Source organism: Erigeron canadensis, chromosome 3, assembly GCF_010389155.1.
Source record: "Erigeron canadensis isolate Cc75 chromosome 3, C_canadensis_v1, whole genome shotgun sequence".
NCBI classification, from domain to species: Eukaryota; Viridiplantae; Streptophyta; class Magnoliopsida; order Asterales; family Asteraceae; genus Erigeron; species Erigeron canadensis.
In genome coordinates, this window is record NC_057763.1 from 38,773,798 (window position 1) to 38,917,976 (window position 144,179).

Sequence of the window (144,179 nt, forward strand, 5' to 3'; positions counted from 1 at the left end):
AAACCTAAGCATGGGATATGGTATAGTAGATTAATCTTTATTGATTTGTAAAAAAAGGAAAAGAAGCATAACCACTATTGGTTACTCCCTTTATAATGGGAAGTGATATTTTTACAACAGAAATTTGTTATCTACAACGAATATATAAATTTTTATACACAAAATACAACTGCATAACGCAGATATTGTTAACCAAAGAAACATGTTTCATGGGCAGGGATAATAATAATGCAAATATATGATAGGAAACAGCTCATAAAAGTGTTGTTAGGTACATAGACATAGAATATGAATAAGTGAACAACTTGTTCTATCACCAAGGGGCTTTTTTATGGGATGAGATTCTCTCAAGTTAATTTGAGTAAAGTTAGAAAAATCTTAACCCTTGAATGAAAATTAAGAGACAAGATTCAAAGATCATTTTTGAATTTTAACTCTTAATTTTTATTTAAAAATCAAGATTACTTTGACTAGTCATGTTAGAATAACTTGAGGGAATCCCATCCCTTTTTTCATTCCTAAAGCATGGTTTCCACTTTTCAAGTTAAAAAGCCAAGTTTCTGTCATGCTTGCCTCAAATAGTCAAACCGTATCATACATCTTATTGATTATGAAGGGAAATGATGTATTTTTCTAAATAATCTTATTAAAAGTTCATTTAATTACAAAATCATGACATATAACAAAATCAATGGATAATATTAGATAAGAGATATAATGAAATCGACATATCATGTTTTGATGATTTTAACACATTCTTAGAAACATGTTTAATATGATTCATTTTTCAACTATTATCGTGTCCTTATGAGGCTCTAAGTATGTCACACAATTTTATCATGTTAATTGTTAATCCATCTTCAAGGTATTTAGAGATGACATAGGTTTTCAACTTTTTGAAATTGAATAACAAAAAGAGGCGATTGCGGAATTACTATGTTTGGTTACATTTGAATAACGTAGAATAAGATAGGTACGTTAATAAAAATTACAATGAGTATAAATATAGTTAAAAGTTAGAAAACATCTTTAAATAGTAGAACCAAAAGCGACGGAAAATGAAGAGTTGCTAGAACTTTTGCGAAGTCCATATAATGAGCATATACCTATACAATTTAGAGATTCAATTGGTATAAATCAATGGAAAAATACATCATTCAACTATATACCTAGTAAAAGATTATAAAGTAAGTGATTTGTATTGCGACTTAAAGGTTAGAGAAATACGAGTATATTAATAAGGAATATCTTCATATGCCGGCTGATAAATAAAATGACAAAATAGATTGGATATTAATATTAATTTAACTTTTAGTGATAACTAAGCTCTTTCCTTTAAATGCCCATCAATCGTTCGACTTTGGTTTTTGCTTGTAATTACACTCACCAAACTATTGTGGGGCCCTTAACGAGTGAGTTTACCAAACTGCACATGGAATGATGGAATGAAGGTTTTGGTTTGTTTAGGGTGCATTCTCTGGTTTTAATTTGATGAGATAAGAAAAAAAAAAAAGGAAAACTTATGTTTTTTTATTCTTGAATTTTTTTATTAAAAGAAAGAAAAGTGATGGAAAGGAAAAGTGGGTGGTTTTGGAGTTAAAAACTTTCCTTCCAAATTTAGCATGATTTGGAAGGATAAGTTATAAATTTATCAATATACCCTTCAACCATTATATGAACTATAATAATCAAGAGGTTATAAATGTAAAATTATATATTTTTATCATTTCTTATCCTTCTCTTTTTAACTCAAGAATGTCTTTACATCCTTTTATTCACTTTCTTTTCTTTTAAATGATAAAACTCAAGAATGCATTTTATAAATATAATTTTTTATCCTTTCTTTTTCTATCCAATCTTCTCCTTTCTTTTCCTTTAATAAAACTCGAAAATACAGTCTTAGTGAATATTACTGTATTGCACAATGACTTGCAACTTGAAACCTTTTCTCCATCTAAAAATTAGTTATACAAAGGTGATATTTTTTTCTTTCCTCGGTTTTTTTGGTTTCAATCCATACTTTCCCTTGCAAAGACAAAGACAAGATTTGATAGATTCTCTTAAAAGAATAACCTAATTATCCTTCTAATAATTTGAGTATGACATGCGTATAAATCAATAGATACAATTAAGATATAGAATAAGTGAATAACACGTATCATGTTTTTAAGATTATTAAGAGAATTATTGGGCTATTTTTTATGAGGATTTATCGTTTTCCATAAGTAAAATCTTGCTTGAAATTGTACGTGAACTTACGTCTTTTTTTAACAATATGGAAATAGTTACTTTAGGGAGTTTTTTTTTTCTATTGTTATTTTGTGTTATCTAATGATACATAGAATTAAAGAATTCTCATCCAATTATCTTTTAGATAGATATATTTAACTTTGGTGACGATGTAATCTTATTTCATGTTCTTTGTTCCAATAAATAATAATTAATATATTTTTGTGAAAGAGTATATTTATTTATAATAACAAACATAAATGTTATAGAACTCAATAATCTTAATTACTTGCTTTTACAAAATTAGTTTTTTCTAATTTTAAATGAACGAATCTTATGTACTAGTGACTAGAGGTGAAAAAATAGGTTAACCGGTTCCGGTTATTTTTTTTAGTAACCGAAATCGGTTAATTTTTTTAAAAAAAATAATCGATTACCGTTAACCTATATCGATTAATAACCGGTTAGTATACGAAAAAACCTTAACCGGGGTAACCGATTACGGTTTTAAAAAAAAGGTTAACCGATTAGGTTAATCTATTTTCGGTTATTATTAACTGAAGCAGAAAACTATATTACTTAATTAATAATATAAATAATATAAATATTATTAATAATATATAGGTTAACCGGTTATAGGTTAATATTATTGGAAAAAAACCTGGTTAATGGTTGACCGGTTAATAACCGATTATTGTTTTGAAAGTGATGATCAGTTACTAATCTACGGTTAATAATAACCTATAACCGGTAAAGTACAAATCGGTTAAGTTAACCGGTTCTTTTATGCACCTCTACTACTGACTCATTCCTAAAGTTCGTGGTCTTCGATCATAAACTAAATCAAACATGAAAGTGACTTTTTTTACATGGTCAGAATATTAAGACCTATAAAACAAATAAAATGACATAGGACTTACTATGAAGTATGTAATCTGAAGAGCATATATCTTCAAATCATACACATTAACAACTTTCTTAGAATATATAGCATCTCATTCCTAGTAGACAAATATCTATTTTATCAAATTTTTAAGGTAAGGATCATTATAAGAATATTTAAAAGGATAAATCGTTTTTTTTAGTTTAATATTGATTTATCCAATGATTCATGCAGCAAAGCAATATATATATATATATATATTAGGTATGAGCAAAATTTCCCAAATCTTGATCCCGTCCCGTACCGGTATCGAAAAGTGGTACCAAGTCCCATGTGGAATCGGGACCGGTACTCATTTTTTTGAGTTCGTGGGATCGGTACTAATCGGTACCGATACCGGGAAAATCCTGAAATCCCAAACTAGTCCCATTGGTCCCGACTTTCGCTTAACTCAATTATAAAACCCAAAGTTTTCCAGCATATTTAGCCTAATCCCTTCCACTTCACCAGTCCATTCCACACTATGATCATAAGTTACGTATTATGGTTTGCAAATTATGATCAGATGCTAGTACGCTACACTTTAAGTGAATTCTAACTTTTAAGAATAGCTGCTAAAAAGGATTTTTATGAAGTGAAAAATACAACTTATGTTAACTGTAAATGTTATAACCAGCGTAGCAGCTTTCCTTACGGTGTAACTTACAAAATATGGACGAGCATATTGAAATAAGATGCCTAGCTAGTTGACTACCAGCAAGTCTGCAACTTGCATTATAAAAACTTTGCATTATAAAAATTGCCAAATGAACAAACTGCAAACTTGCATCGTTAAAGAATATTAGGAAAACTGAAATACGATACAATTAGATTGACAGTGATTATTATACTCCATCATAAAGTTTGATATATATATATATAACAGGTGCTTAAAAATGTTTATAGACGAAGTTTCTTGACTCGTTCGGGACTAAAGGGGAAAATACCGAAAATACCGGTACCGTTCCGGTTCGTTATCGGTACCGGTACCGTCTCATATGGGACTAGGATCGATCGGTACCAAGTTTTGTAGATTTTCGGGACTGGTACTATCGATACTGAGACCGTCCCGGTCCCATGCCCATCCCTAATATATATCCAGTTATCTATGCCTATTCGGCTATTGACACGTAATGACACCCACTGCAACCTCAAACCAAAAACACCTCCACCTGTCAACCTCAAACCAAAGTGTCCACAATACACATCCTCCACCTGTCAACCTCACAAAACACCCCCTTGCACTGGACTTCATATATCCCAATTCAGCCCCATAACTGCAACCATCACAATCAAACAAAAAATGAGTCAAGGACAACCACGACGACCTCAAACCGAAGACCAAGAACCCATCAAATACGGAGACGTATTTCAAGTCTCGGGTGACTTGGCCAACAAGCCCATCACCCCACAAGATGCTGCCACTATGCAATCAGCTGAATCCAGGGTTCTTGGTAAAACACAAAAAAGCGGACCAGCCGCTGTCATGCAGTCCGCGGCTTGTGTTAATGAAAGCCGCGGAGTGGTAGGCCATTTTGACGTGACTAGTGACACTAGTGATCAAGGTGTCACTGTTTCTGATGCTGAAGTTGCTGGTCTTCATATTGTTACCGAATCCATTGGCGGCCAGGTAGGCAAATATTCTCAAAAGAATTTACTAATTAAATATGTTTTTTGTCACAAGTTTTTCTTTTGTAAAATAATGAATATCAAAAGAATAATTTGAACTTTTTGTAACATGACTTGGAATTTGAACAGGTGGTGGGACAATATGTACAAGCGGGTCCAGTATCAGCTCCAGCCGAGCCAGCGAAAATAGACCCAATTGACCAGGTTACAATTGGAGAAGCACTAGAGGCTGCTGCCATGTCTGCCGGAGAGAAGCCTGTGGAACAGAGTGACGCTGCGGCCATACAAGCAGCAGAAGTCCGAGCAACGGGTCAAATGCGAGTCATGCCTTCTGGCTTAGCGGCTAAAGCTCAGGCTGCAGCGACACAGAACACCCGGACCATGCGTGATGAGGACAAAACAAAGCTTGGAGATGTGTTGGCGGCAAGTTTTTACTAATTGATATTAAAATTCTGTTTTGACTTTGTTGTATAATATGCATGCATGGTTTTACTAATTAATATGAACGATCGAGCATACATGTATATACAGGATGCGAGTACGATGCTGCCTCGAGACAAGCCAGTGACGAGGGAGGACGCGGAAGGGGTTATAGGGGCAGAGATAAGGAACAAGCCGGATTTGGCTACGTACCCGGGTGGGGTGGCGGCGTCCATGGCTGCAGCTGCTAGGCTCAATCAGAAGAAGTGAATTGGGCTTCATCAAAATATACTAAGCTAGTTTGATAGTAGTATATAGTCAAGGTAGGCTGGGTGTTTATGAATGTAGGGTCGAATGGCAAGACAATATGGCACGTGGTATGGTTTATGTTTAAATCTCTACTATATATATATGTATGTAACTTTTGCTTTTCACTTTACTTCTTTGTGTTACTTATAAAGTAACATCGATCATATGCAACAAATTATGTCTACTATTGCAACAATCTCGTCAAAATCAAAGTTAGAAAACAATTTGAAGGGTCAAGCTACTAGAAGAGAAGATCATTTCGGACTGGATCTTGAGTAATTTGAGACTCTCTCACAATAGCAAGAACAAACTCAAAGATTTGAACAATAAAAATCTAAAGAAAAGCTACAAACTCAAACTGATGATGATGATACCAATATATAGTTGTGAACTTTATCGCTTCTTGCAGACCCCAACAGTCCCATATGATAACAGAAACTATATTTTGATATAACCATTATAGCCTAATATAATTAAAGAACAAAACGATGTAGGAAGTAGTATGAAGTCAGAACATAGACAGAAGTTTAGAACAACATCTGCTTTTGGCAATTAATTTACGAAAACAATCCATATCTACCTAAACACAAATCAGTTATTTAATTAGATAAACTGAAAGAATAGGAAAAACAAGCCAGCCTTTGGTGAAATGGAAGATGAAAACAGACCTGATCTTTTTCAAACGCTCCAAATCATCTCTTAGTTTCATGTCGAGTGCATTAGAGGTAACCTGGGAGTACTTTCCATCTTTGTAGTCCTCCTTTCTGTTAAGGAACCAGTCTGGAATTTTATACTCACGAGGGTTGGCCACAATTGTCATTAGGTTGTCAATTTCGGCATTAGACAGTTCACCGTGCAATATAAAGTTGACATGAATTTAACCCGACGCAAATACAAAACGGGCAGTAATCAAAATAACGATATACTTAACAAATTAGACCACGCCTTTCATATACATAAGGAGCAATGATGCAATGACAGCAACTAATTAAACAACTTTCACGAAAAATCAAGCATTGTTTTACTGTTTATAAAGTGTCACCTGCGGAAATAGCAACGTGTTTATATATCAATGGAATCAAACAACTTTCACGAAAAAAAAAACCTGTCCTCGATCAAACAAGAATCAAGAGAAAAAGGAAGAACCCTACAATCGACAATGTGTTTATATATCAATGGAATCGTAAATGCGTACGGTCCCTAAATGGGCCGGGCCTCATTAGTTTTAAAAGCTTGTTTTAAGATGTGTTTAATGAAGATTTTAAATACGAGCACTCAAATAGTCAAATATCAATTTCATTTACATATTTAATATAGACAACAATACATACTTAGACTGAAAGATGATATAATTAATATGGCGTGAGTGAAGAATTCAAGGGCAATGCTGCATGTAGAGCGGACAATTCCGAAGATGGTAACATATGCGTCTCGGTTTTCTTGGACTTCGTTTTTGTTTGAGAAAATTCAGAGAATTGGCTGGGTGGTTGAAAGTCTTGGTCTTACAAAACGAATCAACTTGGTTATTAGTTTGCTTGAAAAGCAATTAGGATCATTCAAGCTTGTAAAAAAGCAATACGTAAAAAAAGATTTCACGTTCTTCAAACATTGGACTTGCCATTTTGGTTTAACTATTTTGAGGTGCCAACGGGCTTTTTAGTTAAAACCAAATGAGTTTTCTTTGTTCAACTCTTGACACTAATTCCTCATTTGCCTTTGCTTTTAGTTAAATGACGAAGGAGGGTATGTGTGAATATACACGTGTAAAGATAAAGTGACGAAGAAAGTGAAGATGTGTTAGTGCATGTCACATCAAGAATTAGTAGTTGAACTGTATCCAATATCTAAAAAAAATGCAACTATTTTTATTTTAAAATGGAATAGTTATGAAATCTTGATGAACAGGAACAAACTATGTTCTCAATTATAAATGAGGACTGCTATCATAATTACATACTACAGGTATTCATGTATGTTTTCCTCTTCGTTTATTTCTCCGACAAAAATTTAGAGTTTGTTGTGTTGTTTATTAAGCTATTTGTAATTATAATTGGTAATAATACTAAGAACAATTCAAATGTCAATGACCAAAAAGCTTTGAACTATTCTTACAGGTAATTTGGTGTAGTTGCGAGAAACCAAGACCTTTCAAAAAGGTCTCTAGAAAAACAATAACATAAACATTGTAATTAACACTCAAATTTTGTTTCTAATATATAAGAAAACGACTCAGCTAAGGACCCGAGTTTTCAACTGGCTTCAAGATTAACTTAAGTAAAGCACAACAACCTTCGGTTCCAACAAACCTATGAAGTCATACTTCGATTGAAAATGGTGCTGTCAAAAATGTTCTGCCCCAAATAGTTAGCTATATTAACATTTACATGGGCTCCAAAACCATATTTTAAATTCCACGGAGCCCATGCGACATACTTGCCCAAAAATCACAAGTATGTATTTACAGTCAGTAAACACCAAAAATTACACATGCCTCCGCAGTATGAAGCAGCATCATTAAGCCAATAACTCTAATAAATAAGCATCAGTACTTTATCTCACCATCTTCCATTTTACAACACTCCACCTGTAACAGATGAGATTCTATATGTTTAGCAATACAATATTTCAAACCAGCAGAAATAAAGACCCGGAAAAAAAAAAAAAACTAACATACCTTTACGCACTAGATGCAGCTCAACCCCTACTAAATGCAGATCAAACCAGGAGTAGGGAATGAGCTGCAATGTTGGGCACTTGAATCAGATAGCTCAAATGAGCTTTTACAAACTTGGTCCTGCTCGGATGAGCTTTTACAAACTTGTGGTTCCTTTGAGATACAGTCATCATCATCAACAAATGGAGTATCAGCATCAGTTGCAGCAGGTTGAAGGTTCAAGTCAAAAGTAATCTTGGAAACACCTTTCAATGTCAAAGGAGACATTCTAACTGAATCAACACTATTGTTGACCATAGCAGATGCATTATGTTCATGGGTTATATCACCTGATGACCCTGGTACTGCATCTGCAGTCTCTGAAATTTGAAAATAGGTCATGTGTATTTCAGATTCGAGATGTACACCAGTTTTTGATCATAAACTATTGCATTTGATAATTAGATTTCTGAGTGAAGGAAAATAAAACATCATCATGAATATTATAAATAAACTTTGGAAATCTTAGACTGGTGACCATTAAGTGGGAAAACAATTAATGCATGAGTTGATTAGAACTGTTTAATTATTAGCTGGCATTAAATTTTAGTACCAAACATATGAATATCTATTTCGACTCATTTGCTTACGAAATATTAATTTGGGAGGGATTTCATCTCAAACGAAGTATCCCAAAGTTCACTCGATTGATAACATCTTAACCTACTTTACTCAAAAGTTTATGCTAACGTACTAATAATGCTTTTGTTATCATATATAAGTAAAAAACACATAAAATATATAGCAATATATAAAAAGTAGAAGATTTAAATTGTGTTAAGGTCAACTTGACCTGACCTGTTTCGACATGTAGGGAAAACAGCTTACCCAAAACTCATTTTACCCCTTACGACATGACCATTATGTCACCTCTACATATGACACGAGAAGTAAAAACAAGAATCAGCTATAAAAGTAAAAAAAGAAACACCATTTTTCACAACTCACCAGCTACCAGACTAAGATTCTTATCAGCAGATTGGTTATCGAGAAGTGGTTTCTGAAGCATATCTGTACCGGGAAACACTATCATACTCATGCACTTCATTTCTTGCCTTTGTGATTCTTCAAGAGGCTTAAAGCCAAACACCTTGGTCCATGTTTTGAATAGTTCAGGGATTGCAGGAATGATCAGTTTTCCAACACCAAGAGTACTAAGAGCCTGAATAGTAAATACATATTTTCAGAGCATTAATGCTTCTACTAGCAATTGGCAAACACATAAATGTTATGTTGGTATCTTATTTATCTGCAATTGTAATTATTTATTAGTTCAAATTTCAAAATAAATGCAACGAAAAACTGTTAGTATCGCTATGTTGCAAAAAAAATTCCTGAGTATGGTCCATCCAAATCATGAACTAATCAAGCATGAAAACACCTACAAGTCTCACTTAAAAAAAAAATAACAAAAACTTGCCAAAAAACATTGGTAAATAACTAAATATAGTTAAACAAAACATGACATAAATCATTTACAAGTTATGTAGGCACAGAATCACATCAGAGTAATGGGGTTTCTAGAATTGTTTTTGGAACTGATTCTCCCAGTATTGCAATATGTCATTAGTTGATATGCACTTAGAGAAATATTAAAGATATAAGAGGAAATAATCATATGAAGTTCAGTTAAAGATACAAGAAACATACTTGTTCAATTGCATCTAAAAGCCGACGACACATCCCTTGACGCCTATATATGTCACGAGTTCCAATAAAAGGCATTTCTGCCAACTGATGCCCATGGATCCTGTTATAGTAAGAACATCGCATGTATAAAATAAGAAACAGCACAGCAAAAAAACCTCAAAAATTTAATATTATAGTAACACAAGTAACCTTATCGATGCTACTGAGATCAATTCACCACCTCTCTCCAAAATTGCTGTGAAGAAGCCAGAATAATCCAACCTTCTGAAGTTTGACCTGTAAGAATTTTCAAAACATGAGAAAAACATATTAAAATCCACGGGGTATATCTTTAAGGTGTTAGTAGTAGACAGCTCTGATATTGATTATAAAGCCTTTTTAAATACAGAACTTTCATTACTCGCAAGCCATCCAAAACTAAACATCACTGGAGATAGAAAGAAAAAATAAAACTGCCCCCCTTTCTTTGAACATTCAAACATGAACGTGAGGATGTGTATAGTTTAGGATTCGGTATAGAACATTAACTACAATCAAAACTGGTAAATCAAGTCATGTAAAAGATATTATGTAGGCTGCTTATCAATAAATAGATGCTATTCAGTATTTAGGTCTACACGGAAAAACTATCCTTTATTTGGTAAGCCGCCTATCTCAAAACATGGTAAATATATTTAGGTATTACAACCATACCCACAGTTGTAAACAACATTGTGAATTCTGTTGACTCCACTTCTCTCATCCATAATAGGCACAAAACATTCATCCATAACAGAGAATGCAACAGCCAACTTGGAATTGCACTCGACCTTCTGCTTATCATCAAGAAGTGCGGCAACTTGGCTAACATCAGAGCGCTTTAGTAGAGTCCATGAAAACCCATCTTCAAGTTCAAAATTTAACCCAAGATATGCCTGTAGTCGCTCATGTATCTATCACAAAAGATAGTTAGATGTGACGCTTGCAGGTGAAAACAATATTCTGAATGCAAATTAAGGTCGTTTATGCTATATGCATATCTAAGAACATGAGAAAGTGATATATAAGATATAAAAGATGACAAATGTTCATATAAATAATTGGATAGGTAGATCTAGATTGTGTTTTGCTTCAAACAGATCAAATCAAATAACTTAGCTCAAGGAAAATCAACAAATATAATGAGCAGGTGAAACTTGCCAAAAGCCTTTTAACGATGCATACAGCATCCTAAATCATTTTATTTATAATTCGGATTCTCATACAGTAATAGGTATTGTTTTTGTAATCAATATACAGTAAAACTTATAGATTCGGAAAAAAAAAGAAGGTATCTGCGTATCCAACCAGCATGTTTCAACACAAACTAACAGAAATACATGTCTCAAAACAGATCCAATTTACCTAGTTACTCAATTCACCAATCTTGCCACCTCTACTAACACACTTAAGCAGGTAAGCCAAGACGGATCTCTTGCAAACATTATGTGTTCTTGGACTCAACATTACACATACAAACAGACCAAACTTTTAATACAATATCAGATGATTTTTTTTTGTTATAGTCCAAAATTATATTTCAGATTTAGTCATTTAGAGATCTAGAAAATGAAGCTAAAAAACCAAAATGCAAACCAGAATGCACAACTGCACATATTCAAATGAAGAATCCCCATACCTCCTGGCATTTCCTCCCACAAAACGATAGGATACTAGAATCAACCTTTGCTGCATCTTCTTGTAAGCATGTGTGATGGACTGTAGAAAATAATAATTGGTAGGAATTAAGAAAGTAGAGAAGTAAGTGTGAATAAAGTAGGAAAGATTAATTACTTTAAATGAGTAAATATTTATTGCTTACATTTTTCTTCACACAACAAGCACGCGAGCATTTCAGAATTTGGCTGATGAGAATCATCCATTTGAGCAGCACCCCTGACAACTAGACCACAGAACTTGCAAGAGCAGTATACACAGTGCCAATCACCAGACGGGAAGTTCTACAATGCATGCAAAAACCATTAAAATCACTACACTAAAGAGCTTAGTGTCTACATCTAGCAAACATATACATATAAACCATAATAACTTAACACCAAAGTGCTTGTCTGATTATTGCGATTTGTAGTCACCACGATCAGTTTTTAATGTTTAGATACAATACATTATGATTCTTATTATCTGATTAATTAAGAATCAGATTATCAGATTAGTATATTAGATCCATAATACCTATAATGTATATGAACAACAAATGGTAAAGCAAAACAGCCTAGTTAACCCTTCTTTTAACCTAGACTGATAGACTTTACTCTCAAGACTCATCTCATAAAACATATCTCAATCAATTACAAGAATAATTTTGTATTAAACATTTACTACTTTACTGAATTTTTTTTAACAATCACAATTTGTTGATCATCTGTAACGGTAATAACATGGAGCACTTATTAGCAAAAAAAAAAGGAGTCAAGAAAGTGATGTTTGTTACTTGGATATCAAGGCAGCTCTGATGGAATGTCGACGGACAACCATCACAACAGATCAAGTCACCACCATCTCCACAAAAGTTGCATGTATCGTCGCTAGGATCGTCCCCATCAACACTAACATAATTGAACTTAATGCTAGATGACTCCTCTTCTTTCCTCCATGCTTCCAACAAGCACTTTATAAGAGATGATCCAGACGGTAAAGATATCTTTTCAAGTCCCTGGGCGTCTTTCCCTCCACCATGTGACACAAACCTTGATATATCCATAATTTCATTACAGCAATTACATTGAATCCCATCAACGTTAACAGTTCCCTCAAGCAACCCGCTTCTCAGTCTACTTTCGCCATAATGCAATTTGCTACCTGGTATGATAACACCGGAATCTATAAGCCACGACAAAAGATTCCGCTTTCCACTGTATAATGCAGAATCGTCATTGTCTTGATTTAACCCCTTGCTAGTGCTACGAGCAAGCAAACGTGGCTTTCTGCCCTGCCTATCTTTCTGAGTTACCTTTGGTCCTCTATTAGCAGACTTTTGTATTGCTTTCTTCTCTTTGTTCTCCTTGTCAAGTTTCTTTTTATGGCTCTTAAGTTGTGCCACTCCAGTGATGATTATTTCAGCCTTACATTGATTCTTTTCTTTTTTCTTCTTCTTCTTCTTAATATCCTTATCGCTTCTTACCTTCGAAACCGACCTAAAAAGTACACTCAGTTCCTCATTAGATATTGAAGTAAATGCGGAAACTTCTTCATTACAAGCGACACCTTTTTCAATTTTCGATTTAAGACTAAAATACGCTTTGGTGACAGACCAATGTGTTTTCCCTTTCTGATCAACATATACCGCATCCAAATATTGTCTATTTTGCCTCGGTCTATACTCGATCGTCCAACCTGCCTTAATAATCATACTAACTATTCGATCTCTCACCAACTGCTGTTCCATTCGTCTACTGTCAGCCCCTCCTATGCTATTTTTCAACTTTAAAGTGTTATTATTTTTATCAGTATCTTCGGCGGTTGTCGGAGCATTATTTTCTTCAGAAATCTTGACGCTTTCTGTATTGTCACCAGTGATCTCAGATGAACCATCTTCATTTTGCACATTGCAAATCTTTGGGGTATTTACGGCAACTTCACTTTTCAACTGACTGTTGTTCATCTTAACCACCATAGCCTTTGGCTTTCCTTTATATGCTTTAGGCCATTTACCATGACATTTTAGATTTTTACCCTCAACTTTAAGATCTCTCCCAAGACGCTTTTGCTTCTTCTGTTGGTTGCCATTGCTTTCATCAACCTCCTCAACGTCATTGTCATCTAAACACTCAGATTTTATTGTTGTACTTAAACCAGTCTCACTATGCATCTTTGGAGGTCTCCCAAGACGCTTTTGTTTCTTCTGCTCTTCACCAATCACCAAAGCTCTTTCATCAACCTCCTCGACATCATTTTCATCTAAAATTCTAGAACCAATCTCACTCTGCATTTTGGGAGGTCTCCCGCAACGCTTTTGTTTCTTCTGCTCTTTACCAATCAGCAAAGTTCTCTCATCTACCTCCTCGACATCATGTTCATCTAAAATTCTTTTACTAGAACCAATCTCACCCTGCGTCTTAGGAGGTCTCCCGCGGCGCTTTTGTTTCTTCTGCTCTTTACCAATCAGCAAAGTGCTTTCATCAACCTGCTCAACGTCATTTTCATCTAAAATCTTTCTACTTATATCAATCTCACCCTGCGTCTTAGGAGGTCTCCTGTGCAATTTTTGTTTCTTATTCAGTCTACCGCTCGCTTGACTCTTGTCATCCACTTCCATATCAAGCTCAGTCGGGTCAAAACATTCCACTTTCATTTGTCTCTTAAAACCAACCACGCTCTCATTAAGTCTACTCTCATCCACCTTAGCACTCCCACTCGTCATCTTAACACTTGACCGCAACACCCTGCTACTAACTCTAACTCCATCATTTTCGACTTTCACCTTTTCAGAACTCCCCACAACTTTCCTCTTCCTCCCTCTTTTCCCTTTTTTAGCCCTAATACTGCCATCACTTTCCCCGTCCTCTTCATCCTTAATCTTCTTCGTTTCGCCATCAACATCACTAATATCCTCATCCATCAAAATATTCCCAAACACATTAATAACCTTTACATCACCATCATCTTCCTCAACAACACTCTCAACCTTTGCATTCACATCCATCTCCAACGCCATCGACGTTATTTCCTCATTCAAACCAGAATCTAAAACGTTCAAATCCAAAAATCCAGACTTTTTTTCCAAAACTTCTTTTTTTGGACTTGAATCAATCAAAGTCTCCTCCAAAATCGACACCGAATCAATTTCGTCACTCGATCTTAAACGCATCTTAATAAAACCCTACATGATACCATATACATCATATCACACACATAATCATAAAAGCAATATAACATTAATAGCTGTAAGCAATAAATAATAAGTATATTATATATATATATATATATATACACATACATAAACCCTAATCGATTGGGGAATAGCTGAATACGAATCAAATAATCAGGTAACAAAATCTGTATATATAATAGATCTGAAAAATAGGTTTAATGTGAAAAAAATTACCTGATGATCGGATAAAATAGAATAAATTATGTGAAATTCAGATCATTTATAAGCGTAACAGTTGATTTAATTTAGTTAATAATAAAGGGGGATATGAATTGATTACAGAGAGAGAGAAATAAAAAAGAAAGAAATTTGGGGGTTTTAGGTTTTGTGTGTATCTGTGTAATAATATTTAGGGCGGGATTTTGCAAAATTTTGAGAGGGTTTTGGATTATTTTATTCATATCTTTTCTCTCTCTCTTTTTTTTTTTTTGTAAATATGTGAAACTTGAGTTTCCCTCCATGTGACTTTCCAGTTTCCAATAAATATTAGTAACACTATATGTAAACCTTTGGAACATTTTAATAATTTGGTTTATGTTTTGGAGCATGTTTTCTAAGATTTTATGTCATGTGTCAGGTGATTTACATGAGATTTTCTAAAAAAATATATACAAATAAATAATAATAATAATAATAATAATAATAATAATAATAATAATAATAATAATAATAATAATAATTGATAGATAGATAACTTACCTTCTGACAATAAATGTCAATCATAAAAATTGTTTGAATCAGCTTCTTGCTAAGTGATGTGCGTCACATAACGTAAATCCCCTTCCCACATATTGCCTCACTCGTTTTAGTCGAGCTTTCTCTTGTATTTAGAATTTACAATTATTATATAACTTAGTTAACAGTTAAACACATCTTTAGTAGTTAGTTCGATCAACATGTAGTGCTTTTTGCATACTAGATAAATAATTTATGATGAGAGTTTCATATGTAGATGTCTTCTTGTAGAAATTCATCTTTTTTGCTAATTTTCGGTTCAAATTTTCATCATATACTTTTTACGGCACATTGATAATAACAAAATGTTACCAAGAAAAAAAAAACAAATTTACTAACTTGTGTTTTGTTAAACTGGTTTAAACGGTGTATTATCATGTAATTTTCTTTTAAGAGCAATAAAAACCAATAAAGTTACACCCTATATAGAATAAACTTTTGAAAAAAAAATCATTGGGTGGAACTAGTCGAGTTATTCATCATGATATACTTTTTTGAGTTACACTCTTCTCAATATTGGCACCTATGCGGGAAAAATACATCTGATCTTTGGGTGTTCCTTGACAAAATCTCGTGTACTAAGATATACTCGGCACGAAGTGTCAAATGAATATTTTTTGAGCTTTAAAAGGCGGCTAATATTCAAAATCGCTAAATATTTCGAATCATAGATTAGATGATGGTATTTCGGCTCATAAACATCCTTACCCGACTAATTTGTTATTGCCACAGGATTAGCTAGTGTTGCTTTCTTGTTAAAATTTTCTTGCTCTAGACTGAGTCTTCCCAATTTGCTTGACTTGACCACCCCGACCCACCATTTTCTCATTTCTATTGTTGCAGGGTTTCACCAAGATAAATCATCGTCTCCTAAGATCCTTTACTTATTTCCAGTTTTGCCTTCATTTAATGTAATAACGACTTTGAAGGTTAGAGAGGTTCGAATCTCTTATTCGATATGAAGTAAATTTGTATGCCAAATAGTTGGTTAAGAGTGTTTAGGACTTTAGGTTAGCTCATTCACAAACGCTAACGTTTCTCTTACACAAGACTACAATGCAGGTAAGATTAAGAGTGTTTAGGTTAGCTCATTCACAATTGCTAACTTTTCTCTTACACATCTTAATAAGGTTAAGCCAAATAGTTGATATTTTGCACCTTCAAAGTTTATTTTTTGTAGTCTTCCACTTATGACTATGTCACATACATGTTCATTAGCTTATATTATAGAACTCTATTTACATATAATCAGATATAAATACAAACAATTAACCTTTTAAGTATGCAACACATAACCCTCCCTTAACAAACTATTGCAACAAGTCTAAGCCAAACAGTGAACATTTGTGTAATCAGCAGAATCATGACCAATCCTAGCCTATTCTAAAATCATACTTGTAGGATCCTATCCTTGAAAAAGCACAAACAGGTAATTAAATCAACATGAAAAACTTCAATAAGACAATACAAGCATCTTAAAGATTTGATCAAACATAAACATAAACTACACTTCTGGAAATCTCTCTAATTTAAATTTCTAAATAAGAAACCCAATAGTCTCAAAATAGGCAACTGCCAGAAACAGAGATTCAGAGTTAACGATCAAAAAGAAGTTGCACCAAGACAACAAAACACATGACATAAAATGAAAACAAGTATTGCCTGTTCCGTTGCTCACTTCTTCTTCTTGGCGGCATCTCCTGCCTTGGTCTGTACAATCAGCAAATAACATGAAATTATCACCTTGATCATTAGAATCCATTTTTGAATTGGTATCGTTACATAAAATAAAAAGTTGATAAATCACCTTCTTTACACCTCGAATCTTCTTTGCTCTGTTCTTCCTTTCCTTCAACTGTTTCCTTGATTTCTCAACTTTGGTGTCAAGTCCATTCTGCATATATATATTTCAAAATATTAACACCTAATGTAAAAGACACATCCAATTTTTTTTTTTAAAAAAAAGATGATCTTCATTAAACAGCATAAATTAGAATGCACAAAAATAACTAAAAAATGTGTATTCAGAAGCAATACGATTTTTTCTGGCAACAAATACTGATAAAGAGGTCAAAAAATTACCCTGATAAGCCTATACTTTGGCTCAAACTTCTTGGCATTCTCCACCGAATCATATATTAAACCAAAACCGGTTGATTTGCCACCACCAAAATGAGTTCTGAACTTGAAAACAAAGATGGCATTTGAGTCTTTCACATCATACATTCTAGCCAATTTCTCCTTCAACTCAGCCTTCAACAAAACAAATTATGAAATCAAAAAATAATACCAGATAAGAAAACTTGACATAGCTCACAAAGACTAACAAAGTTAGTCAACTTATTACACAACAATAAATACTAAAAAGCTTCATAACCATATCATACATAACTTGGATATCCACACAAACATCCAAGACTTGTACAAGATAAACCCACGCCTTTTAAAACATGTAACAAAACTATATTTATAAGCCGAGAATACAAATAACTAAAGTTTGTACCTTGGAGACGTTAGCCCTGCCGGGGTGTAGCACATCGATGACCTACATCAAGACAACAAAAACATAAGCAAGCAATCAACAAATATTATAATTAAAAAAAACAGGAATTGTCACAACGCACAAATTGTTTCCTTGACAGAAGCCTGTTTGTCATGAACTTCCTAGTACGAATAGTCACTGCTTTGGTGTCCGCCATTTTCACTACAAAACAAGAAAACAAAAACAATATAAGAAACCAGAACCACTGATAAAGCTAAAAAGGAAGATTTTCAAACACGGGGAGAACATTACGAATTGTATCTTAAGCAATTATCTGATAGTAGTATTTACATAATTCAAATAATCTAAAAAGAGTGTTCAGCTGAAATATTAACGATTCTAGCAAAACACAAGTAGCGCCATGTAAACGCAAATCTTTCGAAAAATGCAATCCCAATAATACACTCAGTGGCCACTTAGTCATTTACATAAGTACAATATAAAACTTGAACCACTAAAGGCAATTTTTTTATAGCATTGACAAAAAAACTGTAACAACTTCATCTAACACATAACTTCATCTAGATCTAAAACTCTAATTAACCTAAAAAAAACCTAAATCTTGAACACTAATTTTTCATAGCTTGTAAACTATAAAGAAATGTAAGACTAAGCAGCCTACTGTAAAACTATATACATATACATACATAATAATCACACTTGATAACATTCATCTGATATACATACATATATATATATTCAGTTACATATAACAAACAGTTAAAAAAAACCTTAAAATGTTACAAAGAAAGTAAAAAAGACAGATTTTTATAATATTACTGGCCTAAAAAAAGAGCAATAAAGAAAAAGATAAATGAATATATGTAATGAAATTAGGGTTTAAAAGATAGGATTTATAATGAGCATGTGAATACCTGATATTAGGTGTTCCGGTTGAAGACGGCTGCTGCTGCTGCTGCTGCTTGTTGAGTAGTCGGCAAAGAGATATAAGAAACCCTAAAGGATATATATAAATATTGCAAAACATTTGTATCTATATATCCCATGGACCTTTATTTCTTATCACTGAGCTGGGCTGGGCTGATTTTTATAAAGTGAATTGTATATTTGGTTCACTGGCCCATTTATTCTCTTATCTAGATTTTTAATTTTGCCATATTGGATTTGGGCAGGGCGGTAGTGTAAATTTTATTTTTAAACATGTTAAAATGTAATTAAAATATTTGTGCATGACATTGTTTTAAAAAACATAAATTTATTATGATTGAATTAAATTTAAGAATAGAAATAAAAATTATTTAAGACTTGAGTAAACTAGACGATAATTTAAACAAGAACCAAAATTAAAGAAATAAATCATCTATAAATTTTCTTTTAATAACGAGTTAGTAGTTAGCAATTAGCATAAGTTTTTAGTTTTGATAATATGTGTCACACCCAGCCCATGGTGGTCCCAAGCGGAGGGTGACTTCTTGAGATCACAATCACAAATTATAACAAACGACCTCTAAATGAGACGTTTTGAAATATTATTGATATAAGAAACCAGGATCTTACATGAAGTATACAAAACTTATACCAGAGATTCTACAACATGATTAGCTTAATAGAAAAGCTCTTGAAAATCTTTGTTCTTTAGTGAATGCATATCCATGTTTCTTCTAATTATACTTTGAGTAATTCGTTCCCTGAAAATACACTAAAATACGTCAACATAAAGTTGGTGAGTTCATAGGTTTTCGATAAATATTTATGTAGACCACAAGACCGTTGTTTACCAAAGTGTCATAAGTAGTTTAAGAACACTTCAAGAATTTTGTCATTGCCCTATGTATAAATGTTATGATGTTTCCAAGATTTCAATCCTTAAAAGATTATGCATAGGCAATATGTAAAAAGGATTGTTTTGTGTCCATAAAAGAGTATAAATAATCTTTAAAAGACTATATCACAACATGTTTTCCAGAAAAGCCGAGCACATAATTCCTCTAGAGATTTTGGTGGACTGCAATAATTCAATGACAATGTAACGCATACAAATATCATAAGTAGTAGTTTCGTATGCTATGCCTTGAGTGCCAATGCCTCAACATATTGTTTACCCCTCTAGTAGTGTTTCACTCAAGCACTAGTTCAAATATTATATGCCCGTTTCCCAAGTTATCATGACTAACTCGAGCATGGGTGTCAACCCCAATAATACTATCCATAATATTCGCGCAATGGTTTCACGGCATCAAGATTCCAAGGGGATTTTATGAGTGATTGTTACATAGCCATACACAAACTATTTGTCACTTGTGCCCAATATAAGAGTAGCCCATAATAGTTCAACAAGAAATTCATGTAGCTCGTAGTTAAAATAGCAGTAGTATATCACAATAGTGTATAAAAAATGCTTATAACCAAACACAAATAATTTTGTAAAATGACCAAATATGTATTTTCATCCCAAAATAGTTTAAAAGAGTTTAAAGTTGGACTATGAACTCACCTTAGTAGTTGATACGAGAGAATGCCGAGTAAGAAAGGTAATCCAAACTAATTGTGTCACGATGAGATTAACTCTATATATTTTTAGCCTTAAGCTTTAACCATATATAATGACCCAAGAGAACGAACTCCAAACATACTTGCGAAGATCTAAGAATGGACTCGTAACGATCCTGGAAGGTCTCAAAAGATTCAGCAACCCCGACATGACAAACCCGAAACACGTATCTAGTAGCTTATACACCGTGGTGATGGTGATTGATGTTGGGTTGTTCCTGGACAGTTTCGCAGCCCTTAAAGGTAGCAAATACGAGGGTTGTTTGTTGCTCGTTTAATGTCCTAATGTGAATGGGTATCAAAGAGTGAAGCCATAGGTTGTAAAGGAGGTTTAGGGGGGTGTTTTGTGGCTGTTTTGGGACTGATTTCCAGACCTCCCAGCCGTGGGTTTTCAAGAGTGACGGAAAAGAGAAATGAGTGTATTGGTGTGATTTGGAATGAGGTTGAAAGGCCTCTATTTATAGTACAAGGATGGAGCTAGAGGTGTTCATTAAACGGATTTACCTGAAAAACCGACCGACCCAATTGAATTTGGGTTAATTGGTTATGGGTTATTTGGGTTTGGGTCGGGTAAATGGATTCAACCGAATTAGACAAGCGGTTTATGGATTGGAGTTGGGTTTTAATTGTAGGGGTTGGGCCCCGCCCGAAACCTGTTTAATTTGTATTAGGATATTTTATATTATATTGTAGGTATCTTTTTATCTTTAGAAATTGGAGCGGCTATTGAAGTCTGAAGGGTTAATCTAATTTTAGAGATTGAAATCAATTTATTTCCTTCCTTTTCTAAAAGCTGGAAATCCGCAATCGAATCAATCACACACGCGGTTTTCGATTTGAATTGATTTTACCAGTTACCCTTACATGCCTTGATGTCTATAAAATGGGATTCCAATTTCTTCATCAATCATCACGATTCAAGTCATTCAACTGCTCAAAGAGGTATGTACATCACTCTTTATTTTATTATTATTATTATTATTTTATTATTATTATTGTTGCTGTTGATGTTGTTGTTGTAGTAGTATTAGTATTATCATATACTGGTTTTTTGCTATTATTTAATTTGCTTGGATTATTTTTTTCCAATGATCTTGTATATACTTTTAGATTTATACCCAATTTGATGTTGTGTTTTAAAAAGTTTATCAAGTTTTATGTTTCTGTTAGCATTTTCGTTTTATAACTTGAGTTTATGGTTCATGATTCGACTATGTTTCTAAAAAGCCTAAGTGTGACTGAAATTAGTTTTCTTGTTGTTTATTTACATATAAAAGACCTTCATTTTATGATATGCTAATGTCTTTTGTTGTTACTGCCATATACATTTGGTTCCAAATGTATTGTATGATAAACTAAAATCTTTTTGATTATATGATATGCTAACACAGATTGTCAGATCTTTCTAAATGTGTTGTCTTTTATTACATGGAGTCATTATATTTAAGTTTTCTTTTATTAATATAGTGTTTATTCATATTTGTTTTTCCTGTAAGAACTTGAATAGTTGTTAGTACTTTTGTATATGTCATGAAATCACTTATCATTTGTTTATTCTTAGATGTCTCAAGGAAATCAAGTGGAGGTGGATAACGCTGTCAACATGGACAACAACAACACGGGGAAGCAAAAGAAACTGAGAGCAAGCCGCAAACGGTCATTTGTTTGGGATCATTATGAATCGTTTGTTAACACAAAAGGCGAGCATAAAAGTATGTGTCGCTACTGCGACAAAGAGTACTTTTCTGATACTAAAGTTCATGGGACTAGTACCTTGCGGAATCATTTGAAATATTGTCAAAAGTATCCAGACAATAAGCCTAGTGGTCAGACGAATTTGACCATTCAAACTGGAGATGGAGATGAGAGAAAAATGGTTGGCTTGAGGTTTGAGCAACAATATGCTAGGAAAGCGTTGGCACACATGATGGTCGTGGATGAGCTTCCATTTAAGTTTGTTGAGGGGAAAGGTTTTCGACATTTTCTGAATGTTTGTCAACCAGCCTTTCATATTATGTCCAGAACCACCATGGCAAGAGATTGTTACCAGCTCTATGTTGAGAAGAAGAAGAAAGTTGCTGCCTTACTTAAGGGTAACATTGGTAGGATCTGTTTAACGACGGATACATGGACATCTATCCAACGAATTAACTACATGTGTCTTACGGCTCATTATGTTGACAATGATTGGATATTACGGAAAAAGGTCTTGAATTTCTGTCCCATATCTAGCCATCGAGGTATTGACATTGGTAAAGCTGTTGAGATGTGTTTGATCAAATGGGGGATAAAGTCCAATGTGTTTACAATTACTGTAGATAATGCGACAACAAATGATGTAGCTGTTAATTATCTACAAAGTAAGTTTGCAAATTGGGACAAATGTGTTTTGGAAGGAAAATGGTTACACGTGCGGTGCATTGCTCATATCATGAATTTAATTGTGCAAGATGGCTTAAGTCATATAGGGGGATCAGTTGATTCTATCAGGGCTGCTGTTAAGTATATCCGTCAATCTCCTCAAAGGTTGAAGAAGTTTAGAGAATATGCTCAACTTGAAAAGTGTACAAGCACCAAGAGTCTGATTCTAGATGTCCCTACTCGTTGGAATTCTACATACATGATGTTGGAAACGGCACAAAGTTATGAGAAGGCATTTGCTAGATATGATAGCGAGGAGCGACATTATAGAGATGATCTTGAAAAAACTGGAGTGCCTACAGCAGCTGATTGGGCAAATGTGAGGAGATTGGCTAAGTTTTTGGAGCACTTTTATGAGTTGACTTTGAAAGTATCTGACACCAATTATGTGACAACAAACACATTTTTGGATGACATCACTTCTATTTATGCACTTCTGAAAAATGTTGTTAGTGGCGGTGTTCGTGATTCAAGTCTTTTGGATATGGCAAAGCTGATGAAAAGTAAGTACGACAAGTATTATGGAAGTCTTGAAAAGTGTAATATGCTTACACTTGTTGCCTCAATGCTTGATCCAACCCGTAAGGATGACTATGTTGAAGTCTTACTTGTTGATGTGTATGGAGAGATTGAAGGGTCCTCTATGTGTAACATGATAAAAGAATTTCTTTATCAGTTGTATGATGATTATGTAAGAATTCATTCAACGTCGGATCCATCTATGGAGGCTTCTCATCCTTCCTCACTGTTTAATCAACGTTCCACGTCTACTGTAATGGAGCCATTGATCATGCTAAAACAAAAGGTAAATGATCTTTACTTCTTTCATTTAAAATAATATTTTTCTTCATGTATTATTTAACTTTATATTTCTTATGAAACAGGTGAGAATGGAGATGAAAAGAAGGAAGTCTGAAAGTGGAGCGAGACATTCAAAATCTGAGCTAGATAGGTATTTAAAGGAGGAAACTGAAGATGAAGGTGACAGGTTTGACATACTGAACTGGTGGAAGGTTAACAGTCCGAGGTTTCCTATCTTGTCTTTGGTAGCTAGGGATGTTCTTGCAATTCCAGTATCGACCGTGGCTTCAGAATCTGTCTTTAGCACAAGTGGAAGGGTGTTAGATGCATTTAGGAGTTCTCTTACTCCTACTATCATTGAAAGTTTGATTTGCACTCAGAATTGGCTTCATGGAGGTCCAGTGGATGTTGCAGAAAACTGGGAAGAGCTACAAAGGATTGAAGAAGGTAAGTTGCTTTTCTTGATATATGTACTGTATTATATAACGTTGTGGACAAAAACATGAAACCTGATTATATTTTGTTTTTATGTACTTGTAGATCTTCTTGAGAATGGCAATCGTGCTATATGAAATGGGGATGCATGAGGCAATCTACTGCAGCTGATGGATGTGATTTCGTTTTATTTTCTCGTATTAGTTTTCATGTTATTGGATTTTGAATGTTGCTTCTTGTTTCTGGATTTTTAATGTTTGTTTGATATTTTCATGTTTCTGGATTTTAATGTACTTGTTTGGATGCTTGTTTGGAATTTAAATGTTTGTTTTGAGTTTCTGGTTAATTATTCTTTTTAATTGTATGCTCACTTAAAAATTCAGCAGGTATGATTTTAGTTATCAAATATGCGTAGTAGATGAAGTTTAGATACTCTGGATTAATGGGCCCCGACCCTATTAACCCGAGAGCTTATTTGGGCGGATTGGATTGGTTAGGTACTAATATGGATTGGGTATTGGCCGGTTTATAAAATTTTATAAAACTGTTTAAACCGACCTAATTAACTTTGCTAAACCGAAACCCGACCATTTGAACACCCCTAGATGGAGCTGATGAAGTTGTTTTGGAGCTGTGGGCATCAAAAAAAAGGGTATGTGGCAAATTTTAAAGTGGTGATGGTGCATCTTAAGTCAATTTTGGAGTGTTTTGCCATCTTATGTGTATGTCAACGTGAGAGAGCAGAGAAAGTTGAAAGCAAAATCTGAATTTTTATGTGTGTTGACATTAATCGGTAGATAGAGCAAGTACTAAAGCTTTGCAAAATATCTAGTGAGTTTGAGTTTGTGTGTCAAGCAAAACTTTTGTGTCATGCAAGCTGACATAATTTGTCATGCTAACTTAATTGACTTACATTTTTGGTCTAAATATTGTTAAGGTTTAATTCATAATTACTTGTTTGTTTAGATAACGTTCTAATACCATCGATGTTTCTTAACAAATCTTGGAGTTTAGACACACTAATACATAAATAAACCTTTCATTAACTTAATCAATCCTAATTAAGCTAAAGAGTTTGACATGAATTTTTGATGGTTGTCACAATATGACAATTAAAGTTAATAAAAATTGTCTTTAATCTTAAGTACCTATGTAAATATTTTATTGATGTCGTTTTTGTTATCACCATTGACGATTTATTGTTAGCCAAAAAATATTTGTTTAAAAGTGAGGAATTAGTTAACAAAAGATTTTATATAAGTTGTTTACTTTTTTATAAAAATGATATTTTTATTCTTCTTCTAAAAAAATACTCGTAATAATTTCGGATTAAATCAAACGTTTATGAATTGGGTGCTCTTTTTTCTAGTAACCTGACAGAATGAAAAATTTTCGTTGTGGTTAAGATGTCTATAATGTGAATATTATATTAATTTATGTCTTTACTATTGAATGAATTATAAATAAGAATACACAACTTAACCATAATATCATATCATTACTCGAACATAGAAAGCTACATATAAACATGTTGTACAGGAAACTATAGCATTTTTATCATTATATATTCATATAGATAGATGACATTGGTTTTCAAATTATATAGTATACAACAAAGCAATCAAATATGTTACAAGGAACATTCTGAATCTCTTTAACATATACACATATAAGATAGACAAAATATACTAATCGTTTACAAGTAAATTTGATCGGTTCGTCGTAGGCATTCCGTCATAGTCGTATCAACTATATCCGGTTTCACTCTAAATAGAAAAACCGGGTTCTAGGCCAACAAACATCGACCATAACATTTGCACATCCTCACACGAGCAACACTTTACGTCTTCATACAACACGTACAATCCTTTACCTGCAAATAAACCGAAACACAAGGCCAATACATGAATCAAGAATGACATACAGTATAGTTTCACCTTTTTGAGTCATTACAATGATGAAAGTACATACGTTTTCTATTGCGGGTATGTGTCAAACGAACTCGACTCCATAGGTTCTTGAAGGGGGAGAAGAGAGATTGAAGCCATCCCATTGAAATGCTTCAACTCAGTTTTTGTGACAATACATTGTGATTTTATTGTGAAAGTACTAAGTAATTAGAAGGGGCTTCTTTTGGTATGAAGTCAGTGTCAATGTGTAAATAGCACCTTTAATACACTTTCTACCAATTGACTAAATAATATTAGTAGTTGGTATGCCATCCAGTGATGTTACATGAAACAAAATAGGTGCTTTAACCTAAACAATTAAAATAAATAAAAACCGGCCATTTACAGGTTTGTCATATTTCATTTTCTATCCGTTACTACTATTATATATCAAGAGCCTACAAAACAGTTTGGGACCAAAACAAAATTGAACCTTTCATGTGAATTAGTTTTAGACTTATAAGTATCTATATTCCTTTTCAAATAGTAACATTTTTTAAGTAGATGTATTTATGTAAACAGACTAGTACTTGGTTATAGTTGTAGCAAAAAACTGGTTGTTAGGATACTTTTTAACTCTAACCGAACCAAGTGGTTAAAAGGAAAAAACTTTTGATTATGATTGAATAGCTATTCACAAACAATAAGTTCCAACTATGACTCACAATCCAAGTTTGGCACCAAATTAGTAAAGAAAAAAAAAACGTGTACTATGGTTCACTTCTCATTTTCTATATCCAATTTCTGATATCCAATCCTTGACTCAAGAGATGAAACATAACTCTACTTCTTTTCGGGGGTAGGGGACACCTTCATTTTTTGGTCCATCCATTTTGCTTCCTTTACACATAAAGCCATACATGTCAATGTCCTTCTTAATTTCATCGGTTCGGTTGACACAAGTCCATCGTGCATGACATGTTGACATCTAGAAAGTAGAAACACATACAAGTTTCATAACTATTGTCTATTTTTCATCAAGAAATCCCAATATATAGCAAGTGTTTCATAAACATTCAAAAAAAAAACAAATCTAATGTACAATTCGGATATTCTTTTATCAAAATCCAATAGAACACAAAGCTAGCCAATGATAACATGCCACATAGCATCTAAAAAAAATATGTTAAGCCATGTCAAAACATGCCAAAAGCAAAGAGGCGGTATTGTACAAGTTTTCTTTGTGCGTCCCTCCACGCTGATTGATTTTTTATGTCAACGCCGCATCCAAATTACACCAAAAGCAACAGGGTGGAAATGTGGCATGTCACTACATGCCGATCACATCCTTCACCCTTATAGATCATCTACTTATCGTTTATAGTCTATATTCATTGTATCACTACTTTGATGAAGATTTGGACAGGAAAACATGGGAAACAAATTTTGACAGAAAATATGATAAATGAAAATTGATACAAGTAATATGTAATTAGATAACTAGATTACATTAATTAGTTGAAACGGTATAGAACAATAGAACCACCATGGACGTGAACTTCTTTGCTCATGTTCATTTGTTTAAGTTTGACCGAAGAAAAATGAACATATTTTTTTATGCCTGTCCGTTAAGATGTTGAACAAATAACATATAAAAACGAAAAGGAACCTTAAAACAAACACAACCAAATTAAATTCCAATGTATAAACGTTAGATTAAGCTACAGTTTCAAATATGCAAAAACATATATAAATGCGAGACATGTGACAATCATTACTCAAATCTTATGTTCAAACGAGTTTCATGAGATGCCCAAGTATGTAATTTGTGCATAAACAAACCCCAATGAATACCAAACAACGAACAAATTAGTTTTCAGACACAATTGTGTTTGAATCTGTTTATACTAAATAAACGAAATTGTCATATACAAACAGTTTGTTGAACGTTTGGTCGATTATAGCCCTAACAATTACCTATGAAATATGACAAAGTGTGTACGCATAGCTTGTGTAAAGAAAGAACATGGCGAATTTAAGCTTTTAAAAACATAAATAAATGGTGGTTATGAATGTAAAAAAAAAGAAGCAGTACTCTAATATCCCAATTAATTATATATGTTCCCTTTTTACATGAACAAAATTAAAGATAGCTTTTTAAGCATGAGTCATTTCCATAACTAAAACACATTCATAAACACCATTTATTACGCTAAACTCCCAATCATAAAAAGTGCTCCAAAGCATGAAAAAAGTCACACTCATTTCATGGGTTCCATTGTGTGTGACAGGAATTGAGTGAATAAAAAACCCATAATTCCTTTTTACCCACAACCCATTTTCCTCTAGCATTGATATTTTCTACATGAAACTACAATGCTTTACTCCATGTCTTTAAATTTTTTGAAATCTTTTAACTTTTTGGTAGTTTTGTTGTGTTCTGTAGTATAAGATTTCGTTTTGTTTGAGAAATTATATACATACATGAAGGACTTCCCTTCTTGTTTCGGCGAAAATGGTGTTCAAGTTTCTCATCAAGCCTCTTCTTCTTCTTCTTCATCAGAAGCTAATATCACTAGTAGCAAAATAGCCCAAAATCTGGTGACTTGTGTTTACCAATGCCGAATGAGAGACCTCTCTTGCTTCATTATCACTCTTACTTGGACTAAAAACTTAATGGGTCAAAATCTCTCTGTTGTAATAGATGATTCAGATAATCAATGTCTATGTAAACTTGACATCAAACCATGGTTGTTTGCTAAAAGAAGAGGTTATAGAAACCTCGAAGTTGCTTCTAAGTTGATAGACGTTTATTGGGATTTGTCGTATGCAAAATTTGGGTCGTCGTCACCTGAACCATTAGAAGCGTACTATTTTGCAATTGCTATCAACCAAGAAATCGTCTTGCTTTTAGGGGATATGGAGAAGGAGGTTCACAAGAAGATTGATGTAACTAGTAAGGTACCAAATGTTGTTTTTGTTTCGAAAAGAGCACATATTTCTGGAAAAAAGGCTTATTCTACGCGGGCTCAGTTCTGCGGTAACGGTCAAATACATGATATATTGATTGAATGTGATACATTGGGTACGAATGATTCGTATCTGTTGATACGAATCGATGGTGCCCCAGTGATGCAAGTAAAGTGCCTAAGATGGAAGTTTAGAGGAAATTATACAATTTTGGTGGATGGGTTGCCAGTGGAAGTTTATTGGGATGTTCATAGTTGGTTGTTTGAAAAACTAATGGGAAATGCTGTGTTTTTGTTTAAGACGTGTCTTTCGGCAGAGAAACTGTGCGCAAACGACGATAGCTACCCCTCGTGGTCGAGTAAAGATCGACAGTCGCAAGCACTTGGATTCTCTTTAGTATTGTGTGCCTGGAAGAATGAATAGAAGTTTGTGTATTCCTGCGTTCTTTTTTGTTTCTAATCCGACCGTGTGTGGTTTTATTATATGGTTTGATTAAGTAATTAATTATAGAAGTTTAAAATGCACTAAACTAAGTTAATAAAAGAGACCTGATTGTTGTATTCTTCGTACAAATTTAGTAGAACTACCTTACTTTAACTCATGCTCATCTTTCAAACCTAATCAACGAATGGGCAATTTTAACTATCTATACAATTAGTAATTGGCATTTAGACCAAGTAAAAGAACATGTAACGTAGCCAATGGGGTTGGTGGCCCATTGGTAAGGTCTTTGACCTTGGAGGATCTACTTGGGTTTGATTTTCACTACTCACATTTGTGAGGGTGAATTAATAGGGATTTTTCAAGAGTCCTAGTTTCCAGGCATATGTATAATTTAGGAGTAAAGATAGAATAAAATGTCGTTAAAAAAAAAAGAAAAAGAAAAAAAGAACATGTAACGTTGAAGTCAAGTGGTATATAAAATCAGTAAAACAATTATCCAGTGAATTTGGGTCACAAATTGTTTTTTTCACAAGAGTTCTCAAAACTAAACTCTGGTTTAATATTTGGAAGTGATTGGAACCAGCTATATACCAATAAACTAAAACAGGATTGACATGTTCTTAAAACGACACATGACGGAATTCTTGATCGATACATGTCCTTTTAATTTATTTATTTTGTTAAATTTAGCTTTTTTAGTTGTATATAAAATGAATTTTCTCATTAGACTTACAATTAAACTCCAACTTTTGACTTATTAATACAAAAGACATTATAACCTTATTTGATTGATCATTTTCTCATTAATAAATTTTCCTTATTTTTTCTTAATTCTTCAACTCCTATTTACCTATATTAATTATTTTAAGTTATTAACATGAAGACTTTAAAATTTTGAGTTTACGATCTGAAATCACAAGGCTATTTGTTATCATCCACTATGCTTACAAGTTTCGATTTTGACGTGGTTATAAAAATTTAAGGTAAATCCAAAACTCTAACTAAAAATATATAATATTTATCATTACTTATTTATGATACAATCTATATATCTACCGTACATTGTACGAGTATTAGGACTAGTATAATTAAATAAAAGAAACTGGTTAGATCGTTACCTTTTGTATAAAAATTGATTTGCTATTTCCGAAATTCGAACGGTGACAACCTCATTTGTTTACCCGTTTAAATCCAATGAATTTACAACTGTTGATTTTGTTTACATTTATTTTTTAATTATGTAAATGATTTTTTTTTTCAAATTGAAAAAACTTACCCTAGACAACAAGTTGTTATAAGTTTTATAAGAAAAAAACCATACGACTTGTTATCCCGATCAAACTCAAACCGAGAAATAAATATTTCTGGTAAGCTAACCATTTGTTATGGGAAGGATTTAAGGATGTTGATGATTTGGTTAACTTAGGTTGAACCCCTAATCCCAGCGTTTCACCGCATCCGATGATATTGGAATTTGGAAGCGGGTTCCTATTCGGATCCCTAATCGCAAACTTTAACAGAAAAGTTCTCATTTAGCCCTTGAAGTTTAACAAAATTAAAAGTTAAAATCCTTGGAGTGGGTGTGAGAGGAAGCAAAACCACCTTCAGATTATATCCCACCCACCAAAGAGATGACAACAATCAGGAGATTTTGCTGCGATGATCTTTTACGTTTCTCTTCCGTTAATCTGGATCATCTCACTGAAACTGTATTCCCCCTTTCCTTTATTTTATCTCTTCTTCCTCTAATTTATTTATATTTTATTCCCACACACCTCCAGTTGATTTATTTAGGGGGGATCCAGAAGTATACATGCGTATGCTATTGCTATTATAATTATATATATGTAATGATGATTAATGAGAATAGTGATAAAATTGGTTGTTTGGTTGCAGTTTAATATGTCATTCTACATGACATACCTGGCGCGGTGGCCTGATTATTTTCATGTTGCTGAAGCTCCCGGCAACCGAGTCATGGGCTACAGTAATTCATCTCCTTCATTGTTATATTTACATTAAATTCGATATATCTCATTCTCAATATGTATATGGATTAGGGACTTATACTAATTGTTTGATAAGCATAACTGCGTAATGTTCAGCTAATAAAATGCCACTTTTTGTTTGTTCAATGCCGCTATGTTAATTGAATGTTGTTTATTAAATGCATTGTTTGGAATTGAACTTTGTTTGTTGACTCATTAGGTATTCACTTGTCATTGGATTTTTCGTTCCCATTTTAAGCCATAGTTCCTTGTTAGTGCTGACAAGATATGATAGGAAAATGGGATTCTTAGGGACTGTGACTTGTGTTTTTAGCATAAGCTTCAACTTTTATACTATGTAGACTATTAGGGTAATAACAACATTCAGGTTTTAGGAAAAGGTTCATGTGAGAAACATTGGAAGATGTTGGTGCATTTCCGTGTGACAACATCATTATAGAAGTTTGTCTTGAGTCTATTGAATATGTACTTGTAATGAACGTTAAGTTTCCGCATGTAATAAGTTGAACTCATGTCAGTCAAACTCGTGTTCACTCACACGAGCTTGAATTAGTCAACATTGTGTTGACCTAGTCGAGCTCGAATGGACACGAGGTCGACTGATCAGACGAGTTGGCCTAGTCCGGTCCATGTTAAAGCCTATATATACAGATGCCAGGTTTAGGTTTTTTAGAGAGTTTTGGTTGCAGCTTGTAAAATCTCTCATTCGTATTGTTCTTTGTATTTCCGTTTACGAACTTGGTATCTTACTTGTAATTGCATTTACCGAAGTAATATACAGTTCTAGTACATATTCATATTCGTGTTCTTATTGTTGATTGCTTTTGTATAAGAGTTTCCGCACTTATACATTAGTTACTTAATCTTGTTGATCTGGTGGCAGAGGGACTTACAGAAGAACCATGGGATCCTTTAAATTATAACTTGATGTTCATACGTGAATGATATATGTGAACACATTCGTTCACATATGAATTGATCAAGTTATAGTTAATATTTCCTATGTGCATATGTGAATGGTTCTCACATGAACCTTACCCGTTATATATATTCAGAGAATAATATAGCCATCAAGAAGTTGTGGGTTTAAGCTCCATTGGGAAAAGTTTGTAAACGTGTGGCAATTTTTGTCTCTTAGAAGAAGAAAATACTCTAAAACATGCATGAGAACAACATGTGGGTGTTGATAAATAACTTAGAAAACTCATAAACTACTAACATAAGTAACATGTATTCCTAGAAGGTTCAATGATTGTGTTGTTGATGTGGTGCTGATTGCTGTGTAGTTTGTGGTCTCATAATTGTTTCATTACAGGTAGTAGGCTTGTATTAATTCTGACCATATGCGTTATGGTTTTGTTATTGATTCTCATACATTATTAATTTATATCCTAACCGTTTAAATTTGGAAGTATATGTATAAACTTAAAGTGTTTACTTTGGCTACAGTTATGGGTAAAGTTGAAGGTCAAGGTGAGTCGTGGCATGGTCATGTCACCGCTGTTACAGTCGCTCCTGAGTTCCGCAGGCAGCAGCTGGCAAAGAAACTTATGAACCTACTTGAAGACATCAGTGACAAGATGTAAGTTGAGGTTTATGTATTTATCATATTAGCTGAATATGTTTGTCATAGCTATAGCCTATAGGTGCCGCTTTGTTACATGTTAGTAATAGTTGAGACCTATACCAAAATCTTCTGTTTATGATATACTCATGAATCATGATTGCTTTTTCCTTTCATATCATCCATATTGGGGTTTGAATTCAACCAATACTATAATTAATTATGATTTGAGGAATATATCTATATGTATAGCAGTCACCACGCAAAAAAAAGCGCAAAAAACCCCCCAACTTTGTGGTCCGCTTTCTATCATTCATCTGAGTTCTTTACTGTCTTGTGTTTTTAATTTGGGCAGTGACAAGGCATACTTTGTGGACCTCTTTGTGAGAGCATCAAATACACCAGCTATAAAGATGTATGAAAAGGTAATGTTGAGTGGCTCTTCGTCTTCACTCCCGTGGGTTGTTTACATATCTCTATTTCTATCTCTATCTTTTCCTCCTCGAACATGTCACATACAAGTACATGCTGAATGGGTTACCTTTTCTTGGCTGTTGATTGTGCCAATTAGAGGGACAAAACGGGTGGGTCATGCAACAGGCTAAAACACCCTCTAAATAAGTGATGAAACAAAACGATTTTTGTTGAACTTTGAAGATTATGAGAAACTGGTGAGTTAAAATATAATAGTCAAAACTGCAATGTTACAGTATTGATTAATTTTGTTGAAAATGCCAGGTGGAAGGTTGTATACATTAAAAGTACACTTTAAGTGACTTTCTTCATGTTGATTTAATTCTTTCATTCAACGAAGTGGCCTGTTTTATATATATAAACCCAAATTGACTAATTAATAAGGAAATAGGTCGAAATTGCTAATGCTATAGTGATCCATTGTGAAATTTTTGATGGTGGGCTCGAAGATGGTTTATTAGTTAATGGCGGCACCTTGAATGAAAAATAATATTTGTAGCATAATGAATATTGTGATTGTGCTGATTGTTTTTGATCTTTTATCTTGCAGCTCGAGTATGTTATCTATAGACGTGTATTACGTTACTATTCAGGGGAGGAAGATGGATTAGGTAAGTTTTCATATTTACTCGTCTTTTATCCCTTAATTTTTCAAACAAAACATTGTCTTTATTTGGGTATTTCAATTTTTCAGATATGAGGAAAGCCTTATCTCGAGATGTAGAGAAAAAGTCTATAATCCCACTCAAGAGGCCAGTTACACCCGATGAATTGGAGTATGACTAGCTCTGTCTGTACTTTGATGATAAGTCTATGTTTGTGCATTTAGGATACACATTATTCATCTTTGTAAACTAGGACATAAGAAGATTCAATCTTCAAATGTTTGTTGACTTTCTGCCAAGTGTTTTTAAGTATTGTACCGATTCTTAGTTGGACATTAAAAGGACACAAAATAGAGCTGTTTGTATCGGGGAAAGTTATGATTGTATGGAGGTTTTTGAATTTTTTTTTTTTTTTTTATAAATTTTATCTGAAAGCACTAGCTGTTTTTTGTTGAGCGAATCACCCTATATTTCAATGAACTGAGGCTTGTTTGCTTGCTACCACGTATGTGCAAGTGTAAATGATCTTGTAGTAATGTAAAAAGGACAAGAATTGAGGTTGGTTTGCTTGCTACCATGTATGTGCATATGATCTTGCAGTAATGCAGAAAAGATAAAAACTGAGGTTGGTTTGGTTGGTCCTATCTTCCATGTATGTTCAAGACTTCAAACGATCTTTTAGTAATGTGAAAAGTTATCTGGACACAACCAAATTACTGTAGCAGTTGTTCTTGAAAAGTTATATGATGGTAGCAGTTTTAGTTGTTTTTATGGACATATGATAAAGACTTGGTTGAGCCTAACTTCGGTCCTTTTAGGAACTCCTAAATCCTCAAGTCAGACGTTGCTCCCCGTCAGAATTGAAATGACTTGGTTATCATGGAACCAACGTTTTAACTTTGCCAACTTTTGTTCTATCAAAGGCTTTCGATCGTTTATATTGAGAGAGCTCAAGCAAGCTCAGCTTGTTTTGAGCTTTTTGACTATAGCTTGAGTTACAATCGTGAGTACTTTCAGAAGTCCGAACTCGACTTGTGATTAAATAAATTTAATTTTCAGTTATTTCGTTTTATAGAAAATGTGTAGTGCTACATTTGACAAAGTGAGCAATTTGCATATAGATAATTGTGACATGAAAAAGTCTATGTAAACTCTTATATGAAAAATATACCCATCGGTTGAAAGTTAAGAAAAACAAGATATACCAATTAATCAAACTAATGTTAATGAATTACAAAATCAATCTTTAATATTAAATTACACTATCAGTCCTTTATATTATAAAATACTACTAAAATAGTCATATTACTTTTTTTAAATCAAATATCTTACACCAATTACATATACCATTTAACACCGTCACCACCATCACCAGTTGTCACTGCCCTAACACCTTCGTCGTATTACGCGGTTACCATGTTGGTCGTATATTATGGGAATTCATCTAAATATGATTATATGAACCAAAATTTTTAAAAAATATAGCTATACTTTTTATTTACTAATATTATTTAATAATTTTATATGCTTGAACTATCTTTGACAATATTAGTTGAATGATATATAACTAATTATTTAAATAAAAATTATTGGTTTTAAATATATAGATTATATATATATATATATATAAAGTTCTTTATTTTGAGAACCATTTTTTTAAGAACCATAAGAACTCTTAAATTATATATTTGTTCACATGTTTTTTTTGTTCATTCATACGTGAAATAATATAAAAATATATGTTGTAAAAGAAACATTTTAAAGAAACCTTCAAAATAGCCTTTTATAAACTTGTGAATGAAATTATTCACGTTTTTTTGTTCACATGTGACAAACGGCTATATATAAACATCTGGAAAAAAATTTCTTCTGCAACATATATTTTTATAACGTTTCACATGTGAATGAACAAAAAAAAACATGTGATCCAATATGAAATTTAAGATTTCTCACAATTTTTGCAAAAAAAATGGGTTCTCAAAATAAGGGTATATATATATAGGAGAGAAATCAAATAAGAAGGTGTCTTAAGGAGAGAAGGGAGAGAAGGTCTTATGAACCAATCACAACGCGACATGTGGATTTAAAAAAAAAACGTGGTGGCATTTTTATAAATAAATCAAACTTTTATCAGCCTGGTTTTGGGTCAGCTTGGGTCTGGGCCAGCTTGGGTTATGGTCAGCTTGGTCTGTCAGCTTGGTTGGGTCAACTTGATCAGCCTGGGTTCTAGGTCAGCTTGGTTGGTCAACTTGGTTTTGGGTCAGCTTGGGATCTGATCACCCTGGGTTTTAGCCCAAGCTGACCCAAACCCAACCTGACCCATCCCAAGCTGACCCAACCGAACCCTGAGCTGACCCAAACCCGTAATCTACATTTGTGTAGATTGTGTGTCAATTGTGTCAAGCTAACCCAACCCCAAGCTGACCCAAACCTGAACCAAGCTGACCCAACCCAAAACCCAAGCTGACCCAAAACCCATAAGCTACATTTGTATAGATTATGTGTAAATTGTGTTAAGCTAACCCAACCCCAAGCTGATCAGACCCCAAGCTGACCCAACCTGATTAGACCCCACGCTGACCCAAAACCCATGTAGATTATGTGTAATTGTGTCAAGCTAACCCAACTCCAAGCTGACCCAATCTGACCTGACCCCAAGCTAACCCAAACCTGACCGAACCCAGAATCCATAATCTACATTTGTGTAGATGTGTAGATTATGTGTAAATTGTGTCAAACTGACCCGAACCAGGCCCCAAGCTGACCCAACCATGACCAAAGATGATCCAGACCCCAAACTGACCCAACCCCAAGCTGACCCAAGCTGGCCTAAACCTGACAAGACCCCAAGTTGACCCAGACAAACTGACCCAGACCCAAGCTGACTGACCAAACTGACCCAAACCAAGCTGATCCAACTCAAACTGACCCATCCCAATCTGACCAGACCCACTGAGATCCTAAGCTGACCAAGCTTCACAAAACTTTCATTTATTTACAAAATTGCCACCGCGTTTTTTTTTTAATTTTGCCACATGTCGCGTTCTGATTAGCTAATAGGACCTTCTCACCGTTCTCTCCTTAAGACACCTTCTTCTAGGATCCTCACCATATATATATACTAGGTTTTTTACCCGCACGATGTGCGGCTATTTAAAACAATCATTTAATAAAGTTTTGACTATCGTTCTAAAATAAAAAATAAAAATAAAAAAGAAAAGTTTTGACTAATGTTATTAATTTTGTAATGTAAGGCTATTTAAAACAATCATTTATCAAAGTTTTGACTAATGTTATTTATTTTGTAGCTATAAGATTAAAGATAAACATGTATTAAAATTTAATCACATAATTAAAATTATCAATAATATGATATGAATCGTTTTCTTTTCAAACTTATTCATGAACATATCTTATAATCACATACACTCAACCTAAGTTCTTACAAAAATTCGTAAAAAAATCATTAAAACTCAACATATTAGTTTGATATTAATAATAATATAATAAAGAACTGTAGTCTGTAGCATTAATATAATATTTAATATATACATAAGATTTGATCATTTTGATGGAAGATTTTTTCTTTTTTTAATCTAAAACTTTCTATAAATATAAAATAGGCTATAAAATATTGTTAAAAAAATATGGAGTTGCCCCATGGGATAAATCCTACGTGACAATTTTTTAGAATGACTTCTAGTTTGAAGAATGTTTTAGAAGGTATATATAGATTATATATATATATATATATATTTAAAAAATACTCGTAACTATTAGGAATGAACATGTCATTTTTATGGTAATCATAAAATTTTCACAAATGATGATTAAAAACATAGAGAAAGTGAGAAAATTTATTTTTAATATCTTTACTCCTGGAGGTGAGGTGTATAACTTTGCTTGTTTATGAAACAGTTATCCCCTTGTCTTCTTTAGACACCAAAAAAGCAATGGCAATTAACCTCTCTGGTGTATTTCTCAACAACAACAGCAACAAATCTTTAATCTCACCTCCGGTTTTTCACCACCACTCTAGACCGCTGTTAAGGGTATTTGCAACCGCTTCTGCCGCCCCTTCTCCGTCGTCTCCACCCACTATTCAGGCAACTTATCTTTCTTCACATTTTATCCATCTATATATAAAAAGTTATTTACTTTTGTCAACCCTTTTTCTTTATTTTCTGAAATATGTTCCTATATTTATGAATTTATCATATATATCATGTATTGCTGTTGTCTGTACATATTTCCAAACCCTGTGTGTGTGTGTGTATGGAACTTTCTATTTATGTATGATGTACCTGGCCTCTTATTATAACTTATAAATTGGTGACGTGGTCATCTAAAAGTCTTACAAAAGTTGGAAATGCATACAAAAAGAAGCTTTAACCAAAATATATATATATATATATATATTATTGTAGATTGTTGGTGGGAAACCTGCAAGCTGGTATGGAAATGTTGACTTGAATTCTAGTAATGTAATTGACTCTTTTGAAAATGAGTATGATTGGACTGATCTCGAGACTGATCTTTACCACTGGACAAAGACGTTGCGGCCTGTTCAGGTATTTATAAGGTCTGAGATCCCCTTAGAAACTATAAGTTTCTGGAAAACTATCATTAGTATTGAAATTGACATCTTCTTCTGAACATTAGTGGTATCCGGGTCATATTGCAAAAACAGAAAGAGAACTGAAAGAACAGTTGAAGTTGATGGATGTTGTGATAGAAGTAAGAGATGCTAGGATTCCGTTGTCCACAAGCCATCCCCAGGTAATTTGTGTTGTTATATTTTTTGTGCTTCCGCCTTCTGGTATTTGTGGCACAACTAGTCCACATAGTCTATGCAAAGCGGTCCTTATTTGTGCAATGGGAAATTTTTAGGCCAATACATTGTATTGGCTAACCTTTTGGGTTTGCGTTTTGGAACTGTTTGTCTGATTATTAAGACTTGAAGCCTCAATCAGAATTTTCATAATTTGCTTTGGAGTGTTTGATTATTTGCTGGTAGAATTATCAGGTTCATACTGACTGGAGCAGAACTGAACTAATTATTAGATCAGATATATGTACCTAATTACCTAAGTTATGACATAATGTGAAAGATTTTGACTCCCATTTGACAAAAAGGTATCCTTTATAATGCCAAACAACCAAATGTCTGATTGTCATATTATCATTCTATCTGAACTTCAAACGACTAAAGTACCTTCGTACGCTATCTTCTGACCCCTATTAAAATAAATATCTGATTGTGATTTTGAGTGTGATATACTCGTATAATAACTCTCTGAATGCATATCCAGAGAGCCCCTTAACCTATTAAATTATTTGCCTGACTTGTCTCTATGCCAAGAGCCCACTCTTCGTATGAAGCAAGCAGATTTTAGGACTTCAACTAGCGGGTGTGATCCCTAAGATGCTGGTAGCACATGCACATAGGGTCCGAACCTTATAGGTCCTAAACCTTACCCACTACTTCGACTAGGCCATATTTGTGGTGTTGTCTACTCTAGGTGGTTTAATATGAAGATGAATAAAACTTAAGAAGCTTCATTGGTCGGAAGCTTCATTTGTGGTGTTGTCTACTCTAGGTGGTTTAATATGAAGATGAATTTTGACCCTTTAGAGATAAAAACATACTTAACAACCTGTTCACTAGAAAATTGGTCGGAAGCGCGAGTTTTCTAACCTTGTAGTGAATTCACAATCCTCAGAGTTGTCATCTATTACTACTACTGTAAATTTCTTACACTTCTCTGCTTATGTGAATAATCAGATGGATTCATGGCTTGGTAATAGAAAGAGAATCTTGGTATTGAACAGAGAAGACATGATATCAACCGCAGATCGGAATGCTTGGGCAGATTATTATGGCCGACAAGGAATAAAAGTTGTCTTTTCCAATGGGAAGCTTGGAATGGTATAATTTTGAATTCTTTTTGTTCTTTAAAACAGCACAATAGCTATAAGAATCAATATCTCTTTTTTGAAAAGTGCAGGGTTCCATGAAGTTAGGAAGATTAGCAAAGTCGGTAGCTGCAGAAGTGAATGTAAAACGCAGAGCAAGAGGGCTGCTTCCTCGTCCTGTAAGCTGTACAGAGTGTCAAATATGATTATACTTTTGGATTTCTAAATTTATATTTATATAAATTTCTGATAGGAATTAGAAGTAAATCTGAATTTCTATAATAGTTATAGTTGAATATTGTTAGAAAAGTGAGTTTTCTTGAAAATTACTTTGTTATATTTTCTTGACATTAGTCGTGTGCTTAAGAAAAAGTCTTATCTAATTTTCTTACTAGACATGGTACAATGTATCACAGGTGCGCGCTGGAATAGTTGGTTATCCAAATGTTGGAAAGTCATCTTTGATCAATCGTTTGCTGAAGCGTCGTATGTGTCCAGCAGCTCCAAGGCCAGGCGTAACGAGAGTATTAAAGTATATTATGTTTATATTACTTATATTGGAGGTAGCATAATGAGCAGGTCTGACAGGTTGGGTAACGGGTCAATAGGAATCATTTTTAGGTGTGATATATACTGGCCAAAATTTTTTGTCCAAATTTTAATGTTATATTGCATTAGATATGATTATATGAATTCTTAATGATATAATTTTTTTCATACAAAGCGACATAGGTTGTTTGATACAACATTTGATGACTTTGGACCTGGCTGGCCAGATCTGTTATTTTTGGATTGCCATACCTAGTTTGTTGGTTTTTACATAGCAGTTTGAGCTAATCTTAATTTTGTATTTTCTTCATGATCGTGGTAACAGATGGGTTCGTTTTGGAAGCGAGCTAGAGTTACTAGACTCACCTGGAATAATCCCAATGAGGATGAGCGATCAAACAGCAGCAATAAAGCTTGCTATATGTGATGACATTGGTGAGAGGTCGTATAATTTTCCTGATGTTGCTGGTGTTCTTGTACAGATGCTCTCGAGACTTCCAGGAGCAAGTATGATCCTTTAAATTTTGTTTTTTTGAATATTTGTCCCAAATTAATGTCTGATCAACACGACACAGTTGCATGCACTATCTTTAATAAAATTTGAAATTTTAGCTTCACTTGCTATTTTAATTAATAGGATAAAGTAGAGTACTTGCCATTTTTATCCAAGGAAAATTGCAATAAGTATAAAATTGCAACATACTATTACTTCTCATGTAATTTGGTTACTGTACTTTAGAAATTGTTATGAAAAACCACTTCACTTTCTAAAAAAAAGGGGTAATGGAGGGAACCCTAGCCCCGGTACCACAATCGCATACCCATCGACCCACCTCGTATGAGCCATATGATGCCGGTAAAATACCTCCCATCCTAATCCCCACATGATCTGGGCACCCCGAAGGATCGAACCCGCGTATTTAAACTTCACATATGGGTCTAGGCTTCATTGGTAACGGGTACCTTAAAGGAATTATTTTTTGTGCCTAGCGGGGATCGAACTTGAGACCTTAAGATCACAAAGTGTTTGCCTTACCACTAGGCTAATTCCTTGTTGGTCACTTTCTAATTGATTATATCGAGTACATTTTACCAAAAATGTAACAGGCTGAATTAGTTGGAGTGTGTTTGTACCTCAATTTTTTTTCTTAAACAAGTTTGATGGCTTTTGTAATGTAATGTAATGGCTTTCGGGAGTTTAAAGATTCTCAAGTCAGTGCCAAAATTAGTACTAATAAAGTGTGAATGTGTAGTTGTGGAATCTAAACCGGACAGTTGTTTGCATTTGATAACGGAAAAAAAACATTGGTAATTCTCATTTGGAGATTTTACGAGACAAAAAAGTCTTGTAACATGCAGCATGTAATTGAACTAAAATTTAATTTTCAAGTACAATTCTATAATTATTATTTTACCATCTACACCTATTCTTTTGTTTTGGCAGATAACAATGTTCTCTGGGAGCGTTACAAGATTGATACTGATGGCCGGTGTGGTAGAACGTAAGTGACTCATTTCACCTTGTGACTTTTGAGGTCAAACTGACTAAGCTCAAACCTGAGCTTTGACATGGGTTTTGTCACAAATCTAACACAGAATGTTGGATCCGCAGTATTTCAGGGTCATCAACTGTTATTTAAAATGTTAAAATAAGTTATAGGAGTCAAATCTGGTCCAAGAAACTTATAGTACAAAAAGTTGCAGATTTCTTTGAAACACATAAAGTTAACATTCTCTTTTATTGCACAGTTTTGTCCACAAACTCGCAGTCCAGTTGTTCAATGGAGATGAACATCAAGCTGCATTTCGGGTCTTGTCAGACTTTCGAAGGGGCCGATTAGGTTCAATTGCACTTGAGAGGCCACCCGTTCAAACTCGTGATACATAACATATTTAGTTAACATCAGGTATTAGGATTTAGATGTTTGTACTTGGTAAAAATATCCATAAAGAGAAATAATTAGAAGCTACAAGGCAGTTTATACCAAATACTGGTCTCTTTATTCTACAATAGCTTTAATGCGTATAGTTTGCTATAACTGTTGTAATATGTAGCTTATATGTAAATTGGTTGTATTGAGACACAAGTTAAAGAATTACTCTGATGCAATGTGTGTTTTCTTCCATAGAAATTGGTTTGACATAACTATTGTATGACATGTCTGCCAATTTCTTTCGGTCATTAAATCATTAGTAAAGTACAAGAAGTCTGAGTATCAGAAGTTTTTTTAAGGTGGTTTTGTTTTTGCAATCGGCGATTGTATTTTATGAAGAGCGTGTTGCCTTGTTGGTTGCGGAGAAATGACATTTGTCAGGCATCAAACCCCGCCGGAGAAATCTTACAAGAATAATTACTCTTTTACCCAAGAAACCCTACAGGTGTTAACGTGAAACCTAATTTTTCAACAAAAAATTGTGTTAAAGGTGGATGATTTGTTTGGACTAACATCTAAACAAAAACTACTCGTACTATATAAAAACCAAACATGTAAACATGTTCTCTTACACGTACAGACTTTTAAGTGACATCAATTTCACACATCTTAAAGTTCTTATGAGTGATTGAGTGTGACCTTAAGGTTTTTCAAACTACTCAGCAAAATTTGATTTGTTTTTCAAAGCTCAAGCTTTTATAAAGGTTTTTTAAGCTGTATATGAACCATACAATAACTTATACATTAATAAACATAACTTTTTATTCGACTATTCGGCCGTTTATTAGCCTAAGTCCTCAACTAACATTTGTAAACATAATTTAATTCATGTTCATGTACAACCCTAACTACAAGTTACTAATTATACTATTATTTGTTAAAAAGATGATCTGGTAAAGTGATTGACCCGTTGCAACGCAGCTGTGACTGCGAGGTTGCCTATTTGGACTTTTTTTTTTTAATTATAAATGTCATGTACATGCACCAATTTTCTTATGTTGATATACTGAGGTATATCTATTATTTATGAGGTTGACAAATGAGGGAGTTTGTGAGGGAAAATATTCTACCATGCTTTCATTTTGGTTTTTCCCATTATTTATTTTGTTTTGATATTTTTTAATGTTTTTTTCCTTTTACTTATATGTTATACCCAAGGTTGTAAAAAGCGTTCGGCCTTCATGGGCGGCTAACCACCTTTAAAGATAAATTTTATTTCACGAAGATATATTGGTATTATAACGGATACCATAATTTAAAAAGGAATTTCTTTAAGAATATATATATATATAATAGATATACCAAACAAAATAAATCAATACTCATAAAAGAAAACTAAAAAAGTATAACACAAAATATATATAATGAAGGAAAAGTAGAAGAAGAAGAAGAAAAAGATGATGAAGAAGAAGAATAAGAAAAACGAGAAAAGAAAATTTGTGACAAGAAGAAAAAGAAAGAGCCACGAGAGTATAACTGGAATATGCCAGAATTACTTCCAATATCAGAAGAAGAGTTGGTAAAGATATCTGTCGATTGTTACACAAAATTTCTTCATGTAAAAAAGGGTGATTGTTTTGATACAAAGGAAGATTTGAAGATAGCTTTGTATACGAAGTGTGTGGAAGATGGCTATCAGCTAGTTGTTGACCGATCAACTAAAGATCGTTTTGAAATAAAGTGTAGGCATGATAAGAAATGTACGTGGCGAATGATTGCAAAGAGGATAAAAGATTGTGAAATGTTTGAAGTAAGGACTTTCATTGATCAACATACTTGTTCAAGAACCCAACTTTATCCTCACCATAGACAGGCAAACAAAAAGGTGTTGGATGGATTTTTGGTTGAGTTAATGTTTGTGAAAGGAAGGGTATATAGGGGTCATGAGATCATGACCGACATGAATGCCCGGTTCAAGATTAATATCTCATATTCTCAAGCTTGGAGAGCAAAGTGTTATGCCTTGGAATTGTTGAGGGGGTCACCAGAAGATTCATTTGCCCAACTGGCAGCATATTGTCACAATTCGAAGCTGAAAAATCCCGGGTCGATAACTCATATCAAAACAGACAGAGATGGACGTTTTGAATTGTTGTTTATTGCCATTGGTGCAGCGGTGAGTAAATCAATATAATTTTTCACACTATTGAGTTACGTTTGACGTATTTCTCACATCTTTAATCTATTTTATGTAGATACGTTCATTTGTTTCTTTCTTGCGGCCGGTTATTATAGTTGATGGGGTACATCTAAAAGGTCGATATCTTGAAACAAACTTATTAGTAGTAGGCATGGATGCTAATAATGGGATACTACCAATAGCTTACGGGGTTGAAAAATCTGAAACCTCTGAATCATGGACATGGTTTATGGGGCATCTTAGTAATTGCATAGATAATGTTAGCAATTTGACAATCATTTCTGATAGGGCGAACTCAATTGATATGGCTATAAGAAGGTGTTTTCCAAATGCTTTTCATGGGCTTTGTGCTGTTCATTTGTTTAGAAATCTAAAAGCAAGGTCTGCTAATATAAAACATCACAAATGAACATATTGGAAAGCGGTGAAAGCTTATCGAGAAGTGGGCTTTAATAGACATATAAGTCGTTTGACACATGTTATCCCCCAGTGTGCTCGAACACTACAAGAGGTTGGGTTTGAAAGTGGTCAAGAGTACACGCACTTGGAGCAAGGTATGGTTTCATGACATCTAATAGTGCGGAATCAATCAACTCTCTAAGTCGTCATTCAAATGGAATTTTTCCGTGCCTCTCTTCAAGAGTGGTATTACAGGAAAAGAAACGTTCCAGGTATTATTTGTTTAACAATCTCGCTTATTATTACTACTGTTTAAAATGATGATATATTGTAACTAAATTACTTCTTTTAATGTACAGAAACATTGGAACATCGTGTTACACCATGGACAGAAAAAAAAATTGCAAAACGTGTTGTGAAGTCAACATCATGGAGAGTTGAACCATGTTCAAATACATTGTTTCAAGTTATAGATCATAAGCTGAATGGACTTGTTGATCTTGATGCAAAGACGTGTACTTGTGGGAAATGACAAATTTCTGGTTTTCCATGTGGCCATGTTATAAAAGTTGCTCTTCATCTAAACCAAGATGATTCAACCGTATACGCTATGGACTGCTACACTTCAGAAGTATATCGACAGACTTATACCGAGATTCTCTATCCCATACCACATCCTTCTGAATGGGAGATACCAGATGACTTACAAACACTTTTGCCACCAGTCATGGACAAAAGGCTACCTGGCTGACCCAAAAACTGTGATCGTATACCGTCCAAGGATGGAGAGAGGAAGACAACAACATGCAATCGTTGTAAGAAAAGTGCTCATACAAGGCTGACTTGTGGTGCACCGATGCCATCACAAACATCTTTTCCTCCACCGAGAGAGTATGTATCTTCATCAAAATCAAAAGGGAAATCAAAATCGACTTCACAATCATCTCCTTTCGGTACTGTTAACTTAGGGGATTATTAGTATGTTTCTTATGTATTTGTGTTGTAGGTTAATGTTTTGTGTGTTTTAATTTCTTAATGTTTTATGTTTTAAATGATATGTTTTATTTAGTTGTATTGTGTTTTTAAAATTAATGAAAGTTTAGGGTTTATTTGAAATTTTGTATTCATGTCTTATATAATAAACTAGTATCCTTTAAAAAAAAAAGTCAAAGTCAAACTGTTGCGAGTTGCGATTTTGCGTTTTTTGTTGCGATATTGGCATTTTTTGTTGCGATTTTCATTTTTTTTGCGATTTTGTTGGCTGTTTTGTGATAATCCGAAAAACCTTGGCTATTTTGGTACGATCACAACGAAAATTGGCTATTGTCGATATTTTTTTTTAAATCCACTTGATTAAAGGGAGACATAGGGGACCGAATCATTAAAAATGGTAAAAAAGTCAAGTATTAAAATTTTTATAAAGATTTCTGTTGCCGGGATTTGAACCCAGGTTTTAAAATTTTTTTAAAATTTTTAAAAAGACAACGGATTTTTATTAATTCCTTTTATACAAGTGTTAAGTATACGTTGGTTACTTTTCTAAATCAACATAATTAAGATTTGACAAACTCAATTCTTTATACATCCAAAGACTTGTAATGAATACATCCAAACTCAATTCTTTATAAAAATCTATGTTGTCTTGGTAAAAATATTTGTGACGATCTAGCAAGCTTTATTAATACTGTAATGTAGTGAAGTACTACACTTATCTAATCTTTGTTTCTCGATAAATACTGAGCTATTCAAACTTAACTTTCTCTTTAATCAAAAAATGAATATTGACAAATAGTTCAACAAATATTAGTTCAATTATCGTGTTTTTCAGTATGTTTTTGAGTCTTTGACATTTTAAATCTCACTATAAAATACATATAAATAACAATTGAAACTAGCATGCCTATTTATCCAATAAAGCTGATAGTTTTAGTTTATCCAAAAGCATGTTATAAATAAATATTATGATTACATAAGTTATGATGTAAATATTGAAGACTTAATAAATATTGAAGACTTAATAAATAAATATTGAAGACTTAATAAATGGATCACCGATAACTACGTATCTTCTTGTATAAGTTTGGGAAAAAAAAGCTAGATGTGCAATTCGATACCAATATGGTATAGAGCCGAAAATCTCGATACCGGAACCGTTACCGAACCGGTACCCTACCGATCTCATATGTATAATCTTGTGTAGATTAATGATATTAGCTAAATTATTATTTTTTTTAAAAATCATTTTACTTTTAAGTTTTTACATCTGTCACATGAACAAAGCTAAGAAGAAAAAAAACACTTAATAATGATTTTTAAGTTAAGTTTAACAAATGTAAAACAGAAAGAGTAAAAGGAAGCAACTTTGATGGTGAGGGGACATGTCCCAACTACAACTAAATGCACTTAGCTAATGTAACTAAACTAAAAGCAGATCCACTAAACGATATTTATGAACTTGAGATCTCCACATAATTAAGTCATTATTATGCAAATTAAGAAAACAGTTTAGAAGATGTGTATCGAGGTATCATATGTTGCAACTTTTGGGCCATTTGGAAATATCCCAACGAACAAGTTTCTTCTTCCGGTTAAAACCGTTCGGATATCTTGTTTGATTTCGTCGTGTCTCAATCACACATTTGGGAATCTACATGTAGGAAAATTTGTGCTTTTAAGAGATAAGTGGTTTCAAAACTCTCCTATTTTTGTAAGAGAAAATCACGACAATAGCCAATTTTCGTTACGATCGTATCAAAATAGCCAAGGTTTTTCGGATTATCACAAAATAGCCAATAAAATCGCAACAAAAAATGCGAAACCGCAACAAAAAAATGTCAAAGTCGCAAAAAAAAATGCCAAAATCGCAACAAAAAACGCGAAATCGCAACTCGCAGTTCGTAACAGTTTGACTTTGACTTTTTTTTTTTTTTTTAAGGATACTAGTTACATGAATACAAAACTTCAAATAAGCCCTAAACTTTCATTAATTTTAAATACACAATACAACTAAATAAAACATAACATTTATTTAAAACATAAAACATTAAGAAATTAAAACACACAAAACATTAACCTACAACACAAATACATAAAAAAACATACTAATGATGTTTTAGTATGACAAGCAATGATGTTTTGAACAAATCAAATACATACAAACCGAGTATTGTACTGAGCTTTCGTGTCAATACTTTACTTATTTGCATGGGAAGATGGACAAGACCCAAGTTGCTTTGGAACAACTTGACTGTGCGGTTACCACCTTAGAGCATTTCATCATAACTGCTAAAGCAGTTTATGAGATGAAGAAATAAGTTTGTCTTTTAATAATTTGTTCTACGAACTATTATTATATATGTTTCTCTTTATTAAGTTGTAATGTTTCTTATTTATTTAGTTGTATTGTGTTTTTATAATTAATGAAAGTTTAGGGTTTGTTTGAAGTTTTGTATTATGTCTAATATAATAAACTAGTATTCTTAAAAAAAAAATCAAAGTCAAACTGTTGCAAACTACGAGTTGCGATTTCTATTTTTTGTTGTGATTTTGGCATTTTTTGTTGCGATTTTGGCATTTTTTGTTGCGCTTTCGCGTTTTTTGTTGCGATTTTCATTTTTTGTTGCGATTTTGTTGGCTATTTTGTGATAATCCGAAAAACCCTGGTTATTTTGGTACGATCGCAACGAAAATTAGCTATTGTCGCGATTTTCTCTTTTTGTAATAGTTTATGTTTATTTTTTTTCCTAGATATTGTAATTGTAATTGTAACGTTCTGTTTTAGCATCAATCACTTTGCTTGATGTTTTTTTTTTATATATATATATTACCGTTCTAGAAAAAAAAATAGTTTAGAAAAAGGCTAATTAATCAAACAGCCTAATTAAATAAACTGACAAACTTACATGATTAATAGCTCAAATTGGAGTACTAGCTGAAATTTGCAATCTTTGTGTTTGTCCTACTACTACAATAATAAAACCAGCTATTAGTATTAGTAATGTCTCTAAAGGAAATGGAATAACTCGAAAAGCAAAACACAGAAATAATCATGGGATCGTTTTAGAGCTAAAATAAAGAGGTTTAGCAGGCCAACAAATATGGAGAAATTGATGGGAATCAACTTTTAATTTTGACCATCAAATTATAAAAAAATTTATATTGATCCTTTCTCTCTAATCATCAATTTGACCTTATAAGTTAAAAAAAATATATTTTTAATACTTTAGAGTTTTTTAAATCCGTTATTCTAATGACCATTGACATTATAATTAAGCCCAAGCTAATTATGGTGGGACTCTTGCCCCACAAAATTAAAAATCATATGTGATGTTTTAAATTTTAATCATACAATACTGGAATTATGTACAATGAGTCAATGACTAAAGGCTATACATGTGAATGTCTATGTTATTTATGTGTTCCTTATGATTTCTAAGTCTTTATAATTATCATCTGAAATCACAAATATACATACATACGTTTGTATTCAAGAGTTTAAACTTTATACAAACAATAAATTAGAAGAGAACAAATGTGACATTAATCTTAAGTTTTGATGGGCCTGGATATCTCAATGTTGTTAAAATAATTGAATACTCACAGTTAACTCTAACACTAAATTTATAATGACGTTGGCCCATTTACTTCATCCGCAACTTCAATAGGGGAGTCATGATTTTTATCAATCTTGCGGTCGCCTAACAGTTTTATAACACTGACAAAAATGTAATTTAAACTACAAACACTAAAAGTTTAATTTTATAGTGGGTTGAAAGTGGACAATCGACACTAATTTAGTACTAGTACTTGGTATAATTATGTTGCATAATAATAAGCAACTTTTTGAACTGTAACACACAAAAAATATTCTTCTTCAAACTGGTCATCAACTTGTAACCATTAATCCGTTTTGTTGCTTATTTTATTATAACATATACTATTGATGTCATGCTTGATGCATCAATTCCCTGATAATTAAAACCTTAATTAAGTTAGGTTTTGACATTGGTACATTGCCTCTAATATAAATTTACAAAGATGGAAAAAGTGGTTTTAGAAAGGCTTCATTTTTAGAGGGTGATACAAAGTGATGAGCTAAAATATCACCAAGAACGGAATCCTCTAGGAGTCCATTGTTGGCTCACTTTTGTATAGTAAGGAGTGGTGTGCCTAAAAAAGATTTTAAATTATATTGGTCGTCTCATAAATAATTATACTACTTTTCTTTGTGACCAATCAAATTAAAGTCATACTTGCATCATCCTAATCAATTACTATTATTTGATCCGTACACAATCTAACGCGTTTTTAGGTTGTTTGTGTGATTATGCATATTAGAAAGATAAAATGAAAACTAGTACTAGTATATGGCTACAATACAATTATTAGTTATTTACAATAAATGTATATATCTCGTTGTTTAAAGTACGTGCAAGACTTCATCATTATACGGTGAGATTTTCCTGATGTCGTATACCGACTGAATGTCGAAAAAAAATAGTTAAGTCAAACATGTATTATTTTGGATGACTAATAATTGTTATAAATTAATGTTAGTTTGAATGTTAAAAGTATTGTTTCAACGTTAAATGTGTCTCAATAAAAAGTGGTTCTATGAGTTGCAATGACTCATGAGGCTCTAAGAGACTTGGTAATCGTGTTAAAATGTTGGTAATTGATATAAAACCTTTGTCACAAATAAGACAAGGTTTAAGGTTTAAGTTTTAGCATCCTAAAACCACAACCAGTACTAAGTAAGTCAAGTTTATATATTCTCCACATTATAGATGGATTAGTCGATCATTAGCCGGTTTAGATCGATATTAACCTTTTCTCACTATAATCTCGGGCGACTAAGTTGGTCAATTGGGCCATATAGGGCTTATTTGATGAAGAAAGGGGCCATAACCCATAGAACGCAAACATTTTTGTTCTTTACGCAACTAATATTGAAAAGAAAATTGTTGGCTAGAAAATTTTTATAAGTGGATAGTAGATTAAGAAGATCTCATAGTAATACATTCACCAATTACTAATTAAATCTTTTTGAAAGATAACTACTAACTAACTACATAGGAACACATGAATTATAAAACAAAGGATCACAAAAACGATATAACCATGAATCTATGGACCAAACGAACCTTGAATTTAAACCACACAAACACCATTGTAGCATGTAATCACAAACCACGCTCCATGATCCGCTGAAACATTAACTTAAACTTGAAATATTAAACCTTGAGAATCTATGAGTTATACCCAAAGAATAATACCCCAAATTAAAAATATAGATCCTTAAAAGACATGGTCGATCTCTATTTCCGTACTACAAATAATTATTCATATTTTGCAAAGAAAACTAATGTGAAGGTAAAAAAAGCATTTTTTTTAACTGCAAATATAAAAAAAAAAAAACACTTTATAGTCTAAAACTATGGTGTTGACTTATCTCTATATAACTAATAGAGAATAGTTTTTTCTTAAGTGACACTTCTTTTTTCGTGTTAACTAAGTTTTTTTTTTATGTGACATTTTTTGGTAATTTTAATGTATTCTTTAGATGTATATTGACATTTAAATATATATTTTTTAGTGCTTATGTGACACTTCATTTGCCACATCATTATTTGTTTACATGGACATTTGTTTTTTTAATCAAATTTAAATAGCAAATAAAAAAGTCATATAAAAGATTAAAATTCATGATCTCTAACTTTTAATATTATGCACATACCAGTTGATCTAACTTAATATTTGTTTATTGTTTACAAACTACGATAAATATTTAGTGAATATTAAAAGTAATTAAAAGACATTGATAATATAATTATCTACCTTTGTAACTTATCACTTTCTATTTTGCTTTTATAACTCCAAGGTCTCGAGTTCGAACCTTGGTAGGTTCTCCTCGACGGTATTTTCCAATAAAGGAGGTGATATGGTGAGAAAGACTATTTAAGATCTGCTTAGTGCGGGACTCTTTCGTTGTGCGATTAGCACACATCATACGCGTCTGAGGTAAAATTCACTTATCAAAATATATATATATATATATCTTTGTGCGTGAAATATAATATACTTTAATAAATAAAACTAGATTATATTGATAGTTTTATCTAATATTTTACTATCCGATTATATTATCAGTGTTAAATTAGATATTTACTCTACCAATTTTACATATATATTTTTGATATTTGTTATTATATATGATTAAATTTCCTATCTTCACCCTTTTATCTTCTTTTTTATCTTTTTTTTTCTTTCTTTATTCTACTTTATATATGTTTTTTTTAGATTTTACATGCATTATAAAAGTATAATATCAATAAATCCTTTTAATTATTATCATTATTATATAACCTTTATTAATACTTTTGATGTATATATGTTAATCATTGTTTATAAGTAATATTACTTAAAATTTTTATATTTGTAATCAACTTAATGTAATGTGTATATTACCATGCATCACATGGGTATAATCTAGTTATCTATATGTTAGATATCTTATGACAATACTTAAATTTGATGGGTGTTTGGGAGTATTTATTTGTAACTGGTTTTTTTTTTTTTTTTTAAAAAAAGTAAGTACTAACTTTTATATAGAGGTAAATGGGTAACAAAACACTTGTCATTTTTTAAATTAAACTAAAAAGCATTTTTTGACAAATTTTTTATTCATTATTTATCTGCTTTAAGAAACAAACAATAGGAAAGAAAAAAATAAGCAATCTAAACAACCTTTAAACTTGCGCTTTAAAAAACACCCTCTAAATTCTACTACGTAATAAAACATGGAATACAATGGTTCGAAAATAATGAATAAATTCTAGCTAGTGGGATCTCTTTTGTAAAGGAAAAAAGAGACCTCTCATATTAAAATCATCTATAAATACACCATCAACCCAATTCTGCTCTTCTCATGCTTTTCCGTTCCATTCCATTCCCATTATTCCCATTCATAAATATTCAATCTTTTGATCACCCAAAATTTTTCTATACATTTATCTTGAAAAAAACGATTAGAAACACAAAGAAAATAACCAAATCCACTCTGTTTTCCCCTGTTTTTCTTGATTCCAAACTTTGTGATAACTATGGCCTCAGTTGTGTGTCAAGGTTTGCAAACATGCCTCGAGCCTCAAGTCATCGAATCGAGTGCTTTAACCCAAAAACTATCTTCAAAGCCTACCCAAGTGGTTCAAAAACCAAAACTCGAAGCGAATTCAAATAAATGTGAGAGTGTTAACAAGAACAATGGGTTTAGTTTCTTGAATGTTCTTGCAAACCCTTCACAAAATGTTAAAAATGATCAAGAAGTTTATGTTCATCCAATGGTGAAGCGCTCTACTTCTGCATTGAGTGCCGTGAGCTTGGAAATGTGTACCGAAAGTTTAGGGACCGAAACTGGAAGTGATGTGAGTGATAGTAGTGATGAGTTTAGTTTGGAGGATAGGGAGAGGCTTAGAAGTTTACAAAGGTCAAAAGCTCGATTTGACCTCAAAATGGTGAGCCACAGGAAAAGCAGTGGTGGCTTTCCACCACCACTAACTTCCATAAGTGGCTCGGATGGAACCGTGAAAGTAAACCCACATAGGGAAGGTGGGAGGTTGGTTATCAAAGCAGTGAGTGTTTCTGATTGTGGTACTAAGTTTGAAACAGAACGCGCAAATGGGAGACTTAAGCTTTCTTTGTTCAAGGACTGTTTTGTAAATGTTGAGAGTGAAAGGGCTAAAATGAAAAATGAGGGCCGCGTAGTAGAATGTTTTGATGGTGACATGGAGGAAGGTGAGGGTTGTCAGGGTGCGGAAATGGATGGAAACAATAGGAAAGTTGGCGGTAGAACTGTGATCCGCTCACTAAAACGCCAGCCCAGGTTGCCAAACTCATTTGAAGAGTCAATCGAGTTTGGATTAACCAAGTGCAAATATGGCGGAAATAGGGACAAAGTTATGGGAAATTGGAGTTTGTTTCGAGTAGTCATTTCTTGAAGATAACCGAATGCTAGTGATCGTCGTTGACACAATTTAAGAAACAATCTTAAAAGATAATTAATTGACACTAATGGTTTACAAGATTAGTTATCAAAATGATGAACTAGAAAGTGAAGAAATTGCCATTGGACTCGATTCATTAGTACTTAGGTTTGTGATTATATGGGGTTTGGCCGAAGCCATATGGGCTAAATTTTCATGAGTGAGTAAAAATAATACCCACGTGTATCATGCGGATTCAAGTTTATTTCTTCGAATGAATGTATTTATGTCGTGAATTATTGTAATTGTTATTATTATTTTAATCAATACTAGCTATTTGGTTCTACGAAGGTGTATACTTCATTTACCTTTGGGTTCGCAATTTATGGACGTTACAAAATCTAGCTAATTCTAGTTGGCCCAACTGGTTAACCATTTTTCCGTTATAAATTTGGAAAAAAACCTAGCTGAAATTGCAGATTATATATGGGTCCCCTAAGAGATACTCGATCGTATATCGTTTATGTTTAACTTATTCTAATATGAAGTTTAATGGAATGTCGACACGTCGTATGAGAACATTCTGAATGAACTAGGTTTTGGTGTTCGCTCTTGAGCGTCTATTTCTTCGGACAAAGGAGATTCAAGGAAAAAATTAAATAAAACCTAATTAACATAGGATTTAACGGATACGTGAGTGTCTAGCGCTCAAGAGTAACCATTAATACCCTATTTCCAAGAAATATATCATCTTCGATACCACATGGTTTTGATGCCTCATTAAGCCAATATGCCTTGTATAAGAAGTTTGTTTTGACCATATAAAAGGTTGAGGCAATCATGTAAAGACATACATACTTGTTTGTGCAAATAGGTAGTCTTCCCATGCCCCATAAATCACTAACATATTCCCTGACTAGTTATATCCAAACCTTCAAAGTAAGGGAGCATAGTTTATCTCTATTAATCATTGTGTCTTCGGTGAATTAATCATTGTGTCTTTGGTGGATTATTTTTTTTTTTTTTTTTTGGGGGGGGGGGGGGTCATTGAATTTTTGAAATAGACATTTCTCTACTGTGAAGGAGCTTGATAGCGCGTACCCGGTTAAGACAATGTATGTTATACATTTCGCTCTCAAATTACTACACGAAGTTTCAAGTAAAATTTACCTTTAAAGGAAATAAAAAGTGTAACTAATTATTCTTACAGCATAAAAATAGTTTGTAAAAACGACGTAGACATCAATGTAAAATTGTTGTAATTTGTGCAGTTAAAAAAAAAATTATTGTTGTAATTTGTAAATGAATCATAACTTAATCTATAAATCTATAAACCCTTATAAAGGGTATTGAAATTAAATTTAAGCATATTTTCCATTCTCATAATACCCTCTACATTTACTTTATATTTTACACATCCTATTCTTAACTACCTAAATTACCCTTACAAAAAAAATTAAACCCATAAAAATAAACCGATTTTTTATTCTAATTTAATTAACATTTTTCTTTTTATATGGTTTCAAAACAATCGACATAATCTCATAATATATTTTTGACACATTATGTAACTAATATAATGTGTTTAATCGTAAAAGTAGTTATGAAATTTCGCCGCAACTTGCTGGTACTATACACGTTTCAAAAAGTTGAGTTGGTGAGGTGAATGAGGTAGGCAAAATCTTCATTAAAGAATGAGCTAAAGGCCTAAAGCTAATGTTTGAAAAAACATTACAATAAAGGACCTCGTATTTTCATGAAATTGCCTTTTCTACCTGGACCAAAATAAAAACAAATTTCATTTGTATTAATTTCAAGGCCTTGTATTAAGTTGTATACATTATATTGCTTTTTTTCTTCTCTCCTTGGAGCCAATATACTTGCATAAGGAGCGGTACGTGGTGGAGAGTCAATAAAGTTGTCCAATAGCACTATAGCAGATTCATAATCTCAGGTAAGCTAGCTAGGCTCATGGAAATAACCAGATGATTCAAATGCTTCTTTTTTCTTTTTCTTTTTTTAATGGAATTTACCTTATATAACCTATAGTTCCAACATCTAAAATAAACCTTTTTTTTTTTTTTAATCTATATCCACACAAATATATATGTAGCCCTCTCCTGACCAAGAGAATGAAAATTGACATTTGAATCCGAAAAAAAACATAATAAAACATCGATCCCTCCATAGTTGGAAGTGTGTTTGGTTATAATATTAAATTATTACCCGCATAAAACACATAAATTAAGTTAAACTTATGTAACTACTTATGTGTTTATTGATTATTATGCATCGGTAAGTGTTGTATTGTGTCAATATATAGTTTATAGTTATACACTTATACCTTATTTAATTTGCAAAGGGACTTTGGTCTCTGAAATCTGAATGAAAAGAGGAAAAAAAAACACATGAAAAGAGGTACGTAGGTCTTAACACTCATGGCCTTTTCATTAAATTAGCGTACGTGTAGTGACCCCTCAATCACTAAAACTGAAAAAAATTATACGTAAAACACTACATACCAACCTTTATATGTTGTCATTATCATCATCATTATCATTATATTATACGTAATCAACACAATAATTGGTTAATCTTCTTTTAAACCTATGTATAACTAATATCATATGAAATTGTTTTCATAGAAGATTATATTATCAAATTCAAGAAATTTAATAACTCTGAAGCACCAAATAGTTGAAGATAAATTTCATTTCCGGATTTATTTTTTAATTTGATCAAATTACGTACTAAACCTTAAGAATATTAAATTTCTATAAAGATTTGAATTACTCGTGAATGCTAAATAGTCTGCAGATTCTAATATACGTTGTTTTAATCAGATTTACATAATTTAACTCTTTCAAGAAGAAAAAACCTACCTTGTTGAGGCTCGGACCAACCCACCTAAGTGAATTGGTTATTTTTAGATATTAATAACAATATCAATACCAATGTAGGTTAAATGAAATGAGAGAATCAAATCAAGTAAAAGATTGAGCAATTCCTTATCTCTTAAGGCAACGGAACATTACCAATAGATGCATAAATAAATTTAGCTTTTAGATGGACCAATTCTTTTGTAGCTTGTGATTCAAGAATTAAGGTGACATCATGTCGCAGATAAGAATTAGCCTAAGCCAAGTATAACACTTGCTCACCATTGCACCACATAAGGTCTTGAATGGATGAGCGAGAATGGCACCCAACTATGCATCCATTCACATATATATAAAGTGATATATATAATATCAACCAAGATATTTTGTGGGTCTAGGCCGGTGGGTGTGGGTGCGACTTGGTTGGACTGGTCATGATGTCCCCATCCAACATATACGTACGTGATTCTTTTACATATAGCAACACTTTGATTATTAATAAAGATTAAAGTAACTTTAAATAATTGATCGAGTTTTAATAAGGACAATATGTTTAGAGATTTTCGATTATCACCTATGCAAGTAATAACATTTTACTTGTCAATAGCTAGGCAAAAATAATTGATTTTTGATGGCTCGGCCTGTCAATAACAAAGTAAATTAAATACATAAATATTTTAATTAAAATACTACTCGTATTTATTAGCTGTTTGATAAACATTTAGATAAACGGAAATACTTAGCATGAAATTTGAAATAAAAGATAATTGAATGGTTATTGTATTAATTGTATGCATGTGCAACAAATTGCTTCATTATTTACAAAGCTCATTAATAATGTTAATTAACAATTTTTTCATATACAAAGTTTTATTAAGGTTCATTAATGGTATAATAGGTCTTAATTTGAAATGTCTATAAATTGATGATTTGACAAAACATGAAACATTTTTTGAGCCTTTTAAAAAGTATGCAAGATGGCCTAAAATCCATCCCTTGAAGTTGTCAAAGGCTTAAAGCGTATGTAGTATCTATATCTATATATTAATATATGATAAATGTGTATAAGATTTACAGTACGTACGTATAAGCAAGGTTGGAAAACTCGTAACTCGGGATCGGATTGGCGAGTGGGAGAGTTACGAATTTTTAAAAACTCAGATTGGAATCGGGGAGAACGCGGATCAGGTTTTTATATAGAAAAATTATATTTTTTAAAATTATATGGAATAAACTTCAAACTTAGAACATAATTGTTTAAAAACTTTAATATAATTCTTTAAAGTTCAAGCTTCATTCATTAGAATCATAAACTTAAACCAATTTAGCATTTTCTTTTAAAAAAAAAAAAAAATTTGACCAAAGTTGACCCGAGTTTGACCCGATCCGGTCGATTCTTGACCAATCCACCCGATTTTTGACCGATCCAGGCGAGTTTGACCGAGTTTTACAAACGACCAAGTCGTTGACTGAGTTTTGACCCGATTCCAGCCAACTCGACCCGTTTAACCTCCGATTCCGGTTCCGAATTCCCGGCTGAGTCGGCCGAGTTTTACAACACTGCGTATAAGTACATTTGATTGATTGTATGATTTACTAAAGATGTTTTGGTGCACAGAATGTTTATGGAAAAATGAATAAATTTGTGAAAGAAATTGAAATTGAAAATGAAAAGAATGTAATTAATTTGAAGAAATGTGTTTTATTTTTGAAAATTTAATTGACGGATGAAATGAAAATTATTTTCATGGTATAAAAAAATAAAGATTTCATCAAATGAGTGGATGTGAGGGGATGTGTACATGTAAACAGAATGAGATTCATTAATTTATAAATAGCCAATTACATTGGAAAAATGAAATTTAATTTCAATTTTATTATATTATATCAAAAGTAAATCCATCCAAACAAGATTGCCAAAATCCCACTGGCACAAGCATAATTAAATGTTGAGGTAAAAGAATCCATTTTGACTCATTACAGATACGAATCCTGTAAGGTTATACCAACTTTAGAGATAAGTTGAAATAATATTAATTTTTTGATTAAAATCAAATGTTAAGATTCAAAAATAAGTTTGAATTTTAACTTTTGATTTTAATCTAAAAGTTGAGATTCTTTCAACTTTAACTTTAGAGGATCATAATCCAAGGCTTATAATCCTCTATAAAGCAAAGTGGATTAAAAAATTAAACATATTTTCATTATTTCCAAAATATCCCTAATTACACTTTTCACATTATTTTCTTTTTCCAAATCATAACTATGTTTGTATTCCTCCCTAAAACATATATTAAATCTTAACCTAAAACATACTTTCTCCTTGAGCCTCCGCCATATCTCAATAGCTCTGTCACCACCGCCACCAAACCGCCGTCGTCAACAGTATTGTCGTCGCATCGCGCAAGCATACATCTAGTACATATAAGTGATGATGATGATTTGCATATTTCACCAACTCCAAATTTTAAGTTTTAACTCGACTTTATTCCAAGAAGTCAATATGACAATTATCATATAATGAAATTAAAGGAAAAAAGGAGGCATTGTTTGTTTTTCAAGTCGAATATATCTATCACATGGTAACAGTGAGAACCTGGAACCTAAACAACAAATCACCAAAGAGATTTGCCCAAAATTAAGGGTACAATTCATGGTGACGATTGAGAGGGATTACCGCCCACGGCAACAAAATCAAAATGGGACCCTTCACTGTTTTACTCATTTACCGTAATATATTAAAGTATGACTTTTGATATCCAAGATGTTCTTTTTTTTCCAAGACAATGACACTTTTATATCAATCTTTACAATGGTGGTCTGTGGATGTGTTAATAATATATTGGGACATAAAGGCTTTTAAGCTTAAACAACTAGAAGATTAATGATTAAGAAAAACAATTATGGTTGCATACATCTGATGGAAAACGTTTGCGGCATCAATATCTAGTTATTTATCATAGATATATTTTACCAAGGGTTAAGTGTAAAGTAATGAATGTAATTTTTTTTGTTGGGTTTTGTTAAACAAAGAACTAAAAGCTTTCTTTAAACTGCTTTAAATAGTTGTACACTTATCATAAACTTCAGGTGGTGAACTTTTGATATAGAAGCCTTAAGGGTTTCATTTGTCATTTTATTTAACCGCAAAGAATGAGTATATGTCAAAACTAGCTAGACGTTAGAACACTTCTTACGTATTTTAGATGAGGAAAATAAAAAGCACGTACAACGAAAACGTAAAATTACTCAATTTATTTCAATAACTTACCACCTTATTTGCCCTATTTTGTAATCTACACAAGGACACTGATTATGGGATTCATATATGCAGACGAGGAGACAATAACATTCTCGTGTACTGCTTCATTTTTTTTTAAAACATGCACTAATACTTATTAAGTGTCCTTTAAAATTAGTAGTATGTATCGAAGTTCAAGAGTATCTTATGTGTAATAATGATGTGACACCAACGGAATACATATAATAACGATATTAATTTGAAAAATGAATAAACACAATAAGACTACAAGGAGTAGCCCGTCCCCTGCCTTTTTTTCGTGCGAAACGTCGGATCTCGGCCCAGGGGGGCGTTCCACTTCATTTGAAACCGAGCCCCTTCGCAATTCGAAAACGCATCTCTTTTGCTTGGCATGTAATGGTCAAACGCTTTGGAACTCGAAAAATGAATGAATGTTTGAATTTTTTTTTTTTTAATCTGTGTAGTCTTAACTTTATATATATATATATATATACATTATACATATCCTATATCTATCCATCTTCTTCTTCTTCCATCTTCTACCTCAAATTTTTTCTTTAAAAATACAAATCATCATCTACACACGAAACCAAAAATGTTTCCAAATCAGTGGAACCTTTTTCCCAACCAAACCGCGGGTAACACTCAAAGAACACCCTTCCAACCTGACTTACTTGATGATCCTAATCTTCACCAAAACCCGAAGTTTATTCAATCACTCGGTACAATGAACATTGGATCACCGATGACTCCGCCAGGAAATAGGACACCGTGGATTCGACAAGATAACTTTGGTTATAATCTTTCTCCGTCGGGTTTCGCTCAAACACCCGGCGGCATGTTTGGTAAAATTTATATATGTTTTCGGTTTATATATATATATATATTTATTTTCGGTTTATATATATATATTTATTTTCAGTTTATATATATATATATTTATTTTCGGTTTATATATTTATATATATATATATATATTATTTTTGGTATGTATATTTATTTATTTATATATTTCGGATATATATATATATAGATATGGTTCAATGTTTATTTCTTTGTTTTTAAGATTCGCAATGGATGATCAATACACCACCCGCGGGTTCCTCTTTCGAAGATTTGGAGGCTGTTCAAGAGACACAACCCGAAGTTAGTGTTTCGTCTCCTCAAAAAGAAAGACGAAGACATCGAAAGAGAGACACCGACGAGCCGAAGAAAATACCGTCCCAACTAAATTGGACGGAAGCAGAAAGCTTGGCGTTATGTCGAGCTTGGGTTGATGTTTCCGAAGACCCTAAATGCGGTATAGATTTATTTATATATATTTATATAATTTTCGGTTTATATTATATGTATTTATATAATTTTCGGTTAATATATATATATATTTATATAATTTTTGGTTTATATTTATATATATTTATATAACTTTCGGTTTATATTTATATATATTTATATAATTTTCGGTTAATATATATATATTTATATAATTTTCGGTTTACATTATATATATTTATATAATTTTCGGTTAATATATATATATATATATTTATGTTTTTGTAGCAAATTATCAAAAGGCTCAGACTTTTTGGTTGAAGGTTCAAGAAGGTTATCATACAATCTTGAATAGGTCAACGTATCGAGGCATTGAATCGTTACAGGGGAAGTGGCGAAAAATCCGTACTAGTGTCACCAAGTTCAATGCTATCATAACTCGGCTTAGTGGTTCGGGTTATTAAAGTGGTACAAGCGAACAAGATTTGATTAGTAATGCGTGTAGCGAGTATAATTCTCTAAACCCGAATTTTAATTTTTTAAAGGAATGACAGTGTTTGAGGAGGAGTTCAAAGTGGGAGGTTATTCAAACTATGGAGTCGATGAGTAGTCAAGGTGAGCCGAGTTCAAAAAGGTCTACGACGACATCGGACAGTTCGGGACAACAAAGTGTGGGGTCAACTGCGAGGGTTGCATTTGATCTTAATGATACTGATGAGGAGGAACCGCAGCCACAACTGTCTAGGTTGAGTCGTCCGGTTGGGAGAGATCAGGCTAAAAAAGCCGGACGTGCAGGGGGCTCACGGAAGGGGAAGGCGGCAGCGGCGGCGGATGAGGAGGTGTTTAACTTAGCGGTGGAGATGCGGACTTTGCAAAAACAGGGCAAGCAACGCCAAGAGCTCGAACTTAAGAAGCTTCAACTCAAGACCAAAAAACAATGAAGCAGAGATATGGACTTATTGTTTAGGGACGTGTCTATTGTCCCGCCGAAAAACCGACCGGCTTTGCGAGAGGAGCAGGCTAGAATTCGTGCCGAATATGGATTTGATTAGTTTTATTATGTTTTTATTAAGTACTTTTAATTTGAATTTGTATTGTATGTTTAATATAATTTTTGTAAGTCGTTTTAATTATTCGAAGTTTTATTTACAATTTTAAGCTTTATTCTATATATAAATAACATATATAATAAATAAATTACATTTAATAATTATAAAAAAAAAAAAAAGGAATGCCTTGGGGGCATTCCTCCACCCCAAAGGAATGGGGGAATGCCCCTTATGATTGGTACAAGACACGTGTCAAGCTTGGAGTAGAGGAGGGGCATTCCCATAACTCTCTACTCCTCTTAGTCTAAACATATTTAAAATTGGATGCATATATATTATGATTTAGTATGAGTATATCTACCTTCACCAGTAGTAATATTGTTGTGAAATTTTGTTATTGATTTATTATTGTTTTAAATATAAATGATTTGAAAAATAGATGAAGACACTTCAATTTAACCACAATTAAAGAAACAATTGTGATAAAAAGGACCTAAAAAGAACAAGCACAACCATCATCATGAATAATATATACAACCTAAATACACATACTAGAAAGATACAAGTATTATTATTATTATTCAAGATTTCAAGTCAATAAAGATCAGAGATTGAAGTGGAAAAAGGAAGAGATTTTTTATTTTTTTTTTGAAAAATGAAAAAGCTAGGAAGAGATTTAGCTAGCAACATACAAGATTCTAAAGTATTATCTTATCATCCCTGATTGCATTTTAATTTTAAGTGGGTTGGGTGTTTGTTAAAACAACATAAGAGTTTTAAAATTGAATCACTATGACTGGCATGCATAATTCATTCGTACGTATAACCTTCTAACTACGTTGTGGTGTAAACGGGTCAAACTATTAATGAGCTACTTGAACTAGTATAAATCTAGCTACCTCATAGCTTGGAATCTCGTTGAGTATTTTCGACCCAATTAGTTGAGCTATAAAATATAGTTAGTCATGATTGAATATGAGATTTTCGAACTCAAGTTTGAACAGATGGAGTTTATCAAGTTCAAGAATTTTGCTATATATATATATATATATATATATTTAAGACACACACAAAATAAAAAAAAAACACAATAATTATAGATGTTCCAGTAGTTCAGTTTATTGAGTTCGAAAACGTTAATATAAATGCATGCAGCTCGATTTTATGCGTTCATCCACCACTCAAATGCAAATTTTCAATTGTTTCAAGGGTTTTCTTGGAAAACTTTTTTAATTAGCAAGCGGCAAACATTTTTCTAAGAAGAAAGAAACAACAATGATATATATATATTCGAGCTCGTAATAATTTTATAATAATGGGGTTTGCTAAATACAGTCCTTAGGGTTGTGTTTAAGGTACATAAATTGTTTGTACATTTACCATGAAAATCAGGAAGCAGACTTTTAATATGGAAGGTACAAGTTTTTTTATGCACGTTAAATACAGCCCTTATGGCTGTATTTAGCATTTCCTTTTATAATATTCTGATCATAAATTTATGAGTTTGTCTTACTTATATATTTTGTTTTAATTTTAATATCTACCTAAATGAATTTGTGGATTCTAATTTTAATATGCTTATTAAAATAGTAAAAGGAACTTTTGCGGGGTTTTAGAGCCCAATACATCGACAATGTAAGAGGGAGATTAAGATGTAGATTGTAGACATACCTTATAATCACCTAGGTAGAGAAACTACTTATAGATGTTATACCTAAATGGTAATAAATGACCTATAGACTTTGTATGGGATAATGGTCAAACCTCTAATCTCTGTCTACAAAAGACATGATATATATTTACCACTGATTCCGTTCCTTATGCTTATTAAAATAGTAAATTAGAGAATTGCTTTAAAATGAATTATAAAAAATACTGATAACATGGAAAGTAAAAAATCAAAAATGATAATACAAAAAATCACAAATTTGAATAATTTAATTAGTTTTTAAATACACCTAAATATCTGTTGTTGATACATGACATGCTCATTGATTATACCCACTAATTATGTGATTTGCCATCAATGGTGAGTTGAGGTAGTGGTTTGGAGTTCTCTTGATAACATATAGGTCTTAAGTTCGGTTTGGGTATATCCAGGTTACCTATTAATCGTCGTGATTTTGGGCGGATTAGTAGGGTGTTTTCCGCCATTGGGTATTTAAAATAGACATTTTTATTTCGAAGAAGCTCTCTAGCGCGAACCCGGTTAAATCAATGTATGCTATATAAACCTTTCGCTGTTAAATCGTACTGTTTCAAATGAAATTTTTAGACGTATATCAATTATCCGTACGTATCATCATTCACATGAGGGTATGACAATGGGGCCAACCGGCCAACAAGAAATAAAATGCACCATAGAGAGAGAGACAGAGAGATAGTCCTTAACTCCTTATTTCTATATCCCTCACACTCTTGAGTATCTCTGTCATTTCTCAAATTAAGGACCAAATAACCCTCAAATCTGGAGATCTGTGAATGCAGTACATTCATCACAGTAAAAGTAAAAAATTAGTCGATATGGGTCTAAATTATTTGGGAGAGTCTTTCACACTATTAGGCTCATACCTGAACATGTGAGTAATTTCACACTAGTAGATTAGAAGTTTGTTTTTTTGTGTAGGTAAAAAAAAAACTTAAAAATCATCAACTTTTATGAACCCTCCACAAAATACATCAAATATTAACGCAATATTTACGGTTTTTTCTGGTATATACTACCCCAACAAAGACTAGGAATCTAGGATAGTTACTTCTTTTTAGGGGAAAAAAAAAAAGAAAAAGAGAAAAAGTATATGAAATATAAATTGTGAACGTTCGACCAATTTCATTTCAATTGTGAACGTTCGACCAATTTCATTTCAATTGTGAACGTTCGACCAATTTCATTTCCTTAAAGCTCCATTCTATTACTTTCCTTTTGACCTAATTAACACGATGAAATCACACCCTACATGAATATAGGCATAGCATAACAAACACCACATAAATCACAGCACGATATTTTTTAATTTTTGAAAATAACAGCACGAGATAAACTGTATAAATACTATTTGGTCAGACCACATACTTTTCCAATATCATGACAAATCAGATAGCATTCAAATGGCCAGTTAGATTCGCATAATCTGTTTCATGAACTGCATTTGTTTTTGGATGACTCAGATAACTCAGTACTACGCAACCAATACTCAACACCTCACATTCACACATCAGCATAATCTGTTTCATGAACTGCATTTGTTTTAAATACCGGTATTTTGGTTATACCGGTTGGGTATCTGGTACCGGTATTACCAGTATACCAGCCGGTACGTACCGGCACGGTAATTTAATTTTTGTATTTTTATTTTTATAAAATCCTACAAAACTTGTTACAATTTAACGAAAATAGTCAAAATACAAGTACAATCCACTAAAAAATAATACCAAATAGGTATTTCATAACAAAATATAAGTTTTAAAGTTTACAAATAACAAAACATAACATTAAAGTATCAAAAAATAATTTTAAACAAAATTAATCAAAATACTGGTATTACCATTCCAGTAATACCGGAAAATACCGGCCGGTATTGAATAGTGAAAATATCGGACAAAATACCGAGATAGTTGTATTCCGGGTAACACCGGCCGGTACGTACCGGTATTTAAAACACCATCCAGTCCACATTTCTATACTTCACTTGAATAAATGCATGCATACAATGGCAGATGACTAGATACATATTCTAAATTTTATAGCACGGCAAAACATTTTAACTGGACATGACTTTTGATTAGATGTTCGCCACTGCTCAGATATGGAAGAATGCAAGATCTTTGGGATTTAAAATCTAAACATAATACATTGTGTATTGTCACGTCTAATTTCTAAAACCTAACGAAAATTTTGAGAGAGCAACGAAGTTGTGGATAACATGTAAGCTAAAACTAAATAAAGCAAAATATGGAGTTAAAGAATCATATATATGACTGTTGATGGTTAAAATAAAAACTGAAACTATTCTTTCTACGTCTGGCAGTTAACTTATGAAGCAGCTTATTTTGACTCCAATGGGGCACCAACCAGGGACATAGGATTGCTTTTTACCTAACTGGAAGGTTTACTCTTCCTACTAGCATAGGCTCGGTATGCTACCAATGCAATTACAGCAACAGCAGCTCCTACTGCAAATATGCAGTAATGAATAGATGATGAGCATGCTAATGACTAAAACTTTATGAAACTGGACCGGACCTGACCAATATTAAGAATAACATAACAAAGAACCGGATCATTTAAATCGTTTTGGTTTCAGTTTAACAAGTTCAGTCCCAAAGCGAGCTGCAAACCGATGAACTTGGGGTTTTATAGTTATGGAAATAAAACAGTGTCACTTCTTCAAGTTTGAAAACTAAAAGTTTCTAGAAAAGGAACTTGCTTGATTCCGGAGAAAGAACTGATTCTAAAAACAGCCCCAGCCCAGAGAAGGTTTTTTCCCCAAAAAGTCAATAACGAAGAACCAAACCCAACATAGCCAATCTACTCTTCCTACTAGCAGGTTTTGGTCCGGTACAGTCCCAGTTTGGTTCTGCAGACCAAATTTTGAAATCCCTATATAATGGTGGATACAAATAGGAATACCAGAGGCAAGAATGATAGAACGGTTCAAATGCTGTTGGTAATGTTTCATGTTTCTCCCCTGTTCAGTCTCGGGAACACTCAAGTGACATTGCTCGGCTGCATTAGCAATTTTCCTAAAGACATTATTCAAGTCGTTTTCTTTCACACTGATACGAATGGGTGCATCTATTTTCGTAGTCTGACAAACCTATAGCATACAGTTGCAATTTGCAACATTAATATGGTGTTAATTTCCCATGATTATTAAAAGATCAAAGATAAAATCTAGATTAAAGCAAAATACCATCTCGGAATCTTTGATTTCCATTGGATATGAACTCAAATCATTTTTAGCCGCAATGAGGCGACAAGGTACACCATACCCACTATCTTCTCCTGCCCTAGCTACGTCCATTAGCAATTCCGATGCTCTTCTCAAGGAATACTCATTGGAACTGTAACAATGTACTGATTAGATATGACAATAGTAAACAATCATCATGTCCATTGTCCAATACAAAAAGGCACGTGTTAATTCGAGATACCTTTAACTCAATAAGTAATTTAAATACTATCATGATAAGAGTCTTGAAAACATATTGCAAGAAGCTCACCTGTCATAAACAAAAACTGCTATATCACAGGTAGCCAGTGACTCCTTCCTGGATAGTAATTCTTTAACATCATCTTCTTGAATTTCCCGCAATATAAGAGTCTTCTTAATCCCCTGAAAGATCATTGTATACCAATATGTGAAAAAAGGTGAGTTTACACTCTCATTTGCCTCAACGACTTCACAAGTAAACAAGCTCTCTCTCTATGGACAAATATAGCGAGCATGGGTAAAAAGAACAGCAGTGTTTTACTCAGTTACTCACCCATTGTTGATTAACAGTATTGACTGTATAACATTGATTGCTTGTCAAATTATATGTGGGTTGGAAAGGTCTGCAAGCAAAGAGAGAGCAGGCTTTATAAGCCATACGTAATAAATTGGTATAAGCTTTATGAATAGATATCAAGGAAATCAATAACCCAAAGATACACACCTTCCCACAAATGAAGTCAACAGTGCAGATTTCCCAGCGCTTTTGGGTCCAAAAATAAAGCATTGAAATACATGTCTATCTGTATGTTGCTTCTTCAAATTTATGGATCTTTTCCTAGTAACACGCAAGGCTTTTGATGGATCACCAGTATACCCCATGTATATCAGATAGGCCAAACTTTGAGGTGGATCAAGTAATGTCATTAGATCCCACTGCAACCATAAGCTTAGAGTAGTAACAAAGAATATACGACCATAAACTGTATGCTCTTTGCAATATATAAAGAAACAATTTAGTCAAGTGTTGTAGCTCTTGTGATGCAAAGTAAAATACTAGCACACACCTGAGAGAGAAATCCGGCAAGTCCTAGATCCCCTAGTTCAGTTCTCTCAACAGCATCCGTGTAAGGAGGTTCGTCCCAAGGACTGAGTTTAAAAAAAGTATAACCATAATGACTGTCACTAATAAAATAATTGGGTACATTAAAAAATTCTACAAAATACGGGGAAGGAAGAAAAATGAAAATAAGCACTTTCAAGAAGTTCCAGCTCATAATATAGGTGTAACGCTATTACATTCACTTCCCTATTACATGCAAATTTCATTCAATGAGCTTCATTACTCATTTTACATAAATAAACAAACATGCTAATGTTCATTTCCTTCTAGTCACGCGTAGTTAATGTATCTGATTGCCCAGGCTCACTGTTGAATTGTTCACTAAATAATCTGATTGAACACAGTGATATTATATTGTCATGGAATTTAATGAAACAACTTGTGGAAAAAACCTCATTTGAGACTGTAAAATGATGATTGAGAATGATAATAATCAAAGAAAGTTAAATTGTAGTCATATAGCTACCAGAAAACACAAAAAGAAATGCAACATGTAATGTTGTCTATAAAGAATCGTTAACCTTTTGATAAATTATTTTGTAAACAAGTAAATGGATGAACTTTTTCTGTGTTTAGGTTACCTGGGAAGGCGAGTCTTTCAACTCATATATATGTGGTCTAACCAGATTATCCCCCTGGCCATTTTCGAACTTAACCCTGGCCACCCCAAGATGTTACCTAGTGAGATTCGAATCTGAGACCTGTGTGAGGAAATCAATTCTCCTGAATATTTCCACCTTGGTTGGGGCCCGATAAACTATTTTGTGACAGAAAAAAGAAGCTTAAAGCCATATTTTTGGGGGGGAAGTATAAAAGCATATATATTAAATGACAATATGCACGTGAGATTAACATCTAATCTGGTTTCACATACTAATCCAAATTTCTGGATCCAGCAAAATTAGCATTGGATGCACTTGACTCGCTAAAGAACTTAAAAAGGAAAGAACAAACATATACAAAAGCTAAAATGGTAAAAGAGCATCACTTAGCTCAGATTCTATAAAGAGTTATATTGATGAAAATTTAGAATACCGTCCTCAATGTGCATATATATAGCAAGTCAAGAATTAAAATTTTAAGACTGCTCCAAAGAGAAGGCAACCCACCTTTCTGGTGCCGCTGAAAATAGCTCATCAAGTTTGGAATCTTGTAGAGCTCCATCCTATCAAGTGCAAAGGTTCTCACTTTGAGGTATTTGTCAATGTTAGCCAAAAGCATAGACTAAGCTTCAATGGCAGTCAGTGGTGGATATAACTAACTCCAAAAGTTAAATAGCAGACTTATTACAGTCTCAATATTCCTTTACAAGTAAAGTATATGAGATGCCTGCCGCTACACTACACTATGAAAGAGAGCTGACGTTTAACCTCTTTTCAATAAAAAACATATGCTACCAAGTACATTGTCTAATCTAAATCTCCTAAAAGTTTTAAAACTATTTATGAAAAGAACTTTTGTATCATGCGTGTTGCATAAAGGTGATCTGGCCCATTAATATTTCTTACTTATGTCACTTTTTATTATGCTGGATCGGACATGAAATAAAAACAAGGGATACCCTGGCTCTATAGACTGAATCTGGCATCCTTTAGTTCATTGAAGCACAATAGATTAAAAACAGTACTCCCAAGTCCCACCTTGCATTCGTAGATTGACACACTTCCTTTTATTACATGTTGTCATCTTATTTGTAGTACAAAAAAATGTTATATCTCTCTTTTTGTCTATTATTAGATTGCAGCCTAAAGTTTCTTGGGTAGAATTGAAGGGTGGAAAGGAAAATTACAACTTGATAATGTATTAGCATAAGAGCAAAGTAATAGGAATCCCAGAAGGGAACGGAAGGGATGCCGTTTCTTAACATATCTTCATCTATGAGCTTCAATACCACATGCGATTTAGAAGGCAAAAAGAAGGAATTAACATCATCGTATAGGGATGGATATCACAACACTATGCCCAACAAATATTTTTCGTTACTGATATGCAATGGCAGGTTCCAGATATCCCGTAACCTGATTTGATCTAGTAAAATGTTGGTGGCAAATCGGATTTCATCCAGAGTTTTCCATGTACGGTCCATTCATCTATCATATTGCAGGTTCTCCAGGCATGACTAACTTTTTAGCGCAAAAAAATATATATAAATAAATACTCAAGGTTGTTACTGCATTTTCTATTAGTTGTGCTAAGAGCCTATGAATTAGTAAAATACCCAAAGGCTGTCACTGCATTTTCTGTTCAGCATGCATATGATAAAATAGACTAAAGACAAGTAATAGGTAGTGGCAAGTCCTACCTGCAGAACCATTATTTGACTGCAAATATACACTTAAGATAATACTCATGTCATACTATATCTGGAAAAGTTAATGACTACGCATTATCTTGTAATATAATGTAAAAATGTGTGTACCTTATTAGAATCGAATGAACTGAAAACCCCTTTCAGGAAGTACACAGCTTCACTTGTCAACTCAACACTCTACAATAACACAGCTAGTCAAGACTTTTTGCCATTACTCAAAACTACTTACTAAATAATGAAAGATTTATCCTCAGTTGTAATATTCAAGAAATTGAAAAGGCATACATACTGCAAAAACATCATATATCGTGAGAATATTATACCTCGGATTTTTTATGATCGACCACATGTGAGACATGCAAACATAATCTTACAGAGTTTAGACAAAAAAGCTTTTTTAACCAAATCTTGTTAAGAAGCAAATTTATGACTGATGAGCACTGGCATCACATCCTAAAGAGCCAAATATTTATTATAAATGGTTCCAGAAATATATCTTCTACTTTAAGTTATAAGAGCATGACCTGATCAGGAGCCTTTCTGGATGGAACAGGAAGATTCTCTTTTAAGAGTTCAACGTCATCATTGTAACCAAATTTACGTAAGACAGTCCAAGTAGTCTCAAGGCAGCTTTTTTCAATAAACTTATAATGGAGATATAAAAAGCCTTTCAGGGTAATCCCATGTCTGTTGACTCCATCGGGTACTTTCTCTCGTACTATTCGCTTAACATTTTCTATTTCAGAAGGTTGAAGAGGAACACTAAAACACTTGACCTGTCAAAAAAGTCGAAGACTTTTAAATTTAGAAAGAAAGTAAAGACATTCCACATTATGCAAAAACATATTGAAACTTACCTGAAATTCATTCAACTCGGTATCATTCAGGGCAGAATCCATATCATGATCACAAAGAGTAAATACCCTTTTCAATGCTCTGATGCAGCGAGGTTTCAAGGTTTGAGTTTCTTGATCATACAAGGGGGCTGTTGGATGAAGCACTGCTTTTTGAGCATAATAAAAGACATCAGTTACCTACAAAGAATGGAGAATAAATAAGTTATTCTCTAATGATATGGCATGTAAGGATTGCAATCGTAAGTTTATAGATCAAACAGCAACCAAAAACTCCTGCACTTTAACTTCTGCAAATACATAAGATAAAACTATAATGCTTATAAAGTATAATATGTGCAATACCTAAAGTAGTGACAAAAATTAATACAATCATTGGAACTGATCGAACATAACTATGCCAATCTTGAACAAGTAACAACTTATAAACATAAAAGTAGACTGAGAACAATGTTACAATGATTACACAAACAATTTATCATGAGGATCGTTTAACTATGGTTTTCAATAAGAAACAAAGCCTAAATGAGGCTATAGCTATCTTTTCACAGAGCAAATCAACATCGTATTAAACACAATTCATACGTACCTGGACAAGGTTAGCAGCAGAACACTCAATCCAAGTCTCAATCTCCCTATACTCTTGCATTTTTGGACTTATCATTGACTGTAGGTTAATAGGATAGTGTTCATCGCGCAAGTCTGACATGCATCCAGCCACAATCACTGGTATCTTAACCTACATATAAAAGCTATCCATTATTCCAATAAAGCTATCTATTATTCCAATAAAGACAACACACATCATTTCAACCTTCAAGCGCCTAACTTCAGGAAGCCAAAAACCCTCAATCCGATCAAGCGTTTCAGGCTGATCACAAGCATAGGTTATAACTACTGCATCCGCACACATTAATTCATCTTCTACTTTAGCCTTACCTTCCAAACTACATCACCAAACAATTCAATTCAAATCAATAACAATAGATTAAATATATAGGCTAGGGCTGTTAACCAACCGAACGGAGATTGTTAATATGCATTTGTTTAAGTTTCGACAAAATTAACAAACATGAACTCTTAAACGAACGGAATTATGCATTTGTGTTCATCCTTATAGGTTTAAACACCCAAGCAAACAAACACGAACATTAAACGAGAACGGTATTCACGTACTGCAACGGCAGTGGCAAAGATTGGTGGCGATGCGGCGACTATTGATGGTGGAGGCGGCGACGAGTGGTGTTAGTTGATGCAAACGTAGTTAATGTAAAGGTGGTAATGGAGATATACTAAAAGATAAGGTTTGGGGGTATAAATTAGTTTAGAGTGTAAATTAGTTCATAAAGGGCAAATTGGGTAGTTTCTTTTAAGTCTTTCCTAAAAGGGAGGTTCATTAAGGGCAATTGGGTCATTTCCAATGTCCCAGTTTATCTAACTATTTCTAAAAAGGGGAAGGGGTTAGAATTATTAGACTATGAGGAGCAAGGCGTTAATTTGCTCTTTTCAAGCGAGAGAACTCCTCGGAACGCCCCACACATTGCCCCGAGGGGCGTTTTGGAGAGAGAAAAGAGAGAGGGCGTGAGAAGTTAAATGCCACTTTTGGAGAGAGAAAGGAGGGACCCCAACCTGCCATACATCCACTTTTCCACTATCTTTTAATTATTTTATTAATATATATAGAAGAGGCTGACCACTTTACATGGTGAAAAGGAATCTTTGGGGCCCATCAATACTTGCTCCACCACTTTACTTTTACTTTTCATGGCCATTGTGGGTCCCTCATGGGGCTTCTATTTTTAAATCCTTGCTCGGGAAAGCCCCATAATGACTAATATGCCACATGGCATGAGACGCCCCCATGTAGGGCTTTAAGAGGAAGTCTTGCTCCTCATAGCCTTATTAAGTAGTACTAGCATGGTACCCGCACAATGCGACGACAATGATGGCAATAGAAGCCTGGTGATGGTGGCTGGTGGTGATGACGGTGACTATTGGTGGCGGAGGCGTCGAATGGTATAAGTTGATGTACATGTAATTGATGTAAAGGTGGTAGTGAGGACATTTTTAAAGGTACAAATTTAGGGTGTAAATTAGTTCATTAAGGGCAAATCGGGTAATTCCTTTTGTATAAATCTTTCCAAAAGGGGGTTCACTAAAGGCAATTGAGCCATTTCCATTTTCCAATAGGATATTTTTTAAACTATTTCCAAAAGAAAGGGGTAGAATTTTTATATAGTAGTATAGATAGATGAACAAATGCTTGTATAGTATGTTAAGATCTATTTTACTTTCGTCTATTTTTAAATAGAGTGACTACTTATCCCATTTTCGTCTATGAATTCTAAAAGATAAAAACTGTGTACATCTCACGTCCTCGTACCCTGACTTTGATGGGATAAGGTATCATTGTTGTTGTCTATTTTATAAAAGTATAATTAACACAAACAAACGAACATAGATAAACATACACAAACATATATATAATGCTTAAACTATACAAAATGTTTTACGTTATTCCTTAAGTGTTACTACAATTATATCATATTATTTAATCAATAATATATGTGTGTATTATTCATGTATTAGGAGCACTCATGAACGTAAATGAACAACAAGATATGTTCATTTTACCTTGTCATGATACAAACATCGTGCCCACAGTTGTATTCGCGAACATTCCGTTAGTTTACAGCATAATATAGCTAGTTAGCTACATATACATATCTATACTTATCTAATACTATATTATAAAGAAGGACCCCTTTTTTTGAAATTCTCAAAAGATGAATTGAAGTACCTAAATTGCCCCTCTTTTTTATTCACTAATTTAAACATCTCTACCTAATATACCTATAATACCCTTAAATCTTAACTACTCATTTTTCTCTGTCTTCTCAAATCTCAACCACTCATTTTTTCTCTCTCCTCCATAAATCATTTTATTCCTCTAATTTATTCAAGATCTTTTATCTTAAAAACCGTATATCGATAAATTATAAAAATTGTGTGGGTGTTCTTAAAATTTCGTACTCTTTCATTAGAGATGTCATTCGATATACTTTCGACGAATTTTCAAATTCTATTTTCAAATTCGAGGGCGTACGGCTAAGGCATTTGACTATCACACTCTATGCCTTATCACCTCCTATTACCTACCACCCCACCATCTTACCGCTGCAACGCGCGGGCACTATCTCTCGTATTATAAAACAGATCTCCCCTGTTTACATTTAAAGTTTCAACATTACTTTCCCCAAATGCCCATATTTCAACTCTATATTTACCTAACACCCTTTCTCTCTCCTCAAATCTCAACCAATCATTTGTTTTCTCTCTCCTCCATAAATCATTTATTCCTCCAACTCATTCAAAATCTTTTATCTCAAAAACCGTACATCGATAAATTATAAAAATTATATGGGTGTTCTTAAAATTTCATGCTCTTTCATTAGAGATGTCATTCGATATACTTTCGACGAATTTTTAAATCCGAGGGCGGAGCCCGTACGGCTAAGGCATTTAGCTATCACACTCTATGACCTATCACCACTATCATCTCACCGCCGCAACGCGGGTACTTGCTCTGTATATATAGAACACAACACATTTGAATATAAAATGATTGAAAATGAATGACTATTGATTTCTGTGAACCTGGAAGGAGTATCAATAACTGTAACCGGAATTTTATCCGGATAGTATTCGGCTGGAAGTCGAGTGGGAGGAAGAACCGGTGCGACAGTCTCCGGGAAAGCATCGGTAGCAGCTGCAGCAATTAGGCTTGATTTACCGGTAGCTGAATCGCCGATAACTACGACGCGGACGGTGCTCCGGTGAGTGGCGACGGCGAAATTGCTTGACATTTAATCACACTACAGGATAGGAAAGGGGGTTTAAAAATAAAATGTATTATTATTACATATAGTTAAATGTATGTATATTGAAAAATAATGAGATCTGATTAAAATGTACCTGTTAAAAGGATATAACTGACGTTGAATTTGAATTTTAATATGATCGTCGTGCGAGGTTTCGTAAATTTTGCATGATGATGATACGAGGAGTTGTTGTTTTGTTAAGACAAGGGGAAAAGTGAATCATGTTACATCGAGTGACTGTGAGGGTGTGTCCAAAATGTTTTACTGGTTCAGGGGTAGTAATTGGCAATATGGACATTCTTATGGGGGTATTTTTGTGTATCAGATACTAAACGAATAAAATTAATTGTTTTAGAAACGTAACAGTGCCTCGTTCCCATGTCGAGTTAGGATCTCATATTTTGACGGTAAACAAATGTATAATTCTATTCGAAAGTAAAAGAAAGGAAAAAAAGAAACAATGCCTCATTTATTAGTAATATTTCAAAAAAATCACTCTTACCATTTTTCAGTAACTAATCCTATACAAGATCTGCATACATAACTAACCTATAACACTATAATTTGTAATAATATAATTTGTAATAATAATCTAATACTATCTTATAAAATATTTTGTCTATTTTTTTTTAAGAAAAGATGATTTAGACTACCCAAAATACCCTTATTCTTTATTCACTAATTTAAACATCTCTACCAAACATACTTACATACATATAACTAGTGCTTAGACCTCGTGCGATGCACGGACAACCCTAAATAATTTTTCTTAAACTTTATTTTAAGATTGTATCAATGAATAAATATAACTGAGTTGGACATAATAAAAATATTCTTATGAGTTGATTAATTTAAAGAAGAAGAATGCTAGATATACCTTGGGTTTATTAATGATACACGAGGGCTTAAAACGCGTACATTGCACGCCGGAGAGAAATTATAAAATGGACTGCCCATAGTAGGCGCATATAAGAAGGATTATGTTGGTTACCTGGATGTGATAGGTATTATGAATTTTCTCCCACTTTGATATATAGACCCACGTAGATGCGTTATAACCTTAAATAATTTCTTTAACACCAGTTCAAGCATGCATGTAGCGAAGTAAATGTACTTCTATTACAACTAATGACCATTTTTAAAAAAATTAATGACTTAAAATGCATAGAAAAATCTTATTTAGCACTAAAATAAACCAAATATACCTCATAATTTTCATCACAAATTTGATAGGTTGTTCTTTGTATAAGATTTGAAATTTGTTGATAATTCATTTTAACTCCAATAGCACCAGTGACATTTACAATCCTAACTTGCACATTAAACCTACCAAAAAAAAAAAAACAAAGATTCAATTTTACCACACAACTTAATGATTATAGAGTTTTAATATGAAATATAAATATATACCTAGGATTGATGAGAACTCCTTCCTTTTTACATGAACAACAAATCCACATTTTGTTGTCCCTTAAAGCATAAATAATGTCGACTGCATCCATGTAGAGATCGGTCAACTTAACTTTTTGAGAACAGTTCACACATTCCATTGAATACCATAACTGGTCGGTTGGAATAAAACCGATTGTTGCAACAACAACCACTTTATCAAACTGTCAAAATGAAAATGTTTATACATTAGAATGTTAAAAAGCTAGTTATAAATTCGAAAGAAAGTTTTGTTAAAAAGTAATCTAATCAAAAAAGAAAAATTCACAAACAATGAATACTTACATGTTCGTCCATCAGGGTCATCTCATTACTACATATGTTATTAACATCTCCATATAGAGGATGCTTCCATAGCCGCAAATTCTAACCGTTATCGTACATGGCTTATTATTTGGACGCAAATTTCTAATTGAAACATGGTTTAGTAAAGCCATGCTAAAATTGATCTGTTATGTATTTACGTTTTGAAATGCCTTAAAACTGAATGGAAGTGGCCTTATATAGACATAGACATGCAAGGAAGTAACCGCCACAAGCAATACACGAACGGTTACATATTCAAATTTTCGAAAATTTGAACTTCTTAAAAGCATAACTAATCCGTTTTCGAAAATTTGAACTTCTTATAAAAGTAACTAATCCGTAGACCTTTCAAGGAGCAATATTGTAATGATTTTTGGGCTTTCTTTCATTTTTAAACATGCCACATAGGCAATAACTAGCAAATTTTGAAGTGAGATTTATATAATGTAGGGATAACCTTAAATGTCAACCACTCATTTTTTTTTCTCTCTCATCTATAAATCTTTTTATCTTCTAATTCATTCAAAATATTTTATTGCAAAAACCGTATATCGATAAATTATAAAAATTGTATGAGTGTTCTTAAAATTTCATGCTCTTTCATTAGAGATGTCATTCGAGATACTTTCAATGAATTTTTAAATCTAAGGGTAGAGCCCGTACGGCTAAGGCATTTGGCTATCATAGTCTATGACTTGACCTATCACCCCCACCATTTCACCGCCGCAACGCGCATACACTATCTCTCATAAATTAGAAAAAAAAAAAAAAAATTCTAACTTCATTTGTCATTAGAATGATGAATGACATTCAATACGGCATCATATTTTTAGTTAAGTGTTATTGACGATTTATGGGCTACCCACTAGATGCTCACCTGATATTTTCTATTGCACTTTTTTTTTTTACCCTTTTTGGAAGTAGGCTCATTTTCCCTTTGTGTGGTGCCGAATGTCATTTGACAAAAATAGATCACTCTAGATAAATCATGTTGGAGTGATTTTAATAGTTTATATACGTTTTAGATAAATACATGTTTTTGCAACAAGAGCCCTAAATCGCGAACAATGATATCTAGACAAAGGCAAATTACACATCGAATTCAAATTTTAAAAAAATGACATAACTGAAATGGCACCCTTCAAAATTTTGCAGGATTTTTATTTTATCAACTATAGTACTACTTAGTGGTGGCAAAAGAGCAACCTAGATGATTCTGCATACTATTCGAAACAAATACGTCATCATGGGAAGGAACATTGCAGTTTAGCGTTTTGACCAACAAAAGAATAGTAGGATGATGAAATAAATAGCCACGGGTGACAATGATTGTGACAGATTAGGTAAAGAATGAACCATGAATTCGGTTTTGGTTTATTCAAGAAGAAATGGACGGGTATAATGAAATCCGATAGAGAAATCAAAAAAGCCACCATGATAGAGACAGATGTTGGTACAACCAAATTCATCATACTTCCACCTTCAAGTCTCCAAGGTCATGGTTTTGTGGACTTTACATAAAGTCATTATTGAGTTGGTGGATTGTCAACCGTACATGCAAAAAAACTAGCATAGTATGCCATAAGTTATCAAGTCGACATTTCTAATTTTCTATAACTATGACAGTTTAGGCCTTCAAAAGGTATATATGAACAGAGTTTCCTATCAGAAAGGAACTATGTCAAATAGTTGCATTATTTATTAGATTTCAAGCAGAAGATCTAACAATTTACAGGATGAAGTGTCACACCTGACACTAATTTACACGATTTTTAAGCTTAAAAGACACTGCAACCTTTCAATACACAAATCCTCTGCAAATTCCATGGTATCCATGCTCTGTCATGAGTTATAAGCATAACTATAGACCTTTACATGTCACGAAAAGCTTGACGTGCTCTGTATATCTCGTTAATAAAGCAGAAGAAGCTTTCACATGTCTGTAAAAGTTTAACATGTGAGGACATATATAAATAATACAGAAATACTTCACGCGTGGTTTTCCATTTTCAAATTCGCGCATATAGGTGGCTAGTGTGTAAATAAGGTAAAAAAACCAACATGAAAAATTTGACGATTTCAGCATACGCCATCATAATAGGTACGGGTTTGGTACAATGCATAAAAGTATGAGAAACAGAATTTCCCACTACCTGGACCTTTTTGGCACCAAGGCTCCTAGTGTCAGCAACACTAGAGTAAAAACATGGATCACTTTTATTATACTTGATTGGATGTCTTTCTGTTGGTTATTGATATTTTCTCTTTTGATACTCCTTATAAGTTATGGGTATAATTCCTGATATTAATCAAACCACCACCAATATGACATAGGGGTGAGGCGTCTTGAATTCCCCACAAGAGGTCTCAGGTTACAAATGGTATCTAACTTTGGGAAAGGATTCGGAAACAGTGACAAGGATACCTTGGCTGGGCCGTGTACCTCTAAGTTAAAGAGTCGCCCTCTTCAGGCAACATGAACAGCAAAACCTCTCCTCTGCTTCATCCATTCAACTGAATAATGACAAAATATCATGCCGTGTGCTTTTAGAGATTTAAAAAACAGGGTCACTATCTTACTTAATATTAGATAAATCATCATGGGTTTATGATTTGCAGTACGACAATAGTACTTTATTTAAATACTACTAATACTTTTTTACACAAATGCATGTCTAATCACATCAAGAGGACGAGAAGAGGCTGCTTTAAACGAAGGACAACGTGGACTATTTTTGTTCTATTAGATCTCTAGACAAGGTAATCTCTAAAAGGTAATGACACTCTAAATTAGCATTCAGATGATTACAAGCTTGCAAGATTTGGAGATTTCACCTCCATTTTGTATAACAGGTAAAGGTCGATACCCAACCACCAACTAAAGATAGTTGCCAATTTGACATTCGTAGGCTAATAAAATATATTACAAAATTAATAGAATAAAACAACTAATCCTAGAAATTAGTAGTATGAACCTGTCTTGAGACATAGATGAATCTCAAGACACACTTCACGAAAAACATACAATGGTTGTGACGACGTCTAGTAACTGATCATAACATTTTATGTAATGAGTCCTAATAACTCCAGTTGCTATATATGTTCACAAAATGACATGAAAGTATGAAGCTATGATGAACAAAAAGCCTAAATATGGACATTGTTTCATAGTGCACTAACCCCTTCTTGCGGATAAATGTAATAATAGTACTCTAATTTACTGCAATGGTTTTCACAGAGGCCAGACACGTTATCCGCGCTTAATATAGGTTACACCTGGAACGCTTTAAAAGTTAGATAACATTTGTATGTGGAGCATAATGTATGCAAATTTGCATTTACAAGCCGACACCACATACTCTGAGCAAAAAACGGTAAACAGAGTTAAACACATACACAGAATATGCTTGACAGAAGATTGTGAAGCAAGAGATAATAAGTTGAAGTTTTTGTAAGTGATGGACTTGTAAGGTGATCCTTGACTACGGTGTAGTACTTTGAGGTTTGGACCAACACGAAATGCACTATCATATTGGGGATAGACCATTCTCCACAAATTTGAAGGGTAAAAAAAGAAAGCAATCGCGTTCCCCTTATTTCACATGTGAATCAGATAACAAATAAGTACATATACAAATGAAGTAAGGAGACAAATGTCCACTTTGGCACTTAAGCTTGCTCCTCATATCATGGTTCTCTTATTATAAGTGTATCTCCACATTATATCCTATATAAGGAAGTGCGACTCTTCCCAAAAAGAAGAGTGGAAAAATCATGAGTACCACAATAGACATTTCTATCGAAACCGAAGTTTTTCCTAAACAAGAGAAGCAAAACAAACTCTTTTTCCTTTATAATGTTTGGTATCTTATAGGCAAACAATGTAAACAGAATGAGAAAAAAGTTATTCATAGTATTAAGGTTGGAATTGCCTTGGTTTTTGTTTCACTTCTCTATCTCCTTGATCCAGTTTTCGAGCAGGTTGGCGAAAGTGCCATGTGGGCTATCATGACTGTTGTGGTTGTCTATGACTTCTTTGCAGGTTCGTCCGTGATCTATACTTACACTTGTATGTATAACTATATTGTAATCTGGTAGTATGGGCCAAAACTTAAGGATGCATATAACAGGGGCTACATTAGGCAAAGGGTTACTTCGTGGACTTGGAACCATACTTGGAGGCGGATTGGGGTGTCTGACAGCAGTTTTGGCAGATTATTTTGGAAAGACGGGAAACACAGTTGTCGTTGGAACCTCAGTTTTTATTATTGGTACGTATAGATTCATTATGTTGTATGATATGTTGGATAGTTACGTTATGTATTAGTCTATTACTGTCATCAAACATGTTCCTAAGTATTATATAATGTTTAGGTGCAATGGCAACATATTGTCGGATGATCCCAAACATAAAAAGAAACTACGATTACGGGGTCATGATTTTCATCCTTACCTTCAATCTAGTAGCAGTGTCTGGTTTGCGTGCTGACAAAATCTTGGAGTTAGCCGGCCAACGCCTCACTACAATTGGTATGGGCTTTGCTGTCTGCATAATCACTAGCTTACTCATCTTTCCCATGTGGGCTGGCGATGAACTTCATCGATTGACATCCTCCAAGTTCAACAAACTAGCATGCTGCATTGAAGGTATGAACATGTTACACACACAAATATAAGAAAGTTGCCAACTTGAAACAACTTTGACACAGTATCCTGAAAACATTTAAGTTTTAAACCACAAAATTGCAGAATGCATGGAAGCATATTTCGGTGTCAATGAAAACAAAGGCCAGCCAAGCATTAACATCAACAGTTGCAAATCAGTGTTACATTCAAAGTCAAGTGACGAGTCACTGGTAATATTACTTATCTCTATCAAACTTAATGTAGCTTATACACTAGCTTTCGTTATTGTATATTCAGGTTTTATTAGGACATACTAATATCTTGTTTTAATTTTTTTAGGCAAATTTTGCAAAATGGGAACCCTGGCATGGTAAATTTGGATTTTACTATCCTTGGCAAAAATATCTGAAAATAGGAGAACTACTCCGGGAGCTTGCTTCTATCATTTTGACCTTGCAAGCATGTACCGAGTCAGCATTACAGGTCTCACACTTCTCCACTCTTTACCAAACAGATATGTTTAATGATAAACAGAAAAGAAGAAACAGAATGTGAAACGTTTGGTTATCAATCTAATAAGTAACACATGGTGTTTAAATGGTGTAACAGCCCTCAAAAATGCCACAACTTGCGATCCAAGAGACATGCAAAAATGCAGGAATGTCACTTGCAGTCGCGATGAGAGAGCTTGGAGAAAGCATTATGGAAATGAGAAGGGTTCGGGAAAAGGTTCTAATACTTCCAGAATTGCAGTCCATAACCATACTTGCAGACCCAAAGCTACAAGCAATTGAAAATGTTGAAGCTCTTGCAGTAGCAAATTTCTTGTTTTTGCTAACAGAGATAGTCAATAAAGTAAAAGTACTAGCCAAAGAAGTGGATGAGCTTGGAGAGGTTGCCAGTTTTCAATCGTAATAGCATACCTTACGGTCAGGTTATGTATATACTCTAATGGGTACAATAAAATAAAAAATGGTAACCTATGAAATACAAATTTTGTACACCCAACACTGCTCAAATATATATATATATATCAGTAGAGTTTATAAACAAGGAAGGCTTATGTACATCAGTCGTTAAATATTTCTTGGGTCCTTAATGAGTTAATGTGTCGAGCGAAACACCTTCCTCTTTGTTATCTATTACTAGTTGTAATGTCATTGCCATACATGTTTATTTAGTTATCTCCCAAAAGCATGTAGTATGTACACAGCACCCTGGTATGCAATGGCAAGTTGTTAAAAGTTTTTGGGCTAATGACTTGGAAAGGGTATCCTACTATCTGAAATCGCTATAAAAAAACGACTATGGTAGGGACGTAGGGTATAAAACTACCGAAAAGCCCTAATAAGAGTACCATACAACCATAAAAGCTCTAAACCAAGTACCATTTAACCATCAAAAGCTCTAATGTTGGTACTTTAAAACCTCTAATGTGCGCGTTAGAGTTGTTTCGTAAGTAATATTCCAAACTAACAGCCCTAGGTTTTTTTCTGGGCCAACTGTGTCAAAATGTACACAACTTGTCCATGTTTTGCTATTTGATATGTCCAACATTCCAATAATTTCACTGCTATTGTTTGATAAATTATACACTGTAGTTCATTAGTTATTGAAACATAAGCTCGTGTATGTTGCTTAAATTCAATAAGCAAGTTAAACGATAGTAAATCATAACAATGAAATAGCAGTAAATGTGAAAAGTGAAACAATTTTGCATTTACCTTGCACTCTGAGAGATCAACAGAGCACCCACGGGCCCAAAACCAGCCCTTTATATAAGCCCTAACCCTTTGGTTCGAGCCTAGTGACAAATTGGGTGCAAACCATCCCTGATGACTTCCGGCCTTTTTTTTTTTTTTACCATATGAAATAGTTATTCAGACGGTTTTTCAATTTTTGCATTAGAGGTTCTGACTATGGGTTGAGAAACACCAATATTCACAAGTGAGAAAAAAAAAAAAAAATACCAGACAATCCAAATGTTGGATTCACACTTTGAAGTTTGAAACAAGATGAGATGGCAAATAAAAAAAATGACATGGCAAAGAAAAAAAAAAGTCAATAAGATTTAGCCCAAACTCTCTCTGTTTGTTTGAAATCAAGATTACAAGTATCATCAGTAATTCAGGATCATTTTAATGTGATCTATTATACTAAAAATTTATTTATCTTTTTAAACGGGATTACCCCACTTATGTGTAATGAGGCCTTAACCTTGAATGATCAAATGTGTTGGTACAGCAGAGCTGTAGAATGAAAAAATATCAGCAGAAAACAAGGACTATATCTATTGATTCTTTTATCATGCATAACATTCATTTTACATTGCGCAAGCATGTGCAAACGTCACTATCCCATTTTACAAAAGTAATAACATAACCATAGAAAAGCCGTGATACCACCTACAATATACAGAGTATCTAACCTATTCTCGTGTCGAATCTTCTCTTCTTTGATCTCACTCTGCACCTTGGAGTACGACTGACAAGACTTGAGTACCAAGTTATAGTCCTTGCTCCTACCGCAGCCTAGTGCTTCTTTAAGCACAAACAAACTGTTTCGTCCATTGACATGGGCACCTTCCATGTCTCCTAATTGCATACAAAGTTCAGTCAAGTTGAGTGAAGTGTGACTTCCACTACCCTCGATATGGGTTACCCGAAACTTCATAGTGATGATGCATTTAATTACCTGATAAGGAAGAATGTCTTTAGCTGGGACGATTGATCCAAAATGTAACAGGAAGTCTTGGTTCGTTGGCCAATGTCTTTGACCATCTAGTGCACACCAACTCGACAAATTCGCAGCTTGTTTGGCTTTTGAATTCACAATTATCCAACTAAGCTTGATTCCATCACGAAGCTCTTGCCATAGCTTACCTTCTTTTCGCTCTCGTTCAATGGAGGTGACCGGAGGTAGACCATCAGAAACAGAAAGAGTAACTTCACCTACACGAATTGAAAGAATGTTAACAATTACTGGTAGAGGTTACAGGTTGGATGGGTTGGGTAACGGGTCAAATAGGCCAAGGTTGAAATAGCTCAAAACAGGACACGCCTGGCAGGGTTATGCAAAGATTTTTGCAAAAGAAGAACAAAAATCTATCAACAAACATTGGATATAAAGATTATGCAAAAGAAATGGAAGTATTAGATGGTACCCGCATGATCATCATCTCTAGCCGAATAGCTGAAAAGATCAATTCTAAAAGGACAATCAGAAAACCAACCATTGTAAACATTTGCATTTGGTATCCCCCAAATAACTTTTGAACAAATGGTCTTTTCTTTATATTTTATATCCACTATCGACACAAAATCAGATGGCGAAACATTTTCTAGTTCATCATAGTCGCCATAAAATTCAGCCTCTGCCCATTCTTCAGAATACTCAGGATAATCTTTCCATCTAAACTCCGGCACATCTTTGTTTACAATAAGAGGAAAGCAATCGGCATAGAACTTTTTAAAGCCGCCAATAGATAATATCAAACGTTTGACATCGTCCCTTTTTGTTGAGGGCCACAATGAAGAACAAACATCTTCCCATACTCTTTCTTCTTTTGAGATAGCACAAAATGCTGCACAAGCACACGCGGCGCTAGCTAGCGTTGCACCATCCAGACGTCGTAATATATCATAGAAAAGGTCGTTATTTAACGTCTCCATGTGTTCAAAATTGGTGGCACTATAAGCAATCCAGTTCTCAAATAATCTGAAAAGTCAACATTTTGTGCACAATTATTAGATACTAATACGGAGTTAATTATCAACAACAACTACATAAAAACATTTAACACTACCAGTCTTAAATGTGTTCCTTAGATGAAAACATTGTTTCCTAATATAGAAATATTGAATTGTAATGACATATATCATAGTTTTAGAATGTACTCATGTAGTACATACCTTTAGCAAGAATATATTCATACACATAAGTAAAGCACATGGGCTAAAGTTGGAAGTAGGGTACATTCTACTACATAAACCCCAAACACAACACTAAATGATCATCACAATTCACAATTAAATCTCTAGGTTTAATTGACATCCAAGGCAGTCCTGGTTCCCATGGACCACAACATATATAATTTTCCTATAACACAGGAATATATATATATATTTAAACAACAATGAAAGCCAAGTACGTGGAAATACTAAGTCAATTACAAGGTATTTGTCTTGACTTATGTTACCCGTTCGTTGTCATCCTGGACAAACCGATTCTTTTCCAAGGAACAGCCTAGCTAACGCAATCGTCTAGAGTGGCCCCACAAAACATTTAATCTGTGAATCATACAAGCTACGTGGTACGGTGTATAACCCTCCGTTGTCTTAATGAAAGTTCAAAAGAGCCCATAATAAGCTTAGTATATATTAAAGGATGTGTAGGATTCCGTTTTCAAAATAAATTTTCTTTTTAAAGAATATATCCCAACCTGCTTTTCTAAAACTGCAAACGCAAATTTGTGTTAAACATCTTTTCCAAACTATTTTTTCGTTTTACAAACACAATAATCAACAATACCAAAACACAAAAATATACCTCAAAACCCTCTTAACATTATCATCAACTTGAGTTTTTTATAGTAAAATTCTAATTAGTTGATAAACTTACAAAGATATCACGTATAAAAACTCAGCCAAGTCAAACACTACCTTAAAACATCACTTTTCTCATAATTAATCATAATATATAGTATAAATTTCCAAATGAAACCCGGCCAACACAATTGTCACCGGAGATCGAGAATATAGTAAAAATTGGTAAGAGAGCAAACCTTCATGTTATCAGTTGGATATGATGATCTGCTGCAGCTAGCAGCCAGCGCGCTCTGATATCAATTATAAAATGTAAATATAATAAATTTTATCTGATGAACCGGTCACCTACTTTCAGAAATATATATAAATATATATATTAAGGGGGAAAAAAGCGAAAAAACCAAAGTTGAGTTTGAGGTTGGTTGTACGGTTTATGATATTTTTGTGTTTAAAACAACACAGGCTAGGGAAGAAGTATATATATAAAAAAACAGAGATATATAGATGATGATTGATAGAGGGACATAGACGGAGACAGTCGTGTATGTGTGTGTATATATAACATGCTGTATTAATATACGCGTGGACCCATTGTATACGATATTACCGAGGTGCCGATGTTTCCATAGCTCCATGCCTGATCATCTATCTATATATGTACGCGCGTATTAACTCCATTTATAAAACACCGTACAAGTGGCAACCCGAATATAATAGTTTACTAGATTTTAGACCCGTGTCCAACACTGGACACGGAATTTACGATATTAACAATATTAGATTTTTATACATTTAAGTCATAAAAACTTACAATTTAAAAAAAACACGGTTTTAAGTGTTATATTTTGCAAGTTGTAGTACAATAATCATAGGTTTCTCACTGTCATTATTAGCCTAGACATATTAATGGAATTGTTTGTCGTAGTCATTTCACAAGACACATGCTATATATAATAATTTATCCATTATAATATATTTTGAAACAGATGTACTCATAATATGATATTATAAGAAAAAATAATTAAGAATTAAAATATAAACATATTTGTGATCCCGAACCTGACATTCAAGTATATGTATTTAATCATGATGCACGTTCATAACACGCATATGTTTATTTTCAATCACTTGTTCAATGATAATATGATAATAATTAGAATTGTTTTTATATTTTTTGATAACAATTAGGACTCTTCTAATATTTGTTAATAAGTCATTAGGTTTTCAAATAAATATTTTTTTGTAGAAAATATTTCATATGTTAAATTTTTTTTATTTAATTAAATGATTGTAAATTTTAAAAAATTCTCTCAAGTTGATGACTAAAAATAAATATAAATTAAGTATCCAGGGATAAAAAGTGTAAATTATTGATGAAAAACAAAAAAAGTGTAAATTAATGAGACTTTTTCTACAAATTAATATAAATATTAATATAATAATATATTTGGATAATGATTATTAGGATTTTTAATTTGTAGTTTATCTAAATGATGACATCATCAAAAGTCAATTTGATGAAATCGAACGATGTGATTGGTTAATTAGTCATTAGTTCAACTGTCTTATAGTATATATTAAGATTTGGTAGCTTTTTTTTTCCCCAAACACTTCATTCGTTGTTACATGACATTTCATCGTATAATAATAAAATCTTGTAAGTACCCAATACAATGAGATGTTATTATAAGTCATTAGTAATATTCAAAAGAAACCCCAAAACTTGTCATCCATAAGGATTGACTTTGGATTGAAGTCAAGACCTTATACTTCCAAAAATAATCTATAAATTAATTCATGTCCCCTTCATTAATTTTAGATCAAGTCCGTTCCTATTATTATTATTTTTTTTTTCAAAAATAAACCAATATCTAAATATTCTATTTTAATCTACCATTTTATATATATTTACATTATATGTTCTTAGTTTTCTTTTACTAGGCTACATTATCTAACAGAATCGGACATCATCTTAATTAAAGTGTATGATTATGTACGATCAAATTGAATGATATATATCTTATCTCTACAGCTTACACCGTAAATATACCTATTAATTTCAATAATTATGTATCAATAAAAATATTGAGTATAAACTAACAAATCATATTTATATGTTTTTGTTGATAAATGATTATGTTGTAAGCTGTAGTGATGAGATATCGTTCAATTTGATTGTACATAGTCATACAATTTAAAATGATGCTTCATTGTTATTCTTTTAGATAATGTAGCCTAGTTAAAGAAAACTAAGAACATATAATGTAAATATATATAAAATGGTAGATTAAAATATAATATTTAGTTATTGATATACTAGTTGAAAAACAAAAAATGAAAAGTTTGAGATAAATACATACATACTTGAAAAGAAGCAATTGTATGGTTTTTGTGGGATTTTATTTTGATAAATAAAAGGGTAGAAAAGAGTTGATTTTTGAGAAAATTAAATTGAGAATCAAATATTTAATTCAAATAACATTGGCTTGACTTTGACGGGAAAAAAAAAAATAGGAACGGACTTGTGATCTTCAATTAATGAAGGGAGAATGAAATAATTTTGAGATTATTTTTGGAAGTTTATATATTGCTTAAAAATAGCTTTTGTCTATAGAAAATCTTTTAAAAAACTAGCACAGTTCTCGCGCAATGCGACGGTAGTCGTCAAGCGATGATGTGGTGGTGGGGGCGATTGTTAGTGGCGGAGATGGTTTCAAGTTGTGAAAGTTATTGATGTTAAAGTAACTGATATAAATAGTTAATGGAAATATTTTGAAAGATAAATGATTAATAGTGTAATTAATTATTAATGTTAAGTGGATAGTGTAAATAAAACCATTTTAAGGAGTGCTATGTGTAAGTATTACACAAGTTTCAACATTTGCATAAATAATGAGTTATTATTTTATATATAATATAGTGTATAGATGATGATATGACAAATTAAAGTAAAAGAATTTTTTGCTTTTGGCTTAAATAAAGATCACATAAGGAAACAGTATTAAAATTATACAATCATTCCTATAGTTTTTCATTTCTTTATTTTGATATGTTATAATAGTTGCGCGTATATATGAATTTGTCTGCCGCAAAGCGAGATAATTAATTACCTGCCTCTATATATATGTATCATTTTTTTTTCTATAATTCGGATCAGAGGTGATACCAGAAAAAAATCTCGGAGGGGTCAAAATTAAAAAATTCATGAAATATAAATTTAAAAGGGGGCAAAATATCAAAAACCTATAGTAAAATTTTTAAAATCTATGAAAAATTAAAAAATACATAACAAAATCTAAATTTAGAAGGGGGCATTAGCCCCCCTTACCCCCCTACTAGGCACGCCTCTGATTCGGATGATATATAACTTACCAAAAAGTTAGATGTTCCATTTTCAACGAAAATTAAAAATTTTCAGACATGTGACCCATGTGACAAGGGTCACATGCAAATAGGCCTCCAAAAAATAATATAATATTAACTTTTTTTTTAAATGAAAATCGAATATCATAATAAAAAATCTAGATTATATTTTCTCAATCAGGTCCACGCTATAAAAACCCTCATCCAATATTTAATGGGAGTAAATCCTTCTAATAATCTGCCTAAATACACAACAATATATTAAAAACCTTGCCCTTTATACTTAACAAAAAAAAGAAGGAATTTCTGCTTTAAACCTAAATTTTATCAAATATAAGCCTTCATTGAATAAATTTCAATAATTTCAATCAAATAATTTATTTTTTTGTTAGAAACAAACAACTTATTAAAGAAAATGTCACTTCATCCATAAGATTTTTAATAGATATCACCAAAAATGTTACCAATCCAAAAGATTATAGATTACTAGCTAGTTTTTTTTAATTATTAGTAGATTATTAACAAACATTTGTAAATTAAAAGACGTATACAATCACATACATAATAGAAGGATGATGTACATGAAAACTGAAAATATCAAGTGTTGAAACTTTATATTACATTATTAAAAGAGTGTATCTAGCACCTTATAAATTATATTAATCCAAACTTGTATACTTTTTTAATCACTAGATATTTTATTTATGTATAAAACATTTCAACGCAATTACTTTAATAAATCATTGTTTTAGTTTTATAATTTTATTTAATAATGTTAACTATTTTAATTTAATTTGCAAATAAAGCAACTTAATATAAAAAAAATTAAAAAAGTTTGTAATAATTTTGTACCATTCCTAAATTAATTTAACCAACTTCCACAATGAAATTAAAAGAAAAACATGCCATGCATTATTTGTACCGACAGCACAAAAGTATGATTCACGCATCAAATTCTGACGTTTAATTATCGTCAACGTTTAATTAATATTTATGTCAACAAGCTAGTCAAGTCAATCTGACAATAATAATGGACTCGATGCTATAACCATGCAGAAAAACATGTGGAAACCATGCATCATCGTGGAATATAGACTGACTACACAATTTATCTATCTACCTCCTATTCTCCTTATTATGGGACATGGATATTCAATAATCATACTGATTCATTCATATGCTCGTATTCAGGCCGTCTCAAGCTCATTATTTCATTTTTTCAAGAAAAGGCTTCACATGATATAGAATATGACAAAAATATTACAATAAAAATGACATTTGTTACTTAATTTTTTTTATACTTTTATCCAACCTTTCTAAAGGATCACTACAACAAAAATATTAATTGCTCACGTTTATTTTATCGTATTTTTAAAAAGTGTGAAAAAAATATGTTAATTTGTTCACATTTTAAATTGTATAAAAAAATTTTACACTTAGAATTGTGAAAAAATTAAAAAAGTCATACTTTTTTCACAAGTATAAATGTATAAACAAAATATTCACACTTAAAAGCGTGAAAAAATGTCAAACATTTTCACACTGAAAAGTGTGAGAGCTAAATCGTCACACTCACATTCCTCGTACTTCCTCTTGCGTGAGGAAAACTTCCACACTTTTAAATATGAATAATTATATATTTTTATACACTTGAAAATGTGAACTTTTTGTTTCTACATATATAATTGTTACAAAAATTTTGATTCTTTAACTTTATTCACACTTTTAAATGTGAGTTCTTTTCACACATTTATAAGTGTGAACAAATTAACAGTTTTCTTAACATTTTTAAAAAATGCGAAAAAAATAAGTGTTACTCCGTAATAAATAACATATTTGTTATAGTGGATTTTTTATATAATTAAAAGGTGTGAAAAAAGTTTATCAATTTATTGACAATTACAAATGTATACGAAAACTTTTTATATGATTAAAAGGTGAGAAAAGGTTTATCAGTTTATTGACACTTAAAGATGTATAAGAAAACTTCACATTTACCTCATGTAAAAAAACATATTCACATTATAAGCTAGTGTGAACAAATTTCAAATGTATAATCACAATTGCAAGTGTAAATGTTAATTTGTAACATTCAATTTTACTAATGCTGATTTTGGTGTGGAGAAATTGGATGTTCAAACTGAATTTCAAACTTTTAAATATGATTTTTTTTTATGTATTTATTCACCTTTATAAGTATACACTTTTTCCTCCACGTGGATAACTATAAAGTTTATAACGTTTACTTAAATTTGAAACTCGTGCTCAGGACCAAAAGCTACAATTAATTTGAAATGGTAGTATTGTACAATATTGGTTTATAAAAACCTAGCATTATAATGTTGTGGCAGAACTAGGATTGAAAGGAACGGGTATCACATTTTTTTTATCGTTGACCTTATATCGACGTGAAATAACGATATTTACTAAATTGTTACGATTTTTAGGATTTTTTTTTTTGCTATTTCTAATGATTTTAAGAGTTTTTGGCACTTGGTAATTTCCACCTTGCACAAGTACGTCTTTATGAGTTTTATTATTAAGATAACATTTCAAAAGTTTAAAACTAGTTACATTGACGGGTATCCCATATTTATTTGACCAGTAGCACCAATAAAAAATACACAATTTTTTAAGAAAAATTACACTACACTACACGGATCTAACGGACCCGTAGCCCGGGCTACCCATAGGTAGTGTGTAGTTCCGCCTATGTTATAATGTAGCATCACATTTATGGTCGACCTGCATGAAATAGTAGATATTGGTCTCATGTACTTATTATGAGAATCACTAAACTGGTTGATGCCTATTACAACAATTTTAGCAAATGACTTAAAACGGCAAAATAATACCGACCCCATGGTTCAATTCCTGTCCAATTCTGTCTAAACTCAACTTATTTAGTTTTAAAGAGCTCAAGCTCGATACGAGCTATATAAGTAAAACTCGAGTTACAAGCTTGAACTCGTGTCGAATTCGACTCATTTTGTAAAAAAACTTGAATTTATATAAATTTTTAGGTAAATTGATCAGTTATAAAAAATGCAAACTTGTTAAACTTATATGTACACAGACATATATATACATAAATAATAGTTTACTATATCATACAGTATTATTTAAGGCTCATTTAAGCTTGTTTAAAATCAAGATTAGTGTCTGCGGCTCTAGCTCGTTTATTGAACAATAATGTATAAACTACGTTCGAACAGCTCATTTAAGGTCGGTTTTATAGTCGACCTTTTAATGAGTCAAGCTCAAGTAGCTCGCAAGCAGTTTGGTTCGTTTACAACTTACAACAACTCATTAGTTTGTTTCTAAAGATCCTATTATACTTGGCATATATAAAGTCATGGTCAATTTTGTAAAGAAAGAAGAAGTATTGATTAAGCTTTTAGGACCTACCCAATCGATACCTCTTTCTCATCTCTCCTTGAGCATTGACTCGATGGTTGAAAGACTATCCATCCATTCAAGAGGTCTTATGTTCAACCCTTGGATGAGGACTTGGCTTGGGTAATATCCAGGTTCAAGTCTGAAGGGGTAGGGTTCCTATATATTAATCGTTATGCCTTCGGACGGATCAGTAGGAGGTTTTCCCCCATCGGGTATTTGAAATAGACATTCTTCGAATGAGCTCTCTAGCGCGGACCCGGTTAAAACAACGTATGCTAGCTAGACCTTCCACTATTGAATCACGACACGAAGTTTTAAACAAAATTCACCTTTCAAAAAAAAAACCATCTTTCTCATCTCATTCTCACTGTCACGTCAACGTCGAATCAGCTCTTTCTCTTTACGTATTTGTTAATAATGTAACATAATACAATATAAATGTAATATTGACTACCCGATATAAGTATGAACCGAATGACTAATCGATCAACAAATAATTGTCCTCCGAGTCTAAAACCTACTCCTGGTTAGGGCTACATAAATTAGAAAGGAATAATACAGGCTTGTTAACTTCAAATGATCGAACAATAATTAAAATAACTTTATAAGATTTGGTGTTTTGTTTGAGGGAACTTGAGCACCTCTGGTTAAATGATTTCACCTACAAATTAAGGGCTATTCATTCACTTGGGCCCACAAAACATTCAATACAAGTGACTAAGTGGCTAACCCTTACATCTACTCCACCAGGTCCTAGGGCTAGTATTCATACACAAAACCAAATGGCAAGTACACAAATGACACATACACCAACCAGGAATTCAAGTTGAATGCCACATACTATAGACATATCATATGATCTTAATGTTGCTCAACTACTACCAGAAAAACTAATTAACATTTTGCCTTGTCTGTTTCGATGTTTTGTGCATGTTCTAGTTTATTTAAGAAACGGATACTAATTTCTTTATTTGCATATTCTGGCAGGAGTAGCTAGGAAGGGGACTACTTTCGCTGATTATGATGGATCGATCGATGTTTCGTATTGCTTCACATGTAATGGTTATGGTTTTTCAATCAGAATGATCCACACAAAACTTCCTAGCGTTTGTTATTGACCCATTGTTTTCACATGACTAGCTAGTATCAATCGGCTATACATAATTAATTTGTTTGTAAGTGCAACATTTCTCGTCACTATATGTCAAAAAGCGATCATGGTTGGCTTTGATTGAACTAATACTTCTTGTTACATGTTTGATAATTAATCCAAAAAAGATCAGAATCTATGAATCCTGAATTCCTGATAGTATAGATTAATCCAAAAAAGATCATGGTGGGAGTGGTTACCAATTCCCCAACCTTCCCCAAATTTCCACATCACCATCTTACAATAAAAACCTTCCACCTCAAACTTCTTCAATTCACCCCAAATCACCCCAAAATGGTGGCGCTACTCACCCCAACCCCAATTTCCACATCATCTTTCTTATTTCCATTTATTTTTACTCTACAAAATCACAAACTATATAAAATTTAATAAATAACATTTTGTTATATTAAAAAAAGACATACATCATACTTAAAAAATCCTAACTTAAAATACTATAGAAGTCTTAAAAGTTATATACCATCTTCAAATATTATGATATTTTAAAGGGTTTAAATTGAATATTCTTACCTAGTTATTAAAATACTATATAAAAAAAAAAGAAAAAACAGAAGCAAAACCATCTTCTTCTTTATATGTTCGACGACAACAGCAACCACTCGCCCACGTGTCACACAACCACTCGCCCCTCTCTTCTGCGCGCTGGCCCACCTGCAACATCTCTCTTTCTCTCTCCTCGGTGTAGTAAGCCCAAAATCCTCCCTCTTTTCCCCACCCCGAGCCACCGGCGGCGGTGTGCCTACACAGAGCCGGGATTCCCCGAGGTGTTCACTGCAACCACTCCCACCCCTCTAAGTATACTAAAAATTAATTCTCATTGGAGAGGTAGTATAAAAACAATGTCCACAATTAATATTCACATGCATTGTGGACTGGACCAAAAAGATATTAGCATTGGGCTGCAGTCCCAAATAAACTGGGCTGCCAAAAGCACGTGGACCTTAAACCTTAAAGATATTAGCATCGAGTCATTTTGACCTTCATTTAAAATCTTTTACATGACTTACTTAAGCTATAGATTTTTTGTTTATAGCTATTTCGAAGATGTTTTAAATCCAGGAGGACCGTAGCCATTAATTAAAATACTAGTCAACCTTTGCCTGATAACTTTACCTTTTATGGTTGCAACTGTTACTATATCTTTTCAAATCTGAGAGTTTTAATACAGCTTTGTCAAAGATTTGATATCCACCTGGCCTTAATATATAATCATCACATTACACACAATATATTACATGTATTGCGAGTAACACATTTTCCCATATGTGATATAGTAATTGCTATAGAATCGCGATATGCGAATGAGCTTTACCTCAATTCAAGTCAAGATAGGTTTTATTGCAGTAGGCTTTTGGACGGCAGGTTTTTCAGAATTGGTAGTGTTTTTGGCCACCCAGTGCTATTTGCCATTCACGTTAATCTTTAATGGATGTTAATGAAAAAAACATAGAGACAATTAGAAACAATATCATTCATCTTAACAAATGATAATAAATAGTACTATTATTTCAAGCAAATTTATTCAGCTATTAATTTCTATGTCATAAATTTTTAAAAAAAATAAAAAAGGCCTTAATTCAAATCATCATGAATCATAAGACAGAGACTTGTGAATATATGTCATGCTCATCACTTGGTATACACAATTCATTCACACGGGACACGGCGGTGCATTTTCAAACTTATGGCCCAAAGGATGTCAACACATTTTAAAAGTTTTTTAACATAAAAAGAGATTATGATCAATTCGGCTTAATGATAAATATTTTAATGTAATGCCTTTCCATATTCTATTCTTTTTGTTAACTTTATTAGAACAGAATCATTCATTCACTCTTTATTGGAGTACAAAACACTACATTCCAACAAATTTCAACATTTTTCTCAACACTCACAAACAAAATCTCAAATGTCTTTCCTCCAATACTTCACTCTAATCTTCATATACCAACAATTCAGCATTATCAATTCTTCAACATCTTTTGTATCTCCAATCAATAAAGACCAATCTACACAACTCTACACACTCTCCATTTCAATCAAAACACCTCTCCAACTAACCGATTTCCTTCTAGACCTCGGTAACAAACTCTCGTGGATCGATTGCACGTCGGGCTACTACATTTCCACAACTCACCATTACATCCCTTGTGGCACAACTAAATGCAATGAACTTGGGTCTCTTGCTTGTTCAAATTGTTTTCGGGCCTCAGGCCCGGGCTGTCACAACAATTCTTGTGCATTGTTTCCTGAAAATCCTGTTATAAAGAACGTTGTATTGGGCCAAGCATTGGTTGACACGGTTGGATTGACTGTTAGTGATGGTGGTCAACTGGGTATTGTTCCGAATTTTGTGCTTTCTTGTTGTGATGAATCTTTGCTTATTGGTTTACCTGATGGGGTTACTGGATTGGCTGGTTTGGGCCGGTCTAATTATTCTCTTCCTGCACAGGTTAGTTAATTGACTTAATTTTATCCTCTTTGGTTATTCGTATACCCACTATTGGAGTTCAAAGGTTTTAATTAATTAGTTGGCTGTTTTAGTCCCTGCAGTTTCATTATGCCCACTTTTAGTATCTAAAACACGTGAGTACTGGCGCTACCTTTTTTCAATTTAATAAGATTGTCGTCTGATTGCTAAACAACAAACAGAATGAGTTACGAGTACCATTTTAGTTTGTTTAATAAATTGATTTATTTTCTTTTCTAGTTACAGAAGCTAATGCCTGTTTGTTGGCCGTTCGAAAAAAAAATAAATTCATATCCATACACTGTTATTATTGCTTATATAAATATGTAATATCAATTGTTTAATCTTTTCATATTAATACGTGAAACTTCTAAAGAAAGAGAGTCAAACTTGGTCAACGTTGTGATTTGACCAAATAGCAACCTTATTGTTGTGATTTTGTTTGTTAGATACATAAAAATAAGTAATAAGTTTAATTAATTAAGAAAATATAGTAAACATGTTTTTGCTTGTCGATTTTTTATTTTTTTTCAAAAACTTGTTAGAATTTTCTCATTTCTTTCACTTCTGGTGATAGATGTGTGCCATATTTTAGGTGTTTAGGTTAACTTCCATACCAAACAGTCTACACAATCTTTAATCAGGTCATCTAGTATATCAGTAGGCTGGTAGATAAGTTATTGAATGTTCTATGATTTAGCCTTAACATCACAAATCAAGATTAATTTTTATAGTCTATATACGGATTTCAATTCTAAACATGTTTTCACAGGATTAATTATATTACAAACGTTACGGGTGACAATTCTTGACATATAATGAAAAAACTCAACATGAAATATAAACATAATTAATAGGATCGTAAACAAACGAGCTGCATAGTTTTATCAATGTGTACAAACTGCTCACTTGACCAACCAGTTAGAGTTTCGGTTTTCTACTTAAAATGGCCCATACGTATTGATGATAAAAGTCTTCTCATTTCATAAATAAAACATCCTATTAAGTTTTAATCATTACTATTTCTTGAACTTAATCAGGAAAATAACATAGTATGATTTTTTGAACAGGTTAGCAGCGTCTATGCATTACCCAACATATTTGCACTCTGCCTTCCCAGCTCAACAACATCAACATTGTCCGGTACAGCCTTCTTCAACACGCCCGGCCCCTACTACTTCTCCCCCGGAATCGACCTCTCAAGCAACCTCACCTACACTCCACTCATCATAAACCCAGTCAGCTTCACCATTGTAACTTACGCCAACCAACCTTCCGATGAATACTTTGTCGGGCTAACCTCAATCAACATCAACTCCAACCCGTTACAACTCAACCGAACATTACTAACTATTGATAAAACCACCGGGTTTGGTGGAACCAGACTAAGCACAGTCAGTCCTTACACTATCTTACACACATCCATTTACAATGTATTTATAGAAACATTCATGAATGAAACCACTAAGCTTAACCTCACTATCACGGATGATCCAGTGAGCCCGTTTGACGTGTGTTATGATGCTGGTGATATTTATGTTACATTTTTAGGCCCGGATGTCCCGGTTATTGATTTTGTGATGGAGGGTGATGATGAAAATGTGAATTATTGGAGAATGTATGGAGGGAACTCAATGGTGAATGTTGTCAAGGAAAATGGTGAGGAGTTGTGGTGTTTAGGATTTTTTGATGGTGGTGAGGATGCAAGGACTTCTGTGGTGATTGGTGGGAAACAAATGGAAGATAATTTGTTGCAGTTTGATTTGGTTCAAGAGAGGTTTGGGTTTAGTTCTTCTGTTTTGGTGCATGATACTAATTGTAGTAGTTTTAACTTTGGTTATAATGGGCTGCCATGAAATTCTAATATAACTTTTGTTTTTTTATAATAATTGTGCATTATGGAAACATCATTTTATCACTTGAAAATTTTGTATGCTTTTTTGTGAGCTTATTGAATTATTTTTGTGAGCTTAGTTTTGTTCGATTATGAAGTAAAAAAAGTTAAAGCAGTGCTTACTGCTTACTTGCTTAGTGGGTGAGATTACTAAATAAAGTTGTTAAGTCTGTCTTACAATTTACAATAATATCTTTATTGAATAGAATATGCTACTCTTTGAAAGTTTTACTTAATAAACTCTGTTTCCATGGTTATTTGACAATTGACCACGCTTCTAAGGATCAGTATCGTAGAATGTTTACCCGGTCACAACGTCATGGACCAAGAACTCTGGCTTGGACTTATTTTCGTGAAAGTCTTCCACTGCCCGAGTGTTTGCAGAGGTATTAATCTTTTGGCAGAAACTGACAATATAATTATTACAGAAAATATACACATAAGTTTTAGCGAGTGATGAAAGCACATAAATTTCATCCGAGGAATACAACTGGAGTACTATCAACATCTGATGATGACGATGAAAGTTGACTATTCACTTGCCTAAAATAGAAATGCTTTCTCCTGATAAAGCTATTACTATTTATATTTAGACAGCGGTGGACGCAATCAGTTTTAAAATCCCCGCCTCACTCACACTTCCTCCCCGGAAAAACCTCCAACTACTGCGGTAACTGTCTTCAGCGTCACCAACAACACCCTTGATAAAATCCAAGGAAACTTAGCATTCACTTTTCTCACTTTTCATCATCAATCAATTATCAATATGTCTCTCAAACGTTTCTTTCTTTTTGTTTTTCTATTCATATCTCCTTCATTTTCAGCCTTACTTGCTCCCATCACTAAACACCACATCCAAACAAGCCGTTTTTACACGTTAAAACTTTACCTCATGACCCCTTTGCAACATACTGATTTACTACTTCACATTGGTGCAAAATACACTGCGGTTGATTGTAATCATAACTACACTTCCACCACTTCATGGCCCGTTCCTTGTAACTCCCCTCTTTGTCACTCCCTCCAAAAATTTCAAGTCAACACCACTAACTGTAACATCACCAGAACCACCAGGAACCGAGTTCCTGGTGGTTGTGTCATATTAACCCATAACTCACACGCCAGGGTTGACTCATTGGCTTTACCAACGACCAATGGGTGCAACCAGGGCCAACTCCGGGTATTCCCTAAGTTTGTTTTGACTTGCTCTGCCGAGGCGTCAAAGTTACTAAAAGGCCATGCAAAGAAAGAAATCGTTGGGTTAGCCGGTTTAGGGTATTCAAAGTATTCACTGGCTGCACAGGTTAGTACCACCACATCCATTTTCGCAGTTTGTCTTTCTGGCTCGCCTTCAGCTCCTGGTGTAGCGTTTTTTGAGCTGCCTAAACCGTATTATTTCTTGCCTGGAGTTGATGTTTCAGATCATCTTAACTACACTCCTTTAATGTTTTCACATATCACCACCCAAAAAACCAATAAAAAACACTTTGAAGACGCATATTTTCTTGGTGTTAAATCTATAAACATTAATGGTAAACCGACAGCTATAGACCAGACGCTTCTTACTATTAATACAAATGGTAAAGGTGGGACAAGGATTAGCACGTTGGATCCTTACACCGTGTTAGAAAGATCAATCTTCACGACTTTCATAGACGCGTTCACAAAAGAATCAACTACAATGAAGCTGAAACCAACTAAACCCGTTAAGCCATTTAACTTATGTTATGAAGCCGATGATGTTTTAGAAACATATTTGGGACCAAACGTGCCTTTGGTTGATTTAGTGATGCAGAATGATGTGAAATGGACCATTTTTGGGGAGAACTCGATGGTGAGGATTGTTGATGAAGGTTTGGATGTATGGTGTTTAGCCTTTGTTGATGGAGGTGTTAAATCTGTTTCGTCAATAGTTATCGGAGGGCATCAGTTGGAGGATAATTTGTTGCAGTTTGATCTAGGAGCAAAAAGATTAGGATTTAGTTCATCACTTTTGCAACATAAAACAATGTGTGCTAATTTTAATTTTAGCATTAACAGTACCATCAAACTCTTTTAGTTTTCCTAAGCAACTTTTACTTATTTCCTTCAAGTTCCGATTTTAAATAAAATCCAAGATTGTTATATATATATATATATATATTCTTCTTATTACATAATAAAAGGTGTTTTTCACATGAGTCATTTTTGTTGCTGTTGGAAGGCAAATACGTCAGATTTACACAAGTGAATCGGATTCGGGTACATTAATTCACAAACAGTACCGTGGTAAGTTCAACAATTTGTCGATGTACATATCCTATCGTCAATGTACATAATTAATTAAAGCAGAGTGTAGAATGCCTCGATTAATTTCAAAAATATAAATAAAAGAATTCAGAAATATCAGAAAAATGTATGGGCCTAGGTTTAGATTAAACCTTCCCGAGCCAGCCCAACTAATCACATATCCTGATATCCATATGGGTGTAACTATAGGCCTGTTTATATACAAGGACCAAAAATAAGATAGGGCGTAATTACTATATCAGTCCACACTATCGATTTATAAATTTACAACAATACAATAACAATAGATTTTCGAACTGTTCAGTTTTTTTTATCACATTGATATAGCTAAAAGGGCCCTTTTTCATCAGTACTGCAATATGTACACCTTTTCATCAGAAGAGTATACGTATTGAGTTTTCTTTTTTATTCTTATTTCAGATGTTCTTATTATTATTTTTATTTGCTTTTTGTAATCATTTGTATTGCTTTGTCATGTTTTAATTACTTACATATATACTTAAATGTTTAATCGATTATTGTTATTTTAAATTTTCATATCAAATATTTATGTTTCATCAACAATATAATCTATTACGCAATAGTTTGCAGTACTTTAAAATTACATTGAGGCTATCATTTTCTGTTTCATTTGACGTCATTGTTTCTCAATCACATTTGTGGACTAACAAGCAAATGTAAGTAAGTTTATGTATCGCCGGATGAGTGGTTCCAAAACCAATTGATAAGTTTTGCTTTCGGTTAGATCTTCCTTTCGGGTTTTCGTGTTTTGATGAAATTTCGGGCTATCGTTTATTTTTCTTTGAGAATTATTTGGGCTTGTATCAAAAACATCACAGGTGAAAATCGGCGGATCAGCTCCTGCTAGTGGGGATTTTTCTCGTTTTTCACCCTCGTAATTGGAGCGAGTTTTTTACCCTGTTTTGCATTTCTCGCAGTCCAAATCTCAAGATGTATCTAGGTAGCGTTGTTTCATTGTCGTTTATTCTAGATATTATAATTGTAATTGTACCTCTTATTTCGGTATTCACTAGATGCCGCTTACTTTCACTTATAATGTTTTGACATTTAAAAAAAATAGAAAAAAGTTTGCGTATTTAACCAGAAGAAGATCAATCCAACGTTTTATATCTGAACCCCAGATATGTACATTATAAGCACTTACTTTTTGAGTTTTCAAGATAAAATCCGGACTTGTTTGATGCACAACTTAAAGTAATATTTATTTATTTTTCTGCTTTTATTATAGCGCTAGTAATTATTAGATGAAAAGGTAAACTAAATGCCATGCGCACGCCTGCCCTGCCCCGTCCCAGCCACATGCAAGTACCCTCACTAATCCTTTTCTCCTTTACTATGATCTTTTTCAAAAGGGAATTAATATCTCCATGACACAAATTAATCGTGCACAACAATTAATATTTTACATAGTTGTACACTATACAGTAAAATATATACATATGTTATGGATGACTAATTTGTGTTGTGAGGCTATCATTTCCTTTTCAGAAAGCCAGAAAATTTTATTAACAAAATTGACCGCTAGTTAGTTACACACAGGCCTAAATAGTACAAGAGTACAAATATAAATACATAAACAAATATATAAAAAAGAAAATGATATATTTTCCTAAATTAACTTAAAAACTCTTCTAAATTCATAAAATGGTTCCAGGTATATTTCACTAGGTATATTTCACTGATTCTTTTTGTAACTTCATCCATTGATTTTGTCACTTGTCATCATATTATGATTATATAGATTTTTAGACTAATATTTATAAGAATTAGTCAATTTTTATACAAATAAAAGATGAAATCTACAAGTTAAACACTACCTTGCCTAGAGCTTGACTGTAAAAGTATCAAAATGAATGAAAAAAATTTATGTGGAAGCTTGGGGAAAACAAGTTAATTAGTGGTTTTTACTGGTGTTTGGTATGATGGAATGGAAAGAGGAGAAAGGGAATGAAAAAGACTTCTCTTGTTTGTTTGCAATGGAGAAAGGGAATGAGAAAGGAAAAAGGGGAATCGATTTCATTCTCTCCATTCTCTATGAATTGTAGAGAATGGGTGAGAATAGAAAAAAAAAATTTTTTAAAGATGTTATATGTAATAAATGTATTATTATTTAAAATTTTATTTTTTTTATATATCCATTCTCTGTGTGTACCAAATAACGAAATTCATTCTCTTTCGCACTATTTTTATTCTCTATTGCATTTTTATTCTCTATGATTTCTTCCTACCAAACACCCCTAAATTGTTTTTTTATAATACCCCATATAGGCTCGGGCCACTTGTAGGAAAAAACAACAAAATAAAATATTACTCCAATTAAGCATATAAATTAAAAGTTTATATGTTCAAAAAAACTTAAAAGTTCATAGGGTTCTTGAAAAAAGAAATCTATAATAAACCTTATACAAGCATAGTGTACACCCAATATAACAAATATAAATATATTTAATGAATGATATCCGATAATTTTTTATGGCTCTTTATTTTATACATAACTGTTTGGGATTATGAAAAAGTTAATTTGTTTTTGCAAAACACGTTTGGGGTTTATATAGAATTAAAATTTGTAAAATATATAGAAAAATGAGTCAGCTACATATATTTAGCATTTCGCGTATCAATAAAGTTAAATACTTTAACAGATACCTCGATCGGTTAGTATGCGTTTTTCCTTTTAGAAAATCGCGACAATAACTAATTTTCGTTGCGATCGAACCAAAATAGCCAAGTTTTTTTGGATTATCACAAAATAGCCAACAAAATCGCAACAAGAAAACCAAAATCGCAATAAAAAATGCCATGTTTTTTTTCTTTTTTTCCTTTTTTATTTGTGATTTTGTCTTTTAAAAAGTAAGATTTTTTAGGATAAGATTTTTTGTAATGTTTTAGGGAAAGAGGAGTCATGTGGCTCAAATTCTCATTCCTCCCAAATTCCACCAATCAAATACCTTCAACCCAATTTTCCTTTTCATCCCTCCCAATCATCTCTCCCAACTATTTTTAATGGCATTCATGACTTTCCCATCCCTCCCAAAAAAAAATTTTTCTTTTTTTAATTTAATCAAACACTTTCTTTTTTAATAAAAACTTCAAATATTTCATTCAAATTAAACTAAACATTACATAAACATAAATTAAAAAGTACATAAATTTAAATTCTAAATTTCTAAAATGAAGACAACTAAATCAAACTCGCAACTGATGGTGGTTGCATCGCTGGATCGTCAAGAAATGATAAGTCTAAAGCCGATACATGCGCCGTGAGATCATATCGGAGCCGATGATGCACGTTCTCGTCCATTATCTCCCGGTTTGCTTCCGGGTTATAAACTCTTGGCACCGGTGGATCCATGATATGAACCGGTGATATCGCCCGCCCGTTGTCTTTGTTGATCATGTTGTGAAGTATAGTACACGCAGCGACGACTTTTTTGATCTTCTCCTTTGTCCATAGCCGGAGGGGACGGTCCAAGATCTTTCATTTTCCCTTGAGAACACCAAAGGCTCGCTCAACATCCTATCTTGCAGCCTCTTGTAGTCTTTTAATTTTTTTTTCATCTTGTTCCACTGGATGAGGATAAACTTTAACAAACGCAGCCCACCTATGATAGATTCCATTGGTAAGGTAGTAATCGCGCTTGTACTCATGTCCATTTACGCTAAATGAACTGTCTGGCGTGGATCCATTACGCTCGTTTTGAAACAACGGTGACTGCTGCAAAACATTGACATCGTTGTTCGATCCAGCGGGACCGAAAAACGAATGCCAAATCCACAAGTCATAAGAAGCAACACACTCAATCATAATAGTAGATACCTTGTGATCACCCCTCGTGTATTGCCCCTTTAAGTGTTTAGGGGACATCCTCCATTCGATGTGTGTACAATCAAGACTACCAAGCATTCCTGGAATGTGGTGTCTTTCTTCATGAGCTTGTGTGATGAGAGCCAAGTCATAAGATGTAGGCCTACGTAAGAACACCTTTTGATACAAATTGACGACCGCATCACAAAAGTACTCCATGCTCTCGCGTGAAGTTCTAGCAGTCATACATAAATACTCGTCATACGTGTCTGAAGGTTCACCCGTAGACAGTTGCTTGATCGCCGATGTGCACTTTTGAAGAGCAGTGCAACTTTTTTTACCCCGTGCGTCGTACCCCTCTTGAAAGTAACTAAAGTTGGCTTCAATATCACCAACAATCTTCAAAAACAACCTCTTGCTCATGCGAAAACGATGACCAAAAAATGGTTCGTCAAACTTTGATTCTTCAACGAAGTAGTCACGCATTAGTATGGCGTGAGCTTCTTCCCGGTCTCGATCGATATACCTACGAGTGTCGGTAGAGGTGCCGGTATCTTCAAGCTCGGCGTACACTTGGTTAAAGAACTCAAAAGTACTCCCCGTAGACGATTCGTCTAACTCCGGGGAACATAAAATGGAGAAGATGAGGAAGAGGAATCCATTTTTTAGTAATGTGGTGTTTGTTTTAGTGAAAATGTGAAGATATGTTTTTTGTTTGGTGATTTTTTTGTTAAAAATGATGTGTATTTATAGATAAAGATGTAGGGGAAATTTTATTTTATTTTTTAATAGTGTTCAACGGTCAAATTTGCTGGACCCCACCCCCCACTCCGCTCCTCTCCAACGTTCAAATGTGCCATGACTTGCCGGGCTTTAATGCCGTTCACCACCATGCTGTCCTCATGCCGAAGGGATGGCGGCGGTGTGCAGCCAGCGGCATGGGCATGCCACCATCCATACCGTGACCACTCCTCTCCCCTTAGTTTTATGTCATGGTTCAATTTAATGTAATGTTTTATGTCATGTTTTGAATACGTAACGCAGACTTCCTGTTAGAATTAAATGTTGAAAATGGTTCCTCAACAACACATTTTAGATCCAGAGGTTCCTGATGGAAGTTAAGACATATATTAAAGCATATAGATATAAAGAGTAAATGTATTCATAAATAATATACATAACTGGAGGTCTTAAGTTCGAGACACGAAAAAGACATTTCAAGGAATTTTGACAAAGTATTTCAGTGAAGCAGGTTTGAGTCTTGCAGAGAGGACAAGGTTTTATCGCAATTAAATGTCGTATCTTTGGGCAATTTAGTTGAGAGTTTCTCCTCCTGAGGAGGGTTTCTAGCGCGGACCCGATTAAAACAACATAAACTAGATCCTATATTACGAGCAAATGATCCACACCTTTCAAAAAAACATAAGACGAAGGTTTCTGTACTCTATATCAGGAAAGTGATAGTTAATATGAAACGTGGTTCTTTAATAGTTTAACACCTGTTTTTTACATGACAATTACGTACACAGATTAAAATAATGTAATTTAATTCTATGCTTTAGTTTGCAAAAATTTGAAACATAATATATTACATTAAATTGAAAACATGACATTATATTGAAACATGACATAAAACTAAGAAATCTTACTTTTAAAATAAACTTGTAAAAAAAAAAAAAATACTGCCATTTTTTGTTGCTATTTCCATTTCTTGTTGCTATTTACAATTCTTGTTGCGATTTTGACATTTTTTGTTGCGATTTTGGTATTTCTTGTTACGATTTAGCATTTCTTGTTCCGATTTTGATTTTCTTGTTGCGATTTTCATTTTTTGTTGCGATTTTGTTGGTTATGTTGTAATAATTCAAAAAACCTTGGCTATTTTGGTACGATCGTAACGAAAATTAGCTATTGTTGTGATTTTCTTTTTTCATTTTTAACCGTCGATTAATATATATATGAGTTAATTTTAGTCAATTATTATGAAGTCGAAATGATCACAATGATTATTTTGGTAAAGTTTTGAAGTGAATGGAGAATTGGAGATTGATCACTTCAGTTCTCTTAGCTGGCTAGTTATTTCTCTGTCATCTTATATTATTTTTTTAATATGGATTGGATTGATCAAATGTTGACATGAAGTCACTCAGTTTTATATATGATTAGGGGAGAAAATACAAAGAGCCCATGCCAACAGTAAAAATAAGACAAATTTTTACGTCAAATCATGCTTTTCTATTCTCCAAATTAATATTCCATTTATATATAAGCAAATCACATAACTGTAAAAAAGTTGATTATCTTATGATCTAATCTTATATGAGTCACCAGACCCAGTGACCCACACTAATTTGTGATATGTTGATAGTACATGTTACGTGTTCAATAAAACAAAGATAATGGATTCACATCATATATAAGGAAAAAAACAAAGATAATTCTAACTCTTTAGCCGTTGCAAAGTTTGATTAAACGTTTTATATATGGTGTGCTTGATGTATGATCGATACTATGATATAAATCACATAAACCACATTAATGAAAATTTTGTTTGTATTTGAATCCAACCAGTGACAGGTAAGGATGAACATTTGGACTGAAACCCGTGCCCCGACCCAAAACCGGCCTAAACCGATCCACCCGAAACATTAACAGGCCGGGTCGCGGGTCACTTTTTTAATGCATTCGCGGGTCATGGGTTGTATGGGTCGGGTCGGATGAAGCCAAAAAATAAAAAGTTGTGAAGAAATCAAGGAACCCGTGACCCGCCCAAACCGACCCGGACTTTCACGGGCCGAGTCACGATTCCTTTTTTCATGCTTTCGCAGGTCGGGTCGGGTTTCGACCCATACACATCCCTAGTGACAGGTTTAGGGTTACTAGGAAAGGGGGCCTGATTTATTTATTTTCTTACAATTTAGTCGGGATCTAATATTTTGGTTGGGTCTAATGTAAAAAATAATAATAATAAATTACCAGAAAAAACTTAATTGAATGTGGGGTGATGACCACCTTAATTCATTCACTTCCTCCGCCACCGAATCCAACGTCTCATTTTTATGATACGTGTCCACACATGACAAACGCTCAGGCCACTATTGTGACGACATTACATTAACCGCAAGAATGTGTCCTTCTCCACTATTACGATGGTTCATACGATATCACATAATTTTTACGAACAATCGGTAAGACGGGTATAGGAATCTACAGTTATATGTGAAGTGTAGTGATGATGTATATCGCTAACCAAAAACTTGTTTAAGAAAATGATAACATAGGGTACGCACAAAATATATAAAATAATGTTCCGATAAATCAATACTATTACATTTCATAACTATAGATTACAAGTATTAAGTTAATATTCAACACACTTAATGATAAATTATTATTATAATGTAACCAACATTCTTAACATGGGTATTATTGTAGCTTGGGTTAATTGTATTCAAGTTTTAATATTCTATCAACAAATAAAATTGCAATTTAGAATACATCCATACATTAAACCTTAAAATTGACAGTTCGTGAAGTCGACTGTTGGCCACCCACTGTTTTATATATACTATTTGAAGTATGGGCGAGCAAAATCGAACAAAAAAACTAAAAACCGATAAAAACAAAAAAAAATCAAAAACCGGACCCAATGGATTGTTGGTTTTCTAAAACCAAATGGATCGGTTCGGATTTCTGTTTAATATGCAAAAAACGACCGCCAAAACCGAACCGAACCAAAAGCCATTTATAATTTAATTTATTTTATATTTATCTTATTTTATCTTTAATCTATTACTTATATATGGTAATTGAATTAAATATGTTAATGCTAAAAATTAAAACTTAATGAAAATTAGACAAAGTTCAATCATTCTTTCAGGAGTTGTATCACGTAGCCTTTCAACATTTTATGCATTCGTTTAAAGTTTTCAAAACTATAAAATATACATATGATTTTAAAAATGCTCTTTAGCAAAAATAAGAAAACGGAAGGTGACAAGCTTACTTGTGGAACTCTTAAGGGAAATCCAATGATCCGGGTTTCTTACATTGTTTAATGGACATGTGTTGGATCTCTTTAAATGACTTTCTAGAGCCTCTGTGAGTATCATGCTAGGCATGTTGCGTCCTGATTGTCGATTTTCAATCTTCTCTGTTTTTGGATGTACAGTTTTCAATTTACAACTTAATAATCTAAATGAAAAAAAAAAGGACCCAAACTAAACCATAAAACCAACTAACCGAACCGAATCCAACAATTCTGGTTTTTTACAAAGCGAACGAATCGATTTTGTTTCAATTTTAAGCCAAAACTGACTCAAGCCGACTCAAACTCACCTCTAACTTGAAGTTCAATAACCAATCACTATGCATTACACGTGGCGTAGTTTAGTTGTAAATTAATTTATTAAAGACTTTATCAATTTGAAAGGTTATTGAGCTTTATTAAATACAATAGTGATACATTAAAGAATGACAATCGTGAATTCTTATGTATTAAATCTTTATAGGTGAATTTCGTTTGAAACTTCATGTCGCGATTCGACAGTGAGAGGTTTAACATACATTGTCTTAATTGGATCCGCGATAGAAAACTCCTTCTAAATAGAAATTCCTATTTCAAATACCCAATTGGTATTTGAATCTCAGACCTATAAGTCAATAGGGAACTTCAAACCACTACACTAACTTATCATTGATTATGAATTTATTAAAGATTTGATGTGAATTTTAATTTTAATGCGTGATTTGATAAAGAAAAGCTTTTAGCCCATAATATAATGATTAGAAAACCACACGCCAAAGATTACAAAAGACAAATAACTTTTGCCAAAAATGTGAATCAAAGAAACGAGCATTCTTCTTTCCTAATTTTGCATTAAAAACTACCAAAGTACAAACACAAAGTAATGAAAATGACCATCGAAGAGTCTCATCATTAGTGGTTTTTTCTTTGTTTTAAACCTTCTATTTTTATTTTTTATTTTAAATTCAAAACATACATTAACTACTACTCTACTAGTCTATTTACTACATCATTCTTTATTATACTATATACTTTTTTTTCGGTATAAAATTATATTTTTGTTACAACAGTTAGAAAAAAACAAACAAAATAACCACTTTACCCTTAATAATTTAATTTACATCATTAATTTTTTATCTTCTAAAATGTTTATACTACCCATAAAACTAAAAAGTGAATTATACGATGTGTTCATTTATTAATTTTTCTTTTCCAAAAAGTAAAAACATAGTTTCTCCCAAATAAATATATTATTAAGATTGAAAAAGTAGTATACGTTAAGAACAGATAGTTAAACTAATAAGTCAATTGATGGCACTAAAAATATTCGCTTAGAAGTGACCAAAGTATCATTCATCGCAACTATCGTTATCTTTTCTTAATGGGCCACCTAATTATTTTTACAATTTAGTGCGATTATATCTAGATATCATTATCAATGGTGTATGTCAATCATGATTTCAAAAAGAAAGATAATCATTTTTTTAGCATTATAATTTTAATTTTATTGAGCGCTCTAATAAAAAAAATGTAGTACAACCTATCTTCGATTCTTCGCTTTTTGATCAGCTGTTGCACCTCGTATAATTAGCCTACAAACTCTGGCTAGCGAGTTTGGATCACTTCTAGCTCGCTTAGACCTAGCGAGTCGCTTAAAACTTCTTTCTTATTTTTATAATTGTATTTTTGCGATCAATTAATGGAGCCTTTTTCACCCTATTAGCCTCTTGTTTATAAAATTGGTTTTTAAAAAATATCAATTTCTTATTGTTTTCACCCAGAGTTTGTATAGTTTTGTTTGTAATTTGTTTGTTGATGTAGTTATACTACATATTTAACGTAGTTATTACCATTTAGGTGGGGTGTTAGAGAGTCTTGCCTTTTGGAGTGTAGGCCAAGGTTCAATCCTTGACAATGGTGTAATTTAGTAGTGTATTATATTTGTCGTTCAAAAAAAATAAACATATTTGACGTATATCATATATTCATAAACTATAATTTCATTGTTTGAATCAGTCGTAATTAGACATATTTTATTATTATTAATAATAATGTAACTATCTGCAATTGTATTTTTTATTTATGTTCTTAGTTAGTCCTGCACAACGTGCGGGTTTAATCTAGTTTTTATATATAATAATAAAAAGTCAAAACTGAAATTTTAAAGAAATTGATAAATATGATTGGTCGATAAATTATTAGAGCAACTGTGTTTTAGTATAATAAAAGATATGCTATATACCATTATACCTGAATCAACCGATATGATACTGTTAAGAGATCATTATATATAACAATAAATAAACTTCTGTTTTTTTAACGCCTAAATAAACTTCCAGTTAATTACAAACTATAAAATCAACATGTCGTTAAGCACCTAGCTATCTTAAGGGGGTGTTTGATATTGCCTTTACAAAACAAAATCTGTTTTTTCAAAATAGATTATGTGTTTTTAAAATTGCGTTTTGAAAAAACATGCTGGTACATGCTTCTCCAAAACTGCGTTTTCATAGTCAATAATCACTTTTTCATACAAACACTTTTTTAGATTATTTGCGTTTTATAAACGTAATAATCAGATAATCAGTTTATAACGCAATCCCAAACACCCTCTTAATCTTAATGATGGGTACGTCTCGCGTAATTTTTAAATTGTAGGTATGACTAGTGTAGTTTCGAACAAACCTCAGGTATAATTTGTGTAATTTACCCCATATAATAATAGAGGGAAGGGAATATGAGATTGTTAGACACCTAAGTTGGGTGAAAAACTCCTCACACACACCAATTTTTAAACCATAATAAACATGGGGGTCAAACATTTATTCAAAGTATTAAAAAAATAATATGTTAAGTTGCATGCCTAATAGTCTCATATTTACTTTCCATATAATAATAATAACGATGATGATGATAAGGATTTCTATTATTTAAATAATTAATGTTACTAAATTTGTTTAGTGATAGATTATATGATAAGTACAGTCGCATGACTGATTGATGAATAATGAAGCTATTTTATTGACATTGGTCAAACACCAAGCGGCTATTCTTAAGTTGGGTGTGAATCGTGTGATGCAGGATTTTACTATACTTAGAAGGTATTTTCGCTTTTTCATCGCAATTGTCACTTTGGAAACTGGATGGGGGTGTTTGGTTGATCGGTTAAATTTCATTGTCAAGTGTATATATCATTAGTAAGTGATCAACTGATCATGATAGTTACTACCAAGTTAAACAAGTTATTAAGCACGTTTTAGTTTAGCATTTAGATATTATCAATCAATTTATCTCTTCACGTGTGGACACATAACCATTACCAAATACTGAATAGCATAGTGGCAATTAAAAACCTTGTTTTCTCACAAGAAGTCTTAAGTTCGAACTTTATTTTGAGCAATTTTCTATGGTGGTCAGGAGAAATGGGGTTGAAACGGACTAAAAAAAAACAAGTTATGATTTTACATTTCAGTCAAAAAATGATTCGCTATCCCCAGATAACTCGATACATTTTTTTAATTTTTTTTTTTACCTTTTACTAATTTTCATGTTGACATATACATAAGAAGTTGATACCCATCTAATAGTAGTCATGTCGAGTGATCTATCAATGTTGGTCATGACGATGCTTAATCTGGTAGCAACAAGAATATTGGGTGGATGTTGTCTGCTTTCTTTTAGATCATTAAGTAGTCGAATACATATTGGACTTCGGCATGTAGAGTCTACCAACTGGGTAGCGACATTTGTTATAGTACTGGCCAGGTTCAAAAGACTTGAAACTACAAATGAGGAATTTATTTTCACCACACACAACTTTCTTTTACAACTTGAAACTACAATGAGGAATTTGTTTTCACAAACTATTGAAATATTGTACGTGTATGTAGCCATAACTCAAAAAATTCTAAGATTTATACCACTAATGCGGTAGTCACGTACGATTCAAGTTATTTAAAAAATATGAGTCGTTAATTTAAATTTATAAAGTCTAATCAGAGTATCTTTTGATTTCAAAATAATTTTCAAGTAATTAAGCATCAAAATCACTTTGTTATTTGTGCATAACTTGTTAATTGTTTTGGTTTTCTTTCAAAGTTTTATCATGAGTGACCGATATCAACGTATATGAGGTAAAATTGTGTTTTTATTTCATATATCAAACGATTAAGGTTAATCTTCAATTTATACATGAGGTAATACATAGAAATATGGAAACTAAATACGCCTAATAATTCTTTTCCTGTAGACAAAGTTGAGATCCTGTTTATTCGGAGATGATGAGACATTCTGATCCGATAGCCTCTTTAAATCGGGAAATGATGTTATAATTCTGATCCTGTATTCTAACACTCCCCCTCAAGTTGAGTGTTGGGATCACCAAAATTCAACTTGCTTGGATACTTGTGAAAAGAAATAGTTCCTACTGCTTTGGTTAGGATATCGGCAAGTTGATCTTCAGATCTCACAAACGGTAATTTGATAATCCCATCTTCAATCTTTTCTTTGATGAAATGACGATCTACTTCCACATGCTTGGTTCTGTCATGTTGTACTGGATTTTCTGAGATCTGGATAGCAGAGCTTCATTGTCACACATAATTTTAATACTTCCTTTAGGAGCAAAACCTATTTCCGATACAAGCTTTTTCAACCAAAGTGCTTCTGCTAAGCCTCTAGCTATTCCTTTGAATTCAGACTCGACACTTGACCTTTTGTTTTTTACTTTTCCATGTCACAAAATTCCCTCCTATCATAGAGAAATATCCCGAAGTAGACCTCCGATTTCCTTTGTCTCCTGCCCAGTCAGCATCTGTATATACTTGAATTTGAAGATGACCATTTGACTTGAATAGCACTCCATGACCTATAGTCCCTTTAAGATACCTGACAATCCGTAGAACCGCATCCATATGATTTACTTGAGGCTGATGCATAAACTGACTCACTACTCCAACAACATAAGCTATATTTGGGCGAGTATGAGCTAAATAAATGAGTTTACCCACCAACCGTTGGTACCTGTTTTTATCAGTGAGCCTGGCTTCTGTTTTCATAAACAATTTCTAATTAATGACCATGGGTGTATCTGCAGGCTTACAATCAATCATCCATGTCTCATCTAAAAGATCTAATATATATTTTTTCTAACAAATGAAAATCCCTCATTCTGACCTCATAACTTCAATTCCAAGAAAATATCTAAGATTTCCCAAGTCTTTCATCTCGAATTCTGAACATAAAGCTTCCTTCAGCTTCTTAATTTCTTTCTCATCATTCCCAATAATAATCATGTCGTCAACATAAATTATCAGACATGTCACTGAATTTCCTTTATGACTGAGAAACAAGGTATGATCGGAGTTACTCTGTTTGTATCCATATTTTTTCATTGTTAGAGTAAATCTTCTAAACCATGCTCTAGGAGACTACTTCAAGCCATACAAGGATTTCTTCAACTTACAAACTTCCCCACGTTTGAAATCATGAGAGAATCCTAGAGGTGCTTCCATATACACTTCTTCTTTTAATTCTCCGTGTAGAAAGGCATTCTTTACGTCAAACTGATGAAACGGCCAACCTTGTTTTGCTGCTATTGAGAACAGAACCCTTATTGTATCTAACTTCGCAACTGGAGAAAAGGTTTCTGAATAGTCAATCCCATATGTTTGAGTGTATCATTTGGCAACCAACCGGGCTTTATATCTTTCTACGGTACCATCGGGCTTATACTTGATCGTATAAATCCACCTACATCCTACTGGTTCCTTTCCTTGTGGCAGAAGACATTGGTCCCACGTATCATTCTTTAATAGAGCATCCATTTCAGTATCCATGGCAGCTTTCCATTCTTTTAATTTCAAGGCCTGTTCTACTCCTGACGGAATTGTTTCTGAATATAGCTTTGCGATGAATGCTTTTGCTTTTTCAGATATATTTCCTTCTGCAATGTAGGAGGAAGTACATATTTCTCCGGAACTACTTCTTCTACACCTGCCTGTACGTTATTATCTGGAAAGTCTTGCATATTATCTGAATCACTTTCAAAATTATTCAAGGAATGACTAGGTGTAGAATCACTTACCTCGGATATCAGGGTCGGAACTGTATTTTCGTTGACACTTCGAGGAGAGGACTGTTCTTCATTTTGAATAGAGGATTGTTCTTCATTCATTGGATCAACTGAAGTGGAATTTCCAACAGAAGAAAACTGTAACCAACTCAGTGTGCCACATTGTTCCTCCCCCTGACCACTGTGTTGCAGGGAGTAAAAGTACTTGGTCTCAAGAAAATCACAATTCATCGTAGTAAACATACGACGAGTTTGTGGATGATAACACCTATATCCTTTTTGAGTAACCCCATACCCCACAAAAACACATTTTTTCAGCACAAGGATCAAGTTTGTCACGATAAGTTTTTGGAATATGAACAAAAACTTACATCCAAAAACTTTGGGTGGGAGAGTAAGGCTGGGCGGAAGTGTATGAAATTTGTAGAGTGTTTTTAAGGGAGTTTCCATTTTTAGGATTTTTGTAGGAAACCGGTTAATCAAATAGGTGGCAGTTGCTAAAGCTTCGGGCCAAAAATTTTTAGGCATAGATGACTCGATTATTAAAGCCCTAGTCATTTCTACCAAGAGCCTATTCTTTCTTTTAGCCACACCATTTTGTTCAGGAGTATGAGGACATGTTGTTTGATGAATAATTCCTTAGATTGGAAAAAAGAACTCATTTGGGAATTAATATATTCCCCCCCCATTATCTGTTCTAACAATTTTGATAGATATTTGAAACTGAGTCTAAATCATGGTATAGAAAACAGTAAATCTATCATAAACTTCAGCTTTATTTTTCAAAAAATAAATCCAAGTCATGCGAGTGCAATCATCAACAAAAATCACATAATATTTGTAATTCTGACCTCCAATAACTGGAGCTGGACCCCACACATCTGAATGAACTAATGAAAAAGGATCTTCAACTCGAGTATTAGATGGTTTAAAGGTTTGCCTGTGACTTTTGGCTAAAATACATGCCTCACAGAAACTGGGTTATTTAAAGGAAAAAGTTTCAGAAAAAAAGTATGCAAATAACTAACTGACGGATGTCTCAGTCTTCTATGCCATAACCAAGCTTCTCTTTCATCAGTTCCATGAGCTAACATCACATTCCCACTTTCATTAACTTCATCAACATAGTACAGTCCCTCTCTCTCAGTGCCACACCCAATAATCCGTCCCGTCCTTATATCCTGTAAAAGACAAAAGTGTGGATGCATAAGAACTGAGCAATTAAGTTCCTTTGTCACATGACTTATTGATAAAAGTTTATGTGACAGAGACGGAACATAGAGACAATTGGTTAAGTTGATGTTTGGGGAAATTTTTACGGTTCCACCATTTTTTACCACCATTTTTTGTTTATTTGCAACTTTAATATAAGTTCTCTTGCGTTTTGAAAAAACTGAAAAATCAGATGAATCATAAGTCATAGTGTCGGTATCACCACAATCAAAGATCCATGACTCATTCCGTGGCCCATTTGATTTATTATAACCGGATTTAACAATATGGGCTTCCCCTTGTTTTTCTACTTGGCCCAGACAACTCGGCCCATATGTACTTGGCCCATGTGACTTATAAAATCCCTTACCTGTCTTTTTATATGTATATACATATTTATACGGTAGGTTAGATAAATTAGGTAAGTGAGAGAAATTAGGGTCATAAAGATTTAACCCCCCCTTTTTCTTTACCTGCCACGACCGAAAACCCTTCTTCTCCACCACTTTCTCCGGCCGTCGCTACACCACCGAATCCAGTTTCTGTTCGCCATCCATCATTTTCTTTGGTGGTGCTAGACTTGGCGATAAGGTTGATGGTGTTAGATTTGGGAGTATAGCTCTTCTTGGTTACCTTTTTGCTCGCCGACTTGTGATTGTCGGTCCACCAATCTGGGTATCCAATAATCTCGAAGCATTGATCTTTAGTGTGTCGATACATGCTGCATTCATCACACTGAAGATGTGATTTATCATCTTAAATCACAGATTTCTTCCTCTCATCGATACGGTTGTATCCCTTTGTTGCAAAGCTTGAACCATCCATTTCCTTGGCCATTAATCCGGCGACGATGCCCTGTGAAACACTGGTGGTTGCTCCCATAATATTCTGGTGAGCGACCTCCTTCCGAATGGTGGCATAGGCGGCTTCAGTTGTCGGTAGCGGGTCAACACGAAGAATCTCTCTTTTTATGGATTCAAATCGTTGATCTAACCCGTTCAGAAATTGAAATAATTTCTGCTCGGATCTGATCTTTGCATATGTTTTAATATCATCTGAACACTTCATGGGGTTTGGATCTATGCGATCTATTTCTCCCCAGACACCTTGTAACGAGATCCAAAAATCTTCTAATGATTTTTCTAATTGCTTGATGTCATTAGCTTTGACATGTAGGTTGAAGGCTTGTAATTTATCTTTACCACTACTGTAAGTAGTGACCAGTGCGTCTGAGAGTTCCTTGGAGGTAGCAAATTCGATCAGATTTCTGCCAATTGTTGGTTCGATATTTTGGATAAGCCACGAGAAGACAATAAGGTCTTCTTGTTCCCAAATTTCATATTTTTCTGATGATGCTTTTTCTGGTGGTGATTCGGTTAAATGATTTAAAAGGGTTTTTGATTTTCCGCCAATGGCAACCCGGATCATTCGAGTCCATAACGGGTAATTTTGGCTATTTAATTTAAGGTTGATTTGTAGATTATCGGACAATTTTGGGTTCTGTGATTGGTGATTGTTGTTTTGTAACATATTTGTTAATTGAAGCATTAATTCGGAGTCTTTTTCTAGGCTGCCAGTTCCGGCCATGGTAGCTCAGAACTGATCAGATTGGTTTTTGAGGGTTTATTGTGTAGATGATGAGTCGAAAAAGGTTGGAGTCTCTGATACCATATCAGCGTATATGAGGTAAAATTGTGCTTTTATTTCATATATCAAACGATTGAGGTTAATCCTCAATTTATACATGAGGTAATACATACAAATGTGGAAACTAAATCTGCTTAGTAATTCTTTTATTGTAGACAAAGTTGAGATCCTGTTTATTCGGAGATGATGAGACATTCTGATCCGATAGCCTCTTTAAATCAGGAAATGATGTTATAATTCTGATCCCGTATTCTAACAACCGAAACTCTTTAGTTATAAGATTTGAAGTTAAGACTTTTACTATTTAATTTTCACTTTTTGGGACCAAACATTTACTACCATGTCACAAAAAATATATATTAATATTAATATTAAATAAAAACTTAAAAATATATTATCTATATTTTGTATTTTTGGAGTTCATTACCTACTTTAAGATATAGCTAAAAGTAAATAACTAACATATAACTCTAAAAAAACAATGTGGAAAAATAATTAAAAAAAATTATATAAATAATTTTGTTAAAAAAACATACAACACGTCTATTAATATGTAAAAATGTAGAAAAGGTCATTTAAATTGTTGATAGTACGTAATTAACGACAGACATTTTGTATGTACGGGTATAAGCTTTCAAGTTTCAACATTTGATTCGTTTTTTTGTCTTATGCTTGGAGCGAAATTCGTTCCTTGTCAACATGCATAAGATTTGACGGAATAAAGACAAATCATCATAAGTTCGATAAAAAAAAATAAAAAATGCAACATGAAGATTCTATGTACGGGAATTAATATATCGTAAAGCTCTAAGACAAATTTAATTTCCAAATTTTGCAAGCCGGAAATTTTAAGAATCATTAAATAAAGTTAGTGAAAAAGTTTGTATATGGTCGATCGAATATCCTACAGAATCAATTTAATTAATACAGATAAAACGATATTATTCTTGCGGCATCTATCATTACAACAACGTAAACACATACTATTCAGCAAATCTTAATTTTATGGAAAACGATGATAATGACAACTTTTCCTCGAAATTTTCCATGATAAAATACAAATTTTAATGTACTAAAATAGTAAGGCTGTCATCAGTAAAAGCCTAATTTTATATAAGACCATTAGGCTAGATGATGGAGTTGGTGACCACGACCCTCCTCAGGACAAGGGGTCGGTGGCGGATAGGTTAACATTAGCTCAGTGGCATATATTAAAATATTATGTGCATATATACTTGTTAAACTCTTATGAGTTACGAGTCTACTCTTATGGATCGAGTCGATTTACACCAAAATGAGTCAACTCACTAGATGACTCGTTTTTGTCCAAACTCTTACGAGTCGCTGCATGAACTTAGACCGAGTCACGAGTCGCAAACTTACAATTATTATAGTTTGATACTATGATTATAAATACTATATATTATATATATTGGTACATTATTTTGTATGTAATATATGTAGTTTTGATCTTTTCATTACGAATTTGAAGATAAATTATAAGTTTATGACTTAAGATTATTGAATATGCAATATTTTGATAAATCTATTAAGACAATGAACTTAAATTTTGTTTATAAAGATGTCACATACATAAAATTATGTCATATTATGTAGTATTTAAAAATGTCCTATCTTTTACGAGTCGAGTCACGAGTCAGTAATCATGTTTTCGAGTCGAGTCAAAAGTTATGAGCCGACGAACGACTATGATTACAAGATATAATGGTGCATTAAGAAATATGATTTAAACAAAAACACGGTGACTAATAAATCTTGATAAAGAATGAAATACCTATGTTTTCCCGAGGATTGTTAAAATCCTTTCTCTTAGCCTTTCCAAAGACTCTATCACAACTAAATCACAAAATTTGTGAGCCAAACATAAGCTTTTATAATATTTTAGATGAGTTAGTTTTCGTGTCCTACAACAACAATGTCGGTAGCGTCGCGAAGTGGTGGTGGTGATCGTAACCAAATGGTGGCGGCGACAATTAACGTACATTATTGATGTATAAAGATCTAATGTAGTTATTTCATAAGTTAAAAAATATCTATTTTATTTTCAAAAGGAATCGAGCTAAAAATCCAAATCCTATAAAATTATATCAAATTCTTAATTAAAACAGCCATAGACAAAACTAATTTAACCTGTATAAAGAAAAAATGTAAATCGGTTGGAACCTCTTAGTCCCGTGTACCAATATTGGTACTTACACTACCACTCTACAAGACTATGTGTACCGAGTTAGTTTTGCTAGATGGCGAATAAATCCACCACATGAGGTTAGTTTTTATGAACCATGACTATTATAGATTGACACCTCCACACATGAGAAGAAAGAAAAGTTGGTTAATAAATTCACTACACAAATATGAGAAGTAGGATTCGAACCCAAATGAATCTTTACAGGGTTAAAGACCTTACTAATGAGTCACCAACCCCATTGACAATTTAACTTGTATATAAAAATAAAAAAATGCTAGTTTGATAAACTAATTATAAATAAATCTTTCACCAATTAAATCAAGTCATTTTTCTCTTTCTTTCTTTTTCTCTCTTTGTTGATTGGTCTACACCATATATCACATGTGTTTTAACCATTTGTTTGTATTATGTTTATAGATATAGCATTCGTTATAAAAATACCCATTTGTATTAAATTCGTCCATGTTTGGCTTATTTTAATTTCTCACTCTTAATAACTAGGTAATTAAGTGACTCTCAAAAGTAACTCTTTTTTTTGTCTTTCGCATTTTCAAAAGAAAAAATAATGTAAGTAATTAGAATATGACGAGATCAATTGGATTAGTCTTGAAACTTTACCCATTCTTCACCCAGGGCATCTAAGGGCTGTTTTTCTTTAAAAGTTGATCAACTATGACGGAATCCCAGTTAATACAATCTAGTTTATATCGAGTGACATTTACCTTTAAATAATTAGCTGGAACTATAATTTTATTCATGCATTTACTTATAAAAACAAAAAACCTTTTGGGTAATTAATTATTCTTTGAGCTCCATTAGTGAAAGTATGATGGAATCAAAGACTAAAAACAACTCAAGCTTTATGATGTTCTTGTTCTTATAGATTCGTCCACTTTGAGTTTGACTATAGAAAGTCTTTATGCACCCTTTATCACGGATAATTATATGCACGCGGCTCATATAGATAAACAAACATACCTTTCTTCTGGCTTTTGTTAACAACAGGCCTAAAAATTGTAGTTAGGACATCCCCAAACCAATCTCCAGATTTTAAAGCATATTTAAGTTTCAAATTATCATGTTCATATTTTATATTAAACGAGAGTAAGTACTCATGTTTTGCGACGGTGAGATGGTGAGGGTGACAGGTCATAGAGTGTGATAGGTCATAGGAGGTTTTATGTCATAGAGTGTCATAGCCAAATGCTTAGCCGTCGGGCTCCGCCCTCAAATTTAAAAATTCATCGAAAGTATATCGAATTACATCTCTAATGAAAGAACATGAAATTTTAAGAACACTCATATAATTTTTATAATTTATTGATATACGGTTTTTGAGATAAAAGATTTTGAAAGAGTTAGAAGAATAAAATGATTTATAAAGATTTTTAAAAGAGTTAAAAGAATAAAATAATTTATGAATGAGAGAGAAATTAAATGATTGGTTGAGATTTGAAAAAAGAGGAATGATATTATAGTTATTTTAGGTAAATATAGAATAGATGAAAGAGACATTTTAGGAAAGTACTTAAAATCAATATTGAAAATTTAAGTTTGTTTTTTGTTTTATGCTCGTAATATAGTATAGATATAGATATAGATTATATGAATATAATGGAATATAGTCAAAAATATGTGGTTGCTATGTATCTAAAGTTGGGTATGGATCCCCCCACATTCTAGTTTTTTAATATTTGTCGTATAAATAATAAATGGGTGGATCCACATGTTTTTTATAGATTAAAAACTAACATACGAGGGATTCCATATCTAAACCTAAGTACATGACATTTTTAATATTTGTCGTATAAATAATAAATGGGTGGGTCCACATGTTTTTTATGGATTAAAAACTAGCATATGAGGGATTTCATATCTAAACTTAAGTACTTGACAATCACATATTCTCATCAACAATATGATAAAAAAAAAAAAATTAATTAATACATAAAGTTAACACATAACATCATTAAAATAATAGAAAAAGTTTTTCATTCTCACTCATTGATTCAGAGAATGAAAATTATTCTCACTTCTCCATTCTCTAGTGAAAAAATATATCGCATTTTATTTCTCCTTTTTCCATTCTATCATACCAAACACCCCTCAAAAACCTACACCAGTCTCCGACACCACCACCAGTCACCACTGCCGTCACCACTACTTTGTCGCTACCGCTACCGCAATCGTCGCCGCATCGGACTTCTATCGTGTGTGTGCATATATTTATATTACCACAATTTCATATATATTACTGTATGTACGTAATCTAACACATGCATCCACACTAATTTTATGATTTGATTTGATCACATATATTCGCATGCTATAAATACACATCTTATGCTCCACCATTAAAATTCAACTCAAACTTGCTTCCTTCAATTAATTCAACTGATCAGCAGAACTACAACCCAACTCACTACATCCAACCACCTTCTATATATTAATTTTCAAGATTTGGTTGCTTGTATATATATAACAAATTAAGAACCAAAATGATGATGTGCAGACTAGCTGCTGCTCAAGCACCAGTAATGCAAATACCGCCGGGAATGGACTTATCGGTGCTCCAATGCCATCCACATAAGCAAAAGGTGGTGATCGTAATGGGAGCCACTGGAACCGGGAAGTCAAGACTTTCTATTGACCTTGCCACTGGCGGTGTGCCGGCTGAAATAATCAATTCTGACAAAATGCAAGTATATGAAGGCTTAGATATTGTTACCAATAAAATCACTCAAGACGAATGTCGTGGCGTGCCACACCATCTCCTTGGAATAGTTGATCCTGAGGCGGATTTTACTGCTGGTAACTTCGTCACCATGGCCTCACTTGCCATGAAATCAATAGTTGGGAGAGGAAAGCTGCCCATAATCGCTGGTGGATCAAATTCATTCATTGAAGCATTAGTTGACAATGACAACTACGAGTTTCGATCAAGGTAAATACTCACATTGCTACTCCATATGTAACACATTAAAAAATATTTACAGTCATAGTTGAAAATGAAAGACACAACAAGCCAAACTAGAACATCTAAAATGTGACGGAGCCAACACTATTTTGTACATATACTTTTACTCTATAGAAGAATAAACAAAATAACCACAGTTACAAAAGCAATGGTGTGTATATCTGGCAAGAAATATACACTACATGTATGCATATGTGTTCCACTACTTATTGCTACTTACAAAATAGCCACTAAAAGTTATGTTAATGATAAACAGGTATGATGTTTGCTTCTTATGGGTTGATGTTGCAATGCTGGTGCTTAACCAATTCGTATCTGATCGTGTTGATCGCATGGTGGCTGCTGGGATGGTGGAGGAAGTTAGAACCATGTACAACCCGAAAGCCGACTATTCAAAAGGGATTCGTAGAGCCATTGGAGTGCCAGAATTCGACTCATATTTTCGTTCCCAATATTCATCTTCTACTGATGAAAAAACTCGCTCCAGATTACTAAAAGCCGCTATCAAGGAAACAAAGGCTAACACATGCAAGCTTGCCTATAAGCAACTTGAAAAAATCCACCGGTTACGAAATGTTAAAGGTTGGAAAGTTCATCGGTTAGATGCTACTGAAGTCTTTCAGAAACAGGGTTGTGAGGCGGATGAGGCGTGGGCAAAGTTGGTGTCCCAACCTGCGTTGGCTATTGTAGATGAATTCCTTTACAGTTTTGGTGATTCTCGGGCCTATTCTGTGGCGGTTGACGGTGGCCTTAGAGGGATTAGAGAGGCTGAAATGGGGGTGGCAATGGCAGTTGCAAGTTATTGAATGAAAAATGAACTAGAATTAACAAGTTACAAGATAATATTGGGAGATACAAAATTTTGGACAAAAAGCATATAAGGTAGCTAATTAAGTGTTTTTATAAGTTTGCCCCTTGACCACCTAATCTTGACATATGCATTGGTGATTTGGTGGTGCATGTTTAATTACTTGGGCTTTGAGGAATAATATGGTCTATGCCTCAATGGTACCACATAAATATATAGTATAATTTTACATCTTTAACTTTAACTTTTTCTCTTCCTTTTGTAACAAATTATATTCTAGATTGAAAGAATAATACTCCCTTATATAGCATACTATATCTTGTTCTTTGTTTTATATCTGATACTAATTGGCTATTGAGATTTTCGCAAGACAACATATCATCTCAAAATCAAAGAATCAACGTCCTTTTCTATTAAAGATTCACTAAGCCTTGACCCTCTTAAACAAATACACTCCAAGAACCTTAGCTTTAATTTGAACCCACAAGTCGACAATAACAAAACGAACTATAACGTCTTGATTTCACTGAAACTCTCGCAAGTGAATAGATGAATAGATATACAACTTAATCTTGAATTACGTCGTCAATTAGAAAGTCTTTTCATGGTTTATTTACATTTTAAATTACTTCAATCAGAAGGTAACTATCCAAAATTATACTATCAATCATTATAAGATACCTTTAGTCCATTGAGCCGCGAGTATCACATCCACTATGCCATAGTCAAGATTCCATTTAGCTGTACAAAAGGGACGTTAGAACACATTCTTGAAAAGTCCTCAGGTTTATACCAACCAATACTATAATCAAATTCCAATCTATCTATAGATAAGGGGATACTATAATTTGTCATTGGAGATGTTGTGGTGCATGGGCATTTATTTGGGCCTATAAATTGTAGGTTTGCAGCTAATAATAAGTTATATATAAATGGGAAAAAGAGCACCTGTATTATGTGCAGGGAAGGTAAATTAAACTTTTAGAGATTCAAAGTTTTGTCATATACATATTGGTCCCTAATTTCTTCCTTGCAATACCCAAGCATTTGTGCAGTTTGCTACATAGATCTTATCCTTATAGAAATATCATAAACGTAATATGATTACACTTGAAAAAAAAAATGTATAAACTACAGAGGTTGATATGTGCACAATAACTTTTAGCCATATACAACAATAGTATGATTTACACATCTATATGATATGTGATATACTTCTTACATGTGTACGCCTAGATATTATCATGTGCATATCACCACCTGATCTCCCATAACCTACCCATGCCCAAATGACACTTTGCCAGGGTCTAACTATATATATCCACAATAAGGTAACCTGGTTCATTCTTTGATTCAAGAGATGGATAATAGTGTAAATCAAAGCATCGATATATCAACATACTCATACACGGTGGTTGACTTCCTTGATTCAAGGGATAGATAACCGTGACCCATGTCACACCCCTTCCTGACTTGTTATCATTTTTGTTGTGAGAAGTAAAGGTTTCTACCTATCAATTCTAACTAAGAATCAATGATTACTATTTTAGTTGTAATCTTAACCCCCCCCCCCCCCCCCCCCCTCTTCTAAGGAAACACTGCCGAAGGTTTCTTGAGCATAATCTTTGCACCCATCAGGAAGGGAGCTAGGAAAGTGATTGAATGAGATAAAAAAAAAAAAATTCATCATGTTTTGAGTGGGTTCATATGACCCCACCAGAGCAAGAGTAGCTCTGTTTGTGGTACCCATTATAAATATGCGCCAAAGGTTCTGAACATATAAAACAGTCCTATCCCAAAACTAGAATATTGTTCTATTGAGTGGCGGTCTTGACAATTGATACCCACTCTAAAGGAAGCTTCAAATACACAAGCTTAAAGGTCCGTACCTTACTTTATTATTTCACCAGTGTCAAGATTCCCGTTTAGCCATACAAACTGGATGCCAGGATCCGTTTTGACAAAGCTTGTGGGCTAATGGGTTTTGACCTATCAATTCCAACATGGACTAATGATTACTTCTGATACATGACTATGATATCCACCATCCAAAAGACCCCGCTTCAGCTACACAAAGGTTCAAATCCCTGCTCATGTCCTCCAAATCAGATTCTTGCATTAGTTTTTAGTTTTTTTACAGCTAGATCAACAATCTAGACACTTGAGTTGATTTCCAAATCCCACCAAATTTCCAAAAAAATTGAACACCCAACAAAACGTGCAATCATGCTTACAAAAACCAAGATTACAGAATCAAAAAGCAGCTCTGCTTGCATACGAGGCTACATAAGCATATTTAGTTGAACAAAATAAAATACACCCCTTACACAGAAAAAGGAAGCCCGACTAGGAAAAAGAACGTATAGCAACTGGTCCAGCAGGACTAATTTATTTTCAAGCGTACCCGTTACAGCAAAAACAGGGGGAAAGAGGAGCATGAAACAAACCTCTAAAAAGTACAGTATAACTTTGCAACCTCTCTTAATCAGAAAGAATAAAAACAATATTCAAAAGCTATGAGCTTTGAATCAGTTCTGTCTGATCAATGTTAGAAATGTACATGTTCCTTATAAGGACAGGACAGGGCAGATACACATGACTAAAAAAAACGATAAACTATAAGATAATTCATAAACAAACTTATAGTTCAAATGACTCAAAATTAACAAAAAAATTATTGAAACATTACAATTATACTAGAATCCAATAAAAAGGGAAAACATAGGATCAATGTAAGTTTAGATCCTAAATTGTGCTCCGCAAGTGTATGTGTTATTGCAAGCGTCAACAACTCTAACTGTGTATTCATGAACAGGTCTAATAAGAAAAGGTGGCAAGTGCCCAAGCAGTTCACATACACATTCGTCATCTACCTGAGCTAACCACTTACAGCATTGCTGTTCTACAGGTGACATTCTATGTCTATGACCATGCTTATGCTTGTGATGGTCATCATGATCATGCTTGTGCACTTGACTCCGATTTTGCCCGTGTTCATGTCCTTGACCATGGCCAAAAGTTTGATTGTGCCCGCTTTCATTTCCATGACCATGATCAGGACCACGACCATGACCACGATCATGATCATGACCACGGCCATGACCATGATCATTATCGTGACCGTGACCGTGACCGTGTACATGACCATATCTATGTGTGTATCTACGTTTGCGGCTGAGACTATGATCAGGTGGAGGTGGTGGAGGTGTACGAACAGGGGCAAAAGGGGAGGGAGGTGAAGTAGATATTTGTGATGATGGCAGATATGAACAGGCTTGATTTGCAAGGGCCAACTGGAAATTACAGAGTGGGCGGGGGGCAAAAGGGGGAATAGGTACCGTGGTGACTACAGGAAATAATGTGAAAACCACCCATTTTAGAATATTGACAGTGACCATGGTCTGGTGCATAACAACAATCATTGCATAATGCTTCGAGCCTCCTAGTATATATTGCTAATAATGCATAGTACATTTGTGAATAGAAATTTATACATAAATTTCGTGTGATCTTGGTAGGTAGGTGCCTTCAAGTGTGAATTACAAAGAACTACAGCACGAATAAAATTGAAATTAAAGTGAAGCATGTCACCTTCATGAGTATCTTTACAAACTGCTACGTGAAATAATTTTTTTAAAAGTGAGACATATTTACCTCCATTCCATATGCGTGATGATTTATAGACCGTTAACTGAATAATTGCCTGGATGCAACACAGCCAAAACTCTTCTCTGCCGTACTTCACAAAAAAGCTGTCAGGAAAAGAAAGATTACTATAAGAAGCAATAGATATTATATATATATAAATGTAGAACTTAATACCAAATCTTAGCCATGCACACTTTGGAGGGGGTTCATGTTCCACAATAAGAGTAATTATAAGCTCGGTCTAGACAGTTAAGAATAAAAGAAGATACTCAATATGCAATAATAACTGAAATGTTTGTTTCGAGATTAATTTAAAATTTAACTTTGCCTTATGCCTTTCCGCTTCGATCAGGGAACCAGGATAAAATATTCAGCTAACCCACAATTCATTTTCCATAATCACACGAGCCAATTAATAGTAATGTAAATAAGAAGTAAACAAGCAAATATGTAGTTACTGCACATAAGGTGCCGACCTAATTAATCAATCATCGACATGCTAAAATAAACAGCCTCAAACACGGCCGAATCAAACAATTTAGCTAAAGAAATTGGTCAAATGATTTAATTTTTTGTTTGAAATTGGTCGAATTAAAGCGTATTTTAAGTATTATTGTTATTTGTTAGTATGTTACAGATTGTGATTATTTCACATGTAATATAAAAATTCATGGAAGCATATCGATCATCTATCCTGCTAAAGATTTACATCATATATGTTATCCCAAGACTTCATCCCTTTCCAGGACTCAAGCCTATAATATCCACTGCATCAGTACAATTTACATAAACCCATGACTGAAAGCTTTAAAAAAAGGTTCATATATAGCACCCACATGATAGGCCAGCAAACATTAGCCACTACATTTACGATTGCTTGTTTTACTGGAACAGAGATGACAATTTCATCCAGTTACTTATGAATGGGTCAATCTGGATAGTGTTTTATCTGTCAAGGTAAAGTTAAAAGTCAGCTAGAACTGGAAGGGTTCAAATGGGTTCAAAGATACCAGAAGTTTACTTTTTGTATCGATGTTATCTTTGTAATATTAAGGCATTCCATAATTAAAAAAGAGGAATATGTGTCAACACGGGTGACCAAATTTCACTGATACTAACTTGACCTCTAACCAGACCCACCTGTCTTGCCACCTCTACTCACATTATAGTTTTAGAATGCCATCTGCTACTACATAAGTGGCCAACAAATAATCACGAATCCCTTAATACTCTCAAGAGATAGTTAACATCGCCAAAGCCTACTATGATATAATCAAAATACAATAATTAACTTTTACAAGAAAAAAGCTAAGTCCTCACTTTCTTCCCCAGAATTGGATTTAACATTAACTTAACGAAAATTGGAAGAAGAAAAATAAATTAAACTTTAGTCAACCAGCAAAAACCCAACAATCGTTCACAGATGTCCGTTTGCCCTCCTTCTGGCAACTAAGATTCCAAAAACGGTAGAGCAAAACATAGTCATCCTAACTTACAGCTCTTTGTTTTGGGTAAACGGCTACCCCTGGTTCATTACTAACAGCTCTTTTTAGAGCCTCATATTACACTTACTAATCGAATATTTATTCATAGTTCATAATCGCTTTCTTTCCACCAAGTGATCGATTTATAATATCTCGACTAGTCTCAACAAGGGTTCTAGTTCTACCAATATGAAAACGAAAAAAGAAAAAACTTAGGCAATCACAGCAAAAGAAGTCTTGACCAACACCCTCTTGTCTTCTCTTGACAGACTCAAAACTGAATATGCCACTTCAAATAGTAATAATCAGCTAAATGCACATCCAAACACCCCTACAATACTATAACACGTCTTTATTCACCAAAACCCTCACTAGTTCCATCGGCAAACTCGTTCTTAAGACAGTTCATCACATGTAAGTACTTGGTACTCATAACACCTCAACAGTCAACACCAAATTCAAATTCACATATGATTAGCCTCATGCAGTTATAAGTAGTGTACAAGTGTTTGCAGAAAGTATAAAACTTGATTGTCTTAATGTTACTATACAAGTATAATTTGTTGCTTCTGCCCAAAAGATAAACCACATGCATACATAAAGTAAATGCTAGACACTAGACTCACAGTTGGAAATATATTCTCTTCTGGGAGTCCAGCCAGCTTGAAAGACACATGAAGGGTAGGACAGAAAGCAGGCACCATGATTTTAATGCTAGCAGCAGAACATTTCAGGATCTATAAAGCTCGTCACTTTCGGTAATTTCATCATCAGTCAATGTACTGTTTCTCATTGCCATCATTTCCATATCATTCTGAACTGCTTGTTTCTGAAGCTTTAGTGGCTCTTGCCTCAGCTTATGTCCTTCAGCCAATAATTCAATAAAATTATCATTAATTTCTAGTAATGGATCCCGATCAATCAACCGGTCACCCTTATAAGCTTCTCTCAACATTGCAGTCTTAATCCCACCTTTCAACGACATATAAAATAACCCTGAATGCCTGGTAAACACACTCGAGAATGCATTTGAAAACCTATACTCTTCACTAAACTTCCCCAAAATGGGCACCGGCATCCTTTTATACAACGAAAGCGACAACAACTCATGAAAAACACCCACCGTTCTCTTTTCCATTTCCAAAGACGCCTGATCCAAATTTGACACATCCTCATACGGAGATACATAAGGCCGTTCCATCCAATCCCTAATCCACTCCCTCATCTCCTTCCTAATGAAAAAACCTGATGGCAACTTCCAATCAAACGAGGGCCTAATCTTTATCCCCGTCAACTCTGTTTCCTCATCAGCCCGTTGCTCAAGAACCGATCTTGCAAACACAGGGTTCCAAGAAACCAACTCCAAAAACAACTTCCCTTCCTCATTACTCCCAACTAACTTAAAATACTCAGGATACCTCGGAACCATATTCGTCAACAAATCATTCGGAAACCCAAACTCCCTCTTAACATGAACTAACTTATCTGCACTAACTACATTATTTTTCGCCATCATCAATAACTTACAAAGTTTCGCAACTAAAAGAGGCTCATTCTCTAAATAAATCCTTTCTTCCTCATCTAATACCCTTCGCAGACGATCACTAACACGCAAAAACTTAACAAGATCTGATTTGGGTCTAATTCGATCATAATAAACATCGAAAAGCAAAGGGTTTTGTGGTAAAAAGGTTTCAACTTTAACACGGAGACGCAATCTTTCACGACGTTTTTCCAAGTAACGAAGAGGGATTACTTGATTAGGTTCATTTAATACTTCTTTAACAACTTTTACAGCTTGTTTCCAAGATTTATCATTTTCAATTGCTTGGTCTAGTTTTAAGTCTTTTCGCCAAACTACTTTTAAGCTTGAAATTGATGCTGTGAATTGAGTCCAAACCCTAATTTGGGTTTTGGGTGTGCTGAAATAAGATGAGATTTTGTGGCTAGTGTGAATTAACATACCTTGATTTGAAGCTTGTAATTTGTCACGTTATTATCATAACTGGAAACAGTAAAAATGTGAAATGAATTTAGGGTTTATGGTTTTGAAATGGTTCATTTCGGTGGAGACTTCTGTCTTCGGCTTAAAGCATGTTTAGGATTTCAATGAGTTTAACACTGCATTGTGAGGTTTTTTTTTTTTTTTTGAAGGTTAACAAAAGAAATGATAAGAAAACAATTTTTTTTATTCAGAGATTTTATTTAAAGAATTAAAAAAAAAATATATATGAAAAATTATAGCCTATGATGTTTATATAGCATTTTTTAGTGGAAGGAAAAGTTTATATAGCCTATGATGTTTCTTAATTTATTTTTTTCTTTTTAAATTCCCCTACATCTCAAGAATGTCTATTTCATAAAAAGAAAAAAAAAAACTAGTCTACTTTCATTTTTTTGTGAAATTTGTTCTCAATATCTCGACAGTGTATAAGGAAGGTTAAGATGTATACAGACATTATTTTTACCAAGGTCGAGAGACTGCTTCGTTTTCTACCTAATGGTAAAATGGGACATCCAGCCTTTGTATGAAATGAAAATCAAACTATTGACCTCTGTCTCCAAAGACTAAAGTGTTTACCACTAATCCAAACTATCTCATCCCATCTCATATTATCTCCCGATAAACTCAAAGCACTTCATAGTCAGGCGTGGGATTTAACAAAATTCAGTTGGGATGGAGGTCAATGCTTCTTATATCAAGCTATGCTATAACTAAAATCGTTTTTTATAAGGACCAGTTTTGAAACCAGCTTTCAACCAAGTGTATTGGGATTTTTGCAATCACAAGCTAACAACTATTAATCCTAATTGTTGTCAACTTCCAATGAGAAAGACTCCAATAGATTTCATAGCCCTCTTGTTAGTGCTAGTCAGCTACCATCCTTGATATAGGTTGTTCTCCTGTGCTCCTGTAAGAAGTCCTTCCTTTCAACTTTTATGGTTAAATATTTTTAATGAGAGATGAGATATAAACAATCTTATTTATTCTATGGTGTTAAAAGCATTAAAAAAAAGTGACACTTTAATAGAATAAACGCTTATAAAAAGAGAAAAAAAATGTTTTAATTTGGTTTCGATTGGATGCATTTTACTTCTAAGTACAAAATTATCGACTTATTATGGCTCGTGAAAAAGCGAAAACCCAATATAAGCAATAATATGAATTTTCAATATAGCCTGAATATTTTCTTCTTAACAATAACAGTATGAACTTTTATGTTTAAGTTAAAAATTCTAATAAAATCCATATTTCATAATTTTATAAAAGATTTGCAGGAACATCTATCATTTTCCAAAAATTCTTTTTAAGTGGTGTTTACTGTTTAGGCTGATAACTTGGTAATTAGGCCCAGATAAGAAAGTGATATAGGGATTTGACCAACAGCAGCCCAAGGCTTCGGCCCATTGAACACACAACAAAAACATTTGGCGTAGAGTAAACGGCAAGGGTTGCTGAGCTGTTATTTACTTAATTAGTTCTCCCAGTTTTACCCACTACACATTACACGTCCCTTCACTTTTGTGGCTTTGAAAATTCTTAGCCCTAAATAAGTCAACATATACTGTTGTATCCCCAAAGATTATCACGGGTTAAAATGTGGTACATGAGTCAATTCTTAATTATATTTCCTAAGAGATTTGATTATTGAAAATCCTAAACTTAATTTACTCGTTTTTCTAGACTCAAAGTGACCTTCTTGGTGGCAATAATGAGCTTCTTTCTTTTGATTGGAAACCTTTCTAGATAGCTTTTAATAACAAATACATTCGCTTGATCTTAATACTTCAATTACAAACAACTTTTAAAACATAATCAATCCATATAACTTTTATCACGTATTATCTAACACAAAAGAATATATATTATTTAAGATGAAAGTTAAAAAAAATAGACTTTTAAAAACTCAAAACATGATATTTTTAATAGGAGATCAGATGAATTAATTAACTATGGAATAGTAGCTAAAGAGTAAATTGATTTAAAACGCTTAAGTTGAGGGATTCACTTTGCAATATTGCAAAACTTGGAAATTCGAATGAGATTAGTCAACGAAATTTGATATCTAAAACCGACTATACGAGTGTAATTTTGGTGTATCCCTTATCAAATCTTGCTAACATATGTGCTAGGTTTACATTCCAAATATAACAACCCTAACAAACTTTCTTATGTGTATGATATATATATATATATATATATATATAAATCCTAAAGATTAAATCGAGTGAGTTTTTTGGTTATAGACTCTTAATTGCAGTTCGATTTTTATTATTGTTGTTGTTCGAGTTTGATCAACAAATTTATTCAAGTTACGTACGTACATGCATTATGTATTGAATTCTAACTTTTAGTATATATTTTGTTGGTAATTACTTAACCGGCCTCCTATTGATCTTGGCGCGTGGTTCGAAACTATTAATTAATTAATTAATTAATTAATTAGTTGTTATCAATTATAAGAACCGTGGATCGATATCATGTTTTCCACTTATATTCATAAACAAAATCAAGGAGTATTGATACTTGTATAATTAAATTAGTTATGTGAAATATTGTTTGCAAAGGTTAATTTGTTAAAAGCCAACTAAGTCGTTTAGGGTTTGAAACAAATACGTACGGCCCTTTAGGGCATTGCCTGGAGTCGAATCGGCGTAGACGTATCCGCGTGGGGTTGTTAGCCATTTATCCGTTGCTACCTTAAAAAAAAAGGGTTGTCCTAGTTGGTTTAAAAGTTTTGGTTATTAATTACTCGTACTACTTAATTAGAGCCATTATTAGTTGTTATATAAGTAGGCTTGGAAATATATATATAGCTAGCTGGTACTCATCAAGTGAATAAAGATATGTATATATAAATTAAAAGCAAGAGATTTGTTAAGTCGGTCTTAAGAATGCTTAGTTAATGAATATATATATACTTGAGTTATTGTTGGATCTATTGATTAATATATTGTACGTGTTTGATGATGATCTAGTCAATTCATCGATCAGCTGGACCGATGGAGGCGGGTTTGCTGAAACATTAGTTGATCTTGAAAACGTTGCTAAGCTGGAAAATATGATCACCGTTTCACGCCAAATACCTACCACCGAATTTATTGACATGTCTATCGACTATATATGCTAGAGATAAGAAGGTACGTACACTATATATATACCCGGTTTCAGTTTTATGGTTAATACATGCCTAGCTTCCTGAATACATGCATTTGTTTTAGACTTAATTTTAACATATATGTTGATATATATTGGAATATTTGCAGAAAACTGTAAAATCTGAAATGGATTCGGTTATGAGCCTTATGCGGGAAGTGGAACGTTCGGAGAGAGCTGCCGAACAAGCAAAACAGCTATCCGAAGAATATAGCTCGTGCAAGTGAATGACCTTAAACGGGCAGCACAACGTGCAAAGGAAAAAAATAACATGGTCGTTGCACATAACATAATTAATTTTCTACAAAACTAACATAGAGATATTAATTATTATGCAAATTAATCGTATGCTGCTTGTTTGATTTGGATGTGTTTCTATTTATTTTACTTTTCCGGGTTTTTAATTTTCAGCGTGCTAAATGCAGACAAGGCTGCTTTAGCTACTGCAATGAAGGAAACTCAACTTCGTGTTTTGGATGTACTAAATAAAGGAAACGGATACCTTTTAGATCTTGATGAGGTAATACCAGCTTTATTTTACTTTCTGTACGTACGTAGATAAATTTCGATCAAGTAGCTAGTACGTACTTATATTCAATTGAGAATTTGAGATTGTGCATATATTGGGTATACATGTTACTTACTAGTATTAAAATCGATCTCTTAATTAGATGCTGCGTAAATCCCTCAATAAAAGATTAGATTCAGCTCTGTTGAAAAAAGAAGCAGCGGATAAACTGAAGTTAGAAACGGAAGCATCGTTGGCTTACCAAAAAAGCCAACTGGAAATGGCAGAAAAAGAGGCAAAAAGACTTGAACAAGAATCAATGGAGAATTATAAGGTAGTCATTTACATGAATATTGATCAATTCTAAAATAGTCATATGATGATGACTTATTTGACATAAAACTGCACTTTCGACTTTTTGTTTTTTTTCAATCACAGTTGCAGGATTTCCTGTTGGATCGTGGCCATGTAGTCGATTTGCTACAGTAAGTTGCAGCATAATGATGATTGTATACTAGTTAAACATATGAAATATATTAAAAGATGTTGATTATATATTTGATCTTTTTTGCAGAGAAGAGATACATGGTATACGACTGAACGTGGACCTACTAAAAGAGGAGCTTGAAGATCATATGGAAACCGAACAACTACCTTTGAGGCCAATAATACAAGGACCACTACTGAGGTACGGATGTGAATGTGGAAAGTGTACCGATGTATTGGAATGTGTCGAGGGAACAGGTGGAGCTACCAGAAACAGTATGATCAGATCTAACAGGATTTTGAAGCGGCTCGAAACCAATGACAAGTACAAGACTATGAAGAAATGGATCGAGCTAGGGAGAGATTGCGGAAGCAATTACTGAGTATGAACAAGCTGAACATTATACTCGTAATGCAGATGATTTTGTTAGGGATATTGTAGATGATATTTACGGATGTTGGGCATGATCATGTTGACATACATGGATGTGTGGAGGAGTCACACACAATGCAAATTGCAAGTCTAGGATTATTATGAATTTTTTTTTTGCGAAAGACATGGTGTAAGCAAATATGCCAATTTCAGATTGATGATGATTTCTGAATAAAACGATAACTAAAATGTTCCTTTAAATAGTTGAAGTCTTTACCTGTTGCTGCATTGCCCCATTCATAATAACATTTTGATTTTATTAAAAAAATAAATAAAAGAAATAGTAGTTAGACTTTATCAAATTTCTTTAAAGAAATTTTTGGAGGAGTAATTGATTTATAAAGTAATAGAAATATGCCCGCGCATTGTGGTGGTATGATGGTGACAAGACGGGCGGTGACGGCGGCGATGGTGAGGTTATTAATGTAAAAGTATTTGATGTAAAAAGTAGTAGTGTTATTATAAAAGTTAAGAGATATAAGTTGTAAATAATTTATTAAAGGTATTATATATTGAAATATTTAGGTGGTAATATGTAAATTAGTTAATAAATAAGAAGGATAGTTTTGGTAGAAGTTTTTTTTTTTTTTTTTTAAGAATTGATAAAAGTAACTAAGTTTTAATAAAACAAGTATTAAAGTAAAATAATTATATAAAGAAAATATTGATGGATCATTGATAATGATAAAATTTATATATGAAGATTCACATAACACAAATAAATGATGATTTTCTTTATGCACTATTATTTTGTCTTTATGCATGATTATTTTGAGAAACCTATAGTTTTATTTCCTAATTTTTAATAATTATTTAATTTTAATTATAGATTGATGTATAGATCCAACAAACTCATTTGAAAGATAAGTATTAAACCATGGGTAAAACTGTACAAGGACGTAATTTTGATATCATTTTTTCATAACTTTTATAGAAGAATAACTAGATTTAGACCCGTATTTAACACTGGACACGGGGTTTACGATATTATCAATATTAGATCTTCATACATTTAATTTATAAAATCTTATAATTTTGAAGATATACGGTTCTAAGTGTTATAATATGCAAGTTGTAGTACAATAATCGCATGCTCATCACTGTCATTATTAGCTAAGACATATTAATGAAATTGTTTAACGTAGTCATTCCACAAGACATATGCTACAATAATTTTCCTATTATAAAAGTTTTTGAAACCAGTTATACTCATAATGTAATATTATTATTAAAATATAGTTAAGAGTTAAAATATAACTATACTTGTAATCTTGTACTTGACATTCAAGTATATGTATGTGGTCATGATGCAGGCTCTTTTTTAATCACTTGTCTTATGATATCCTCTCAAGTTGATGGTTAAAAATAAATATAGATTAAGTGTTGAGGGCTAAAAAGTGTAAATTGTTGATGAAAAACAAAAAAGTATAAATTAATGAGACTTTTTCTACAAATTAATATAAATAATATTATAATAATATATTTGGATAATTATTATTAGGATTTTTAATTTATAGTTTATCTAAATGATGACATAAGCGAGAGTCAATTTGATAAAATTGAACGATTTGATTGGTTAATAAGTCATTAGTTCAACTGTTATATATTAAGATAAGGTTAAGATTAAGACGAGATTGCACATTTGTTCGTGTAAAGTAAAAAGACGTGATTGACTTAACCAAATATGGGTAAATTGATAAGGCCCCGAAATCCCGAATACAAAAAGGTTGATTTCAAATTTTGAACCTGTGAAAGGATTAGACCACATCAAGTCATCAACTATATATATCATCATCGTCTTTATTCTTTCATATCAATTTCTTCAAAAGTTTTTCTTTTATATATTTTTATTCTTTTATATTAATCATCGATCGATTGCAGGTATATATACATTTTGGTTCCACTTTTTGCTGTGCCAAAATAATATTTTACTCTTTTTTTTTTTTTAATCAATTGGAGGAATTATTGATTGTTTGTTGTATGACTTGTATCTATCAATTTATGTGTATATATATATATATACAGATATACATATGGATTTCGAGTTTGAAATGATTAACTATTCGACATTGCACGATACGATCACTGGTTTGTGTGAAGGTGTTGATACTAGCATTCAACATGTTACAGATAACAAGGTTATTTATACCCTTATTCTATTACTCGATCGATTATTACTACACTTTTGGAATAATTGTTTGTTAACATATCGGACATTATAGTCTAAGGCTATCGGATGTATTTTAACTTGGAAGAAGAATGTTTCTGTCGTGTGTATTCAAATTTCAAATAATGTTATTTCATATATCTAGTTGCACTTATAATGCAGACATCAATGTAAGCTGTGACGTGACATCCATATAAGTTGTGACATGACAAAAATACCACCGGATACATATTGTAACAATATTTGAAAGTTTAGTTCTCACCAGTAACGTTTAAAGCTGGACATAAAATTATATATATTTTGTTTTATAGTTAGGTACATTTCCAAGCACTTGGGGTGAACCTACTAATTGTTTCGGCATAGTTTAGGGCTTATTTTAGACTTTTAGGTGCTTAATTTGTTAGTACATTATAATTGCTTTATCATGCAGGGTAAAGTCTAAAACCAACTAGCCTACACTGCACTTTTGTTCTAAAATATGCAATGTATGTTATAACTTACTGTTAAAGCTATAACCATAAAACTTTCAAAATTTGTTTTTGAGTATAAGCAATACAGTAAGCTATTATCGCTCAATTAGTAAACTTGATTATTTGGCTTCTTTTAAAAAGAAAAAATTGATTCATATATGAGACATGCTAAATCATATCATTATATGGGCAATGATGTATAAAGTATAAACCGGTCATCATTACTCTCGCGATGATGTATAAACTGATCTGGGCAGCCTTGTTTTCGGTCATAGTGTAAGGAACAACCAAATAGTAGCGAAAAACATTAGAAACTTAGAATGCACACCATTAGGTGCAAAACCCCTTGAAGAAAACTCCAAAATACCAGCCAATAACATAAAAATTGCATTAATAGTCGAGTTTCTAGGCACAAGCTGTTTGATAAAAAAAACCTGAGAGAATTTCTATTTTATGGGCTACAATGATGTTGGATTTCGATGCTGAGGATTTATAGAGATGGTTGAGTGTTTTCAAAAGCATTGGTAGCTTGATAAATGGTGGTCTGCCGGAAATTGTCAGAGGGAAGTATGATTGTCTGGCCGACTGATGTGATATACTAGATGATAGATTTTCTGTCAATGGAGCGAAAATGAACCTGACAAAGGTTCATATTATGTTATTACCAAATAAACATCAATTACATTATCTATATGGTATTTTACATAGTACATTGTTTAACTTGGGACAAATGTGTAGATAAGTTGCCAAAATATGGAGTTTACCCTATAGTGTACCATATGAGTTTATAGATGGTATTTAATCTTATTGTAGTTTCTTGTAATGGATTAGGACTTGCTTGTTTAATTACATGATATATTATCTTATTGAATTAATTAGTTGTATCTTTTTTGTGATAGGTTATGCTTGCTTTAGGTGATTGTTGTAATAAGTTTTAAGTTTATGCGTTATCATTGTACTTGTTTACTCTGCAAACTTCTGATTTTGATAAGGTAGTATTGCACTTTATTGTGATAGTCTAAGCCTTGCATTGGTGGTGGTTGTATGATATTTGGCGTTGTGCAGACAAACTTGGCTTCAACAATGGATACAGTAATCAAACTAGTGAGGGAAGTGGAATGTAAAGAGAGAGCTGCAGAACAAGCAAAAGTGGAAACAGCTAGGAGTGGCTTAGATATTCTTGCCAAGGTGGATAAAGTTAAACAGGCTCAGCAGCGTGCAAAGGAAATGAATGACATGGTTTGTATATTGTCTTCATATATTTCTGGTTTCTGGTATGTTTCATTATTTGCTCAACTAGTCCTAATAACTACTTGTAAATTTGCCAATACAGACAGACTGTAAGAACCTTAGATGTTTGGATTAGTGTGCGTAACCTCTTAAACGTCTGTTGTCAATTGTTATAAATTTTCGTGGAGTAATTGTCCGTCTTATTTAGCTAATTAGCTTTCTAACAGAGGATTGATGATGTTTGCTGCATTTAGGTGTATGCATTTACAACAGAGTGAATTTTCTAACTGTCACAAGAGTGAACAGTTATGACTTTTGGAAGCAAATGACTCATATAACTCAAACTTTGCTTCTTTTTTTCCACTCTTCAGCATTCGAAGGAATTGCAGGCACAGCAAGGGGTTTTAGCTACTGAAATTGAGAAGCTTCAATCTCGTGTGTCGGAGTTGTTGAATAAAGGGGGTAGATCTCTTGGAGTTCTTGATGAAGTACTACTTTCGTTAAACACTTTTGATGAATAATGAATTCATGCATTGATGTTTTTGGTGCTAAGTACAATATCTTCTTTTTTTATTAGATACGTAAAGCCTTGGAGAAGAGGTTGAGTTCAGCATTAAGAGAAAAGGAGTTGGCAGATAAAGAAAAGCTTGAAAAAGAATCAGCGGCTCAGAAAGCACTTGCTTTCGAAGAAAGGCAACTGGAAATGATGGCAGAAGAGACGGAGAGACTGAAAGAAGAAGCGCTAAAGAATTCCAAGGTAGTATTTCCTGCACCAAAAAAATTGTGTAATATCAGTATTCTTGCTAATGCTTTCATTTTTAATGCTTTTCTCCTGTTATAGTTGCAGCAGTTTCTTGTAGATCGTGGCCATGTTGTTGATATGTTAGAGTAAGTTTTAGTTTCCACATTAGTTATTCCTCGATCAGTAGGCTCTAACATCTTCTTTACACAAATTCAATTGATTTATGCAGTGGAGATGTATCTGATAAATGTAAGGATGCAGACTTGCTGAAAGAGTCTCTTGACCAAGCAGTCATGCTAACTGGAATGCTGTCGTCTAGCCAAACATCATCCACCATAGCTTCTTCAGTTTCATCTTTAACAAATGAGATCCCAAAGGAGAAAAATGAACCGGATGATTCAGGTGTGGTTCTCAAAAAGAGCGTAGGGTTTGGGCTAGATGATTTTTCTAACGAGCATGTTCAATCTGCCACTGATCAGAAACATATAAAAATGGGAGAGCTGGTGACTTTGGTTGCTTCTCCAGAGCATCAATCGTCTTCAAAGATATCAAATTTGGATTTGGAGAAGCAGCTGGGGGAAGATAAGAAAGTGGCATGTGAGGTTGATGTAAAAGATGAACATGCGGTCACAAAAATCACCGGAGAGGGACATGCAATGTCAACTGAAGAGTCGAATGGAGTGGTATTGTCTAGCCAAACACCAGGTTCATCCTTAACAAATGAGATACCAACAGTGAGAGATAAGCCAGCTGATAGTTCCAATGTGTTTTCTGAAAAGGGCTTTATTTTTGGGTTGGATCATTCTACTGATGGCGATGTTCAGTCTTCTACTCAGAAACCGATAAATGTGCATTTGGAGAAGCAGGGGGGAAATAAGAATGTGGTACTCGAGACTGATGTAAAAAATGCAGCTGCAGTTGTAGACAGCACTAAAGTGGGCCATAAAAGGTCAACCAAGTGTTCAGCTGCTTCTGTCCATGCTTATGCTGAGGGGGCAGCTTTGCAATCAACCATGAAAAAAATGGTTAGGTACAGGAGGGAAAAAGAAAAAGAAGAAAAAAAATGGTTAGGCCAGCGGACTGTATTGAGAAGGATTACATCTGCATGAAATAATACAGGAGATTTTTTGTGACATCTTTTTTTAGCATGCGTATTATCTTGATATTTTTCGATTGTTATTTTTCAATTGTTATTTAATTGGAGAGAACTTGCAACTCTGGATGATTTGTCAAGTGGTTTGCAAAGACTCTGCAAAAGATTAGTCGTACCAGCAAATTAAGACTAAAGTTTCTTTATGCTTATTTTATTTTCATCTGTGCTAAGAAGGATTCTACCTACCTACCTACCTTACCTATCTATCTATCTATCTATCTATCTATCTATCTATCTATCTATCTATCTATCTATCTATCTATCTCTGTAGCTACAGAGATCATCATCAAGGGCTTGTTAGGGTAGTACATAAGGGCATGGGAAATGCACTATAGTATGAATGGCTGTTTTACTTGCATTTTTTCTTGTATCAAACTTAGCAATTGGTTGTTTTCTTGCATTGTACTCCCAAGGGCATGGGAAATGCACTATAGTATGAATTGAAAATCATGTTTTGTGGCTGCAACACACCTCACGACAAGCAAACTAATTTGCGTGCAGTGTTCTCTTTATCAACTTTTTTAAGAAAGACTAATACCGACATAGCACCACCACACGTACATATGCACAACTTTTCGAACATGAGATAGAACACACAACTTCGTGATTGATCATAGGTCACCTTGCTCCCTTAATTAATTAACAGTCTTCAACTGTTTATAGTTACAAAAGATCGAAGTCAGTTATGCTGAAACTTTTTTTCGATGCACAGAACGATAGTAATTAGCTAAAGTTAGATGGTCTTGTGATTCACAAGAAAATGCCACTTTTGTTATATTGAACATTAACTTGAAAGTGGCCAGCTTTCAATTATAGTTCATATTGATATATGATTTACATATGAGGGCATCTACAATAATAATAAACCATTTTAAAGTTTAATAAATATAACATGTCATTTCATACTTAGGGCTTGTTTGTTTTAAGTGACTGAATGGAGAAAGTGACTGAATAGATATACAATGTCTGTATAGATTAAGTCAATATAGTTATTTTTTGGTTTATTAAGTCAAAAACAAACATATTTTCTTGACTTAATGGATTAAGACAATTAAAATTAAGTCATGGCTTTTTAATTAAGAGTTTATCAAACACCACCTTAGTTATAATTTTATAAACCTTTGAAATATTTCTGTCATGAAAACCTAATTCTTTTTAAATCATTTTAGTATTATCAGATGAATGAATCAAATGGTTAGCTACTTATCTTTCTTTTTCTTTTTCTTTTATCTAAAATATAATAATAATAATAATAATAATAATAATAATAATAATAATAATAATAATAATAATAATAATAATAATATACCAATTGAACAAGATATAAAAATCTTTTGATAGATAACTTAATTGTCACAAATAAAAAATAATAATCAAGGATGAAGTATTAACATCATTTAATAATCTTTTGGTAATGTCTTAGATTTTGGAAAAATTCAATAGGGTTTGAATTTTACTTTATATATTTGTAAGAGTGGATTATTAAGAGGGTTTTCGAGAGTCATGAGTTTCATCTCAAGCATACATGGTTCGAGTTTCACATACTATCCAATTGAATGTCACTGGATTAGCTCGAATGCTAACTAATTAATAACTACTAACTCGATGTAAAAAATATATATATATATATTAACATCATATTGATAGATATATAATTTGTAAATATCGTAGTATAATTTAATATTTCATAAATTGAAGTTAACGAGATATGTCACCGCAGACAATATGTTAGGTCATCTACCACACATATAATTTCTTATCATCGATCTTTAGATTCGTGCATGTTTCTTGAATAGTAGCAACAACTAAAATAAAATCAATAAATGATTTTATAGAAAAAGACTATTGAAAAAAAGATTCGTTTTTTTTAATAAAATCATAATAAACTTTCCAGTAGCTAGAAAGTCATCCTAAAATTAGTATACTTTCCTGGGCCCTCCCTCCGTGGTTCCCTGAAATTCGAATGACATCTTGTCCGAAGGACGTAGGGGGCGATAAGTGGGATGAACAGACCCTAACCATTCAAATGTTCAAAAAGAAAAAGATTAAAAATAAAAAAGTTTTCAATATAAAAAATCATTAAGATAAAAATACTAGTAATTATTAGTGAAGAAATAAAAGAGAAAAAAGGCAAATAAAATTAAAAAAAAAACATGCATAAAAATTGATGGCATTTTAAGATATGTATTAGCACGGTACCCACGCAATGCAACGATGGTCGTGGCGACGATAGTATGGTGGGGGATGACTGTTGGTGGCGGAGACGGTGTTAAATGGTGTAAATAATTGATGTAAAAGTAACTGATGTAACGGGTTAATGGAGATTTTTTTTATAAAAAAAAGACTGATAATGTAACTTAATCTGTTTTGTAGATGTCAATGAATCCCTCTACAAACACCAATGCTTTTCGGCAAATGTTTGAAAGAAAAAAGCTTACTGGATCAAATTTCAATGACTGGTTTCGTCAACTACGAATTGTTCTGCGAGTTGAGGAACGTATGGATGTCATTGAAAAACAATGGCCTAATGAACCGGCTGCCATTGCTACAGTAGCTGAAAAAGCTGACTATAAAGTTCAGTACACTAGATTCAATGAAGTTTGTTGTTTGATGCTTGCGAGCATGTCTCCCGAGCTACAAAAACAATTCGAACTTTACACTCCGTATGATATGATCAAAGAGCTGAAATCTTTATATGAGAAAAAAAGTCGGAGTGGAACTTTTCGACAATGTCGTGGAACT

At 33.2% G+C, this 144,179-nt stretch overlaps 18 protein-coding genes and 1 long non-coding RNA gene across 25 annotated transcripts; 11 read left to right on the forward strand and 8 right to left on the reverse strand.

The window, feature by feature from the left end:
- Window positions 1-4,454: 4,454 nt before the first annotated feature.
- Window positions 4,455-5,470, forward strand: LOC122594531 (late embryogenesis abundant protein D-34). The gene is made up of 3 exons (XM_043766976.1): window positions 4,455-4,781; window positions 4,910-5,203; window positions 5,312-5,470. The coding sequence occupies exons 1-3, from the start codon at window positions 4,455-4,457 to the stop codon at window positions 5,468-5,470; spliced, it is 780 nt and encodes a 259-aa protein (XP_043622911.1).
- A 2,172-nt stretch (window positions 5,471-7,642) lies between these two features.
- Window positions 7,643-14,718, reverse strand: LOC122592101. Its single transcript, XM_043764311.1, has 9 exons — window positions 12,343-14,718; window positions 11,713-11,851; window positions 11,530-11,609; window positions 10,566-10,804; window positions 10,062-10,148; window positions 9,873-9,972; window positions 9,171-9,384; window positions 8,184-8,542; window positions 7,643-8,093 (listed from the first exon to the last, which is right to left on the reverse strand). Exons 1-8 carry the CDS (start codon window positions 14,716-14,718, stop codon window positions 8,214-8,216), a joined length of 3,564 nt encoding a protein of 1,187 aa, XP_043620246.1. The 3' UTR covers window positions 7,643-8,093; window positions 8,184-8,213.
- A 2,231-nt stretch (window positions 14,719-16,949) lies between these two features.
- Window positions 16,950-19,039, reverse strand: LOC122592954 (40S ribosomal protein S24-1). The gene is made up of 6 exons (XM_043765289.1): window positions 18,934-19,039; window positions 18,141-18,220; window positions 18,020-18,061; window positions 17,599-17,769; window positions 17,324-17,410; window positions 16,950-17,226 (listed from the first exon to the last, which is right to left on the reverse strand). The coding sequence occupies exons 2-6, from the start codon at window positions 18,213-18,215 to the stop codon at window positions 17,191-17,193; spliced, it is 411 nt and encodes a 136-aa protein (XP_043621224.1). The 5' UTR covers window positions 18,216-18,220; window positions 18,934-19,039; the 3' UTR covers window positions 16,950-17,190.
- Window positions 19,040-22,130: 3,091 nt separating this feature from the next.
- Window positions 22,131-24,095, forward strand: LOC122592103 (zinc finger BED domain-containing protein RICESLEEPER 2-like). Its single transcript, XM_043764312.1, has 3 exons — window positions 22,131-23,795; window positions 23,875-23,978; window positions 24,065-24,095. Exons 1-3 carry the CDS (start codon window positions 22,131-22,133, stop codon window positions 24,093-24,095), a joined length of 1,800 nt encoding a protein of 599 aa, XP_043620247.1.
- A 1,665-nt stretch (window positions 24,096-25,760) lies between these two features.
- Window positions 25,761-26,349, reverse strand: LOC122594606. Its single transcript, XR_006323047.1, has 2 exons — window positions 26,198-26,349; window positions 25,761-26,099 (listed from the first exon to the last, which is right to left on the reverse strand). It is a non-coding gene; the product is annotated as an uncharacterized LOC122594606 (long non-coding RNA).
- A 2,223-nt stretch (window positions 26,350-28,572) lies between these two features.
- On the forward strand, window positions 28,573-29,630 carry LOC122594544. Its single transcript, XM_043766987.1, has one exon. The coding sequence runs from the start codon at window positions 28,600-28,602 to the stop codon at window positions 29,506-29,508; it is 909 nt and encodes a 302-aa protein (XP_043622922.1). The 5' UTR covers window positions 28,573-28,599; the 3' UTR covers window positions 29,509-29,630.
- A 1,414-nt stretch (window positions 29,631-31,044) lies between these two features.
- LOC122593563 (N-terminal acetyltransferase B complex catalytic subunit NAA20) lies at window positions 31,045-34,581 on the forward strand. Its single transcript, XM_043765989.1, has 6 exons — window positions 31,045-31,238; window positions 31,426-31,516; window positions 32,988-33,120; window positions 33,458-33,527; window positions 34,127-34,187; window positions 34,271-34,581. Exons 1-6 carry the CDS (start codon window positions 31,161-31,163, stop codon window positions 34,360-34,362), a joined length of 525 nt encoding a protein of 174 aa, XP_043621924.1. The 5' UTR covers window positions 31,045-31,160; the 3' UTR covers window positions 34,363-34,581.
- Window positions 34,582-38,080: 3,499 nt separating this feature from the next.
- On the forward strand, window positions 38,081-42,756 carry LOC122592681 (DAR GTPase 3, chloroplastic-like). The gene is made up of 9 exons (XM_043764967.1): window positions 38,081-38,287; window positions 38,609-38,752; window positions 38,844-38,960; window positions 39,967-40,110; window positions 40,190-40,276; window positions 40,514-40,629; window positions 40,972-41,153; window positions 42,091-42,148; window positions 42,396-42,756. The coding sequence occupies exons 1-9, from the start codon at window positions 38,135-38,137 to the stop codon at window positions 42,532-42,534; spliced, it is 1,140 nt and encodes a 379-aa protein (XP_043620902.1). The 5' UTR covers window positions 38,081-38,134; the 3' UTR covers window positions 42,535-42,756.
- Window positions 42,757-44,063: 1,307 nt separating this feature from the next.
- Window positions 44,064-45,651, forward strand: LOC122592104. The gene is made up of 4 exons (XM_043764313.1): window positions 44,064-44,696; window positions 44,776-45,072; window positions 45,211-45,274; window positions 45,479-45,651. Exons 1-4 carry the CDS (start codon window positions 44,064-44,066, stop codon window positions 45,649-45,651), a joined length of 1,167 nt encoding a protein of 388 aa, XP_043620248.1.
- A 7,411-nt stretch (window positions 45,652-53,062) lies between these two features.
- On the forward strand, window positions 53,063-54,444 carry LOC122593606 (protein FANTASTIC FOUR 1-like). The gene has a single exon (XM_043766031.1). It carries the CDS (start codon window positions 53,222-53,224, stop codon window positions 54,113-54,115), a length of 894 nt encoding a protein of 297 aa, XP_043621966.1. The 5' UTR covers window positions 53,063-53,221; the 3' UTR covers window positions 54,116-54,444.
- Window positions 54,445-66,369: 11,925 nt separating this feature from the next.
- On the reverse strand, window positions 66,370-75,650 carry LOC122592105 (mitochondrial Rho GTPase 1-like). Its single transcript, XM_043764314.1, has 14 exons — window positions 75,442-75,650; window positions 72,599-72,731; window positions 72,374-72,523; window positions 71,788-71,964; window positions 71,455-71,706; window positions 71,039-71,107; window positions 69,729-69,784; window positions 68,564-68,645; window positions 68,221-68,432; window positions 68,050-68,119; window positions 67,786-67,898; window positions 67,476-67,626; window positions 67,193-67,379; window positions 66,370-66,735 (listed from the first exon to the last, which is right to left on the reverse strand). The coding sequence occupies exons 1-14, from the start codon at window positions 75,648-75,650 to the stop codon at window positions 66,659-66,661; spliced, it is 1,938 nt and encodes a 645-aa protein (XP_043620249.1). The 3' UTR covers window positions 66,370-66,658.
- Window positions 75,651-81,194: 5,544 nt separating this feature from the next.
- On the forward strand, window positions 81,195-82,961 carry LOC122592106 (aluminum-activated malate transporter 13-like). The gene is made up of 6 exons (XM_043764317.1): window positions 81,195-81,462; window positions 81,551-81,691; window positions 81,795-82,067; window positions 82,170-82,276; window positions 82,386-82,529; window positions 82,656-82,961. Exons 1-6 carry the CDS (start codon window positions 81,195-81,197, stop codon window positions 82,959-82,961), a joined length of 1,239 nt encoding a protein of 412 aa, XP_043620252.1.
- A 1,358-nt stretch (window positions 82,962-84,319) lies between these two features.
- LOC122593957 (probable F-box protein At2g36090) lies at window positions 84,320-87,023 on the reverse strand. Of its 3 annotated transcripts, XM_043766433.1 has the most exons (4): window positions 86,830-87,023; window positions 85,210-85,763; window positions 84,741-84,997; window positions 84,554-84,640 (listed from the first exon to the last, which is right to left on the reverse strand). In XM_043766433.1, exons 2-4 carry the CDS (start codon window positions 85,715-85,717, stop codon window positions 84,578-84,580), a joined length of 828 nt encoding a protein of 275 aa, XP_043622368.1. In that variant the 5' UTR covers window positions 85,718-85,763; window positions 86,830-87,023; the 3' UTR covers window positions 84,554-84,577. The 3 variants fall into 3 exon arrangements, with proteins under 3 accessions (XP_043622366.1, XP_043622367.1, XP_043622368.1); XM_043766431.1 differs by having other exon boundaries at window positions 84,320-84,997; XM_043766432.1 differs by lacking the exon at window positions 86,830-87,023 and adding an exon at window positions 85,852-85,883 and having other exon boundaries at window positions 84,320-84,997.
- Window positions 87,024-96,424: 9,401 nt separating this feature from the next.
- On the forward strand, window positions 96,425-98,901 carry LOC122594274 (probable aspartic proteinase GIP1). The gene is made up of 2 exons (XM_043766747.1): window positions 96,425-96,978; window positions 98,067-98,901. The coding sequence occupies exons 1-2, from the start codon at window positions 96,436-96,438 to the stop codon at window positions 98,850-98,852; spliced, it is 1,329 nt and encodes a 442-aa protein (XP_043622682.1). The 5' UTR covers window positions 96,425-96,435; the 3' UTR covers window positions 98,853-98,901.
- A 755-nt stretch (window positions 98,902-99,656) lies between these two features.
- Window positions 99,657-100,949, forward strand: LOC122592107 (probable aspartic proteinase GIP1). Its single transcript, XM_043764318.1, has one exon. The coding sequence runs from the start codon at window positions 99,657-99,659 to the stop codon at window positions 100,947-100,949; it is 1,293 nt and encodes a 430-aa protein (XP_043620253.1).
- A 3,768-nt stretch (window positions 100,950-104,717) lies between these two features.
- Window positions 104,718-105,491, reverse strand: LOC122592108. Its single transcript, XM_043764319.1, has one exon. It carries the CDS (start codon window positions 105,489-105,491, stop codon window positions 104,718-104,720), a length of 774 nt encoding a protein of 257 aa, XP_043620254.1.
- A 16,606-nt stretch (window positions 105,492-122,097) lies between these two features.
- LOC122592621 (protein WHAT'S THIS FACTOR 1 homolog, chloroplastic) lies at window positions 122,098-131,215 on the reverse strand. Of its 5 annotated transcripts, XM_043764900.1 has the most exons (5): window positions 129,717-131,215; window positions 127,613-127,710; window positions 125,848-126,045; window positions 124,640-124,699; window positions 123,832-123,918 (listed from the first exon to the last, which is right to left on the reverse strand). In XM_043764900.1, exon 1 carries the CDS (start codon window positions 131,051-131,053, stop codon window positions 129,821-129,823), a length of 1,233 nt encoding a protein of 410 aa, XP_043620835.1. In that variant the 5' UTR covers window positions 131,054-131,215; the 3' UTR covers window positions 123,832-123,918; window positions 124,640-124,699; window positions 125,848-126,045; window positions 127,613-127,710; window positions 129,717-129,820. The 5 variants fall into 5 exon arrangements, with proteins under 5 accessions (XP_043620833.1, XP_043620835.1, XP_043620832.1 ...); XM_043764898.1 differs by lacking the exons at window positions 123,832-123,918; window positions 125,848-126,045 and adding an exon at window positions 122,098-123,053; XM_043764897.1 differs by lacking the exon at window positions 125,848-126,045.
- On the forward strand, window positions 122,672-124,268 carry LOC122592622 (adenylate isopentenyltransferase 3, chloroplastic-like). The gene is made up of 2 exons (XM_043764902.1): window positions 122,672-123,117; window positions 123,407-124,268. The coding sequence occupies exons 1-2, from the start codon at window positions 122,672-122,674 to the stop codon at window positions 123,954-123,956; spliced, it is 996 nt and encodes a 331-aa protein (XP_043620837.1). The 3' UTR covers window positions 123,957-124,268.
- On the reverse strand, window positions 126,697-127,380 carry LOC122592109 (annexin B11-like). The gene has a single exon (XM_043764320.1). It carries the CDS (start codon window positions 127,378-127,380, stop codon window positions 126,697-126,699), a length of 684 nt encoding a protein of 227 aa, XP_043620255.1.
- Window positions 131,216-144,179: the final 12,964 nt, after the last annotated feature.

Bases quoted from the DNA above. Each gene is read 5' to 3' on its own strand.
- LOC122593606 (XM_043766031.1), top strand. From the start codon at position 53,222: ATGGCCTCAGTTGTGTGTCAAGGTTTGCAAACATGCCTCGAGCCTCAA.
- LOC122592108 (XM_043764319.1), bottom strand. From the start codon at position 105,491: ATGCGTGACTACTTCGTTGAAGAATCAAAGTTTGACGAACCATTTTTT.
- LOC122592954 (XM_043765289.1), bottom strand. From the start codon at position 18,215: ATGGCGGACACCAAAGCAGTGACTATTCGTACTAGGAAGTTCATGACA. The intron at 17,411-17,598 runs GTAATTTTTTGA...ATATATATGCAG, and splicing joins CAAAGTATAGGCTTATCAGG to AATGGACTTGACACCAAAGT. The intron at 17,227-17,323 runs GTGATTTATCAA...CTGATTGTACAG, and splicing joins AGATTCGAGGTGTAAAGAAG to ACCAAGGCAGGAGATGCCGC.
- LOC122592107 (XM_043764318.1), top strand. From the start codon at position 99,657: ATGTCTCTCAAACGTTTCTTTCTTTTTGTTTTTCTATTCATATCTCCT.
- LOC122592104 (XM_043764313.1), top strand. From the start codon at position 44,064: ATGCCAGAATTACTTCCAATATCAGAAGAAGAGTTGGTAAAGATATCT. The intron at 44,697-44,775 runs GTGAGTAAATCA...TATTTTATGTAG, and splicing joins TTATTGCCATTGGTGCAGCG to ATACGTTCATTTGTTTCTTT. The intron at 45,073-45,210 runs GTTCATTTGTTT...GTTATCCCCCAG, and splicing joins CTTTTCATGGGCTTTGTGCT to TGTGCTCGAACACTACAAGA.
- LOC122592621 (XM_043764898.1), bottom strand. From the start codon at position 131,053: ATGTTAATTCACACTAGCCACAAAATCTCATCTTATTTCAGCACACCC.
- LOC122592681 (XM_043764967.1), top strand. From the start codon at position 38,135: ATGGCAATTAACCTCTCTGGTGTATTTCTCAACAACAACAGCAACAAA. The intron at 38,961-39,966 runs GTAATTTGTGTT...GTGAATAATCAG, and splicing joins TGTCCACAAGCCATCCCCAG to ATGGATTCATGGCTTGGTAA. The intron at 42,149-42,395 runs GTAAGTGACTCA...TTTATTGCACAG, and splicing joins GATGGCCGGTGTGGTAGAAC to TTTTGTCCACAAACTCGCAG.
- LOC122592109 (XM_043764320.1), bottom strand. From the start codon at position 127,380: ATGATTGTTGTTATGCACCAGACCATGGTCACTGTCAATATTCTAAAA.
- LOC122592105 (XM_043764314.1), bottom strand. From the start codon at position 75,650: ATGTCAAGCAATTTCGCCGTCGCCACTCACCGGAGCACCGTCCGCGTC. The intron at 67,899-68,049 runs GTGAGTAACTGA...ATGATCTTTCAG, and splicing joins ATACTGTTAATCAACAATGG to GGGATTAAGAAGACTCTTAT. The intron at 66,736-67,192 runs GTATTCCTATTT...GCATATTTGCAG, and splicing joins TTCTATCATTCTTGCCTCTG to TAGGAGCTGCTGTTGCTGTA.
- LOC122592106 (XM_043764317.1), top strand. From the start codon at position 81,195: ATGAGTACCACAATAGACATTTCTATCGAAACCGAAGTTTTTCCTAAA. The intron at 82,068-82,169 runs GTATGAACATGT...ACAAAATTGCAG, and splicing joins ACTAGCATGCTGCATTGAAG to AATGCATGGAAGCATATTTC. The intron at 82,277-82,385 runs GTAATATTACTT...TAATTTTTTTAG, and splicing joins AGTCAAGTGACGAGTCACTG to GCAAATTTTGCAAAATGGGA.
- LOC122592103 (XM_043764312.1), top strand. From the start codon at position 22,131: ATGTCTCAAGGAAATCAAGTGGAGGTGGATAACGCTGTCAACATGGAC. The intron at 23,796-23,874 runs GTAAATGATCTT...CTTATGAAACAG, and splicing joins TGATCATGCTAAAACAAAAG to GTGAGAATGGAGATGAAAAG. The intron at 23,979-24,064 runs GTTTGACATACT...TTGCAATTCCAG, and splicing joins ACTGAAGATGAAGGTGACAG to TATCGACCGTGGCTTCAGAA.
- LOC122594544 (XM_043766987.1), top strand. From the start codon at position 28,600: ATGAAGGACTTCCCTTCTTGTTTCGGCGAAAATGGTGTTCAAGTTTCT.
- LOC122593957 (XM_043766431.1), bottom strand. From the start codon at position 85,717: ATGGAGACGTTAAATAACGACCTTTTCTATGATATATTACGACGTCTG. The intron at 84,998-85,209 runs GTACCATCTAAT...CAATTCGTGTAG, and splicing joins TAGAGATGATGATCATGCGG to GTGAAGTTACTCTTTCTGTT.
- LOC122592101 (XM_043764311.1), bottom strand. From the start codon at position 14,718: ATGCGTTTAAGATCGAGTGACGAAATTGATTCGGTGTCGATTTTGGAG. The intron at 11,610-11,712 runs GTAAGCAATAAA...TATTTTCTACAG, and splicing joins CTTGTTGTGTGAAGAAAAAT to TCCATCACACATGCTTACAA. The intron at 8,543-9,170 runs GTGAGTTGTGAA...TTCAAATTTCAG, and splicing joins GAATCTTAGTCTGGTAGCTG to AGACTGCAGATGCAGTACCA.
- LOC122594531 (XM_043766976.1), top strand. From the start codon at position 4,455: ATGAGTCAAGGACAACCACGACGACCTCAAACCGAAGACCAAGAACCC. The intron at 4,782-4,909 runs GTAGGCAAATAT...GAATTTGAACAG, and splicing joins CCGAATCCATTGGCGGCCAG to GTGGTGGGACAATATGTACA. The intron at 5,204-5,311 runs GCAAGTTTTTAC...ATGTATATACAG, and splicing joins AGCTTGGAGATGTGTTGGCG to GATGCGAGTACGATGCTGCC.
- LOC122592622 (XM_043764902.1), top strand. From the start codon at position 122,672: ATGATGATGTGCAGACTAGCTGCTGCTCAAGCACCAGTAATGCAAATA. The intron at 123,118-123,406 runs GTAAATACTCAC...AATGATAAACAG, and splicing joins AACTACGAGTTTCGATCAAG to GTATGATGTTTGCTTCTTAT.
- LOC122593563 (XM_043765989.1), top strand. From the start codon at position 31,161: ATGACAACAATCAGGAGATTTTGCTGCGATGATCTTTTACGTTTCTCT. The intron at 31,517-32,987 runs GTAATTCATCTC...CTTTGGCTACAG, and splicing joins CAACCGAGTCATGGGCTACA to TTATGGGTAAAGTTGAAGGT. The intron at 33,528-34,126 runs GTAATGTTGAGT...TTTATCTTGCAG, and splicing joins CTATAAAGATGTATGAAAAG to CTCGAGTATGTTATCTATAG.
- LOC122594274 (XM_043766747.1), top strand. From the start codon at position 96,436: ATGTCTTTCCTCCAATACTTCACTCTAATCTTCATATACCAACAATTC. The intron at 96,979-98,066 runs GTTAGTTAATTG...TTTTTTGAACAG, and splicing joins ATTATTCTCTTCCTGCACAG to GTTAGCAGCGTCTATGCATT.